This window comes from Cetorhinus maximus, chromosome 8, assembly GCF_964194155.1.
Source record: "Cetorhinus maximus chromosome 8, sCetMax3.hap1.1, whole genome shotgun sequence".
NCBI lineage: Eukaryota > Metazoa > Chordata > Chondrichthyes > Lamniformes > Cetorhinidae > Cetorhinus > Cetorhinus maximus.
The window spans coordinates 4,934,605-5,064,393 of NC_135886.1; the positions used below are offsets into that span (position 1 = coordinate 4,934,605).

The following is a 129,789-nucleotide window of genomic DNA, read 5'->3' on the forward strand; positions in this document are numbered from 1 at the left end:
ACCAATAACAACCACCTTTGCTATGTGGTATTCCGTCTGATATTTGACACGAGTAACCAATAAATCCTCCATTTCTCACAGGATCCACCTCATGTGGCACAGCCCAGTTTGATTCTATTCCTTTTTGTCCCAAGAAAACTAGCACAGCCTGTACAATGGTTTTGCTTTGCATTACTAAGACTATAGTCTTCTTTTCAGCTCCTACACCTTGACTCCATTCCTTTCCCCAGTTGCTTGCACAGGCTGAACCTAATGCTTTGTAACTGTAATATCTGGTTTAAGCTGGAACTTTTCATACTCCCCTTATTCTACTCGCCATGTACTACTTCTGCCCATATCAGCCCCACCTCATCCCCATGACTGCTGTCATCCTTACATTTGTATTCATCACCCCTGGATTCAATTACTGCTGACCTTTACGAGCTGTGCCCTTCACAAATGCAGCTTGTAAAAAAAACTCCACCATCCACATTCCTGCTCTCAAAGTTCCACCTCCATGTCAACCATGACCCGCATCTATCGTTTTGACACAATGATGTACAACTTCTTTCTCTAACACAAATTTTTCCATTGCCTGGACCTTCCATCTCTACTTCTGCAGCTTCTTTCAGCCCTAGGTTACAACAGCCTTCCCTCTTCTGATTCAGGCCTCCCCTAGCTGGGGTCCAACACCCTGGGCCACTTAACTCCTCCATCTGAACTGCTTCTTTTCCCCTCCCTAAGCAGTCTTCTCAATGTGTGCCTTTTTTCTTAGCCTCACCAGTCCTGGTCACTAGAAGAAGGCAATGTTGTGTCCTCATCTGTTGCAGTGCTTTGAAGAGGCTTCATTGACTATATATAAGCCCAAAATTGTCCTGCTCGGAGCACTCTTGACTCCAAAGTAAAAGGTCGTGAGTCCAAGTCCCACTCTAGGGCTTGAATCCAAAAATACTGCTTGACCCTCCAGTGCAGTACTGAGGGAGTGCTGCATTGACAGAGGTGCTGTCTTTCAGATGATACTTGAAACCGAGGCCCTGTCTTCTCTCTCAGGTGGATGTGTAAGGTCCTATGGCACTGTTTTGAAGTAGAATAAGGGAGTTACCACTGGTGTCCTGATCAACATTTGTACGTTGATCAACATCACAAATATAAAAAGCAGATTTTCTGGTCATCACATTGTGATTTGTGGGAGCTTGCTATGCACAAATTGGCTACTGCATTCCTCACAATATAACAATGACCACACAATGTATTTCATTGACTGTGAGATAGGTTGGGACATCCTGTGATGGTGAAAGGAGCTAAATAAATGCAGGATCCTCCACATCTGGCAGTAAGAAAGGCGGTTCAACAACAGTGTCCTCTTCCAAGCCAATTTGCCCAGCTTCAAGTTGCTAACCACTCAAGAACTGGTTCATTGGGCAGGACATGTTGTCTGTATGTCTGACAGCAGACTCCTGAAGCAACTGCTCTACTCGGAACTTGGTTGTAGCAGGAGACTCCCAGGAGAACAGTGGAAACACTTTAGGGAAGTACCCAAAGCGTCCCTAAGAGGTCAAACACCCTGCTAACGCCTAGGAGACCCCAGCTTATGACTGACCAAAACGGAGAAGGCTTATTTGGGAACGCACTGAACACATCGAGAGACTTTGTCGGGAACGTTGCAGTGGCAACGTCGGGGGAGCGCAATAACCTCCGAATAACACATCTACCCAACCCGAGAGGCACACCCTGCACGTGCCGGAGCCTGCAGGGCGCACGTTGGGCTGATCAGCCATCTCAGAACCCATCGAAGCGGAGTGGAAGCAAGACATCCCGGATCCTGAGGGACTGCCTAAGAAGAGATAAATTTCTCGTGGGTTTTCCTGCAATACAACAGTGGCCGCACTTGGAAAGTATTTTCTGTGACTGTAAAAGCAGTTTGTGGTGGCGATGGAAGGAGCTGTATAAATGCAGGTCCTACCTGGGCCAAAAAATTGCCCCAAAAGAAATGATCAACTTTTCCAAAGGGGGAGGAGAATGGGGGGGGGGCGGAGCTTACGCGTTGACGTCACGCGCAGAGTGCTGGCAAGGTGCTTGACGTCGGGTTAGGGCACGCACGCGCGCACGCACGGTGGAGGCCGTCCTCCCAACGTCAAGACTCCAGGCCCCCCCTCCGTCGCCGCTGCGCCATCCCGTACCCGAGTCAAACGGCGGCGGTCGATAGCGGAAGGTCGGCGGCTGAAGTGGGAGAGGGAGAGAGAGAGAGTTTGGTGGGGGAGGAGGAGAGGAGGGGGGGGAGAGGGTGACAGAGGAGAGACGATGGCCGAGCTGCTGAAGAAGGGAGGCCCCGAGCCGGTGGAAACCAAAGACGTGAGGGAGGCGCTGAAAGCCAAGGAGGTGAAGGAGAACGCCAACGCCGAGAGAGCGCAGAGCGGCGAGAAAACCAAGGCTGACATGGAGAAGTACTCGCTCAACAAGACGGCGGCGCCGAAAGAGCCCTCCCTGGTCGTCTTCAACAACGACGGCGGCGCTGTCGCCTCGCATAAGCCCGTGAAGAAGGTGAGGCGGCCGGGGCTGCTGGACAAGGGGGTTGGGGGGGGAATAGAACCATCGACTCCCCGGGACTGCACTGGACTGGACTTGGGGGGAGGGGGAGGGGCGGAGGCCGCTGCATTGTGGGAGTTGTAGTTTCTCGACCAGCCCGGCGGCTCGTGGGGACTCAGCGGAAGGACTGCAAGTCCTGGGATGCCCTGCAAGGCGGCGCATGCGCAGTACGTCTAACGGCGTCCTTTACTCATTTTATTCCCCCCCCCCCCCCCCCAAACGTTTATTGGAGGTAATAACCTTCCCACCCCCTCCCTCCCACCCACCCACTCTCCCAACCCCCTCCCTCTCATTCTCCCACCCCCCTCCCTCCCTCCCTCCCATCCACCCACTCTCCCACCCCCCTCCCTCCCATCCACCCACTCTCCCACCCCCCTCCCTCCCATCCATCCACTCTCCCACCCCCACCAAGAAAATCAATAATTGGTGAGTTAGCTGACATTGTGCAAGCCCCTCTCCATATACCCCCCCCCCCCCCCCCCCCCAAAGTTGGGATTTTGAATTTTTGATGGTTCCACACTCCATGGTAGATTTGATCAGCATTTTATCAATTGTTTTATTTCTTTCCAAGTTTCTCTCCTTTAGAAGGGACTGAATCTCACTAGTTAAAGCGCTACCAATAGCACTGGACTTTTTCACTGCAGTACCTTTGGCAAATTTTGCCACTTTTCACCTGTGAGCCTTTGCAGTCTGCATGCAGCACTGGCAAAATTGTTGCCAGCATTGATGCTGAAATAGGTGTTCATGTGTTAAAACTTTAAAGGGCAAGTTGTTATTGCCTATTTTGACACGGGACAAACTAGAAGTTCTCTTTTTAAAAAACCTATTACTTGGGAGGTGACGGAGCTATTAACATTACAACAAATAAAAGCAAAATACTGCAGATGCTGAAAACCTAAAAGCTATTAACATAGCTCTGAAGAAGAGTCATAACAACTCGAAACATTAACTCTGTTTTTCTCTCCACAGACGCTGTTAGATATGCTGAGTTTTTCCAGCGTTTTCTGTTTTTGTTTCAGATTTCCAGCATCCGCTGTGTTTCGCTTTTAGCTATTAACATTGATGTTTTTGATTTTAGACCAAAGTTCCAGTTGTTTCATTTCACATGGGTATCCAAGTACATAAACTATGTTAATCAAGGCATATTTGTCTAGAATATCTGCTAAGCATGCAAAGATCCATTTTTGTTTTATGTTTTATTATAAGCTATTGCACAGAAAGTCAGTGACCAGCAGAGTTGTTAAAATTATAAATGGGTTATCCAGTCTATTGATCCTAAAGAAAGAGCATATAGGTTTAAAATGTAGACGGGTAACATTTCTGGTATGAAATGAATTCTAGTAAGTGTAACCATGATCCGGATCCCAGATGTTTGTCACCCTGTTGCTTTGGGATATTGAAAATTGGCATTATATCTGTGGCAATTTTCTTTGATCTTTTGGACTTGGTTGAATCAAAACTATGCATCATTAACCATTGGTGTGTGTCAGTTGTTCATCCTTGCCCTGGCTTTACTAGTGACCAAAGTTTTCAGCACCATCAGCTACCTGTTAACTGATGAAATTACAGTTGCTCAGTCCTTTCTAAAGAAAGAGCTGAAGAATTTTGTTAGTTTCAACTGAAAATTGAGTTATTGAAACTTGCCAAGTTCTTCCGTTTTGTTTTATTATTGCCACTTCCTGTCACTAGTTCTTAATTTATATTGTATTCTATCCTGCTCATTTCAACTTTTGATGGTGCCCTGCATACTGTGCCTTGGTCTCTTATTTGACTCTCTTAATAAAACAAAAATAGTGAACATAACTGAGAGAGAAACATTGTTTTGGACCATTTTCTTTTGCCTGCTGAATTTGCACCAATTTCGCATAAATGTATCTGTTTTGCTTGATAAGTATTTCAGCTGATTTAGCCATCATTGTGCCTGGTGGAATTAAGTCATTTTAAGTTCAATTCTCGGTGGTCATGGAAAGAAAGAATTTGCACTTATCTAAAATCTTACACGGTGTTCAAAATTTATTGACCATGAAGCAGTTTGGCAGTGTAGACATTGTTTAATATTTTGGTTCCTTCTTGGGATGTGGGTGTCATTGGCTAGGCCAACAATTTTGCCCATTTCTCCCCTAATTATCCTTGAGAAGGTACTGGTGAGCTGCCACCTTGAACTGCTTGCAGTGCATGTGGTGAAGACCTCCCTGGGAACTATTTGGTGGAGATGCAGGATTTTGACAGTGATGACGAAGAAACATCAACGTATTTCCAAATCAAGATAGTGCGTGACTTGAGGAGACCATGCAGGTGATGTATTCCCATGTGACTGCTGTCCTTGGTTTTCTAGGCGGTAGAGGTCTTGGGTTTTGGATGTACAGTTGCTGCAGTGCATCTTGTAGATAGTACATGCTGCAGCCTTGGCTCAGCAGTGGTAGAGGGAATGAATGTTTAAGGTGGTGGATGGGATACCAATAAAACATGCTCCTGGATGGCGTTGAGCTTTTTGAGTGTTTTTGGAGCTGAACTCTACCAGGCATGAAGGAGAATATTCCATGTCACCTCTAACTTGTGCCTCGTAAATGAGAACTGGCTTTGGGGAGTCAGGTGAGTTACATGCTGCAGAATATCGATCCTCTGACCGGCCCTTGCAACCAATGTACTTATCTGGCTGGTCCAGTTAAGTACCTGGTCAATAATGATCCGCAGGATGTTGATGGTGGCGCTGTTGAATGTTAAAGGGGGATGGTTAAATTTTCTCTTGATGGAAATGTTCATTACCCAGTGCTTGCAAATGTTGCTTAACACTTACAAGCTCAAGCCTGAATGTTCTTCAGGTCTTGCTACTTGAGGGCATAGACTGCTGCAGTATCTGAGGAGTTATGAATGGAACTGAATGCGGTACAGTCATCAGCAAACAACCCCACTTCTGACCTTTATGATGGGGAGAAAGTCACTGATGAAGCAGCTAAAGATGGTTGAGCTTCTGACACTCTCCTGAGGAATTCCTAAAGCACTGATTGGCCTCCAACAACAACAGCCATCTTACTTTGTGCTGGGGATGATTCCAGCCTGTGGAGAGTTTCCCCCGAATTCCCAATGACTTCAGTTTTACAAGGGCTTCTTAATGTCGCACTCATTCAATTGCTTCCTTGATGTCACGGGCAGTCACTCTCATCTGACCCTACCACTGAAATGTGTGGACCAAGGCTGCAATGGAATCGGGAGCAATTATCCTGGCGAAACTCAAGCTCAACCTATGCGCAGGTTATTGATGAATAAGTATCGCTTGATAGCACTGCTGAAGACACCTTCCATTACTTTGCTGCTGCTTGAGAATAGACTAATGGGGTGGTAAATGGCCAGATTGGAATGTCCTGCTTTTTGTGGACAGGACATACCTGGGGAATTTTACACATTTTCGGGTAGATGGCAGTGTTGTAGCTGTACACAAACACCTTTACTGGGATGCGGCTAGTTCAGGAGCAGAAGTCTTCAGCACTACAGGTGGGATATTGTTGGGGGCCCATAGACTTTGCTGTATCGAGAATGCTTTTCAGTTTCTTGGTATCATGTGTGATGAATTGAATTGGCTTAAGACTGGCTTCTGTGATGATCGGAACCTCAGGAGGAGACAGTGATTAAACGTGCATTTTATATAGTATATTTCACAATCACCGGACAGCTCAAAGTGCTTTGCAATGAAGTACATTTGAAGGGTTGTCACTGTTGTAATATAGGAAAGACAGCAGCCAGTTTGCACACAGCAAGCTCCCACAAACAGCAATGTGATAACCAGGTAATCTGTTTTTGTTATGTTGATTCGGGGATAAATATTAGTCAGGACACCAGGGATATCTCTGATGCGCTTCTTTGAAATAGTGCCTCAGGATCTTTTACGTCCATCTGTGAGAGCAGACCAAGCCTATCTTAACATCTTATCTGAAAGACGGCACCTTGGACAGTGCAGCACTCCCTCATTATTGTAATGGAATGTCAGCCTTAATTTTTGTCCTCAGGCGCTGGAGTGACACTTGAACCCATAACCTTCTGACTCAGAGGCAAGAGTGTTGAATACTGAGCCACGGATGGTGCACCAATGGATCATCGACTTGGCACTTTTTTTGGCTAAAGCTGGTTGCAAAAGCTTTAGTCTCGCTTTTTGCATTCAGACATTGGGCTGTGCCACCATTGAGGATGGGGATGTTTGTGGAACTGCTTCCTGTTAATTGAATACCTCCATTCACAATTGGATATGACAGGACTTCAGAGTTTGATTTGATCTGTTGGTTGTAGGATTGCTTGGCTGTGCCATAGCATCCTGCTTCTGCTGTTTAGCATGCACATAGTTTTCTATGGTAGCTTCACCAGATTGGCATCTCATTTTTGCGTATGCTTGCTGTTGTTGCTCACATACTCTTCTACGCTCCCCATTGAACCAGGGATATTCCGTTGACTTCAGGGATATGTCAGGCCATGAGGTTACAGATTGTGGTGAAACATTATGATGTTGCTGGTGGTTAACAGTCTTACATTGTTGCTTAGTTGTGAGCTGCTGGATCTCTTCCTCACCTATCCCATTTAGAACGGTGATAGTGCCACACAACACAATGGAGAGTGCCCTCAGTGTGAAGACAGGACTTTGGAGTCAAAAGGATGGTGGTCGCGCCTACCAATACTGTCAGGTACAGATGCATCCATGACACAGATGGCGAGGACAAGCTCACCTGGATTTTTTTCTTTTCTTCGTTCTTTCGTTACCTGCTGCAGGCCTAGTCTGGCAGCTCTGTCTTTCAGGTTTCTGCCAGCAATGGTGCTACTGAGGTACTCCAGGCAAAGGATATTGAAGCACCTTACCCTGAGTCCCACCTTGCTGATGTTTGACCTAAGATTTCTAGGGTTGCGGGGTCAATTTTGAAGACTGCCAGGGCCAAACCCTCCTGACTATATAACACTTATGCCTCCACCTCTTGTGGGTCTGCCTTACCGGAGGGACAGACATACTTGGGGATGGTGATTGAGTAATCGGGGACGTTGGCTGAAAGGTATAGGTGATTGGTTCTTTTGCCAATGAGGAGATGAGGAAATATTTCGAACGTATAAAGAGGTTAGGATCTCAAATGCACTGCCTGTGTGGCAGAGGCTGATTCAATTGTTACTTTCAAAAGGTTGTTGGATAATTATCTGAAGAGGAAAAAGATTGCAGGGCTATGGGGGGAAAAGGCAGTAGAGTGGGACCGACTGAGTTTCTTTTGCAGAGAGCTGGAATGGAAATGATGGGCTGAATAACCTCCTTCCATGCTGTAACCATTCGATGATTCTATGAATGCTTCTATAAGATGAATCTTTGAGGCTTTCCTTTTCCAGTGTATACATTCCATCTGCAGCCTCTCCTTGTAATTTAGGTGCCCTGTCCCTGCTATCAGTTTAGTTGACCGTTGCCGTACTCTTTCTAATGCTTGGCTGGTTTTTCACTTTATTTTTTTCATAGTTTAAATCATTCAACAACATTGAGAGGGCGGGTGTGGGGATGAAAGGAGGAGAAACCTTTTTTTTTAAAAAAAACTTCTTTATTCCTCCGACTTTAAGTGGTGATGGAAACTGGTCACAGCTGGGTAGGTTTGCTAATGTTTCGTTCCCAGCAAGGAGCTATACTCAGGAAATAAAGATTGTAGATACAAAATTAAAGATTTGATTCTCTAACCTGCACTCTCTTTGAAAGTAACTCCTGAGATCAGTGAATTTAGCCTAACATTCCATGTGTGGCCCCCACCAGCATCTGTTGAAAATCTAAGTGAAGGATAATGCTGATAGCTGAAGAGCTGAGCGAGTCTTTTTTTTAAAAAGATTTTCTTTTCCAGTTTTAGCATATTGTACAATAATAACTGTTTGGAAGTACTTTTATTTTTCCCTGATTATCTGCAGAGAGAAATTTAGCTGTTGAAGCTGAGATTTGAATTGGGTCCTGCAGCTTGTGTTGCATTCAGATGTGTTCATACGTTTAGTCAGAAATGTGGTAAGCCAACTAACATCAGTGACATCCAGAATGATGGCTCGATTAGGTGTCATGTTAATAATCTGTTGGGACTGGGGTTTGAGGGGAATGGAGGAGGCTGTAACGTCTAGTGTCTCAGCTTGCCTACAACAAATAATCATTTTGACAAAAAATAAAATGCTATTTCCCTGTAGAATAAGTGTCATACCTGGAGTGGTGACATAATTGCCTGCGGTATCTTTTTGTGCACTGAAGGAAGTTCTTTTTTTAAATCTTCAAAGTGAAGGAGATTCATCACTTTTAAATCAACTTTGCACTTCTTGTAATTCTAGTTTATGATCATCATTGACCTGCTATAAAGCTCGAGATTTAGGATACTAAAGTATTGAGTGTCTGAAACCAGAAAGGAGAACAGACTTTTTAAGACTTGTGGTATGTGACTGATTGCTGGGACATCAGATTGAGGTTGGGAACGAAGCTTCACACCTGAGGTTTGAGTGGCAGTGCACATTAATTAAATGGAACATTAACATTTTTGTTGTGCTTCAACCAGGGCATAATACATATTTTCCCATGAGAAGACTGATGATGCAAAAGTTTCTAAAGTAGAGCTATTCAGCTATCTAGTGTCTGATCCCTGTGGATTTACTTTGTCTGGAAAGATTAAGAAACTTGTGTGAATAAATGAACCTTAAAGGTTAGATTGGTTCCTTTGCCTCATAGCTTGAATTTCTATCTACAGTGTCAAGTTGAGGTCGAGGTGTTTCTGACTGGTTAACATTTAATATGTAACTGTAAAGGGGCTATTTGGGCACTCACATTTAAATATAGGGTATGTATTTTTATTTGAAAATAGGAATAAAATTAATCTTCACTGAAGACTTTAAAGGCTAGCTGAGCAACTCCAGAAGTGACTTAGCATTTCCTTTTTTGTTATAATATTCACTGTGATCTGCTGTATTTTGTTCTGACAGCAATTTGCATTTATATAATGACTTTAATGTAGTAAAGCGTCCCAAGATGCTTCGAAGGAACATTATCAATTAAAGTTTGACACGAGCTACATAAGGAGATATTAGGGCAGATAACCAAAAGCTTAGTTCATTAGGTAGGTGTTAAGGTGCATCTTAGAGGCGAGCCAGAGGGGTGAAGAGGTTTATGGAGGGAATCCTAGAGCTTAGGACAGGGGTTTTCTAAACGGGGTTTAGGGTCCGATAGGGTCCGATAGACCCCGATAGGGTCACAGTGGTCACATTTGGGGTCAAGAGCTCTCCCTCCTCTGAGGCTTCTGTGGCGACTGGAGAGGAGACTGCCCAGTTTGGAAGCTCTGGCTGAACAGCCCTTGACCCACTGGATCAATGCCACCAAACAGCACGGGGCAGACGGTGAACCCAAAGTGACCTTTATCATCAGAAAACACTTTTTGTGAGAATTTGAGTGGGCCTGGGATGTTTGTATGCCAACTTGGCACAGACCGAAACAGGCAAGTGTGACAGAGCCACCTACTGAGTATGGGAAAAACCAGCAGGTTATGCAGGTGAGCAGGAGATGTATGTGTTTACAGGCTCCATACCTTAGGATAGTGACTCTACTTCATAGGCACTGGTAATTAGAGCAAGAGGTCAAGTGGGGGAAGAAGAGAGGTGTGTGTGTCTGTCTTGGGAAGAGCGGCTGGTGTTTGTGAGGTAGGGTTGGAAAGATGGAGTATGTGTGTGTGGGGTTCAGGTGGTGAGTTGGTTAGGAAGAGAGGTGTGTGTGTGATGGGAGGAGAAGGGCTGTTTGCAATGTGTGTTGAGGGTAGGGGGGGTAAAGAGGGGTTTCACTGAGTCTTCTGTCACCAGAGAATATGGAGAGCTTGACCAAAACCTATGGAGTACTTAAAATAATAGCATTTAAGCAAAGTACTTTAAAATACATCATATAAATATAAACATCTGTATGATATGTAATTCTATAATATGCAAACTTTACAGAATGCTACTATGCTGCTTTTGTTGGCACCTGGCGTCAAGTTAATTTTCAAGTTAAAATGGGGTTGCATTAGAAAATAGTTTGAGAAGGACTGCCCTAAGCTCTGGAATTCCTTTAGTCTTCCCTTTGTTCTTTTTAAGACACTTCTTAAAAAATCTAACTCTGTGTCTAAGGTTTTGGTCATTTGCCCTAACATTTTCTTAGGTGTCAAATTTTGTTTGCTAACATTCCTGTGAGGCACAGTGAAGTATTACATTACATTAAAGGCACTGTACAAGGGCAAGTTGTTTTTGGGCAGCTGAAAGCACAGTTGCCAATGGTGAAGCGATTAAAACTGGAGGATGTGCAAGAGGTCAAAATTTAGGAGCACAGAGATTTTGGGGAGGGGCTGGTTGTAGGGCTGTAGGAGCACAATGGTTTGATCTGCACCTCCTTCACATGGCTCAGTAAACTCCATAAATGAACCAGCATCAGCTGTTAACTTAGAGAATTATGCTGAAAAGTTAGTGTGATATGCATGGTAGTTAAGTTGTACTCTTCGGTGAAGTTTCAGAGATATTTTCTTGGTTAAGCTTTTAGTAGTCATGTCAAAAATATAAATCATCTTGAATGAATGTCATTGTGTCAGGGATAAATTGTATATTACCATTCAATGTGATAGAAAGAATGATTAAAAACAAGTGAGCTTTTCATGCCTAAAAGATAACTGTTGCATCAAGAATAGAGGAAGTAGCTAGAGATCTCTAATCTTATTTTTGTGTGCAAGTGACTCAATAAAGGGCTCAAAATTTGGTCTGTTCTGAATGTCTGTTACATTGCATCTTGCAATCACTCTTGGCTAACACATTTTCCTCTGTGATTTTGTACAGTGTTTTAAAACAGCTGTGTGCTGTATGGATCCTAATTGTAGTAGAGTTTTGAGCAATGTCTTTTCATCTCCTGGATTGGGGTGAAATATTGTCCACATTGGATGCAAATTATCTCTACCTGCTGGCTTTAAGGGCTCTATCACACAGAATCATAGAATTGTTATGGCACAGAAGGAGATCATTCAGCCCATCACATCTGCACTGGCTCTCTAAATGAGCATTATGACTTAGTGCCATTTTCCTGCCTTTTCCCTGTACCCTTGCACATTGTTTCTATTCAAATAATCATCTAATGCCCTCTTGATTGCCTCGATTGAACCTGCCTCCACCACACTTCCAGACAGTGCATTTCAGGTTCACCTCACTTGCTGTGTGAAAAAGTTATTTTTCTCACATCGCATTTTTTTTTTGCAATTCGCTTTCCTTCTGTACCCTCTCATTTTTGATCCTTTTACAAGCGGGAACAATTTCTACCCATCTCCCTGCCTCATGATTTTGAACACCTCTATAAAATCTTCTCTCAGCCTTATCCTCTCCAAGGAGAACATTCCCAACTTCGCCAATCTATCTTCATAACTGAAGTTTCTCATTCCTGGAGCTATTCTTGTAAACCTCTTAACTCTCTCCAATGCAGTCACATCCTTCCTATTATGTGTCGCTCAGAACTGTACACAATACTCCAGCTGAGGTCTAACTAGTGTCTTATGTAAATTCAGCATAACTTCCTTGCTCTTGTTATCTATGCCCCTATTAATAAAGCCCAGGATATTATATGCTTTATTAACTGCTCTCTCCACCTGCCCTGCCACCTTCAATGATCTATGCACATATGCACCCAGGTCCCTCTGCTCCTGCACCCCCTTAAGAATTATACTCTTTATATTTTATTGTCTCTCCATGTTCGTCCTACCAAGATGTATCACCTCACACTTCTTGAACTTCATCTGCCACCTATCTGCCCACTCCACCAACATGTCTATTTCCTTTTGTGGTTCTATACTGTCCCCCTTACAGTTTACAATGCTTCCAAGTTTCGCATCAACCGCAAACTTTGAAATTGTCCCCTGCACACCAAAATCTAGATCATTAATGTATATCAGGAAAAGCAAGGGTCCCAATACTAACCCCAAAGGATCTCTGCTAAAAATCTTCTTTCAGCCCGAAAAATATCCATTGACCATTACTCTCTCTTCCTTATTACTCAGCCAATTTTGTATCCATATTGGTACTGTCCTCTTTATCCCATGAGCTATAACTTTTCTCACAAGCCTGTTGTGTGGTACTGTATCGAATGCCTTCTGAAAGTCCATGTACATCACATCAACAACATTACCCTCATCAACCCTCTCTGTTACTTCTTCAAAAAACTCCAGCAAGTTAGTTAAACATTACTTCCCCTTTAGAAACCCATGCTGGCTCTTCCTTGTCAACTCACGTTTTTCCATGTGATTGCTAATTCTATCTCAAATAATTGTTTCTAGAAGCTTCCCCAGGACTGAAGTTAAACTGACTGGTCTGTAATTGCTAGGCTTATACTTACAACCTTTTTTGAACAAGGGCGTAATGTTTGCAATTCTCCAGTCCTCTGCCACCTCCCTTGAATCTAGGGAAGACTGAAAGATTATGGCCAGCGCCCTTTTAATTTCCACACTCACTTCTTTCAACATCCTTGGATGCATCTCATCTGCAGTGCCTTGTCAACTTTAAGTATTGACAGTTTATCCAACGCTTCCTCTTTAACAATTTTGAACCCTTCTAGTGACAGAGTTTCCCCCTCTGTCACTGTGACCTCAGTAGCATCTGCTTGCTCGGTAAAGGCAGATGCAAAGTACTCATTTAGCACCTCAGCCATGCCCCCTGCCTCTATGTGTAAATCCCCTTTTTGGTTCCTAATTGGCCCTACTCCTTTTACCAACCTTTTATTATTCACATGCCTATAGAAGACTTTGGGAGTCCCCTTTATATTTTCTGCCAGTCTTTTCTCATAACCCCTCTTTGCTTCTCTGATTTGCTTTTGTAACCCCCCGCCATGAACTTTTTGTATTCTGCTTGGCTCTCAATTGTGTTTTCTATCTGACACCTGTTATAAGCGCATTTTTTTTTCTTTATCTTAATTTCTATCTCCTTGTTCATCCAGGGAGCTCTGGATTTGTTTGCCCTACCTTTCCCTTTTGATGGAATGTACCTTGACTGCCCAATTTCTTCTTTGAAGGTAGCCCATTGTCCAGCTACAGTTTTTCCTGCCAACCTTTGGTCCCAGCCTATCCGGCCCAGCTCAATTCTTGCCCTGTTGAAATCCGCTCTCCCCCAGTTAATTATTCTTACCCTGGATTGCCTATTGTCTTTATCTCCCATCATCTTGAACCTTACTATACAATTATCATTGTCTCCTAAATGTTCCCCCACTGACGGTTGATCTACTTGACCCACCTCATTTCCAAGAACCAGGTCCAATAGTGCATCCTTTCTTGTTGGATTGGACACACACTGCTGTTGAAAATTCTCCTGAACACAATCTAGGAACTCTTGCCTCCCCCCCAGCCCCCCGCCTCTGCCCTTTACACTACCACTGTCTCAGTCTTCGTTCAGGTAATTAAAGTCTCCCACTGTAAACTACTCTATAATGTTTGCATCTCTTTGTAATTTCCCTGCAGATTTGTTTCTCTACATCCTTCCCACTAGTCTATGGCAGTCTATAGACTACATCGAGCAATGTAATTGCACCCCTTTGTTCCTTAGCTCGAGCCAAATGTGGGATGTAACTCTAACGTGAGATATATCTGTTGAATAGAAACGGAAGATGCTGGAAATACTCAGCTGGTCAGGCAGCATCCGTGGAGACAGAAACAGTTATTTGACCTTTCACCAGAACTAGAAAAATGTAAAAGCGTGCACAGGTTTTAAGCAAATAGGGAAAGCGGTGGGAAGGAGAGAGAAGCATAGAAGGAAAGATCTTTAATAGGGTGGACAGCAGGAATGATGAACCAAATCTGTGTTTGGTTCCCCAATTTGGTGGGCATCATATTGTGAATAGTGAATACGGTATACTAAAATGAAAGGTGTACAAGTAATTTGTTGCTTCATCTGGGAGGAGTCTTTGGGGCTCTCTGATTTCCAGCATGATACTGCCAGCGAACACACTTTCTTCTCCTGGACGGAGGTAAAAGGGCACTTGTTGCATCTCCTGCACTTACCCAGGAAGACAGCGTGGGATGGGGAGGGGCGACTGAAGATTGAACTAGGGTATCAAAGAGGGAATGGTCCTTCAGCATGACCCTGAACTTCAAGTCATCTGTCATTTTAATCTTCTGCCTCAATCCCTTTCTGACCTCACTATCCTTCGTCTCCTTTAGTGTTCTAAAGAGCATTTTTCTGGACAGCAGTTGTGGGTCATATTTTTGCATTTGTCATTTCCAACTGCCCCGGACCCATCTTTTGTTGACCCTATTATCTCTTTTTGCCTTGCACCAACATCCCTTTGGGCATTTAACCCCTTTTGCCTTTCAGCCTTCCCTTTTGTTCTTCCCTTCCCACTATCTTTACCTCCATATTTCCGAAGTTACATCTCACTCTTTTATCAGAATTAGCAAAAGTAATCATCTGAAACGTTAACTCTGTTTCTATCTCCACAGAGATTTTGCCATTGGGAGAGATGATGGCACAGTGGAACATCACTGGACTAGTAATCCAGAGGCCCAGGCTAATGCTGTAGCAACATGGGTTCAAACCCCACCACAACAGCTGGTGAAATTTGAATTAAATTAATAAAATCTGGAATATAAAACTAGCCTTGGTAATAGTGACCATGAAACTATCTTGGTTGTAAAAACCCATGTGGTTCACTCGTGCCCTTCAGGAAAGGAAGTCAGCCATCCTTACCTGGGCTGGCCTATATGTGACTCCAGACCCACAGCCGTGTGGTTGACTCTTAACTGATCTCTGAGATAGCCTAACAAGCCACTCAGTTCAAGGGCAATTAGGGATGGGCAGTAAATACTAGCCTAGCTAGAGATGCCCACATCCCGTGAAAGAATGATTTTAAAAATGAAAGAATAAATTCTATGCTGAGCATTTCCAGAATTTTCTGTTTTTATTTTGAATTTCCAGCGGCTGTGGTATTTTGCTTTTTTTGTAAATTTGGTTAGTACAATTTCCTTTGGGTATGAGGCCACAGCATTAACTTATCATTGGTTTAAAGAAGCCTTAAGGAACTCCTTCAGAAATGAAAATTCTACAGTGGTGAAGCAAAGGGTGCTTTTTATGTGGTTCAGATAATAAGTACTGTTTCACCTTGGTGACTATTTAGACTTTGATATAGGACCGCTGAATATATGCAAGTGGATCAAGGTCTGCTTCATAATGCACATATATCTCCTCCTTTTAAATGAGTTTAGAATTCGCTGTTGCAAATGAATAAGGCAGTTTAGAGATGTTGAATAATAAATCTCGCACCGTGGCCCATGTGAGTGGAATACAGTGATAAGGGATATGCTGACAGTTGGAATTATCAAGGAGAGGTGAAAAAAAAATCACAAGATAAAATCTGCTGAGGCTAATACAGCAGGAATCTCTGGCTCCCAAGGGTAATTAAGCAGAGCCTCAGGAGATTAATCCCAGCCTTTTATTACATTGTAAAAGTTAAACCGTTTATAGACTTAAGGTATGGTTGACTGGAGCTAGATCGTGGACTTTTTGAGTCCAGTGACCTGGTACATTCAACCTGATTTTAAAAAATATATTCATTCATAGGATCTGAATGTCGCTGGCAAGGCCAGCATTTATTGCCCATCTCTAATTGCCCTTGAGAAGTTGGTGGTGAGCTGCTTCTTGATCGGCTGCAGGCGCCACAGGGTAGCTAAATTGTTTAGTAGGGAGGGGCAAGTCGGAGGACCCCCCCCTCATGGGCTGGTTAAGGTGGCCATCCACAGACCTGGGATTGTCACTCAAGCTGCCTGTTTCTCTTTGCAGCTCTGTCTGCACCTCAGTGGCCCTGGAAATGAGCACACGGTGCCCACTGATGGCTTTGAGCCCTGCCACAACTGATAGACACCACAGGGACTGAAGTATGCAGTAGTCGCATATAAAAGCTATTTAATTTAAATTCTATTTTTCTGATATAGTTTTCCATTTAGTTGTCCCTCTTTAAGTGGGGCACTATTGTTTGTTTGATGACACATGGAACAGTTTGTTTCAATATGCAATTATTTATATATAAAATTTATAAGAAATTTATAATTGGTGAACAAAAAGTTGACTATGTAAATATAGCTAAAAGCGGGCAGCAACCTAACCCCATAATGTGTTGTAGAGGGATGGTGAATAGAGCAATAATATTAAAATTGTGAAAAAGAGGAGACCCTGTTAATTCTTAGGGAGCTTGACAGGGCAGATGTTGAGAGGTTGTTTCCCCTTGTGGGAGAGTCTAGGACCAGAGGGCATAATCTCAGAGTAAGGGGGCCCCCATTTAAAACAGATGAGGAGGAATTTCTTCCCTGAGGGTAGTCAATCTGTGGGATTCTTTACTGCAGAGGGCTGTAGAGCCTGGGTCGTTGAGTATATTCAAGGCTGAGATAGACGGATTTTTATTCAGTAAGGGAATTAAGGGTTATGGGGAAAAGGCAGGAGAGTGGAGTTAAGGATTATCAGATCAGTCATGATCTCACTGAATGGCGGAGCAGACTCGATGGGCCGAATGGCCTAATTCTGTTCCTACGTCTTATGGCCTGTGGTGCACCAGGTGACTGGTGGGACACAAAATGTTTTTTTTTCCTTCCTTGTACTTGACATCTGTTTAGTTTTCTGCCTTTTGTAGCATGGATAATTTCAACAACAAACCATATGCAAAATCATAGGCATACACCTATTCAAAATATAAATCTATTGGAGAATCTGTGCTGAATCAGACAGACCTTTCTTAGTTACCACAGTGCTTATCGACTGAATTAGAATCTTCATGTAATTAAATGTTAGGATGTGTGGCAATTGCAGCTGCAGGCGTCTCTTGTAATACAAAGTGATAATCTCCTTGTCTAAATTACAGATTGCAAATGTTTTAATTTGGATATAAAGATGTGATTGCTAATAAACTTGAACTGCAGCATATGAAAAGCTCAATTGTTAGGAGAATATACCTCCTTTAAAATGGTCTGATGCCCCTTGCTAACGTTTGATTTGAGCAACTGAGCAGCAGAGCATAGTAATGCATTTTATTAAACTGCTTCACATGATTGTAAACTGTGTAGTATATCTGGCCTAATAAACCATTTTGACTACGTTTGAAACAGACCCTAGTTTAAATGACATTGTAGAGGTAAAGTTTTTTTGCTGAGGGTATTTCTTGCAGTGTTTAAGTCATAAAAAGATCTTTATTCTTGAGTTATCATGCAGGAGACTGTCTTCCAACCTGTTCAATTTTGAAGCAAGTATAATGTTTTTTCTATTGTTTTGTTTCTGGATGGGGGCAATTTAGTTTTTACGTGTAATGAATGGATTTCTGAACATTGGCTCTCTGTTATTTCTGGTCCTATGCAATTATGGGCTTGATGTTCAAAACAATGTTAAAAAGCTGAGAATGTGAAATATTTTTGGAAAGGCGGTGTTTCTAGTTAGGTCACTTATTAGATTTGTGCTACTGCATCATGTCTATAAGATTAGTATTGATGCTAAGTCGATAGCACTGCACCAATGCTAAAGTTGTGTAAATGGGGTTGTAGGTTCAGATAAGTAGATTGAGTGAAGCAGTGCAAGTCTCCTCCAGAGAGTTCTACTTTGCTTTATTCTGGTGTCAGCTCAGGCTCTGGCTCTGGATTCAAGCAACATCTGTGCATATAACTGCACTGATACAAAGCCAAGCCACCACAGCTGTAGTGTAAATACAACTTTAGAGAGCCTACAACATAGAGTTGTACCCTGGTGCTGCGAGATAAATCATGCTCTGGAAACTACCAAGGTAGTTTGCTCTTATCCACAGCAGAGAAAATCCTGGCAGACATTCTCCTGAATCGTCTACTTCCTGTGACTGAGGAAATCCTCCCACAGAGACAGTGTGGCTTTAGACTTTCCAGAGGAACCTCTGACATGGTCTTTATTGCTGGACAAATTCAAGAAAAATGTCAAGAATAACATCAGGAATTCTTCACTGCGTTCATCGACCTGACAAAACATTTAACTTAGTAAATTGCGAGGCTCTGTGGCTTGTGCTCTAGAGGTTGGGTGTCCAAAAACTTTATCACGATGATATGTCTGCAACTGTGTTGAGTGGGAGATCTGAAACAGACGCCTTCAGAATCCGGACTGGTGTCCAGCAAAGCTCTGTGAAAGCCCTAATACCATTTGCCATCTATTTAACAATGGCTATTCACTCATCAAAGATCAACTGCCCTCTGGTGTGAGTATTAAATACCACTTTGATGGAAAAATCTTTAACCTCAGTCGCCTCTGTGCTAAAACTAAGTTGACCACCATAGACATACATGGTCTCCAGATTTGCAAGCCACTCTCGATCTTTTCAGTTCTGCCTGCAAGAGACTCTGCCTGTGCTTGATGTTAGCAAAACAAATTTTGTATATCAACCCTGACCTGGTCAATCAAATATTCCACCTTCCATATATGTAGAAGGAGAGACTCTGGAGTATGTTGAGCACTTTCCATGAGCACACAATATACTGGTATGGATTGAGAATTGGTTAACAGACAGGAAACAGAGTAGGAATTCTCAGGATGGCAGGTTGTTACTAGTGAGGTGACACAAGGATCAGTGCTTGGGCCACAGCTGTTCATAATCTATATAAATGATTTAGATGTGGGGACCAAATGTAATATATCCAAATTTTCTGATGACACAAAACTAAGTGGGAATATAAATTGTGAGGAGAATGCAAGGAGGATTCAAGGGGATGTGGACAGGCTAAGTGAGTGGACAAGAACATGGCAGATGGAATATGTGAATAAGTTTGATTATCCACTTTGGTAGAAAAAACAGAAAGGCAAAGTGTTTGTTAAATGGTGAAAGGTTGGGAAGTGTTGATGCCCAAAGGGAGGGGGCGTCCTCATTCATGAGTTACTAAAAGCTAGCATGCAGCTGCAGAAGCAATTGGGAAACAAATGGTATGTTAGCCTTCATCACAAGGGATTTGAGTACAGGAGTAAAGGTGTCTTGCTGCAATTGCGTAGACCCTTGGTGAGACCGCACCTGGAGTATTTTGTACAGTTTTGGCCTCACCTAAAGAAGGATATACTTGTCATAAAGGCAGTGCAATGAAGATTCATCAGACTAATCCCTGGGATGGCAGGATTGTTTTATCAGGAGAGATTGAAGAAACTGGGCTTGTATTCTTTAGAGTTTCAAAGAATGAGAGGTGATCTCATTGAAACTTACAAAGTTCTTACAGGTTGGATGTTTCCCCTGGCTGGTGAGTCCAGAACCAGGGGACACCGTCTCAGAATAAAGGGAAGGCCATTTAAGACTGAGATGAGGAGGAATTTCTTCACTCAGAGGGTGGTGAATCTTTGGAATTCTCTACCCAGAGGGCTGTGGATGCTCAATTTCTGTTCAAGGCAGAAATCAATAGATATCTGGGTCCTAATAACATCAAAGGTTATGTCAGTGGGGAAAAATGATATAAAGGTAGATGATCAGCCATGATCTGTTTGAATGGCATAGCAGGTTCAACGGGCTGAATGGCCTACTCCTACTCATCCCATCCTCCTATGTTCCAGACCTTGGCAACCACTTCTCTAAAAAGGCCTCTGTTGAAAAAGAGATCCAATAGTGGATCAGCTGCTCCAGCTCAGCCTTCTACAAACTATGCCAATGAGTGTTTGACAACAAAGACCTCCACGAGTCAACAAAAGCCCATGCTGCTGTTTTGTAGTGAGACTTGGAATTGTGTTTCAGTGACATGAGCAGTAGTTCCACCAGCAGTGCCTTGGCTGCATCGTCTGGATTCAATGGATTCAAACGAATGCTAGTTTCCTTCTTGAAGCCAGCTCTGCAAGCATTCAGGCAAAACTCCTGCAAAATCAATTGCAATAGACTGGACGCTGTGTCCGGTTGGCCGAAAAAGTGTCTCCCTCGCAAGGCCCTATTTTCTCAAATGGCCAGTGTTCCAGGGGAGGACAAAGAAAATGCTTCAAGGACACTCTGAAGCTCTCTTTGAAGTATAGTAGCAATTGGTAACGACTGGGAGGAGCTTGCTACCAATCATTCAAAATGGCAGCAACTTGTCCATCAATCTGCATCATGCTTCCAGCCCAAACGCCTTAATGAAGAGGCAGAGCACCGACAGAGAAGGACAGGAAAGGAAGCAAACCCTGCATTCCAGATCCCACGACCTCGTGGCACACCTTGTCCCATGTGCCCAAAAATCTGTGGGTTGAGAATCGGCCTGTTCAGTCACATCAAGACCCATGGCAGAAATTGATGACCCTGAGTAGACATCATCCTCGAATCAAGGGACAGCTGACAATGACTCTGGTGTATCAGTTTGGTTTTATTTTTTGGTACCCTTTTGGATCATTTTATTTGGGTGCCAATGTCCTGTTCCACCCGGTGTAGTGTTAATTCCACTGCTGCCTGACATGAATGAAAATGGAAGAAAATAAGCACTTAATGAGAAAGACTTGATAACGTACGGTCCAGCTTTTTAAATTGGGGATTGGAAGATTATTTCAATCATTTGTTCAGAAGCTCTGGAATCAAAAGGGTTGCTAAGTACAAGTAGAGAGAGAAAGATAGCCAAGTACAGACATTGGAAGTGAAGACCCGACAGCCTTGTCCTGGCAACAAGTGAAGGAGAAAGTGAGGGTAAAAACAGAAAAGGAAGAAGAAAAACATGGATGGGCGAATAATACTGAGACGTGGGCTGAGGGATGCTTGAAGAAAGCCGGAGTAGAAGCAAGACAATGCCATTTAGGCTACGGCGAAAACGAATGAATGTCAGCCACGTTGTACCACATTCATTATATCAGTATATAAAGCAGTGTATTCACATAGAATGCTGCAGTGCAGACATCATCGTTATAATTAGACCAGCATAAACCATCTTTTCATATTCAACTCGCTGCAATGACATGACTGCATCATTGATATGTAGGTGCGGAGGGGGAAAATTGCTTTGGTTGCTATGTGTAGGAACACTAAGTACAACAATGCAAATTATCTCTGGTCTATATTTCGTAAGCACATTAAAGAAAAAAATAAATTTATGATTTTGAAGAGGAACACTGCACTGAAGCATTTGATATCACTGCACGTAGTGGCAAGATTAATTCTTCCCCTGTGGTTAGTTTTGAAAGAGATGTGCGTTTTTATGCAGTGAAGTGCTTGATGGTCACAGTGACCTAGTCATAGCGGAAATATTCACTGAAGCTTGCATATTATTAAATTTGGCACAACATCCTGAACAATTGCAGTGAAAGCTACATGAAGTGCTCATGGGGCCAGTGGTGCAGACTGCGCAATTACTGTTGACTCCACAGTCACCTTTATGTTTGTAGTACACTGAGATCTGCCGTTTGATCAGTTACTGAATTTATGCACCAACACTTTGAGTGCAGTATAATATACCCAGTGAAAGCAACGATGTTTATCCCATGAATTGACGAAGCAGATTCTTGAATGTTACACTGTTTCCTACAAGCTCACTCCAAATTATTTTAGTGAATGTTGTGATCAGCAAGGTGAGTAATGTACTGGGGAATGTGACATTTCTCATGTTGGGAACCTGGTAACCGCATCAAGCACTCTTTTATACAAGGTAAAGACCTGCATCTTCTGTCCAACCATCTTTGAGCCCTGGGCTTTAAAGAACATTCCCTACCAAATCGTTGTGATGTTTCCTAATTCTGGCATCGGTTATCCTGTGATGACTTCAAGTGAAGTGCCAAATTAGGGGACAGATTTATTCTGCAGGCCTACTAGGAACTGGATTTGAGATCGCCAGACTTATCTCCTGCACCATATATCTTTTTAAAAGCAATCTAGGATTACTGAGACCAGTATCACACTCGGTTATTGAGTTGGATCAAATGTTTTAGCTATCTGTCTGCATGTCCGTGGACACAAAGCTCAGTTTGCTTCTTCCATGTTGAGCAACCTCTTCCAAGTAGCCATTTCCCTTTCAATGCCCATACTTTAAGAACTTGCATTTGGATTCATTTAAACCTTATAGTTCAACACAGATGTTAAGAAAATGAATTTGTCGACCGGAAAAACCAAGAGATGTTTAAATGTGAGCGTTTTTCACTGTCTGATATTGAGACCTTTTTATAAATAGACAATATTTTTGTTCAATAAATGCTTGCATTTTATTTCATGCTTCTTTCATTTCTGAATGTAATATATATGCAAGAAAATTCTATATAAATTTGGCAGATAAGTTTCCTAGACTTCTCCAGAAGCCTGCTACTGATTTATATTGTGTCACATGTGCATTTTGTAGTGGATGAATTTTTCAAATACTGAAGAGCAATCAGTCAACAGCAGAGTCAGTGAAAGTCTAGTCTGTGAGCAAGATCCAAGGTTAAACTGGATTTTGATGTTTGAGCAGGCTCATGGAAGGTCTCAACCAGGATGTGCCCTGCTACACTGACCAATTTTGCATTAGAACTCTTCTAATGGAATACTTATGAGCTGCAGGTTTATGTGGAAAAATTCCCTTCTGCTCCCCCTCCTTTCTTAATGAGCATGTTTCTAGAATGTGTGCTGCCCATTTTAAATCACACTCAATTGGACACTTTTCACGTGGAAACTTAGACATTGGGTGTCATTGGGTTGTATGACTGTCATGGCATCACAGCCAAACTCAGTGATGTTATCCGCATGCTCGCCTTCAATGGGACCTACTGGACACCGATCAGAGAGTGAATCGGTGACTTTTTTATTTCCCTTCCTAACCTGAGGTGTTAGGCCAATTACAGAGTTCCCAATGCTTTCCCAGTAGATGTCAAGTAACTTGAGTGGAGGATAAGCACCAGCACAAACTGGATGGGCCAAATGGCCTGTTTCCATGTAGTAATTTCTGTGTAATTATATGTTAAATATATTTATGAACAGGTTTTATGGGAGCAGTAATAGAATTTGAATAAAAAGCCACTTCAGTTTGACCTCTGAGTTCCTGAAAGCTACTGCCTGAATGCATATTATTCTCTAATGTAATGATTATAAATATTAGGATTCATAATTTGTTAGACTGTGTTTTGTCCTTTTCAACATCAGTACCGTAAAACTTCTGACTTTTTCTGTTCAAAACTTTGACAAGACTCAAATCAATTCCAAGTCTTACTGTGAATAGCAGTATGAACAGGTGATTTGTTTCCAAACGCTGTGGGTGCTGCAGGTGACTGGCGAATCAGAGAAAATGTTTCTTTTTCCTTCCTTGTGCTTGACATCTGTTCGTTTTCTGCCCTTTTGTAGCATGGATAATTTCAGCAACAAACCATAAGTAAAATCATAGGGGCACGCCTATTCAAATTATAAATCTTCAGGAGAATCTGTGCTGAATCGGACAGAGCCTTCTTAGTTGCAACAGTGCTTATCGACTGAATTAGAATTACCATGTAATTAAATGTTAGGACGTGTGGAAGTTGCAGCTGCAGGCATCACTTGTACTACAAGGTGATAATCTCCTTGCCTAAATTACAGATTGCAAACTTTCAGATTTGACCAGAAAAATATAATTGCTAATAAACTTGGACTGCAGCATATGAAAAGCTAAATTGGTAGGAGAATATACCTCCATAAAATGGCCTGATGCCCCTTGCTAATGTTTGATTTGAGTAACTTAGCAGCAGAGCAATGCATTGCGTTTTATTGAACTGCTTCACATGATTGTAAAATGTGTAGTACAACTGGCCTAATAAACCATTTTGATTTGTCTAGGCTTTTCTCTTGTTTCCTCTTTTAGCATTTCACATTATTTGCTTCTTGTTGGGTTTGCTGCTAGATGTTTTTTCTTTCTTTCAGTTAAAGGACCCTTCGACTGGTTCACAGGAACAGCTCTTAATTATCCTGTTAATAGTGTTGCTGCAGTAGAACAAATCAGCTACCAAGGTCGGAGAAGGTCTTGAAATAATTGACACGTATTGTTTATGTGGGTAATGTTATCAGCATCAGGCTACACCCCTTTGTTAAGCAATTTCCAAATGGTGTTTCGTCCAAGGTTAGAAAAATATACAAGAACATTGTGATGCGACATTCCAATCTAAACCTGTTAATCTCTGGTTTGTTTGTACTTATTGGAATGACTGTGGATAAAATCCAAGGTAAATGTTTGGTAACTTTGTTTCTACATTTTTCCTTCCTCCTTCCCCATCTGTTGTGTTTAGGTGATTTATTTTCTGATTATAGTGAGGAATGGAATGATTTTCTGTTCTTTGCACCTAATGCAGAGCACAAGATGGTGTGTAATACAAGTTAGGTTCAGGGTTAAAAGTCTCTTCTGTTATCCCAACAGTGTCATCAACCTCAACCCTCAGTGTCTCGAGTTGTCCCAGCTGCACAAATGTGTGGTTTTTTTTCCTTCCACTTAGCCTATCTTTTCTGGTATATCTGCGTGAAACAGTTAAACTATATGAGAATCCTTACAGCAACAGCAACTTATATTTATGTAATGCCTTTAACACCTTAAAAAAAAAAAAGTCCTATGGACTATTTAGGAGCGTTAGAAAGCAAATTTTATCACAGAGCCACATAAGACATTGGAGCAGATGACCCAAAGCTTGGTCAAAGAGGTAGATTTTTAAGGAGCCTCGTAAAGGAGGAGAGAGAGGCAGAGAGGCGTGGGGAGGTAGTTCCAGAGCTTGGGTTTGTTCGCTGAAGGTACAGCCGTCAGTTGTGGTGTGATTAAAATGGGGATGCTTAAGAGGGCAGAATTAGAGAATGTACCCTTTAATTGCCTTTTGGAGTGCGCGGGCAATTTGTTTACTTGCCCGGCCCCTTGGAATTTTTTTGCACAGTCGCATATGTAATTTGAACAGACCAACTTGTGCGTGGCCTGAACAGGGTTGCTGTTCGGCCATTCAGGTTAGAGGGAACATTGTTTGTGGGGCTGGAGGAGATTGTAGAGATAGGGAGAGACGAGGCCATGGAAGGTTTTGCAAGCACAGATGAGAGCTTTAATATCAAATTAAAAATTAGAAACATGTGAATACATAGTACATCTGGCTGAAATTTTTGCCACGTTGGTGTTTGTAGTTTAAATACTGTGCACAAATCCCAGAGCCAGCAAATAAAAAGTCAACTTTGCTGAGGCTCATTTACATTGGTGCGAAGGTAGGAAAATAATTTCCACTCCAGTCAGTCAACATAATCCAAAATAAATCCTAATGCATATTACAGCCAGTCTGTATTTTCATCTGTTAGTGTAAATTTGAGTTATTTAGATGACAGTAAGAATTTATATTGTTTGTGCAACCAGTTTTTACTGGAAATAAACAATTCGACATTTCACTTCCTCTGTGACTGTTGGAGCATATGTGATATGTCATGTATTACATGTGTGCCTGCACTTGTGACCTGAGATTGAGGAAGCTGCAACACTAAATAATGTACTGGAATGGCTGTGGTACCATTATTTATTGTATACTATTGACCAATAGTTCAGTTCAATAAGAGCATGGCTATTTCTGAATTCTCTGCACTTGCATAGATTCAGTCCTACCGTATACTGGATAGATTTGTATCTCAGGGAATAGTATCCTGCAGGTAGAAGGGTGATATGTGAACAAACTGCGCCACCTAGTTCTACCACTTTCTCTTTCAGCACAGCATCGTGCTGTTTGGGCGGGAGATGCAGAATTCTGACCAAGCGACATTGAAGGGACAATGATGCATTTCAAAACCAGGATGGTGTGTGACTTGGAGGGGAACTTGCAGGTGGTGGTGTTCCTATGTGGCTGCTGCCCTTGTTCCTCTAGGTGCTTGAGGCTGTGGATTTGGAAAGAGCCTTGGACAGTTGCTGCAGTGCATCTTGTAGATGGTATACACTGCCGCCATTGTGCATCAGTGGTGGAGGGAGTGAATCTTTAAGGTGATGGATGGGTACCAATCAAACGGGCTGCTTTGCCCTGGATGGTGTTCAGTTTTTGAGTGTTGTTGGAGCTGCACTCATCCAGGCAAGTGGGGAATCTTCATCACACTCCTGACTTGTGCCTTGTGGAAAGGCTTTAGGGAGTCGGGAGATGAGTTACTTGCTACCGAATTTCCAGCCTCTGACCTTCTCTTACAGCCACAGTATTTAAATAAAAACAGAAAATGCTGGAAAAAAATCAGCAGGCCTGGCAGCATCCATGTAGAGAGAAACAAAGTTAAAGTTTCGAGTCCAATATTGCTATATTGGGCTTGAAAGGTTTACTATTTTTCTTCACAGATGCTGCCAGACCTGCTAAGTTTTTCCAGCACATTCTGTTTTTATTTCAGAATTCCAGCATCTGCAGTATTTTGTGTTTATTATAGTATTTAAATGGTGGATAGGCTTTGGGGAGCCAGGAGGTGGGCTACTTGCTGCAGAATTTCCAGCCTCTGACCTGCTCTTGGACCAGCCATTTAAATCCTGTGGCTACAGTTCAGTTTCTGTTCAGTGGTAACCCATAGTAATTCTGTACCAAAAATTCCAGTGGAATTCACATCTTGTGTGTTTGTTAACCCTCCAGACTTTTCTGACAAGTCTCTGTCAATCATCTGACTGTCATGTTTCAGTCAGATGCTGCTTCCCCTTTGCTCTGGTCTCGCTTTGCTGCCTTAAAACTGTGCTGAATTCCTCTTCTGCCCCTGTCCATCTGTCTCCTCCAAAACTGAATCCTCTGGTCTCTACTTGCATTGTTCAAGGCACAGGACTTGACTGGAATGTTGGGACGTTCCAAAGCGACTTTGAAGATTGAACTGTTGCCTGAAAATAGAGCTGTGCCTTGTACTCACAGAATGTTACAGCACAGAAGGAGGCCATTCGGCCCGTCATGTCTGCACCGGCTTTCCAAATGAGCATTATGACTTAGTGCCAATCTCCTGCCTTTTCTACATACCTGTGCACATTGTTTCTATTCAGATAATCATCTAATGCCCTCTTGAATGCCTCAATTAAACCTGCCTCCACTACACTTACTTCCAGGCAGTGCATTCTAGACTTGAACCACTCGCTGTGTTAAAGAGTTTTTTCCCTTCTCGCATCGCATTTGCTTCTTTTGCAAATCATTTTAATCCTGTGTCCCCTCGTTCTCGATCCTTCTACGAGCGGGAACAGTTTCTCCCTATCTACTCTATCCAGCCCCCTCATGATTTTGAACACCTCTATCAAATATTCTCTTAGCCTTCTCCTCTCCAAGTAGAACAGTCCCAACCTCTGCAATCTATCTTCATAAATGATCCCTGGAACCATTCTTGTAAACCCCTTCTGTGCTCTCCAATGCGTTCACATCTTTCCCACAGTGTGGCGCCCAGAACTGTATACAATACGCTAGCTGAGGTTTAACTAGAGTCTTAAATAGCTTCCGCATAACCTCCTTGCTCTTGTACTCTATGCCTTTATTAATATAACCCAGGATACTGTATGCTTGATTAACTGCTTTCCCCATCTGTCCTGCCAAGTTCAATGGTCTACGCATATCTACACCCAGGTCCCTCTGCCCCTACGCCCCCTTAAGAATTGTACCCCTTATTTTATACCGTGTCTCCATGTTATTCCTACCAAGATGTATTGCTTCACACTTCTCTTCATTGAACTTCGTCTGCCACCTATCTGCCCACTCCACCACCTTGTCTAAGTCCTTTTGAAGTTCTATACTGCCCTCCTCACAGTTACAATGCTTCCATGTTTCGTATCATCTGCAAACTTTGAAATTGTCCCCTGCACACCACGATCTGGATCATTAATATATATCAGGAAAAGCAAGGGTCCTAATACCGACTCCTGGGGAACTCCACTGCAAACCTTCCTGAACCTGAAAAATATCCAGTGACCATTCCGCTCTACTTCCCATTACTCAGCCAATTTTGTATCCATGTTGCTACTGTCCCTTTTATTCCATGAGCTATAACTTTTCTCACAAGTCTGTTGTGTGGTACTGTATCGAATGCCTTTTGAAAGTCCATGTACGTGTCCATCAACAGCATTACACTCTTCAACCCTCTCTGTTACCTGTTCAAAAAAACCCCAGCAAGTTAGTTAAACATGATTTCCCCTGTAGAATTCCATGCTGGCTCTTCCTAATCAGCCCACATTTTTCCATGTGACTATTAATTCTATCCCAAATAATTGTTTCTAGAAGCTTCCCCACCACTGAAGTTAAACTGACTTGTTTGCAATTGCTGGGCTTATCCTTACAACCTTTTTTGAACGCTGGCACATTGTTTGCAATTCTCCAGTCCTCTGGCACCTTCCCTGAATCTAGGGAAGACTGAAAGATTATGGCCAGTACCCCTGCAATTTCCACTTTCACTTCCTTCATTAGCTTGGATGCATCTCATCTGGTCCTGGTGCCTTGTCAACTTTAAGTACCAATAGTTTATCCAACACTTCCTCCTCGTCAATTTTGAACCCTTCTAGTGACTGAATTTCTTCCTCTCTCACCATGGCCTCGATAGCATCTGCTTTCTTGGTAAAGACATATGCAAAGTATTCATTTCACACCTCAGCCATGCCCCTTGTTGCCATGTGTAAATCCCCTTTTTGATCCTTAATCAGCCCTACTCCTCCTTTTACCATCCTTTCATTATTCATGTGCCTATAGAAGACTTTGGGTGTCCCCTTTTTATTTGCTGCCAGTCTTTTCTCATAACCCCACTTTGCTTTTTTTATTTGCTTTTTCACCTCTCCTCAGAATCTCCAATATTCCTCTTGGTTCTCAACTGTATTTTCTACCTGACACCTGCCATAAGCACACTTTTTCTTCTTTATCTTAATTTCTATCTCCTTGTTCATTCAGGGAGCTCTGGAATTGTTTGCCTTACCTTTCCCTTGAGAGAATATTGTTCAGCTACAGTTTTTCCTGCCAACCTTTGGTTCCAGTCTATCTGACCCAGCTCCATTCTTGCCCCATTGAAATCCGCTCTCCCCCAGTTAATTATTCTTACTCTGGATTGCCTATTGTCCTTTTCTACCATCATCCTAAACCTTACTATACAATTATCACTGTCTCCTAAGTGTTCCTGCACTGATAATTGATCTACTTGACCCACCTCATTTCCAAGAACCAGGTCCAGCAGTGCATCCTTTCTTGTTGGACTGGGCACATAGTGTTGTAGAAAATTCTCCTGAACACAATCTAGGAACCCTTGCCCCTCTCTGCCCTTTACACATCACTGTCCCAGTCTACGTTCAGGTAATTAAAGTCCCCCGTTATAACTACTATATAATGTCTGCATCTCTCTGTAATTTCCCTGCAGATTTGTTCCTCTACATCCTTCCCACTTTTTGGCGGTCTAGCCAAACTGATTCTGTCCTTGAACCCTCTGGGACATCCTCTTTCTCCAGCACTGCAATGCTTTCCTTAACCAACACTGCCACACCTCTTCCTTTTCTTCCTCTTTTCTGAACACCTTGTACCCAGGAATATTTAACACCCAGTCCTACCCATCCTTGAGCCAGGTCTCTGTTATCGCCACAACATCCACATGGTAATCTGCACTTGTAACTCCCTAGTCTTTTTATTATGCTCTGTGCATTCACATATATGCACATTAACCCTGATTTAGACTTCATGATTTCTCTCTTACTCCAACTCCACCTAACTATTCTCTATACTAGGGCTATCTGTCTCTCCCAGTATTTTGTACACCCTGGTATTTCGCTCTAATATTCTCTCCTGGTTCCCATGCCCCTGCTGAGTTAGTTTAAAGCTCTCTCAACAGCACTAGCAAAACGCCATGCAAGGGTCCCAGCTTTGTTCAGGTGCAACCTGTCCGGTTTGTACAGGTGTCATCTTCCGCACAGCCAGTCTTAGTGTCCCAGGTTAAGGAGCTGGAGCCTGAGCTGCAGACATTGTGCCAAATCAGGGAGGGGGAAATCGCCTGGATACTTTGCTCCAGGCGGCGGTCACACCCCTCAGGTTAGATAATTCGAATCTGGTCTGTGATCAGGGACAGGGGGGTGGTGTGACTGCACGTGAGGCAGGTATGGGGACCCAGGGGGTAGCGTTCAAGGAGCCTCAGCCCCTGAAATTGTCCCAACAGTTACAAGGTTCTTGCGAGCTTTGTGGACAAGAGCAGGGACTGCAGGGAGGATGAGCGAATTGACCACGGTACAGGGAGCCATTCAAGTGGGGGGAGAAAATAGGAATATAGCAGTGGTAGGGGACAGTATAATTAGGGGAATAGATACTGTTCTTTGCAGCTGTGAGTGAGGATTACTACCTGAACCACGGGCAAACTGGCAGAGGGTAGTTCTTATCAATGAATGAACTTGGGGTTTTCTTGTGATGTCACTATTTGTTTTTTCTCGCTCTCCTTTCGAACTCAGCATGGGCCAGTTCCGAACAGCTGACTGGTCCCTCCACCTCTCTGACTCCCAGGTAAGTGTGTAGGCATTGAGCCTCGGTCCCAATTTATACTCTCCCACTCTGGGTTGCTTCCTCGCAGGTCCGCTGCCTCTCTGACTCCCAGGTGGCGATGAGAGGATTTTTGCAGCAAGCAGGCGGTCAGAGTTTGGAATCTGCTTCGAGGTCTCCATGACATTTCAAAGACAAGCTAAAAAAGAAACACTGTAAGAGGGTACAGAGACAGCAAGACTTTGGCAGGAGATAGCGGGCAGGACAAACTCGCTGAGAGATGGAGAAAATTTGGGAAAAACTGAAAGTGAGCCATTTAATACACTGAAGGCAGAAAGAGTTGGAGTAGAAAATGTTCAAAGTCCACAGTTAGAGAAGCAAATATTATTTTTAATTTCTTCGTGACTAATGTAACAGAAACGAACTAGTCCGTGGCAATAAAACAGGTGAAGAATTGCTTGCGTGCTGCATTCTGAAAGAACACATTTCTGATGTTACATGTGGTAAGCAGAGGAATTCTTATGCGCTCTGGTACCTCAACTTGAGGTTATTCTTATGTGGCTGTTGGCTGCTGGTCAGTGCTAAGCAAACATGGTGGGCTGTGCGGTGTGGTGAATTTGACTATATGTCTGAAGGGCAAATACTGAACTAGGGTTGAGTGATTTTGCTCCTTAGAGTTATAATGCAGAAGTCACAAGTGCTTGCACTAGTGAGGATTATTGGCAATCGTTCATTTTACCAGATTCACTGTGCCCTAAACAGAATCTTAGGACCAAGTTAATGAGATTTGTGTTGTTGCATTTATATTATGGAATAGCTTGAACCTTAAGTTTTTTAGGATAGACTTGAGTGTCCTGAAACAGTGGATAAATTGTGTAAGTACAGTTTGAAACTCTTGCTGGAACACTGCTGCATTCCAGGGGTGTCTCTGTATGCAGTTCAGTGCCTCTGAAGCTATGTTACACCAGTTTCCTTTCAGCATTGCCAGAGCAGCAGGAAATGCAGCAAAAATCTCTTTGCATGGTACCTTCTGAGGTGATGTCTTCAGTGGGTGAATCAGTGCTCATAATTAACCTTGTTGTGAACATTTCCAAGTAGCTGATGAGTTATACTGTCTGACCTAGTAAATTTGCATATTTATTCCAATTAATTACCTTAACTTCTGTGAACCCTAGCTTTCAACTAGTTGCCACATAACAAAGTTGCACCAACATGTGATGTGCTTCACTAACACTTGGCTTTGCTGGAGGTGAATTAAAGATTAGATAAATGACCAGTTAACATGCCGGTGGCTCACTTCTCCACAATTCTTTGATAGCCATCATCAATTTGCTCAATTACTTTTTCATCACCAACTTTCATTTCTTTTGTCTTCAAAATGTTCTGTCTCCTATTCTAGTTATTCCCTGTGTGTGCAGCAACTTGCATTTGTATAGCACCTTTAAGTAATAAAACCTCCCAAAATACTTCACCAGAATATTATCAAATAAAATTTAACATCTACCACATGAGCTTTTAGGACAGATGACCAAAAGCTTGTTGAAACAGTTAGGTTTTAAAGAATGCCTTAAAGGAGGAGAGGTTTAAGGAGGGAATTCCAGCATCTAGGGCCTAGACACCTGAAAACACGCTGCTGATGGTGGACCATTTCAAAATAGAGGATTCACAAAAAGCCAGAACCTGAGGAACACAGGAGCCAGTGTATGTCAGTGAGCACCAAGATGGTGGTGAATGGAGTTCAATGCAAGTTAGAATACCCCCCATATTGACTACCTCACATCAGAGCTGCACGGACTTCAAGGATATCTAGTATACAACAAGATTAGTCACCCCTCACCGATCTAGCTGCATCACATGAAACTCCACAAGACACCATTCTCCGCTGCCAAACTGCTTCAATGCATTTTCTCCTCCACTCATTTTTGCCTACCTTTAGCAGTCTAAGCCCAAACTTTGTAATTCCACCCTTAAACCCCTCTGCCTCCCTCTCTCTTTCTTTAAAGCGTTCTTTAAAACCTAACTCTTTCCCTCCTTTCCATACACTTCTTTGACCAAGGTTTTTTCTCTCCTAATATCACCACCTGGAGATCAATCACATTTTTAAAATTATGCCCCTTTGAAGGATTTTGAGATGTTTTCTAAGTTGTTAATCTATTTTAGTGTTATGGTTAAGGGATGAACACCAGAGAACTACCTGGTGCTTTTCGGGAAGAGCTGCGAGATCTTGTACTCACCTGGACAGGCAGGTGAAGCTTCAGTTTAACATTTTGTCCGTGGCAACTCCAACAATACAGTACTCCCTCAGTACTGCACTGAAGCGTCAACAAAACTTATGTACTCGAGTTCTGGAATGAGACTTGAACCATAACCTACTGTTTCACAATTGAACAAAGAATTTTCCCTTGCTTTTCATCATAGCACAATGACCACTCTTTGTGCACAAGAAATTATGATAAGATTCTTAGGGGGCTTTACGGGTAGTTGCTGGGCTCAGCCGAGTTGTGACCCTGGAGCCGCAAGGCACTCAGTCCAAGCAGCCAGGGCTCACCCCCTTGGCCAGGTGCTGCCCCATTGACATTTGCCACTCACACTCTTAACACCTCTGAGGTCCATGGGGGGATGGGAAGCTCTTAACTTTTCTGCAAAGTGACCCATGCCAACACGGTGCTCATCCTCCCCGATCGCAGGAGATTGTTGAAGCGCATCCAGCATTGGACCCATGTGTGCCTCACCACGTCGTGGCTGCTGACCCTGGAAGCCACCACCTCCCAGGCCTTTTTGGAAAGGTTGGGGGGGGCCTCCTCCTCCCATCTCTGGGGACAAAGATTTCTCCCCGTGCTGCTACCTCCTCCAGGAGAGCAGCGAGGTACTCATCTGCCGACCTGTCCTCCTGCCTGCCATGTCGGTTTCCATTGACCATCAGCATTCTTCCGTGGCAGCCTTCCAGGGGCTACCGAGGCCGCTTTTGAATTGGCCGTCGACATCATGCGGACATCATGCCCATGCCCACCCCTTCTTGCTCATTCACAAGCAGGTATCATTCAATGCCTCTGCACTTAGCCAGGATTAACGTATGAAAACACATTTTGTTTCATAGAAAATGCCACTGCATTGCATATTAATTGAATGTCATCTGCCATGACATAATGTGCATTTGCTGTGTCTTGCAGAGAACAGCTCACAACATAGTGTGATTAATCCTGTGTATAATGTTTCTAGTGATTGATTTGAATCTTATTACCTAACACAGCCAGGGAAAACATGCCGCCTTGGCAAACAGGCATAAGCTCAAACGTAGAAAAGGGAGGGTTGAAAAGGAGCTTAAAAATATAGATTCAAAGCCAGGCCCTGGGGACAAACTTGGTACCAGGTGGCACCCTAATTTGGAGAAGCTATGAAGTGCGGAGTGTGGGAAATGGTGATCCTTTCAGACAATGCAGAAGTTTATTCTTTGGCTAACTGTGTGCAGTACTAGACTGGGGATGCCTGTTGTTGATTCTGGGTGCCTCAAATGGGTAAGTCTTTAATTTTGTGGCATTAACAGCATTCACCCGAGCATCATTTTTTTTAAAGCAGTGAAGTGAGGTGATTGGCGTCAAGACTTAATTACATGTGGAAACCTTATTATTTCCTTTACATTTGGAATTCAGAACAGATAAGTGATTCACATTTGCTCACTTACCCTGTGATGAAGTGCTGACTCAGTCTTATTCAGGTCTTGCCCTTGTTATCGTACAAAATGTTCAGCCATTGTATGAGTAAGAGTGATTGGCAGAAAGTTGTTCCCATATGTGAGAAAAGGTAAGTCCAAGCACCTTGAGTGTGAATGGATTGCACCTTTGATCTTCCTGTATTATAAACCTGGTGTTGATCTCTTGCAACAAATGCTATTTACACTAAAAATGTGACAGTGTAAGTTCATTAAAACTGATTTTAATCATTTACAGGTATTAATAGGCATGAGGAGCCTTTTAATTTGTCTTTTTGTTGAGATTTCATTTCTAACAAGGAAATTGTTGGGCCATCTTGGCCAACAAGTCCTTTGAGTAATTTTAAAGTTTTGGGCAAGTATTGAAGTTGGAACAATAATGTGTTAAGAGACTGAATATTCATTTTATTTTTAGCAGTACAACCATTCATAAAGTGCTTGAGATACTGTTTCAGTTCCTTTCCTGACTTGTACGTTTGAGTTACTGATGCATGGTCATAAAGCTGCAATCTTAAAAAACATGTTTGTGTTTTTATGTCATCGACAATTAGTCACCAATCAATAATCTATAATTAGCTCCATATTTTTTATTCATGGGGTGTGGGCATCAATGGCTAGGTCAGTATTTATTGCCCATCCTATTTGCCATTGTTCAGAGTCAACCACATTGCTGTGGGCCTGGTGTCACTTGTAGGCCAGACCAGACCAGGTAAGGACAGCAGATTTCCTTCCCTAAAGGACATTAGTGAACCAGATGGGTTTTTACAACAATCAGCAATGGTTTCGTGGTCATCATCAGACTTTTAATTCCAGATTTTTACTGAATTCAAATTCCACCATCTGCCATGGCGGGATTCAAATTACCCTGGGTCTCTGGAGTACTAGTCCAGCGACAATACCACGCTATCGCCTCCCCAGATCGCCTCCCCTGAGATTGATCTATGGCTCAACAGAGTACAGTACTTCAAACCAGAGTCAGCAATGCAAATGGGGTGGGTGGGAGAGGGGGGCATCATTGAATAACAAATAAAAACAGAACAGAGCGGCCCTGAAGAAGAGTCACATGGACTCTAGACGTTTACTCTGTTTCTCTCTCCACAGACTTGCTGAGTTTTTCCAGCATTTTTTTGTTTTTATTTCAGATTTCCAGCATCCGCAGTATTTTGCTTTTATCATTGAATACCTGCTGACTTCTCCCCTTGTTTATAGGTGCTTATGATATTGAATTATTTACATTTAAATAGTAATTTTGTGCCTATAAGTGGACCCAGATCGCAGTCTTCTCACACAGGCTTATATCATCTTGCTTTAAAGCTGAGATGAATTTAGATGGGAGGAGGCTCATGTGGAACGTGGCTGAGTGCAGGGGCATTGAATGGTACCTGCTTCATAACATCTTCAACGACAGCATGGAAGAACCAATTCATTGCAGTTATCACAGAAAGATCAAATGGAAGGTAAAAATCCTCGTCGGTGTCAAAGATTGGCTACCTGTTTGATATAAGAGAATGTAACCTTTTGTAAATAGTTTTTGACCTAATGTAATTATAGGAAATCTACTGCTTTTTGTTTCAGTATTTAAAGAGAGATGTGGATTATATTTTTGGGAAGCCCGTTTGATTCTGTCAATTTGTAACTTCCCAGTCATCAGAATTTATGTGAGTCCAGCGGGGGATGCTAGATCAATCTAATGTTGCAGCTTGTTTCAGAGCAGGAGAAGTGAGCTTGTGTTTAGAAATCGATATTTAAAGAGTGAATGAGTTATGATATTGAAATGTTTACTGAGAAGTCATTTTTCATGCCTTTTGAAACCTAAGTAGATGGATTGTAGTCTTCTCATCTTGATCACATAGGTTTGTATCATCTTACTTTAAAACTGGGATGAATTTAGATGGGAGAATTTCTCATGAGGAGCCTGGCATAAACTATTTGGCCAAATAGTATATTTCCATTTTACAAAATTTTATGTAAGTGTAGGTTTCACCACTCCTTGTCCTACATGTGATCCCCACCCATCTCCTAGGATTGTGACTCATGTACTTTTTGAAGCTTCTTGCCTTAATTTTGAATCAACAGCAGAGTAATCAAATGTGTGTGTATTCGTCCAATATAAAAGGACCTGGATAAAATGGGAAAATGGACTGATAACTGGCAGATGTAATTTAATGTGAAAGAATAATAAGCAGCAGCATTATAAACAGGACAGGATTGGGATTGGTTCAGCAATCTATCAGCAAGTGTCCAACACCAGTAAATGAAAACAAATAGGGCCATGAGCTTGTACAGCAAGAAAAGTGCATAAATCTCAGCACATGTTGGAGTTTGTGCAGAATGCGAATATGGGGACATTTAAAGGGCCATGTGCAATTTTTGATCAGCTCAGTGTGGACAAAAACATCCATTTATTGGAGAGAGTGCATTGACGACAACTAAACAGATAGCTCGGATTAGGCACCTCAGTAATGAGAGAGGATGTAGAAGTTGGTAATGTTTGCACTGGAGAATAGTAGACTGAAGGTGACTTTATTAAAACCTTCAGGATCCTAAATGTTATGGACAAGATAAATATCACTATGCTTAATTTCGTCAAATGCTACCACAGCAGGGTTGTCACATTTTTGGGATTTTTATACGAAATGTTTTCTCGGCAGCCGCTCCTATAAGAAAACCTAGTGTCTCCTGCAATCCAGATTGTAACTTTTTCTGCCCAGTGTCTGTGTAGGGTATGGTGAAAGACCCAGGGATCTTGCGACACTTATTCTTTGCAGCAGCTACTGGACTGTACCCCATGCTCTCTTCAAATGAGTTTAATTTAAATGAAATAGGTAATTGAAAAATGTTCAATATGAAAAATGAATCAGACACCTCATTATTCTTCTCGACTATACAAAATAATAATTATACCACCCACTCACTCTTTAAATATAGATTTTTAAACGCAAGCTCACTTGTGCTCTGAAACAGGCTGCAGTATCAGATTGATCTAGCAGCCCTGCTGGACCCGAATAAATTCTGATGACTGTGAGGTTATAAATTGACTGAGAATCAAATGGGCTTCCCATCTCTCTTTAAATAATTCTGAAACAAAAAGCAGTAGATTTCCTATAATTACATAGGGCAGAATTTTTAGCTTGGCGTGCAGGCGCACGCCTGACCCGCTCGAGCGTTAAATCGCGTTGATGTCGGCCGAGCGTGCCAGGCGGGCGCATGATAGAGGCGGAGTGCGCCCGCCATTAATTAAGTGGCCAGTTAAGGCCCTTGAGATACCAATTGTCTCCGACTTTACGTAGCCTGTGCGGTTTTTAGGCCATCACACGGGCAAGGTGGGCAGGCCACAATTAGCAAAACCTCATCCACGGGTGGGATAAGAGGGGTCATTGACCTTGTCAATGCGATTAGTGAGGAGTTTAGGATTTCACTTGCTATTGGTTGCTTCTGTGAACAGGATGGCTCCATCTCGCTTCAGAGCTGCATTCAGAAAATTGCGAGGCTTCAGTTCAGGACTCACTGTTTTCCAGGCCCCCGGAGGATTCACACCACGTGGGCCCTTCCAGGTATCAGACTGCCTTTCCTTACCCTGGTAATGGGGATTGTGGCCTCCACTGGAGGTGGCACCTCTGAGGAGGAAGAGAGGGCCAGAAGGGGGAGAAGGTCAGGTGTCGCAGTGCAGCTTCCAGGCAAGGGACCTGTGGGAGGAGCGGCGCAGGCACAAGGGGCATAGGGCCAACAGGAAGTCCAAGGCGGAAAGGGCTGCAGACGTTCTATCCTGCTGCCAGGGTTCACAGGCGGCAAAGCGGCTACATCAATTGGCAGCAGTTCCCCTCCTGTCGGGAAGGTTGTGCGGGAGCGTGCGGGTTCCTGATCGGCGCCCCTGGTTAGGGGGTGCGCCGCCATTTTATGTAGGCGGGCCAATTAAGGCTGTGTGCTTCCTGTGCAGTCAGGGGGGATTCCTTGAGCAGGTCTGTGTGCTCTTTTGTGCATGCGCGTGGTAGAGTGCACAGATCTCCCTGAGGCAAAGTGCTGTCTCAGGGAGATCAGTTGAAGGTTTAAAAATTTATTAAAGGTAAGAAAAATTTTTCCTGACATGTCCCCTCATGTGACACTGTAACATGAGCTGGGACATGCCCATTACTTTTATTTAAAAATTTTCCTAACCTTTTAAATCCCTCATGAAACCTCATCCCGCCCGTGGATGAGGTTTCATGCTTTTTCGGAAGGCTGCCTGGGCTCTTCGCCTGCCTGGCAACCTTAAGGTTGGACGGGCAGGCCCATTAATCACTTCAATTACTTTTTTAATGGCCTTAATAGGCCGTTGACAGGCCTGTGAGCCCACCAAACTGAAAATCTAAATGATGTGGGGTGACGACGGGACTCACGCACGGTGTCACCCTGCGTCATTTTACGAGTTGACGAGTGGGTCCCGCCCCCGCTCGCCGACTGGAAAATGCTGCCCAATATGTCTGAGGTGCAATGCTGAAGAAGACCCCGTCTCTCAAGGGAAACAGTGACCTCCATCTGTCAGATGATTGGCCCTGAGATCAGCTCCGACTGTGTGGGTGGACACTCCATGCCAGTGGCGCTGAAGGTCATGGTGGCCCTCAATGTCTGTGCCTCCGGCTCTTTCCAGGAGACAGTGGGAGATCTTTGTGGAGTCTCCCAATCAGCTGTCCACAGTTGCATCAAACTGGTGACAGAAGCTCTGTTCAGATGTGCACTGACTTTCATTCATTACTGTATGGACGAGGCCAGCCAGGTAGAGCGAGCCAGAGGCTTCGCAGTGCTTGCTGGGTTCACCCGCGTCCAGGGTGCAGTCAACTGCACATGTATCCATCAAGGCGCCAGCGGGTGAGCCGGGTGTCTTCGTCAACTGGAAGGGATTCCACCCCATGACTGTGCAGATAGCGTGTGACCATAGGATGCAGATTCTGCAACTGTGTGCCAGGTAGCCTGGAAGCTCCCATGATGCTTACATCCTGATGCACTCCTAGGTGCCAAGACTCTTCAGTCCTCCAGTCCAACTGGATGGATGGCTGCTGAGTGACAAGGGCTATACCCTCAAAAGGTGGCTCATGACTCCTCTCCGTCATCCAAGAATAGAGGCTGAGGAGCCATGTCCCTACAAGGGCAGTGGTAGATAGAATCATAGGTCTTCTCAAGATGTGCTTCCGATGCCTGGACAGTTCAGGGGGCGCACTCCAATACCCCCCAGATCGTGTGTCACCGATAGTACAGACAACAGATGATTTCAGTAGTGAGTCCGAGGACGAGAACAGTGAGGAGCACGCTGAGGGGATAGATGCTGACCTGGGTAACCTCCAGGGAGGCAGGGATGCCCGGGATGCTTTGATTCAACGCTCCATCAGCTAGCCTACCAAATAAGAACCACCACCACATGCTAGGACTGCAGGCTCCATACTCGTTCCCTGTCAGGACTAGTTCCTTGGTCAACAACATACACTCTGTGCCTTTGCAATAAAGTTTTAGGAGACATAAGTCCATCATAACATCATGGCCCACCCTGCACTTGTAGAACAAATGAAGCATACAGAGGCCAATTGCACAAAATAACGTCTCATTTATTTGTGAATGTGAAACATTGCTGAAATTAACATTAACCGGTGTTTTCAATTATACCATTAAAAAATGTAATGAAAAGTGAGGGAACAAAATATCACCTGTGATAAGGCCATGTTGTGCTTAAGGTGCTTTTAAGTTTTCATTTGCAGGTGCTACATCTAGGTGCTCCCCCCTGGTTGGCACCGGCATTGGAGACAGCCTGCTCACTGTGCTGTCTCGTTGGCCTTGATGATCTTGGCGGGTGTCCTCTGGCCTGTGGAGCCTGTGCTGGCCCCGCCTGGGAGGGAGCGGCCAGTGGCATGGCTGGCATCTCCCCAGTCACCACAGCCTCATCAGATGCCATGGTCCCTGCCAGAGGGGCAGAGGAGCTACTGCCGTCACCCAGAGTGCCCTGAGAGGAGCCCACAGAGACGACAGGCAGTTTGTGCACCAAGGTGAGGGCTCATTAGACCTCCCTGCTCACCATTAATGGAAGGGCACGTAGCTGGGATATCGGGTGCCCCAACCCATCTCCCACATTGACACTGACCAGCTGAGGTCATTGCCGGTGTGAGGGCTTGCAGGTCTGAGTGCATCCCCAGGAACCGCTGATTGAGTCCCTGGAGGAGACTCCCCATGAGAGTTGCCATTCTCTCCATGGAAGAGGCATTGTGTTCGGCCATGAGGGTCAGTGCAGTGCTTATGCTCCGCAGGGACTCCTCCACAATGGAAACCATGGCACGCATTCCCTCATGTATCTCCGCTAGATCCTCCTGCACACCCTGCTGGACATCCAGCATCTGCTGTGTCAGGGACGACTCCAGAAGCCCATCATCAACCATCGACTGAGCGTGGCCCTGGTTTCCAGCAGTCCTCACACTGCTGGCGCCCTGGGCACACACTGCCACCACCTGCACCTCGGGTGTGTGTGAACTGCCCTCACCAATGTGCACCGATAGACTATATGGCGATGTTATGCCCATCGAGGAGCTGGTATCTGCTTGACAGAGAAGGTGTGATGCAGTTGTGTGATGAGCATGGGGTCCTCAGGGGTCAGGGGTGGGCCTTCAGGCTCCTCATGACGACCGCCCGCTGGTGAGCCTGAAAGGGAGAAGGACATGTCAATAGTTTAAGTCATGACACTATCACTCCACATGCCTGGCACGCTGATGAAACAGAGATATGCATCATGGTGCCCTTGTCTTTCGATTATCAATGTGGATTCCAGGTTTGAAGCTCACATCAAAATAGAGACTACACTGGAATGGTAGCAATAACTGACATTCTCACCTCAGTGCACTACACTCTCACCTTCCTCTGGCACTCCAACCTCATCGCGGCCGCTTGACCGAGATGCATGGCACCTCTCCAGCTCCAGGGCCTCCTGCTCGTAGCATGTGAGGATGAGGAGGTGTGGGGGTCCCCCGCCAGTCCGCAACCTCTCAACATTGTTAAGGGATGTTTTTTCCTGAAAGGGCAGAGGAGCATTGATTAGTCCACCCTATACCTGCAGCGCCATTGCAACCTGGCCAACCCCACCTGAGGAATAAGTCTTGAACCATAACCTACTGTTTCACAATTGAACAAAGAATTCTCCCTTTCTTGCTTTTCATCCTAGCACAATGACCATTCTTTGTGCGCAAGAAATTATAAGACCTTATTGAAACATATAAGATTCTCAGGGGGCTTGACAAGGTAGATGTTGAGAGGCTGTTTCCCCTTGCAGGCAAGTCTAGGACCAGAAGGCATAACCTCCAGAGTGAGGGGTTGCCCATTTAAGACAGAGATGAGGAGGAATTTCTTCTCTGAGGGTTGTTAATCTGTGGAATTCTTTACCACAGAGGGCTATAAGTACATTCAAGGCTGAGATAGACAGATTTTTAATCAGTCAGGGAGTTAAGGGTTATAGGGAAAAGGCGAGAAAGTGGAGTTGAGGATTATCAAATAACCACAAACGCATTGAATGGCGGAGCAGACTCGGTGGTCTGAATGGACTACTTCTGCTTTTATGTCGTTTGGTCTTAACTGACAGCAGCTTATTCAAACAGAATGGGAAACAGCAGAGTTACACTTGATTCTGTGCTTATCTTGATGTTCGTGGACTCCTACTTTCCCATAGAGGTCAATAAGTTGTAATCGAAAGTGGGAGTGCGCTGGTGGTGCCCTCATTTTGGAGTTACGATGTCGTGCACCACTAGACCAGAACTAAATAAATTCTTGCATTGTTTTGAGAATCCAGATTGGTTACATGAAGGTCGGTTATTAATGCAGTCCCAGCCACTGTCGACTGTAAATCCTGTGATGAACTGAGAGATGTTTGAATTAGTCACTTGCAAGCAGCAAGTATTCCATTTCTGTGGTGGTTCTAAACTGTAGGTTTGTACCTTTTAGTTCCCAGTACTGTGCCTATCTTTTCTGAACTTGAGACTCTTCAAAGGAAAGAACTGCAATGAAAATCTCTGATTTCTGTTCAGTGTCCCTTTTTGTGTTTCCACACAAAAGTTGGTGCTTCACACGTATTGAGTGTGGGAGGAAGTCATAAAAGCAGTTTCATGTTCCATTCTATAAATAGTGTTTCACTACTGCATATTCTACCAATCCTGCTTATAAATTTCTTGGCAACAGGAGCAGCAATTCACCTTTATAGGTCACAGTATTTGTAAATTGTAGCATAATGCTAAATTTCATATCTAGTACAAAGGCAAAGGAAGCACGTCTGTTCATACAAAGTCTTGATGTGCTTTGTGGTACACAATTCATTTTAATCTTGCTTAATAACCTTGTTCTTTCTTGAGTGTGCTTGCTGTGTTTAGCAATGAGAACCAGTGGGGACACAGTATTTACTAGCATGGTTTTAATACAGTTTTGTAACCTACCTTTTCATATGCCTCTTTTATAAGAACAGCCCACATTCAATTGGACATGCAGCTTATATTTTCTTGTGAAATGGATTTTTTTTTCTATTTATTTTTCACTTTTTACTTTAAAATCAGTGTTACTCTCATTTATGCAATTCTTGTAATACATCATGGACTGCTTATTGTGAATTATTAATTAAAAGCTTGTAAGGACATACATATATCTACAAATTACTACTATAATAACTTCTAAAAATCACCTAATTAATCTGACTCCTAGTTACATCTCTGTTAAGGCAACAGTAAAAAGCACATATTTAAACAGACCCCAGGCAAAACACACTCTGGACAATCAAATTCAGAATGAGTTTCTTTCAGCTCTAGGCCCTTGCAGACAGCGGCTGAAGGCTTTAGATCTTAGAATCGCTTCTCCTTTACCAACAGTCTCGCAGGGCTTAGCTGAGTCATGACCCTGGAGCCACAGGGCACTCAGTCCAAGCAGCCAGGACTCACCCCCTTAGCCAGATGCTGCCTCATTGACATTTGCCACTCACACTCTAACACCTCTGAGGTCCACGGGAGGTGAGCAGCTCTTAACTGTTCTGGAAAGTGACCCATGCCAACACGGTACTCACCCTTCCCGATCGCAGGAGATCATTGAAGCTCATCCGGCACTGTACCCATGTGCACCTCGCCACGACATGGTTGCTGACCCTGGATGCCACTTCCTCCCAGGCCTTTTTGGTGAGGTTGCCTCCTCCTCCCGTCTCTGGGGACAAGGATTTCTCTCTCTGCTGCCACCTCCTCCAGGAAGGCGGCGAGGCACTCATCCGCCGACCTGCCCTCCCGCCTGCCGTGTCTACCCACAACGGTTTCCATTGACCAGACTTCAGCATCCTTCCAGGGTGGCAGCCCTCCAGGGGCTGCTGAGGCCGCGTTTAAATTGGCTGCTGGGTCGCCATTGGACCCAGCTGACATCATGCTCATGCCCCTGCCCCTGCCAGCCCCTTCTCACTCATTCACAAGCTGGTATGAAGCAGGTATCATTCAATGCCTCTGCACTCAGCTAGGATTAACGTATGAAAACACATTTTGTTCCACAGAAGACGCCGCTGCATTGCATATTAATTGAATGTCATCTGCCATGACATAATGTGCATTTGCTATGTCTGCAGAGAACAGCTCACAACTTAGTGTGATTAATCCTTTGTATAATGTTTCTAGTGACTGATTTGAGTCTTATCTAACGCAGACAAGGAAAACATGCCGCCTTGTCAAACAGGCATAAGCTCAAACGTAGAAAAGGGAGGGTTGAAAAGGAGCTTAAAAATATAGATTCAAAGCCAGAATCCAGGGGACAAACTTGGCACCAGGTGGCAGTCTGATTTGGAGAAGCTATGGAGTGCGGAGTGTGGGAAATGGTGACCCTTTCAGACAATGCAGAAGCTTATTCTTTGGCTAACTGTGCTGTACTAAACTGGAGATGCCTGTTGTTGATTCTGGGTGCCTCAAATGGGCAAGTCTTTAGTTTTGTGGCATTAACAGCCTCACCCAAACATATATTTTTTTAAAGCAGTGGAGTGAGGTGATTGGCGTCAAGACTTAATTACATGTGGAAACCTTATTATTTCCTTTACATTTGGAATTCAGAACAGATAAGTGATTCACATTTGCTCACTTTCCCTGTGATGAAGTGCTGACTCAGTCTTATTCAGGTCTTGCCTTTGTTGGCTTGACATTTTGTATGATAACATTGCTGGGCGGAGGAAATGTTTCTCAATATGAGGTGAGGCCTCATAATGACACGGTTGTATCCTAAATTGCTACTACAGATTCTGGTAAACTAAAGGACCTAATTATTTTTCTGCAGTGTTAGCCCCTATTGTTCAACTATTACTTTGTCCTTTTTCTCTACTTCGCCCTTCTCCGGACTCTTAAGTTTAATTTGCAAAGATAATTGACCAGATCTCCACAGTTTCGCAAAGATTGGTCTTCAGGCTCTTACTATATTTTCCCCCTCTCTGAAGCAAATGGAACTCAAGTGAGGAGAGCGCGCACACCCATGTATCGCCTACAATATGTAGTTTGCAAACTGATGTAATTTGTCTTTTGCCTTATCTGAAGGGAAGGTGTTCTAAAGTGGATTTTCTTTTTACCTCTATTGTTTGTGCGGTGCACATTTTTTGCAGTTTAAAAAAAAATGTACCTTTTTGAGGAGACTGATTCAGGGTCAGCATCTCCTGTTTTGCCAGTATTTGAAGGAATAGATGTCCTCTCACTACCACCCCCATTTTGCCTCTGCTGTATACGTAGATTTCCTCCTTTTTGTACCATTGCCCGTGGCTTCCAGGAAGACTGATTGCAGAAGCCAAGTAAATCTTAGCTTGAAAAATGAATGGAGTAACATTTGAGTAGTATCTTAAATGCAGTGTGGTGTATAAATCCAAATCATACAAGATAAGTTACTTTATATGGTAGTATGAGTGGGATGTGGTTGTATTGATGACAAGAGCAGTGACAATGTGTGAATGTTGCTGGTAATCCTAATTCTGTGCCATCTTATATTGGCCTCTTGCTTGTACCCCTGCTATCTGTCTCTTTAGTGTGATGCTTTCCTGTCTTTACTGCTTCTGAACTGACATTACAATGTGATGGCACCTAGCACCTGATGCCTTTATGCCATCATAAGGTTGATATTCGCCATTGGGAATCTTGGCTTATTTTGTATGTGTTTGTTTCGCATGGTGGAAGGATCAATTAGTTTGAGTTTATTCTTGAATAAACTGTGTTTGTCCTTTAAACTTAGTTTTACTTTTTTCCTTCCTTACTCCTTTGCTCTCACTCAAATGGCCTTGTGTTCCAGTTCATGCTTTGTCACTTAATCTAACCTAACCCGTGGGTGAGTCCAGAACTAGGGGGCACTATTTTAAAATTAGGGGTCACCCTTTGAGGGCGGAGATGAGGAGAAATTTTTTCTCTGAGGGTTATGCGACTTTGGAATTCTCTGCCTCAGAAGGTGGTGGGGGCGGGGTCATTGAATATTCTTAAGGCAGAGGTAGATAAATTCTTGTTAGGCGAGGCAATCAAAGATTATCGGGGTTAGATGGGAATGTGGAAATCGAAACGCAAGACGATCAACCACGATCTTATTGAATGGCGGGGCAGGCTTGAGGAGCTGAATGGTCTACTCCTGTTGTGTATTTCTTAGGCTCTTAACCAGCAAAGTTACCCCAGTTTTTTTAAAAATTGGTAAGTGCCAGGGAATTCAACCTTTTACGGAGTTATCCTGGGTGTGTCTACTCTGCAATAATTGTATTTTAACTTTTTAGCGTCTTTAGTAAATGAGAGAGTGAATGCCAATCTTTCAATCTAACAGCCCTGGAAAATTTGAAGGTTTACTGGCTTTCATGCTTTTCTGCTTTAGACATAGACCTTTGGTTAGGATACGTGGGATACCATGGTATTTCAACATTTCTGAAGGACTGTCTTTAGAGTATGAGGATCTTCTGAAGAAATGTTTCCAAAATCTCTAGCAATACATTCTTAGTGATTGGTTGCAAATTGACTGCCATGTGCATGTTTGGATTCTGTAAACTTTGTGTTAGACTCCATTCAATACAGGTTTTTAATTCTGCGCTTGGATGTGCAGCTCACTCACAGAGATCTTTGCATTTTGCATGTCGGAAATTTTCGGTACAATTTGCATTTTTTAGGAGCCATATGCCCGTGTTGGTGTGGTGGGGGCGTGATGGGGTAATGATGGTAACTCTGTGTATAAAAAGATCACCTTTGTTCTTTGATAAAGCTAAAAGTTAATACACTTCCTGGGAACTACAAGTCTATTTTAAAAATTGCTTAAAGTGGGTATGTGGTTAGACCACAAGTTAACTGTTTCTGATGGTCACTGAGCCTGCAGGGATCAGCCATTCTGGTACATAGTAGAGGTATTACCAATCAAAGACACTTTTGGTGAAATGTTCAACTTTTTTGCATTTCTTGTGAGTGTATTCCTGGAGGAATGGGAGGGTGGGAACTATCCCATCATGATTTTCTGGAATAGGTTCGTGGGGAGCCTTACTGGCTGTAAGGATTCAGCCCATTGTCTCATTTTAGTGGAATTTGGTATGGCATTGTGGTCGATTCATGGTTTACAAATAATTCACTTTTCCAAACAGTAATTATTTCAGTGATGGTCTTTGAGGCTGATTTAAGAATTCTCTCGAGGTGTCGAATAAAATTTGTTTTCTGAAAACAGCAACTTGTCCCCTAAAGGGTCTTCTCTGAGGGACTGAATCAGCTGCCTGCCTTAGCAGCTCACTGCTGCTGTTACAGCAGTACAGAATAAAAGTATCAAATTGAAAAGGATCACCGTGCATGACCGTAAACGCAAACCGTGCAATAGCTGGCAGAAAGAAATACTTTTAAAGTCAGCTGGAAGATTTAATTATTAATCGTTTTGCATCTACTTGAATCCAAGCTGCTGCTCACTTTAAACATACTGCTCCTGAGGGGTGGATTGAAGTCTGAGCTTGATAGATTTCTTTGTAAATAATGGTGACCTTCAAAGTTTTTGGTTGGCTCCGATACATACAAATCTTTTAATAGGCTCCATTTGACCTTTTCCTGTTTGCTCTGAAGACTCATGAGTGCCTTGGAATACCCTACTTTGCTGCTAAGGGCAGATTTCTACTGTCAGATTTAGCACTGCATTGTGGTTTTAAGGAGGAAGGTCACTGTCAAGATAGGGGAAAGAACAGAGCAGAGCATTCATGCACACCATTTTGTAAACCTTTTGGTGATGGTGCTATGTTTTGACACAAATGATGTACTTGTGTTGCATGTGTGTTACTAAATAATAGAAGGTGTTTGTACCAGGTTTTTAGGGCATTGATGCCCTTTGATAGATACAAGAGTGTGATGCTGGTGCTGATGTTGTGTGGATATTTTTGCCTATAACTAATATTTAAGGCAGACCATCATCACCCTCTTAAATGCCCTTGTCCTCTTATGTATTTTTGGTTTGGAAGCTTGGGTGAACCCTAATAAAAGTGGTTGATAATTGTTTAATTGATACATTAAGAAGAGAACCTTTGCTTTATAATGGGCCATAAATGGACATTGAGTGCTTAAGAATTTTGAATGTCAGAAGCTTTCAAGAAATTTCACAGTCATTTAATTTGAAGGGTGCTTTGTGAATGCCTCTGGAAGGTTATGGGAAATTAGATCAGATGACTAAATCTTTAACAGTGAAGTTTACTCAAAGCTGTCGGTGGGGGTTAGACCAATTCAATCCTTAGGAAATGAGTTGGCTGTGAAACACAAAGTTGTTAAAAAAAAAGCTCACAGATTTATTCTCCAGGATACCAAAGGAAGAAGAATGTCCCAGAAGAACATTAAGGTACAGATTCAATTTTCTTTCAGATTTTTACTTAGCAGTAAATGTTTTAAGACACCAGAGAGGATCTTGAGTGGTATCTTATCACTTAATTTACAAGCTGACTGCATTCTCTTGACTTGAAAATCCAGCAGAGAGGTTCACTTTACATCTGTGCAGTTAAAAGCATGTACAACTGCTGAGATCCAGAATGGAAAAGTCCCAGTGCATTTTGAAGAGAAGCATATGTTACATCTTATTTAAATGTTTTTAGATTGACATATCCTCATTCTTCAGAATCATCACGCATGTTTTTAGATAAAAAGTTTAATCTGATTAGATGGTGAAATCACTTCCCAGTGTGGCACTGAGCTATCCAGATTGGAAAGGTCCCACCTTCAGATCCCAGTCTTTGGTGGGTGAGCTGATCTTGGCTTGGCTTGCCTTGGCTGGCAGTAGTGGTGCTATTCGGCTACAGTGTTTGAGGAGGACAAAATCAGCCAAGCTTCCACCTTCCAGCAACAGCTCTTCCTGATAAATGCTAGGTGAAGACAAGACAGTTCAGTTGTAATTACCCCTGTCTGTTAATGCTCATTGCCTCAGCATGAAGTCTTGGATGAGGTACTATGAGAGGGCAGTACCTGGGGCTCTATTGTCCAGGGATGAGGAGAGAAAATATAGAACAGAAAAAAATATTTTTGTTTTGTCCTTTAATTCAGCTGCACTCTGCAGACCATCTAAACTAATTGATTAAGTGTAAAGTACTCTATGTTGTATGGGTTCTTTGGCTGGAGAAAATTACAAAAATAGGGACTGGCAAGGCTATGGAGAGATTGGAAAACAAGGGTGAGAGTTTGAAAATAGATGTGGTGCTTTATTGTGATCCAATGAATGTTAGCAAGCACAGGTCTGATGGATGACTGGTGTGAGCTGGGGTACGAGCAGCAGAGTTTTGGTTGAGCTTAGGTTTATGCAGGATGGAAGGTGGGAGGCTCAGCCAGGGGATCATTGGAATAGTAAAGTCTAGAGGTAACAAAGCCGTGGATGAGTGTTTCAGCAGCAGATGAGCTGAGACAGTGGCAAAGCCTGGTAATTATGAAGGTGGATGTAGGCAGCCTTAATGATGAAGTGGATGTGTGGCTGGAAGCTCATCTTTGGTCAGCTATGATGCCAAGGTTGCAAACAGTCTAGTTCAGCCTCAGTCTATTGCCAGGGAGGGGGATGGAGTTGGTCGCTAGGGACCGCAGATTCAGTATCACCAAATCTCCGATCACAAACGCTTCTAAGGTGTGAGCAGTAGGAGTGTTCCAGCCATGAGAACCCATGTTAATCTTTCATTCCTAAAATCAAATAAGTGAAACTGTCACTAATTTATACAGTACAATGTCAGAACCAAATGGTAACTTCTCCATTCAGTCGGAAATTCAACATGGGCAGATAGTCTGGTTTCCTGATGGGGGACAATGACAGGACCTGAAGAAGAAGGGCGAAGTGTGATCTGTAATCTTTAGAGCTGTGAGGAAATACAGTTGTACTAAAAGTGTAAAGTAGTGACAAGTATGAAAGTAACTTTTCCAGCCTGCTGTTTAGCACCGCTAAACCTGGTACGTGTATGCAGTTTCCTGCGCAGGAACACAGGATGGGTGGACTCAGAATAGCCATGAGTCATGCTTTTGGGATTATAGCATAGGTTGCTTACATAATTTCAGTTTTCACGCACTTTTTAAAAAAAAACTTTGTGAGAAAATATGCACTGAGAAGTTTCTGGATCCTTTTCCTGGGAAGGAAATACAAAAATAAGAAATGATATCTGGGTTGGGCCATAATCTTGGCCACCAGATTTAACTTTAAAGGTGGACAATATTTTTTGAAATTGCAACTTAGGGTCCAGTAGAGCACAACACTGATTTTATCTTGTGTGCTACTTTGAAAACACTTTCTCCAAGCAGAGCTATGGGGCAGTAAAAACCATGTTTGCACAACTTTTATGACTGACTTTGTGAGATAGGCAATCCTAGTTGGTTGCATAGGTACCTCGTATCAGTATTTCAAAACGGTTGCTGAAAGCCCTGGGTATTTTGGTAGGGGGAATTGTAGTAGCAGCTTTGGGGAGTATCCAGACAGGGTATGAGGAAATGTATTGCAAGTTTGTTGTGCTTGTAGAGTCATCTTGTTTGGCCCAGCTCCAGTGTGATGTCTGAGGAGACGTTCTACTCGAAATGGCCACTTAGAAATCAAAATAGCACAGCACAGAAGGAGGCAAGGCAGCCCTTTGAGTGTGAGTTGGCTCTTAGGAAGAGTAATCCAGCTGGTCCCATTTCCCCCTCTTTTCCCCAATTCCTGCAATTTTTTTTTCAGTTGCCCTAAGCTCAGTGAGGTAAAAGTGCTAGTGTCATTATTTAATCTGGTGTGTATGTGTGCACACTTGATATATTGAGATTGTATGTGTGTGGCTTTTGAAAGTTCTGCAGGTTTTTTTTTATTTGTTCTTGAGATATGAGCGTCGCTGGTAAGACCAGTATTTATTGCTCGCCCCTAATTGCTCTCGAAGGTAGTGGTGAGCCAGCTTCTTAAGTCGCTGCAGTCTATGTGGTGTAGGGGTTATTCCCACAGTGCTGTTAGGAAAGGAGTTCCAGATTATTGACCCAGTGACGGTGAAGGAACGTCGATATAGTGCAAGGCAGGATGGTGAGTGACTTGGAGGGGGAACTTGCGTGCATTTGCTACCCTTGTTCTTCTCGGTGGTAGAGGTTGTGGGTTTGGAAGGTGTTGTCAAAAGAGCCTTGGTGAGTTGCTGCAGTGCATCTTGTAGATGTTACACAGAAGAGCATGTTCTTTGTGACTAGCAGCTGCCCCATATGAAGCCTGCCGAATCCAAACTATGTTAAGTCATACTGAGAGTTCATCAAGATTAATGGCATTTCAACATTATCCACAATAAAACTAATAAGTTGAAGGGTGAATGCTGTTTGGAACCTTTTAAATAATAAAGGATTGAGTATTGCTGTCTTAGGACAGGGCTGGGAAAAGCATGTTCCATTTTGATCAAGCATTGTGGCCAGTTATAGTTGTGTGGATTCTGTGATATTAGTTTGACCAAATCAGTATGATGCTGCTGCTGCTGCTGCTGCTTGTAGCTACTCCTACCAGATCATCTGTCATGATATGTAACATAGAAACTAGGAGCAGGAGTAGGCCATTTGGCCCTTTGATCCTGCTCCACCATTCAATATGATCATGGCTGATCCTCTATTTCAATGTCATATTCCCGCTTTCTCTCCATACCCCTTGATGCCACTAATATCCAAAAAATTATCAATTTCTTTCTTGAATATGCTCAGTGACCCAGCCTCCACAGCCTTCTGTGGTAGTGAATTCCACGGGTTGACCACCCTCTGAGTGAAGAAATCTTTCCTCATCTCAGTCCTAAATGGCCTGCCCCGTATCCTGAGACTGTGGCCCCTGGTTCTAGACTCCCCAACCAGGGCAAACACCCTCCCTGCATCTAGTCTGTCTATCCCTGTTAGAATTTTATACGTTTCAATCAGATCCCCCCTCAATCGTCTAAACCCTAGTGAATACAGGCCCAGTTGAACCAATCTCTCCTCATACAACAGTCCTGCCATCCCCGGCATCAGCCTAGTGAACCTTCGCTGCGCTCCCTCTATGGCAAGTATATCCTTTCTTAGGTAGGGAGACCAAAACTGCATGCACTACTCCAGGTGTTGTCTCACCAAGGCTTTGTATAACTGCAGTAAGACATCCCTACTTCTGAACTCAAATCCTCTTTCCATGAAGGCCACACACCATTTGCCTTCCTAATTGTTTGCTGCACCTGCCTGTTTACTTTAATTTACTGGTGTACAAGGACACCCAGATCTCTTTGTACATCCACATTTCCCAATACATCACTGTTTAAATAACACTCCGACTGCCTGCTTTCACACAGAAGCATATAACTTCACATTTATCCATGTTATACTACATCTGCCATGTGTTTGCCCACACACACAACTTGTCTAATTGCCATGAAGCTTCCTTGCATCCTCCTCACAACTCACAACCCCGCCCAGTTTTGTGTCGTCAGCAGACTTGGAAATACATGTCCGTCTTGCGCCATGCCCACACATTCACTGTAGTTGGTCTGCAATTACACCCTCTTTCTGCTGCCCTCCACTTTGTCCTCTAGAAGAGATCGCTGAAGCCTTCCAACTCTGATCAAATGGCTGAAATACTGACATTGTCTTTTCTGGATGTCAATTTGTAGTGTTCTTTTTGTTCTTGCAATTTCACACACCTCTTCATTGGCCTTATGGTCTGCATATGGAATTTTTAGCATATGTTTTAGAATCATTATGGTGCAACTTTTTAAATTTTCCAAATCCAGTTTTGAAATACAGTTATTCGTTTGGATCATTTCCACAAAAACTCCTGTAGCATTGTGTAATGTAGCATGAAAAATAGAGTAACTCCTAGATTTGTGTGAGAGTGGTATTCTTGTTTAGCGGTGTTTTTTTGTTTAAGGAATCTACTCAGCTCTAACTCAGAAGGTAGCTGGAAAGGATGGGTAAATGCAGTGATCTATTCTCCTCTAAAATATTTTTAAGATATGTGTTGCTAACTTCAGCTGGATGTTTCCACTTTTGGTGCAACTGCGATCAGGAACTATAAGTGACAATCTGAGTTCTAACAGTCCACAATGCAGTGAGTTGATGCATCGCAGTTGTGTGCCACTATCTGGCCGAGTCCTGAAGGACATAGCTGCTAGGCTGGGTCAGCAGCAGGTGTTGAGGGAACTAACAACAGGGAAAAACCTCATCCTCACCAACCTGCCTGCCACAGATGCATCTGTCCATGACGGCATCGGTAGGAGTGACCACCGCACACTCTTTGTCTTCACATTGTCTTCATTTTGACGATATCCTCCATCGTGTTGGGTGGCACTACCACTGTGCTAAATGGGATGGGTTTCAAACAGATCTAGCAACTCAAGACTGGGCAACCATGAAGCGCAGTGGGTCATCAGCAGCAGCAGAATCGCACTCAACCACAATCTGTAACCTCATGGCCTAGCATATTCCCCACTCTACCACTAAGCCAGGGATCAACCGTGGTTCAATGAGGACTGCAGGAGGGCATGCCAGGAACAGCATCAGGCATACCTAAAAACGAGGTGTCAACCTGGTGAAGCTGCAACACAGGGCTACTTGTGTGCCAAACAGCATGAGCAGCAAGTGATAGACAGAGCTAGGTGATCCCACAACCAACACATCAGATCTAGGCTCTGCAGTCCTGCCACATCCAGTTGTGAATGGTGGTGGGCAATTAAACAACTCACTGGAGGCGGAGGCTCCACAAATATCCCCATCCTCAATGATGGAGCGGGGGAGGCCCAGCACATCAGTACACAAAAAAGGCTAAAGCATTCGCAACAATCTTCATCCAGAAGTGCCGAGTGGATGATCCATTTTGGCCTCCTCCGGAGGTCCCCAGCACAACAGATGCCAGTCTTCAGCCAATTTGATTCACTTTGTGATATCAAGAAACAGCTGAAGGCACTGGATACTGCAAAGGCTATGGGCCCTGACAATATTCTGGCAATAGCACTGAAGCCTTGTGCTCCAGACCTTGCTGCGCCCCTTAGCTAAGCTGTTCCAGTACAGCTACAACACTGGCATCTACCCGACAATGTGGAAAATTGCCCAAGTATGTCCTGTACTCAAAAAGCAGGACAAATTCAATCCGGCCAATTACAGCCCCATCAGTCTACTCTCCATTATCAGTAAAGTGATGGAAGGGGTCAACAACAGTGCTATCAAGCGGCGCTTGCTTCACAATAACCTGCTCACTGACGCTCAGTTTAGGTTCCACCAGGGTCCGCCAGCTGCTGACTTCATTAGAGCCTTGGTTCAAACATGGACAAAAGAACTAAGCCCCAGAGGTGAGGTGAGAGTGACTGCCCTTGACACCAAGGCAGCATTTGACTGAGTTTGTAATCAAAGAGCCCTCACAAAACTGGAGTCAATGGGAATTAGGGGGGAAACTCTGCTGGCTGGAGTCATACCTAGCACAAAGGAAGATGTTTGTGGTTGTTGGTTAATCACCTCAATTCCAGGATATCACTGCAGGAGTTCCTCAGGGTAGTGTCCGAGGCCCAACCATCTTCAGCTGCTTCATCATTGACCTTTCTTCCATCACAAGTTCAGAAGTGGAGATGTTTGCTGATGTTCAGCACCATTCACGACAACTCAGATACTGAAGCACTCCATATCCAAATGCAGCAAGACCTGGACATATCCATGGTTGGGTTGACAAATGGCAAGTAACATTCATGCCACACAAGTGCCAAGCAATGACCATGTCCAACAAGAGAGATTCTAGTCATCACCCATTGACATTCAATGGCATTACCATCGCTGAATCCCCCAGTATCAACATCCTGGGGGTTACCATTGACCAGAAACTGAACTGGACTAGCCATATAAATACTGTGGCTACAAGAGCAGGTCAGAGGCTTACCTCCTGACTCCCCAAAGCCTGTCCACCATCTGCAAGGCATAAGTCAGGAGTGTGATGGAATACTCTCCACTTGCCTGGATGAGTGCAGCTCCCACAACACTCGAGAAGCTTGATACCATCCAGGGCAAAGCAGGCTGCTTGATTGGCACCCCTTCCACCAATGAGCAGTGGCAGCAGTGTGCACTATCTACAAGATGCACTGCAGAAATTCACTAAGGCTCCTTAGACAGCACATCCCAAACCCACGACCGCAACCATCTAGAAGGACAAGGGCAGCAGATACATGGGAACGTCACCACCTGGAAGTTCTCCTTCAAGCCACTCACCATCCTGACTTGGAAATATAACGCTGTTCCTTCACTGTTGCTGGGTCAAAATCCTGGAACTCCCTCCCTAACAGCACTGTGGGTGTACCTACACCACATTGACTGCAGTGATTCAAGAAAGCAGCTCACCACCACCACCTCGAGCATTTAGGGATGGGTAATAAATGCTGGCCCAGTCAGTGACGCCTACATCCCATAAATGAATTTTAAAAAATGTATGTTGCAGGACGCATACTTAGTGGGTACAGGTGTTAGATAATGATTTAACTAGAAAGACCATTGCGCTCTGAAAAAAACTTTCATTTTTTTCAAACGTATTGAACACAATTTCTAATTTAAAACATTGAAATCCTTTTTTGGAGTTTCTGTCATCAAAATAATAAAAAATATCACCAATTCAAAACTATAATTCGCTAGAATGTTAAAAATACCTTGATTTCTTTTTGTACTTCCATTTGCTTTATGGAAGGAAATAGACAATATGTAAATTACTGAACTAAACATGTTTAGACACCTGAATTTAAGCTAATGGGGCAACGATGCAAAGAACAAGTACATGGACCTTTTGCTTTATTCATTCATGGGATATTGGCGTCACTGGCTAGGCCAGCATTTATTGCCCATTCCTAATTGCCCTTGTTTAGAGGGCATTTAAAGCCAACCACATTGTTGTGGGGCTGGAGTCACATGTAGGCCAGTCCAGGTAAGGATGGCAGATTTCTTTCCCTGAAGGACATTAGTGAACCAATTTTTTTTATGACAATTGGCAATTGCTTCATGGTTATCATCAGACTTTTAATTCTAGATTTTTGATTGAATTCATGAGAACCTGTGACAATACCGCTGTGCCATCACCTCCCCCTATCAGTAAACCAAACCCGGAAAGTGAAATAAATTTCCACATGATTATCCCCATTAGCCTAAAATTTTGCAGTGGGGCTGGCTTCTAAAAATGATTATCGAATGACTAGTTACACTGTAAATTTTGTGTTGGTTCAACATGGATTTCACATCCTGTTGCTTTTGATTAACACAAGGGCATTATAATTGCAAAGCTTAATTTTTAATTTAAAACAAACACAGGTGGTCTGCCAGATTGTTTAAAGCGGTTTAAAGAGTAAAACACAGCTGTTTAACTTTTTAAGTTTCTTCTAACATTTGGAAATTATGAGACACTGTTAAGTAGTGCTGTACACATACTGAGCTCCACTCTCCCTGAGAATAGTGTGTTTTGAGCAGAGAATTATAACTTGATGTCAGCTGACACAATTCTGATAGTAGGTGCCCTTGTCAAACCAGTACTTGCAGTAAAACATTACCTTTCATTGTTACAGCTTGTGCCACTTCACATTTGCTCATGATAGCAATTGTGAAGTATACAGATACACATGAGCATTTTTTTTTTGAGTAGCCGCCCATATCTGTGTATGTGGGACAGTATAGTTTTAACAGAAAGCAAATGCTCTTAGCAAATTGGTCGTAAAACTTAAGGCTGTGAAAAGGTAGTTGGAGCTGTTCACACTAATTCTCAGTTTCCCTGACTAATTCAGGGCATTGCTTATACAGTTCAATATTGTGTTGACAGTTGATCAGCAGGGTACATGAACAAACGTTACTTTCCGAAATGTTTTGGCAACATGATCTTGTCACTATAACCCAGTCAATCTAGCCCTTCCCTTTTGTGTTTTTCCCTTTGCATATATTGTTATGGGTACCACCTAGGCTGTTCCAGTTGTGATTGGCTGAATGCCCCAGGGAGCTTTAAATGAAACCTGTTGTCTGAGGAAGATTCAAAGATATGTGTCAAGAGAATTCTCTCTCATTCTTGCAGCATTATGTAGCAACAAGAACCATGTTCCTTGCCAAAATAGCAATAAGGGGAATTTTGGGAAACATTAAAATGGTGGGAAAAGACCATTAAGGATTAACGAACGAGGCTGGAGGTTAGAATTTGATCTGAAGTCTTGCTAAAATTCAGCCTCTAACTGAGTACGTAATCTCACTAAATTGTACATGTCAATTCCGCTCTGGCTTCAAGGCACTTTGTGGCATGTGCTGACAAGTGTAATTGCTATGAAGGTTTACGGTTGGATGTGGCCAGACCATTGCCTGTAATGTCAGGGAGGAGAAGGTTTGTGAACACAAGTAGCATTTAAGAAGTAAGCTTACAGCATGACTGTACTCTCCTAAAAGCCAGCAGTATAATCTTGAGATGTTTCATTACATAAAAAGTGCTATACAAATGGAAGTTGTTATTTAAGTATGATGAGGCTACTCAGCGTGCATTTAGTGTGGATGAGCGAGTTTCATGCAGGGTTAACACATTGACCCTGCCACCAGCAGGGCTCAATGTCAATAAGGCAGCACCACTTGATGAACATAACTAGATTCAAGTTTAAACAAATCATCGTGCATGACTGAATTCACACAGTGAGCTGAAACCGTGATGAATCAGCGACGCTCATTTACTCTTGGCTATACATTATAGCTACAAGTACATGTCATCTTCGGGGAAGGCATAAATAAAAAAACAAAAACAGAATTACCTGGAAAAACTCAGCAGGTCTGGCAGCATCGGCAGAGAAGAAAAGAGTTGACGTTTTGAGTCCTCATGACCCTTCAGCAGAACTTCTGCTGAAGGATCATGAGGATTCGAAACGTCAACTCTTTTCTTCTCCGCCGATGCTGCCAGACCTGCTGAGTTTTTCCAGGTAATCCTGTTTTTGTTCTGGATTTCCAGCATCCGCAGTAGTTTTTTGTTTTTATTAAGGCATAAATAAACTTTGTTTAAAAATTGTGGAAAATTACTACAACACCCGTTCTTTTTAAAGTATAAATGAAACACCATTTCCCTATTGTTGTAGAAAAACAGTAATTTCCTGATTTGTGTAACCTATAGGGTCCATGTTTAAGGCAAGTTGTCCAATGTCTGCAGCTGGCAATTAGGCTAGTTTGTTTTTGCGCTAAACTGATGGAGAAAGACTTTCTCATTCAAAACATCATAATTTGTGGAGTGAGAACTGGCAGAGAATGAGCATGCTGGGAGCCACATCTCCTGGAAACACATACACTATAATATACCATGCATGCACCCTAAAAATATTGACCAGGCTGAGCATCTTCAGTGAACAGATTGAGACACGCTGTCTTTATTTATTTGTACTCCTGTATTTATCACTTAAGCCTACACTTACTGCAACTAAAAGTGACTTGATATTGATTTTGTAGCTAAATTCTTCTGATTATCCTCTCTACAACAGCCAGAATTTACTGAAGCAGTGACCTTCTCAAGGGCAAGTAGGGATGGGCAATAAATGCTGGTCCACCCAGCGAAGCCCACATCCCATGAATGAATTAAAAAAACATTTTGCAGTCTAAAGTGAACTGTTCCACTGTCTTGTTCCACTGATCACTGATGTATTGCATTGGCAAGCACTCAAGTAATTAATTGTAAAACAATGAATCAGCTTTGAAGTTGATTAACCTCCTCATCTCTCCTTGTGCATCATTGATATTGCTGTTACAAGTTTCTCAGGTTGCTGCCTGTTTTGTTGTCAATTTTCTTAGGATCCTGGAATGTTAGGTCCTCGCATTCCCATTAAATTGGATCTGAAAGTAAACAGTTCCATTCTTTTCCCTGCCTGTTACCCAGCTGTGATACAGTACATGAAGTGAGTTTTTAAAAAAAAAAAGACACTCTTGTTTTCATCTCATTTGAGAAGTGCCCCTGCAGTAAAATGAAATTAATGGGTGCACAGAATAGAAGTGCTGAACTGATCATAATTTATTTCAATTTAAAATCTATTTTTCAGCTGCTGCAACAGACTTGCGTAAACTGGTGGCTGTTAAGCTTCTTGAGATGTTTGGTAATATTTTTAGCAGCCGTTCAGTCACTAGGATTTTACTAAGCTCCAGTGTTAGCCCAGACCAGCTAATGGGCAGATTGACCACTTTAATCCAGTGTTTGTGCATCTAATAGCTGATTTCCACAGTGGGAATGATCCATTCCTGACCTCAAACATTGTATATAATTCTCGTTCCATCTACCTTTTTATAGCAAGAAACGACGTAGGGTCAGATGATGTAGAATCTGTGTGGGTCGAGTTGAGGAACTGCAAAGGTAAAAAAACCATAATGGGAGTTATGTACAGGCCTCCGAACAGTAGTCAGGATGTGGGGCACAAGATACACCAGGAGATAGAAAAGGCGTGTAAGAAAGGCAAGGTTACAGTGATCATGGGGGATTTCAATATGCAGGTAGACTGGGAAAATCAGGTTAAAAAGTGGATCCCAAGAAAAGGAATTTGTGGAATGTCTATGAGATGGCTTTTTGGAGCAGCTTGTGGTGGAGCCCACTAGGGAACAGGCAATTCTAGATTTAGTGATGTGTAATGAGGCAGATTTGATAAGGGAGCTTAAGGTGAAGAAACCCTTAGGAGGAAGTGACCATAATATGATAGAATTTACCCTGCAATTTGAGAGGAAAAAGCTGGAATCAGATGTAATGGTATTACAGTTGAATAAAGGCAACTACAGAGGCATGAGGGAGGAGCTGGCCAGAATTGACTGGGAGGTGAGCCTAGCAGGAAAGACAGTGGAACAGCAATGGCAGGAGTTTCTGGGAGTAATTTGGGAGACACAGCAAAAATTCATCCCTCGGAAGAAGAAGCATACTAAAGGGAGGATGAGGCAACCATGGCTGACAAGGGAAGTCAGGGACAGCATAAAAGCTAAAGAGAAAGCATACAATGCGGCGAAGAGCAGGGGATTGGGAAGCCTACAAAAACCAACAGAGGACAACTAAAAAAGAAATAAGGAGGGAGAAGATTAAATATAATAGGTATTTTGCGTCAGTCTTCACGGTGGAAGACACGAGTAACATCCCCAAAGTTCAAGAGAGTCGGGGGGCAGAGGTGAGTATGGTGGCCATTATCAAGGAGAAGGTGCTAGGAAAACTGAAAGATCTGAAGGTGGATAAATCACCTGGACCAGATGGATTACACCCCAGAGTTCTGAAGGAGATAGCTGAAGAGATAGTGGAGGTGTTAGTGGTGATCTTTCAGGAATCACTGGAGTCAGGGAGGGTCCCAGAGGACTGGAAAATCGCTAATGTAACCCCTCTGTTTAAGAAGGGAGTGAGGCAAAAGATGGGAAATTACAGGCCGATTAGCCTGACGTCGGTCGTTGGTAAGATTTTAGAGTCCATTATTAAGGATGAGATTTCAGAATACTTGGAAGTGCATGGTAAAATAGGGCAAAGTCAGCATGGTTTCATCAAGGGGATGTCATGCCTGACAAATCTGTTAGAATTCTTTGAGGAGGTAACGAGCAGGTTAGACAAAGGAGAGCCAATGGATATATCTACTTGGACTTCCAGAAGGCCTTTGACAAGGTGCCGCACAGGAGGCTGCTCAGTAAGATAAGAGCCCATGGTGTTAGGGGCAAGGTACTAGCATGGATAGAAGATTGGCTGTTTGGCAGGAGGCAGAGAGTGGGGACAAGGGGGTCCTTCTCAGGATGCTGGCCGATGACTAGTGGAGTTCCGCAGGGGTTTAGTGTTGGGACCACAACTTTTCACTTTGTACATTAATGATCTAGATGAAGGAACTGAGGGCATCCTGGCTAAGTTTGCAGATGATACAAAGATAGGTGGAGGGACAGGTAGTATTGAGGAGGCGGGGAGGCTGCAGAAGGATTTGGACAGGTTAGGAGAATGGGCAAAGAAGTGGCAGATGGTATACAACGTGGGGAAGTGTGAGGTCATGCACTTTGGTAGGAAGAATAGAGGCATAGACTATTTTCTAAATGGGGAGAGAATTCAGAAATCTGGAGTGCAAAGGGACTTGGGAGTCCTAGTCCAGGATTCTCTTAAGGTTAATTTGCAGGTTGAGTTGGTAGTTAGGAAGGCAAATGCAATGTTGGCATTTATTTCGGGAGGAATAGAATATAAAAGCAGGGATGTGCTGCTGAGGCTTTATAAGGCTCTGGTCAGACCACATTTAGAATATTGTGAGCAATTTTAGGCCCCGTATCTCAGGAAGGATGTGCTGGCCCTGGAGAGGGTCCAGAGGAGATTCACGAGAACGATCCCAGGAATGAAAGGCTTAACATATGAGGAACGTTTGAGGACTCTGGGTTTATACTCGATGGAGTTTAGAAGGATGAAGGGGGATCTGATTGAAACTTACAGTAAACTGAAAGGCCTGGATAGAGTGGACGTGGGGAAGATGTTTCCATTAGTAGGAGAGACTAGAACCTGAGGGCACAGCCTCAGAGTAAAGGGAAGACCTTTTAGAACAGAGGTGAGGAGAAACTTCTTTAGCCAGAGAGTGGTGAATCTATGGAATTCATTGCCACAGAAGGCTGTGGAGGCCAGGTCATTGAGTGTATTTAAGACGGAGATAGATAGGTTCTTGATTGGTAAGGGGATCAACGGTTACGGGGAGAAGGCGGGAGAATGGGGTTGAGAAACTTACCAGCCATGATTGAATGGCGGAGCAGACTCGATGGGCCGAATGGCCTAACTTCTGCTTCGATGTCTTATGGTCTATGGTCTTATTGCTGCTCAGTGATATACCTTAATTGCATCTTGTTATTTCACAGTATTGGGCTTTTGCACAATGTACCTGCAATGTTTTTGGATGTGCAATTGATGATGTAAAATAAATAGTTCTTAATTTTACAGGAAGGTAGGTAGAATGGACTTTCCATTTCCTGAAATAAGAGATTGCTTGTCTTGGTGTGTAAGGACATTTATGCTACTAACTCCAATGCACCACGCAGATCCATGAGTCTACTGCCATGATATGGAAGCTGGATTTTTGAGTACGTTTGGGAGGTCATGAATGCCAGTCTTCCAGAATCCAAAGTAAAATCTTGCCAAAGGAAGACTATTTTTCAGTTTACAAGAATGCAAGTACAGTGGAGCTTCCACTTTTTGCTATAAGGAAGGGACCACACATCGTCCTATTGATGATGGAAAATGTTAATCAAAGATCGCCAATTTGTTTTTGTACACATGTAGCGGTCGTGTTCTGGTCTTGGGAACATATGTACATAATAAAATCAATGTTTTGTAGATGACTGCATCAGAAAAAGGAGAAAATGCAAATATCAAAAGGAAATGTGCAATGAATTAATGTCTCACCAAAGGCTTGTGCAAAATTAGTGGTGCTTAATTGGGATGGCAGAAAATAATGTGGTGCTGGAGATTCCATTGTGGTGATATTTTGAATTTTCTTTGTTTTTGTCTGTCTTCATGATATGAATCTGGATCTAATCGGCGAAGCTCCGTACACTTAGCAAAATATTGGTAACCAAGGCAATATGACTCATTTGATGGGTGTGTAATTGATTCCAGGCCCATTGTATGCACCCCCACATTTAGCGCACCTCTTGCGCAGTAGTGTGCTTGTGTAACTATCTTTTTAAAGTTTTGCATTTTTGACAACGTGTTTCTTCTATCAGCGCTTGGCATCCTGTAGTGGAGCCGTTTGCAGACTTGGGCAGCACAGATCTAGAATCAGAAGCTGCCTTGAATGATGCAGGATAAGATTGTGCTGGGAGAAAAAGCATTAATGACAGTAAGGCACAAATGTTTAAATTATTGTATTTTTTTTTTAAACTTACTTGAGAGTGGCAAGGAGCTCAATGCATTAGAACCCAAGGTTCCTGCACAGCACCATGATGGAGTACGGTTAATGTCCAAATGGTGAGTTTCTGACCTCAACCTGTGCGTTTTGGGAAGGTGCCTAATTAAAGTCAGGTGCCCTCCCGTACTGAGGAGGAGAAAATCAGGGAGGTGGTTTTCTTAGTAGTGCTCTTGCATCTAGCAGCAACTACTGGTGGTATTGGGAATGGATGAGTTGGATGGAGACGTGAGCTGGGAACAGGTCTTGAATTGAAGTTTTCAAGACTCAGATAATAGACTTTTGTTATGTGAGGGCGTCAAGAGATAAGGAGCAAAGGTAGGTAAATAGCCTTCAGATACACATCAGCAATGATCTGATTGAAAGCTGGATGAGGCTCGAGGTGCTGAATGGCATATTCATGTTCCTATGTTTCCACCTTGCTGCCCATCAAAGTGCCCAAAGAGGCAACATTAAAGAAAATAATGTAGCTTGGAGAAACAGTGAATAGTTTTAGCACCATTTAAAAGAAGGAAAATACAAAATGTTGTCCTGCTTTTAAGTGTCCATCATTGGGAAAAGTAATCACGGGTGCTTTTACTGGTAAAACCAAGCTAGTGATGTTTCCATCAGGATCGAAATCCAATCTTTAGATGACTCGGCAATGCTTTAGAGAGCTTCTGATTTGGTTGTATCCACCTCAAGGACTTTGTTAACATGTAAGGAGATTTGTGTTATAAATGGGCTATGGTTGTTGAGCATTTGTCCTATGGCTCAATATCCAGTGCAAACAGGCAGGAAAGATATTGAAAGGTAAACAGAATGCACCAGTCAGTGCCTCAGAGATGAGTGTAATTTAAATACATCACGAATAATCCCACGATACAGCATGCAGCACAAGAACTGAAAGGGCAAATTGCCACTGTTTTGTATTTGTTATTAGTTTTACATCAGAGTTGATTTGAACATACGCTAGTAACCTGCTGCTTGAACCTTGTATTTCTTTAAGATGTATGACTAAATATGCATCACAAACCATATACTGAATAGATTCAGTATACTGTTTCTCGGTTACGGTTATGTTGTGTTATTGATTGGGGGCATATTGTGTTATTGATGCACTATTAACTTGTACATTTTGACTGGTGAGCAAATTGGGGTAAATTATTCAAGTTATCCTATGAAGTGTTGACTGATGTAAGCCTCACATTTTTGGTGTTGCCCTATGTTAAAGAAGTTTTTTCTTTTATCGATAGCTGTTAGGATTTTAAGCACACTGGAACCCACTCAATTGCGATTGCTCGGGACATCCTAGCAAATTGTGATTAAGCTGGGAATTTCTATAAACGGCGAGTAACAAAATCAAGACTGGTCTGGGGCATAACAACCTTAACTTAAATTTTGTACAGTTTGCAGTAAGGGCGAACACAGAGTAACACCTTTTTTAAAGATAAAAGGAGAAATATTCATATCTCTTTGGTAGTGCAGCAAGTAATTACCATATAATGACCACTGAACCCAATTAGATTGACAGATGGAAACTTCTGGTTCAAAAGGTGACAGATCTCAGTAGAGTGAGAATTTTGCACATTGCACTTGCATACAGTGGGAATTACAATAAATGGAATTACAATAAAATGAACTTTTTGGGAAAACATTGGAAGTATGTAGGGGTAAACGAAGAATTAAGAAATGGCTGCATTAAAACAGGAATGACAAGTGAGTTGTCAGTGAGTGGATACGACTGCTGTGCAATTGTTTGGCACCTTTTTAGTCATGCAGCAGGAGCTCTACGTTCACAGTTGTAAGCTTGTTAGAAATTGTCAAAATTTGCATAATCATGAGACAAGTGGAAAAAAACTGGAGTTTGCTCCAGACCAACTCAACAGGAAAGAATGGTAGGTGTACAAGGTTGGTTTGAAAATGTTATACACAGATCAAAGTCAATCAATATTAGGATTGATACAATGTGTAATTTAAAAAAAAATGTATGATTTAGTTTGTTGGGATGTCTGTGGTAATGTGTTTTCCCATCTTTTTATTATGGCCTCCATGTGCATCACCTCTATGTACTTGGGTGCTATGATACATCTAGAGGCAAAAGGGGGGGTTCCAGAGAGGATCTCTTTCTGCTTGGTATACCATTTCCCAGGTGCATGGCAATTGTGTCCCTTTTGTTTTCTCTGCCTTTTTTATTTGGGAGCGTGGAAAACTGACATTCAGTATTCCCATGCAGTTTCACCAAGATTGCAAGCTGAGAAAGGGTAGGTGAGTTTTCTCCTTATCCATTCACAATACTGCACTCACCAACTTCGGTATATGTCTGTGAATTAAGTTCTTTTCTGTTTATATGGATGCTCTCTGTTTGCAGCAAATCCAGTTTGCAGATGAGAAGCAGGAGTTTAGCAGATTCCCCACCAAGACTGGTCGAAGGTCTCTGTCACGTTCAATTTCTCAGTCTTCCACAGACAGCTACAGCTCAGGTAGTAACTCAAACGGTGCTTTTATTTACCTTTCTTGAATTACTTCTTGATTTATTATTTTCTTCCCCACGTCCCTCTTTTTGTCCCCTAATTTGTGTACTCTGGTCTTTCTGTTTATAATTACATAATGAATGATGTTCTAGGTAATACTTTTGAGGACACAGTTTATGTGCAAAGTTGTGTGTGTGTGGATACTTACATTATTTCAAAAGACCTCTTCATGTTCACTTGCTTGAGCTTTTCTAGGATTAAAAACCTACCTTGTGACTTGCCAATTTTTTCTCAATGTTCAGTTTTAGTGGAAATAATGCTTGTGTATGTTATTTTGGAAATCTCTATAACCGAAAATAAAGGAAAAGACCTTAAGGTTTGGGACTTTAAACTATGGTCAGAAAAACCTTATTGGTTTTCATTACTCTGAATACTTGAGTACTGGACCTGGGGCTGAATTGGAGAAGTTAGACGATCCTGAGACAATATTATGTCCTACCATCAGGTGTTGCACTGGACATGTTGGATTGCATATGAAATTTCAATTTTGGCTCACATCATGCCATCTAGCTCAAGGCTGTAAATTACTGTACCCAATATAGCACGGTTCATACTCAGCTGAATTTAATTTAAAGCAACTGCGCTTGTGTCACTTCACAGTTTGGCAGTTTGCTTTTCCGTGAAACTGTATTCTGTCGTGGTGGTCCTCCACTATGGAGGCATTCTGCTGACTGCAAACAGTTTCTATTTATTGAGCAGGGTAACAACAATCACTACACTACAAAAAAATAGTGAATTACTTGTCTGTTCTGAATCATTTTATTGTGAAAGGCAATAAATGTATGTTATTGATGTATGACATTCCATATATATTAAAGTACCCAATATTGAAATAGTAATCTTTTTTCTCTCTTTTGCTCCCCGCTCACCTGCTAAACCAGGTGAAATAAGTATTCTGATCTGGTTTCATTTTGTTGTTGGTTCTTCCTTTGATTCCTTTTCACTTTTTTTTCTCTCTGTTATTCTCTTTTCTCTCTCTCCTCTCTTCCTCGCTCTTGCTTTCTCTCCACTTGAGGTGGATAATCCAACTATATTTACTTTTTCCTTTATAAATTGTCGTGTCATTGTCATATTGCACTGTGCAGATGCTGCATATCTTCTGTGTCTGTCTATGGCTTTGAGTAAGATATTTTTCTCTAATTTAGGAAACATTTCAATAAAAGCCAAGTTTCCACCTCCCTCGGTATCATGTAATATTCTCTGGCCAGGTTTCCTGCCTTCTGGTTTCTCCATATGCTGTCCCAATCATTCAGGGAACATGCCCCCCCCCCCCCTCCCCCCACACCACCACCACCAATCCCTGCTTTCTATTTTCCTTGTTAAGGTATCTTGTGTTTGTGCTTAGCGGCTCCCTGATGGCATGGTCAAAATTGACAACCCCCTTGGAAAATACTAGTTCTGTACTTTCCTGCTGTTGTCCAACTCAGTTAATTATGGAGTGAGCTGCTTGCCAGCAGGTATTTATTTTCAAGCAATTTTCTCATGAGAAAAATTGAGAGATCTGTATGAAAACACGTTGATTTCACATACCCTCCTCGTTTGTGTCCCTGTGTCTGTTGCATTCCTCCAACAGGGAGGATAGGATGCCACAGTGTTTAATGAATAGGTGTAATGATTTATTTTGGGAAGCGACTATAAATATCTCCTTTCTGCATCCTTTCCCACCCCCACAAAAATGGCAGGGGGTTTAACCTAACTGAATTCTTTGCACAGTTTGGGCTAGTCAGAATATTAGGAAAGGTTCTGTTTGGAGCACAGTTTTCCTTAACATGAGTAAATTCTCTAACATACAATATTTGTCTGAGGTGTTGCACTGTAATATTATGGTAAGTATGTTAATCAATAATGGCCTCATATCCTATTTATACTGCTTTTTGTATTCACATGCTGTTGAACCATTTACATTTTGTTTGTTGCATGTGTCCCACTGACATTATCATTTGTGCATTGCCTTTCTCTCTTTAGCTGCATCCTATACAGACAGTTCTGATGATGAGACCTCTCCAAGAGACAAACAGCAAACCAACTCGAAGAACAGCAGTGACTTCTGTGTAAAGAACATCAAGCAGGCAGAATTTGGTCGCAGGGAGATTGAAATTGCTGAGCAAGGTACACTAGGGCAGAGATTATACTGGGTGCAGCAGTAGATTTATCTTTTTAGAAATCTTATCTTGGAATGTAAAATGTAAACTGATTATGGAGGTTTCTTGAAGTCCTTTGATAATAAGTCATTGGATACGTTTCATTGAAATTTGAAGGTGTCATTTAAGATCAGAAGACTTGTATTATTTTTTCTCGCACACTCTGTCCCTTCTTGCTCTTTCAAAAACCCTGCCACCTTTGTGAGATGCCAAGCACTAATGCTGTTAAGTGATAATAGCCAGTGGGCTGAACCCGACTCGTAATTCCCCTCTGATCTTGCACTTTGCCTGATGTCCTTAATGCCTTGTTGCAGTAAAAGCCGAATCAATATCCCGATTGGACCACAGCTTCTGTCTTGTTACTGATTCATATAAATTTGCATGGTTGTTGCTCAGGGCTCAAATTAAATCAGGTGATGTGCTGAAAAAGCTGACTGGCTGATACCCTATAACATGCCCATCTCGTGACAGCATCTTTAATTGGCTTGTTTGGGCTGGTATTGCCATTGTTCACAACACTAATTGTAATGACACAACTGTTGCTATTGACTCTCCTGGAGTGCCATACATTGCAACACTTCCATTGAAGTCAGGGGTGCTGTCAGTGGTGAGAAATAATACAAAGATATTAGTTTGCAAATATCTCACTGAAAATTTGAGTGCTAGCAGTTTACCGATGTTCTCTAGTGACACAGTCTCCACAGTTGTGCAGAGTACCACCATTAGTGCTAATTAATTTAAGGTTGTTGGGAAAATATGCTAAATGTACTTCTCTATTTTTAGCCTGTTTCTCTGCTAGAATTAATTGATGTTTATGAAGAATTATGTGAAATTGGTAAAGGTATTAATGCTTAAAAAGACATTTAATCTTGGACGTAATTTTATTTTTACTATATTCCAAAGTTGTTTCAGGCGTGTTGGCCTCGGTTAGAAAAGCCCAGGCCATGAAAATCTCCCACAAATAGGTCTTTGAAATTAGACCTGAGAAAAGGACAACAGTGTGTTTCCATCAAAGTGGATGTCAATCTTTGCTTAATATCATGGTTCATTTACTAATTTAGGAAGATGAAATAAATTGAAAATTAACTTCACATTTGGACACGTATGGATGCTCTCATAAATGCTAGCCCTAAGAAAACTTAGTACGGTGCTGAAACTGCAGAATCTGGGACTGTTTGTACAATGACACTGTGGCCTTTTGTATCCAAGCAGTATTTCATATCAAAGACATCAACACATTTGCTGGTCTCTGCGTGACTTCAAAGGGCTTAATCATTTCAGGTTTCAAAATGTTGTTCGTTTCCCACAGGATCTCACGAGTGCAATGAGTTTTGGTGTTAGAATTCATTCAACTTTTCATTGCTTCGTTTAACTGAGCAGGTTATCTATGGGAATGAATTACTGCAAGTTGCTCACAGTGGTCTTGCCTTTGAGTTAAAGGTCATGGGGTCAACCCACACGGTAAAACTCGCAGATAATCTAGGCTGATACTTCAATACAATACTGAGCGAGTGCTGCATTTTCAGAGGTGCTGAGGTTATTTTAGTGAATAAGACATGCCTGTTTGAAAGTCTAGTTTTAGCGTGCAGTTTTGATCTTTATTGCTGATTAGCATAATTGAACTACCCAGACATGCTAATATAGACAACCTTAAGTTGTATACTCAAGTGCTGATAAGATACAATTTTTGTGCTGTGCTATATGTCACTCACTTCCAATGAAGATGTGAATGGAGTGTGCTGGCTGACACTGTGACATGTTTCTGGATGGGCCTGGGACCAAGTGAGAGCATGCACAGGTTCCTGGATGCAGCACTGGAGGACCTGGTAAAGGAGCAGAGGATGTCCTGAACCCAGAGAGGGCGGCGGGGAGGAATCCACCTTATTTTCCTTTCTCTTCTCCTGTAGCAGCTGCCTTATTTCATGTCCTTCTCCCATTCCTCCTGCAGGCTAAGGAGGACCCCTAAAAAGATGCTAATGATCAAGCGCTCCCTTTCTCCTGGTAACTCATGTGAGGTGCCCAGTAAGGCCAAGTAGCTCAGCGCTCAAACTTTTTAGGTGAAGTCTTCAGAGAATTTCTGGAATAAATGTTGATAGAGTGTTGGTGAAGTCTTGATAAAGTGCCCAGAAAGCCTCTCAAGTCCTTTTCAAATATCCTGCTGCAAGTAAACAGTGAAAGGTGATCTACCTTTTAAGTAGCACTCAAAATCCTCTGCAATCACTAATTTACTCACAATCGGCTGGTCTTTGCTTGGAGTGGCCGTAAGTTCAGGTGCTAACCACTAAAAGGCCATGCAGACCCCTGAATGAACACTAGTGGTCAGTTAAAGTGACAGTCAGCCCCTTAATGATCCCCTGGGTGCCGAGATGATATGATGTGCCAAATGAGGACTAAACCAGTGTTTCAGGTGAAGACTGGCCATCTTGGCCATCTAAGAGGTTCCTCAGTGCTAAAGTATCTGGGAGGAATTACCTCGCTGTCTTTTGAATAAGAGTTTAAAATAAGGCTCTTTCTGGTTGTTCAGTTGGACATAAAATATTCTATGGGCAGGATTTTCGGGTTGTCGGGCGGGCGGGCCTGGGAGTGGCTGGGAAATGGTCCGCCGCCTGCAATAGGCCCCCAACTGCAATTTCACACTGGCTAGCCTACTAATGGAGCCTGCACTGAAAGCTCCCTGAAAGCAGGGAGCTGAACAATTTTAAATTCAAAAAATAATTATTTTTAAAACCTGAAAAAAATGCCCTGACGTAGGACTCACTCACAATTAGATGAACAGAATAAAAATTTTGGCTAAAATTTTATACTTATTTTTTTATTTAACTGTGGAAACCTCATCCCGCCCGTGGATGAGGTTTGCTAAAAAAACCAAAAGGCCGCCTGGTTGATTCGCCCTCTTGCCAACTGTAAGGTTGGACTGGCAGTGAAAAATATGTTTAAATTAATTCATTAAGAGCCCCAATAGGCTTCCTAATTGTTGGTGGACGCGCTGCCGATTCTTGCGCGCGTGGCTGCCAACCGAAATATCGCGTGAGTGCGCGATGACGCCATCGCAGAGTATTTTACACCTGATTGGGTCAGGCACGCACCTGCTGCGGGACGTACAGTCCTGCCCTATAGCGCCGTTTGAAGAAAATAAGGTGGTTCTCGTGTCTTGGCTAGATGCAACAACACTACCAAGGTAGATTAACTGGTCATTTATCTCACTAGCTAACTGTTAGAACTAGCTGAACAATTTGGCTGCTGTGTTTTTCTCTGTATCTACAGAGGCTACCCTTCAAAAGTCATTAATTGGGTGTGAAGACTTTGGGACATTCTGATGATATAAAAGACACTATGTAAATGAAAGACTCTTTTGATTTCTTCGAAGTCCAAAATAATTTGAGCAAAATAGAGACAGGGCAGGGTTAAGAACAGCCAGATTCGCATGTTTTCTCTACTGTCCTGAGAAATGAATTGTAAACATTAATAACTATAAGGCACAAAAGTAAGGCAAGGGAAGCAGAGTTTGCTTTTTAAACATTAGATTTCTGGTCTGCAATTTACACTTTTGCGACATGCAGACAATCCACTTAAAAGCTGGACTGTCCTATCTTAAATCAGAGAAGTGGGAACCCTCAACTTAACATTAAATAACAATAGTTGATAGTTGAATTAAAATGCAGTGAACATTAAAAGTAATGAGACATTGTGGGACTTATTGGTTGAGGTTCCTTTTCCTTTTTCTACCTCCTCACTTCTGGGAGGGGGGGAAAATACTTTCTCCCATTGTTGGTTGTTCTGCAGGTCAGCTTGCTTACTTCAGTTTTTGTTGCTCTCCTGGGTTCTTGACTGAAAATGATTCTGGATCTCACATTTTAACAGTGCTGTAGTCCACCAATGCATTGGGCCGTGGCGATTATATCTAATTAAATAAACTGTGTGCTTAGCAAATTATCTTCTTTGAACTGAAAGTGGTTGCATTGATTCATAATCTGTTGTTTCACCTTGTTAATTATTCCTTCTAGAAATGTCAGCTCTTGTTGCTCTTCGAAAACGAGCACAGGGTGAAAAACCACTAGCTGGAGCCAAAATCGTGGGCTGTACCCACATCACAGCCCAAACTGCGGTAAGCAACTGGTACAGTAAGTTTGGGTAGCTGTCAGTGAATTGAAATGGTCAGATTGCAAACAGACATCTTAAACTTGTTTCTAGGCTTCTCAGGTTGCCTGGTACAGAAAGTCATTGCTTAGTGGTGAGGTGAGAGCGATTGCCCTTGACAGCAAGGCAGCATTTAACTGAGTGTGGCAAGGAGCCCTAGCAAAACTAGCCCTAGTCAATGGGAATCGGGAGGGAAAACTCTCCGCTGGTTGGAGTCAGACCTAGCACAAAGGAAGATGATTGTGGTTGTTGGAGGTCAATCATCTCAGTTTCAGGGCATCACTGACCTCGGCCCAACCATCTTCAGCTGCTTCATCAATGACCTTCCATCATAAGGTCAGAAGTGTGCAATCATCAGCGAACACCCTCAATGTTCAGCACCATTTGTCACGACTCGGATACTGAAGCAGTCCATGCCCAAATGCAGCAAGACCTGGACAATATCCATGGTTGGGCTGACAAGTGGCAAGTAACATTCGCACCACACAAGTGCCAGGCAATGACTATCTCCAACAAGAGAGAATCTAAACATCACCCCTTGACATTCAATGGCATTACCATCGCTCAATCCCCCAGTATCAACACCCTGGGGGGGTTACCATTGACCAGAAACTGAACTAGACTAGCCATATAAATATTGTGGCAACGACAGCAGGTCAGAGACTAGGAATCGTGCGACGAGTAACTCACCACCTGACTCCCCAAACCCTGTCTGTCATCTGCAAGGCACAAGTCAGGTGTGTGATGGAATACTCTCCAGTTGCCTGGATGAATGCAGCTCCCATAACACTCGAGAAGCTTGACACCATCCAGGACAAAGCAGCCCGTTTGATTGGCACCTCTTCCACAAACATTCACTCGCTTCACCATCGACGCACAGTGGCAGCAGTGTGTACCATCTACAAGGTGCACTGCAGAAACTCACCAAGGCTCCTTCGACAGCACTTTCCAAGCCCACGACTACTACCATCTAGACAGACAAGGGCAGCAGATATGTGGGAATGCCACCATCTGGACGTTTCCCTCCAAGATACTCACCACCCTGACTTGGAAGTGTATCGGCATTCCTTCACTGTCGCAGGGTCAAAATCCTGGAACTCCCTAACAGCACTTTGGGTGTATCTACGCCACATGGACTGCAATGGTTCAAGAAAGCAGCGCACCACTACCTTCTCAAGGCAATTAGGGATGGGCAATAAATTCTGGCCTAGCCAGCGACGCCCACATCCCATAAATGAATATATAAAACAAAATAAATTTAATTCATAAAATTTGGGGATCATCATTGACAGAAAATGAAATGGGCTAGCTGCATACATGCTATGGCTAATAGAACAGATGGAAGGCTGTGTATTCTATGGTGATTGAATCAGTACTTGGCTCTCCAAAGCCCCTCTACTACCTCCTTGGCACAACTCATGGGGCTGAATTTTCTCCCCATCGGGCGGGGATGGGGAAATTGAATGGCGGGCGTGCACAGGTGCGCTTCCGATCAGCACCCCCAATCAGCGGCGCGGCGCCATTTTACGTAGGCAGGCCAATGAAGGCCCGCCCAGCATGACGTCCACACAGAAGCGCTATGCGCTGTCTGTGCAGGCGGGGGGTGGAATCCCAAAATCGAGAGCGCGCTCTTTTGTGCATGCGCACAAAAGAGCGCATTCACCTCCCTGAGGCTAAGTGCTGCCTCAGGGAGATCAGTTGTAAATGTCAAAAACCTAAAAATAGAAAAATAAAATTTCCCTAACACATCTCCTCACGTGACAATGTCACATGAGTTGGGACATGTGCATAATTTTCACAAAAACTTTATTAAAATTTTTAAAACCCTACATGAAGCCTCATCCTGCCGGTGGATGAGGTTTCATGTTTTTTCTAATTCCCACTGGGGCTCCTGGCCTGCCTGCCAACCTTAAGGTTGGATGGGCAGGTCCTTTAATTACATAATTGACTCTTGTCAGTGGCCTCAATTGGCCATTGACAGGTCGGCAGGTGTGCAGCTGATTTCGCTGCGCCCCTGCCTTCCTGAAAATTTAAATGGGGCACGGTGATGTCGGGAGTTTCCCCCCATCGGCGAGCTGGCCCCGCCCCTGCTCCCCGACGTTTAAAACCCTGCCCATGAGTTACCTGGATGGGTGCAGCTTGGACAACACTCAAGAAGCTCAACACTATCAAGGACAAAGCTTTCTCAGCATTTCAACCACTGGCTTAAACATCCACTCTGTTCATTAACTGCACCCCATGACTGGAGTGTGTACTAGCTACAGGCCCTAAAAGGCATTGTGGAAGCACCTTCACCACATGGACTGTGTTGGTTAAAGAGGTCATTTAGAGAGCACCTGGGGTAGGCAATAAATACTGACTTTGCCATTGACATGCACATACCAATATTGAATTTTTAAAAAACCAGGAGAATTTAGTGGCCAGAATTCTATTCCTGACCAGTAGCCAGTTAACCTGTGCTGAAGAATGCATGGTTGGACACTGGCTGAAGACATGATCAGACAGTCAAATAGACTGCCAACAGTCAGCGTCTGGGTTCACATGTATGAATAGCACTTGAGCAAAGCACCAGTAGAGTTGTACCACGGGAGGGCTTGATGTCTTTAATTTGCATGGTAGAGTAAATTGAAAAATAAAAAAACTTATTCCAGGATTTTTATCTCTATATCATTGTATCTTCAAGATCTGTTGCTGTTGTGTGAGTCTAGTAGAGGACATTTGGTGGTGGTGCCTTCTAGCTTGCTGTTTGTAAAAAAAAAAATAATAATTCATGAGACTCTCTTGCCTGAAGTACATTTCTGGCTGATGTCAGCAAATGATGAACTGCAGTGGGAAGCCTTGTTGTCCTTTTCCTCTTTCTCAACTTAGAAGCCTCAAAGCCACTGCAATGCCTTCACCACTTCCCTGACTGAAATCATTAACTGACCAGTAGATAGAATTGACCTGGAACTTTTCTCGCTTAGGGATACAGACAGTGAGCAGGATATTTAATTTCAACTATGATCACAGTGTGAGAGCACATGAGGCTTTAATAAATTATCTTCAAAACAAGATGAGAACAGTTGAGTAGAACTCTACTCAAAAGCAACTAATGCAATGTTGATTAATTTTTCGTTCGAAGGAGACCAATTGCCAAGTTAAGACTCTATTTGCAGGTTATAAGACAAAGTAGAAAAGTGGGTGATCAGAATATAAGTCCCTTTGCTATCGAGACTGTAGAAATGGGGTGCGTTGAAGATATTTCCTGAAGCATGAACCATATAGGTTGTGATATTATTTGGTATTGCAAAGTTTTGACGGGTTATTTTCAGTCAGGAAGAAATTTCACAGTTTAGCGGTTATTCATTTCCATCAGGAGATGAATTCTTGGTAAGATATCTACGTACAAGATGTGAAAGGAACAGGTACAATAGGCTGAGTGGACATAAATACCATAAAAGGGGCTCAAAATGTCTCATTCAGTTGTGTTAGTGCGTCTTAAAACATAATTGACTGGATCCTATAGCTGTATGGAAAAGTTAATATCTTTGGTTGTGAGGCACCATGTGGCACCTGTGTGAGAGTTGCAGTTTTTTAAGGGCTGCCTAATAAATATCTTTACTCCAGTACATTGCCCAGAACGGCTCAGCCTAACTCCCCATTTATTTTGAAACGTAACGAGTGATGTCGATGCGTTTATGCTGAGTTTAGTGGGGTACCCTGGCTCTGAGTGTGAGCTCCTGTCTGGCCAACATTAATTTGTAATTAAACTGACTGGATTCTGCAAGTCACCCTATTATAAAACCAGAATAAAAACAGTTTGTGTGGCATTATAAATGTGTTAAATTCTTCCTCCTTGTGTGCTTGCTGCAGGTCCTCATAGAGACTCTGGGTGCTCTTGGAGCGCAGTGTCGCTGGGCAGCCTGTAATATTTACTCCACACAGAATGAAGTTGCAGCTGCTCTCGCTGAGGCTGGTATGTTCATATTTTATTTACATAGTAAGTTTACACATCCATGTTTCTGTTCCTTTGATGTCAGCCTTCCATTTATCTCATTAGACTGCAGGCGAAAGGCAACTTGTCAGTTTTCTGCTCTCCCTTTTCTCTGAAGGCATTACTGAGATGGGTGGGTGCTGATTGCCCATTATTCATGTGACTCTTCATAATGTATTGTGCTGGACTATTCAGGGGGAAGTTCTCACCACATCTGAATCCTGTCTTCCAACAGTATTCACGCATACACGTACAAAAGGGATTATTAGATTGGGATAATTTTCTACCTAATCAGGAGGTCTAAGGCTAATTCCAACACCTGGACTGTCCTGACTCACATCAGTGAACATGGAACACACTGGGGTTTGAAACTGCTATCTTGGTTTGTGTGGTTTAGCTACTAAAAGGATAATCCTGCTGAACCACCAATGGAGTGATTCTTTTTTTTAAATGTATCCAACACATCTGTAAACTCAGTATCAGTAACTTTCAAGTTTTGAGAGTAAGCAATCTTAAGAGTTTCTGCTTGCCCAATATGAAGGGCATGTTAATTGTGTTTTGATTAAGTGTTTAATTATATTCAGGTGGTGGGCAATAACTGGGATTCACTTGTGCTCCTATATATAGGAGCAGACCGAAACAGTGGTTGTTGGTTGAGGAGGTGTATGTTTGTAATGTGTGTCTCTATAAATATAAACTTATAAGTGCGTAAAAGATTAGGTTCCGGTTCTATCCTTCGCAACCTATCTGAAATAGAAAAAGGCATGGTCCACTTTCTCTAAATCTAGGGAGTTTAACTGAAAGGTGGCAAGATATCAAAAGATAGGCACCCCCAAGTACACCCAAATATCCTGGAGCTCTATTCCATGAGTGCTCTGTATGAAGGTAGGTCCTTGATTCATTGTCCGCTGATGCTTCATCCTTAGCGCTGTTTTCCTCAGTGTTGGTTTGCTATTGCCTTCCACTCTCATGGGCAGTGTAAGGAGGCAGATCCAAGTCTACTTCAGCCGGGACTGGAATCAATCCCACACTGTTGGCGTTATTCTGAACCACAAGCTAGCCATCTAACCAACTGAACTAACCAACCCTACACTGCTGGAATTATCACGTCTAAGATCATGCAGATTTGTCAATTAAGCAGCAAGTAGTTATTAGACTTTAAAGCAGAGCATTCACAATGGACTGTAGAAATGAAGATGTTGGTAGGCAGTTAAGTATGTAAAGCTTTTATCATTGTGGATTTGGTGATAACTGACTGCTCACTGGGCTCCTCTTGCTTAGCAAATTGAGCAGTAAAAGTGAAAGGTGAGGTTTAGGATTGTAGTATTTCAAGTTGCTGTGCTTCAAAATGAGAGAGTTTGCAGTTGCACAAAACATATATTTAAAGTTGCTGCAATATTTGCTTTTCCATGCTTTTTAATTTAATTTTTGCTCCAGGGCACTTGTGCAAAGGTTGTAGAAAGCCTGTGTATTGTCCTGCTCTGTCTGTCCCACTGATGTTCTTGAACTAGGTAACGACCTATTGCTCATAAATAAAAGATTTAAATGCTTGTGTGTATATATGAAAAAAATCTTTATTTGCGTTTGTGTAGAATAGAATACCTCCAACCCCCTAGTCATTGTTTTAATAGTAATAGATATTGACCCAAGTAACTAAAGGGACTGCATGAACCAGCTTTGAGTAATGTAGAAAGTAACAACATCTTAATTTAATCCCTGAAGTATCTTTTCTCCTCCTCATCCTCCCTCCATCCTCCCACTCCCATCAATATCCACTTCAAAGTACGTCACTATGAGCCTACGTTTTAGGACAGTGAAACAATCTGCTGCCTGTGCTAATTTTACCAATACCCTATCAAAATAAAACCTTTTATTCTTCTGTAAACTTGAGGTTATCCAAAATTCTGCTGCAAGTGTCCCAATTTGCACCAAGTCCCTTCACCTATCACCCATATGCTCGCTGACTTCAACTGACACCTGCTCCTGCAACGCCTCGATTTTAAAATTTCCATTCTTGTTTTAAATTCCTCCATGGCCTCAACCCTCCCTATCTCTAATCTCCCCTAGCTATACAACCCCCTGAGATGTCAGCACTCCTCCTAATCTGGCCTCTTGACCATCCGCGATTTTAATTACTTCGCTGTTGGTGGTGGGGCCTTGAGCTATCTGGCCCTAAACTTTGGAATTATCTCCCTAAACCTCTGCACCTCTTTTTCCTCCTCTAAGACTATCCTTAAAGCATACCTCTTTGACAAAGTCATCTGCCCTTTTGCCTCCTTGTGTGGCTTGGTGACAAATTTTGTTTGATAACACCTCTACGAAATGTCAAGGGGCATTTTACTATATTAAAAGTGCTTTGTAAATCTGTATTGTTACTGCTGCATAGGAACTGAATTAACATGTAGAATTGAACTGAAAAATAGGCACTGAGCTAATAACTGTGCCTGCTCATTTTAGCTCCCCACTGCTTTCAGATTCTTTAACTTTTCCATGTCCATTCTCTTTGCTTTCTCCTTCTTCTACCCTACCAACACTCTACCCCCAATCCCCACCATAGTGGGGATGCAGGGAAATGCTTCAGAGTATGGGTGAGGAGAAGAAAAAATAAATTGGTCATTTGGTAGTACAGAACTTGAGTATTGCTGAAAAAAAGACACATTTTTTGTCAAAGCTTTTGTCTTGCACTCATAAGGACAATTTGTAAGAAAATACCAATGTCAGGGGAAACAACAAATTTTATACTGTATGAGGAGAGAGTGCTGATTGGTTGGCAAGTAGACCCTGGTAGAGGTGTTGCCATGGATAATGCACCAGTTGATGGTGACTGACAGTTAACTGCTAAGCATTGTTTGAAATTCAAGCCAGACAGCTTGACTCTGGTCAAGACATTGCCCTGGGGAATGAAGCAGTGAATGGCCGTCACTTATTTTGTTTAGCTGAAATAGGTGTAACGTGTGTACATGTTCTTTCTGTTTGCAAAGAATGGCCCTGTATATTAATATATGTAGCTTCGCCACACTGCGAGCCCAACTGACTATCTTAAACTGATTGTCAGTGTAATTTTTAGCACACTGAAGACTATTTAGCAGATGTTGTTCAACCACTGAATCACATCTAATATTGGACACTATGTTTTGAGTTTTGCAAGCACGGGCTGGTTGGGTACAGTCTGCACCTTGCCCATTGCTAACAGCGGAAGGGACATGCTATTTGATACGATCTGCCAGTCTTTGGGACGTACAGCCTACAAACCTGGCATCACACTGGCACTGAAATTCATACACCACATTACTCATCTGTGTGATAAACAGAACGTCTTTTTGGCTTGACAGCAGCACCCTGTTAGTGGGGAGTACAACTTGTGTTACTACTGCATAGGAACAGCGTGAAACAGTTAGCTTCACCTATTCCTCAAACCTTTGAGATACCTTGCTGTTCCAGGATAATCTTAGGTAGAGTGAACACTTTTCAGGGCCGAAAGTGACAGCCTTGGGCCCGTTCGTGAGTGTGCATGAGATACAGCGCAAAATGATCTGACCAGGGTAGCCATTATCCCACAGGATATCTTTGATGCACCCTATTTCAGCTTGCATGGTGAGCAAATGGCTTGGGCCCTATTTATGAGGTTGCCGAAAAGGCCAATCTTATAGCGTGTAGAACTAAGAATCCCAACGGCGTGTATCGACCAGTGAAGGTAGGCTTGCGGCAGACCGTGGGAGAGAACCCCCTGGCAGATTTCTCAACTAGTACATCAAGGAAAGGGAGTTCATTTGACTGCTCCACTTCAAAGGTGAATTTGAGCTCAGGATGGAGCCCAATAAGACATGCAAGTATGCGCGTTGGGATTCTTACAGTTTCACATGCTATAAGATTGGCCTTATCACCATGCGAGCTTGATGTTGAAATAGGTTGAAAACCAGGTAAGGACTGCAGATTTCCTTCCCTAAAGATGGGTTTTTACAACAATCGATAATGGTTTCATGGTCATCATTAGACTTTTAATTCCAGATTTTTATTGAACTCAAATTCCACCATCTGCCGTGGTGGGATTTGAACCTGGGTCTCCAGAGCATTACCCTGGGTCTTTGGATTACTCGCCTCCCCCTGTAATCTGCTGTCCTTACCTGGCTTGGCCTACATGTGACTCCAGGCCACTGTAATGTGGTTGACTCTTAAAATGCCCTCACAGCAAGGGCCATTAGGGATGGGCAATAAATGCCCACATCCCATGAACGAATAAAAAAAGGAAATTCGCTGGTTCATTCCCATGTCTTGACTAATTAGAGTCCTGGTTTAAATTTCAAACAATGCTTGGCAGTTAACTGTCTGCCACCATCAATGGAGTAATTCTCCATGGCAATGCCTCTAACAATCAGAGTCCGCATGCCAACCAATCAGCACCCTCTTCACATACAGATACAGTATGAATTTGTTGTTTCCCCTGACATTTGCATTTTCTTGCGAATTGCCCTGATGAGTGCTTCAACAAAAAATATCTCTTTTTTTAGCCATATTCAAAAAATAAGTTAATGTGACTTGAGGTTATAGAATCTTGTAGTAACACCCCCATGATCTGTATGAACCTTGGCCCACAATTGCTATCAATTGCAATGAAAATATATTCTCTAACTACAGTTAGTATGTGGCTTACACTAACATGCTTCAGCAAGGGTGCCCAAACACCTGAGGTAAAAGCCAATTGATATCTCCAGCGCTGATATACAAATGTCAGAAACACAGTTGCAACCCAAGGCTTGGATTCAGCAATGGGATTCCAGCCACACTAATGGTGGATTTATGTGTACACTTTAGCTGCCATGCTTAAGGTGCTGTGCAAACACCATGTCAGATCACTGAGCTGTTGCAGTCGGACCATGAAAATGAAATCCGCAGGAACCGGGGCTCCTTGATGCAAACTGCAGGTCCCTTAATGCAATGCAAATAGTTCTCATGTCTGTAGTGAGCTCAGAGCATTTGGTTCAGTTTGCTGCTTCTAGCGTAAAAGCATCTTAAAATATTGAGACAACCCAGTTCACCCTTACCAGACCCCCGCCAAAAAATAGTTGAATATTCTTCATAAGGCCAACTAGAAAGTAGTCAAGAAATGGCATGCAAGAATAGTAGGAAAATATCTTTTTTTTAAAAAAAAAAGATGAACCTTTGAGAAAGTGTTGTAATCTGAGTTTTTTAGGAAAACTGATAGTGATTTGCTAGTCAGCTGTGGTTGCTGAAAAACAAAGCTGCTTTTGCGTTTTCCATTTGGGATTTTTGCTCCGTTTGCTAAGACTGTTGAGTGGGAGGACTTCCTTAAAAAAAAGAGAGCCTGATCTTTCCAGTAGCCAGCCTTGGTGAGACAGGCAAATTTACCTTGGGGTTATCACAATACGTACAGATATCAGAGGTTGCCGCACCCTCTAAGGTCAATGTAAAAGTAGCTTTGTGCAATCTGAATTCGCACAGTCCTCCTTCACACCTGCTTTAATGACCTGACCACATATCATTCTTGTCAAATTCCTTCAGGGATAAAGCGTAACAGGGATAAAGCGTAACTTACTTCAATGCATCTACCAGCCTCAGTCAGAAACTTGTACTGTTTCAAGTATTCAGTCAAATCACTGACAAATAGTTTGAATTCAACAATCATATGCTTTTGGTGAGAGCTGGCAGCTAATTCATGTTTAAGACTATGTATGAATACGTACATAACCTTTATACTTTCGTGTCATGTGTAATAGTAGTTAACAAGTATTTTTATATACAGTACAGTAAGTCCTCACTTAAAGTTGTGGTTGCGTTCCTGAAAATCACGACTTGAAGTGAAATAAATTTATGTGAATCCTGGACTTCCATAGGGATCAATGTTAAAACCAGAGTTGGGTTATTTGGTTTTTCCGGGCAAGAAATGTCCGATGTACAAGTTGAAATACTATACAGTACAGGTACAGCACTGTGCACTCCTAGCTGGAATAACTTGCAAAATAAAATTATCACTGAATATGACAGAAATACCGTACACATTGAAATTAGATAACACTAAATCACCCAAACAAGCCCTGAGTAACATAGTTCCTGTGTCTCACCCACAGCATTCCTGAAACTCAGCTCGACTTTTTGATTGCTTTCCTTTTCATCTCTCTCTCTCTCTCTCTCTCTCTCTCTCTCTCTCTCTCCCCCGCCCCTTTCCCACTCTGTTTCTGTGTCTCTCTGTCCTTTCCCACTATCTCCCTTGTCTCCTTTCACAGTGTGTGTGTCTCTCTCTCTTTCTCTCTTCTTTCCCACTCTGCCCATCTGCCTGTCTCTCTCCTTTCCCACTTCTGTCTGTCTGTCGGTCTCTCTCTCTCCTTTTCCACTCTGCCCTCTGTCAGTCTCTTTCTCTCTGTCTCTCTTGTCTAAACCCCCCACCCACCCCGAATTACTCACAGTTCATCACCTGACCTGCGGCCAGCAGCTTCCCGTCCCGTCCCTGCCCTGATCTTGGACCTCGATCTCTCCTCGCAGCCTGGGCCTCTGGTGGCTGTGGCGGCAGCTCTGGCATCAGAACGTGGTGGCGGCTGGCCTTGGGTTCCCAGCGCAGGGTGGGCGGGGCCAGAGTTCAGACGACGTATAATCAAAAATGGTGAGATAAATCAAAAAAGTGGTCCTGAAGAGCTAACAGCGTAAAAGCAAAATGACTTAAGGCAACTTCTAGTGAGGATTTGCTGAATCAATGTATTCAGACTAATAACTTTAGTGACCGACTATTTCATAATGGTTATTCCGTGAACTCAGATTCTAATGGAGCTCAGCGCAGGACAACTTAGACAGATGACTCTTGTGCCCACCCTGAGTACGTTTACTGGACCTTGTTTGCGGTGTTCATTTAGAAGTTGCATTCTTTCAGCTGCGAGGGATGCATCCTGTATTGGGGAGGAAAAAGTCACTGTCTTATCCCAGCAACAAAGTGCAGCTTTAGGCAGCGGTGCTGATCAAGTTCCTGAAGGAGCCTGACACCCAGAGGGTACTGCTGTTCTTACCGAGAGAGAAAAAAATAGTGGAGAATAAAAAGTTGCTCGATTTCAGTTCAGTACTGGAGTAGGGAAAGGTGAAATTCTGAGGATGATCTTGAGAGAAAAAGCTACATGTAAAAAAAAAAAATTATAGGTTTAACCAAAAAAAAAGAGATGGGCAGGATTTTATGTATGCAGGTAAATCAAGGTTATGATCAAGCCTTTTGATCAACTGCATAGCTTGTATTGGCATACTTGCTTTAATGTTGAATTAATGCCACCATTTTAAATGGACACTCGCTTTCAGTAGGTGATATATTGCAAATGAACCAGCTAGTTCTATTGGGCTGTAATTCCTTTAACAAAACATCACAGATTCCAGAGGGTTTAGCTCCAGATTGTTTCTCTTTTCAGTTAACAGCACTTGAAACTACTGGAATATATGGCTTTCAAACATGCTGTCTGAGAATGTGCTTTTACTAATGGGTCTTTAATTAAGGAGATATAAACAGCAATTTTCTGTTTTTCATTACAAGATAATCTCCCCCCATCAGGGACTTTTCACACTGCTGGGCATTTGTTATTAGGGATGAACTATTCCTTCAATCGCATGTTCTTTTAAATTAAACTTTTTAAAAGAGCGTGTGATTTATTTTTTTTTGTTACTAGTTTTAAGATTATCGCAAGCAAGTCTTCATTTACTTTACTACATATGCAGATGCAGTATTTGTGTAGCTTTGTTTAAGTCTGATGTCTATAATACACTAAATGAGCCAAGCTAACACATGTCTGTGGGTTTGAACTAGAGTGAGTACCTAATTTGGGTTGATGGTCCAGTGCAATACTGTGGCAGTGCTGTGTTGTTGGTGATGCTGTTCTTCAGAGGAGATATTAGTGCAAGGTCCTGTCTGTTCAAGGTGAATGTTGAAGGTCTAAGAGGAAGGCAAGAAGGTTTAGCGTTCTGGAAGGTCAAGATCCAATGAACTGGGGACGCTGATCCTGTTTATAGATTAATCTAAACAATTCCTAAAGTACAAAAGATTTCTAATTAGAAAATATTGCCATCAGCAAAATATTTGTGTTCTAAAAAAAATGAACAATTGTACAATTTATTTTGTCAGTTTGGTAAAAATTCTCTTGCTAAGACCATATAAATATAGTTAATGTGCGTGCTTTGTGTTTCTAAAATGTCATCTAGCTAATGTTGAGTAGAAACAATGAGCTTAATTATGTTGGTTTTTATAAGCTTAGTGAAATGCTCTGACCCATGAAATGTCATCAGCTGATCCCTTCGGATTCTCACACTGAATATTGGAGAGCTTAGTTCATTGATTTATCCTTCCTGCTGTGAAGTTTTATTTCAGTTTATGTTTTGCAGATGATAATCTGATAATTATGGAAAATCTGCTTGAAGTCATTGGTGCTCATTTAGTTGAACTCTCTGTCCACTTTTGAATCCTTTTAAGCTTGTTATAGCTCGGTTTCAAACATTTGAGCATTTCCCTATAATTATTGTTTTTTTTCACCTGCACACCCCTTAGGATTTGCGGTGTTTGCTTGGAAAGGGGAGTCTGAAGATGATTTCTGGTGGTGCATTGATTGTTGTGTGAACATGAACGGATGGCAAGCAAATATGGTAAATGAACTACTTTTCTAGCCACATTGAGGACTGAAAGTTCTGTTTATTAGGTATTCTTCCTCCAAAGCATTCCATGCTCTGACAATTTCTCCTAGCCTCTCTTCTCCACATCTCTCATTAACAAGTCTAAGTTGACATTTGTTTATATTAACTCCCCAGTCAGAGGAAATAGTCTTTCCCTATTCACTCTGTCACACTTTATAATTTTAAGTACCTCAATTAAATCTCCTTTTACTCTTCTTTGCTTCAGTGGAAATAGACCCAGTAGTTCAAATCACTTTCTGCAACTATAATTTCTGATCCGTGATATGATGGCTTTAAAAACTTTTTATCTAATGAGCTACCCAAAACAACATACACTATTCTCAACTGTGGCCTAGGCAATGTTTTGTACAAACTTATCATTTCTTTGTTGGTTTGTGCCCCCATTTATGAAACTGAAAAGACTGTTTTTAATGGCTCTCTCCCTACATGCCTTTCTTTAAGAAAAAAAATGAAGGGTGTCAGTGCTGGGAAATGAAGTGTTTTTCAACTGTTGTCAGCATTTTCATTTACTCCAGTCTTTGGAAGGGATTGTGGCAATATGAAGTTTTCTGTTTTTCACTCCAACTACTCTAGTGGGGCCTCAGACCAAGATTGCCAATTTGTACCAAATGGTGTTTGTGCGTCATGCATGTATCTGCAAGGAAATGGGTGCAAATGGTTCTTGTGTGTGTGAATTAGGATCTTCACACCACAAGTTAGGGCTGGTTTAAGATTCCGGTCCCGGAGCTTAAAGGACAGCGTACTTACACCCCTACCATAGTTTTGGTTTAAAGCTTTCCAAATCCAACTGGGGTTTCATGTACTCTCTTGCTAATTGTAAGACTGCAGTAATAAAATGACTTTCAGCTTTTTTAATGAGCACCAAATCGTTTTCTTATCTCCATAATATCCTTTGTTCTCTTCCTGTCCTCTGATTGCACTTTGTCACTCTCTAGCTGCCAGGAGATGTGCAGATAGCCAGTTACAACTCTTCAAACCTTTTTCATTCCTTTTCTGACACAATAACATGACTGAGTTGGAATGGTGAGGGTAAAACCAACGTCCAGATTCTTTAGAATCTCAGCGTATTGTGCTTCTGACATGACTAAGCTTTTCTTAGTTGGTTAAAGGAGATTAGATAGCTTGAAAAAATATAACTGAGAGCTTTAGAAAAGATTTCAATATAGTAGTTCTTGATTTAGGGAAATTAAATTGTGTTGTGAAAAGATATGTAATGACGTTTCGAAACCTGCGATATCCATTTCGTTTAATTGCAAGTTTCTATTCTTTAGTGAACTGTAATTATTGAAATTGATATGTTTTACATTAGTTTTCATTAAAGAAAACACAACCTCATTAAAAAATGGCCACTCCAATGCAAAATGCAGAATTTTAAATGGCTGTTAGTTAATAGTGCCCCCAGGAGGAGGTAATCTGCCAATACATTGCATTCACTGCGTAAGAAAATGTTCACAGTGTTGCATAGTAATTTATTACAGGTTTTATAGCTATCAAGGCTTTTAAAGCCTAGAGTGGGGAGTATGATTAAAGGGGAGGCCTATAGAAAAGAGTGACCTTGCAGCAGTTAAGGTGTCCTACAAGAACACAATTTAATCTTATCATAGGATTATTTTATAGGCTCCCGGACCCTGTTAATATTCACCGTGGAAATGTAAGAGGCATGGAAAATTTATCTTTCCTTTTCAGTTCTGATATCCGACCTTGACTGAGATAATTGTTCCCACTGCACTATCTCCAGCAGCATTTGAGCAAAGTCTAGCAATGTCAAACACGTTCAGTAAACTTTTTTTAATTATGAGCTTCTGTTGACTAATAATTCTCGGTCACAAAATAAATAATGAAAATTTTCCAAACTCCTGTCCAGCTGATGTAGGACGTATACCCGCAATGCAAACAGAAACTGGATCCAACTGAAAACTTAACACAGCTCACCTCACAGTCTCCTTCCCTTCAACTAATCTATACCTAATTTCCTTAGCCTTTCCTCTTAGCCTAAAAACTTGGTGGTGGATTTATCGACTTTTGCTGAATATGCAAAAGTTAGTGGCGATCTTTATCTGTGTTTTGTTTTCTCCCTCATAGATACTGGATGATGGTGGAGATTTGACACACTGGGTCTATAAGAAATATCCCAATGTTTTTAAGAAAATCCGAGGCATTGTAGAGGAAAGTGTGACTGGTGTTCACAGGTGGGAACATTAAAAGTTTTCAGTTAAAAGAACAATCTTGACAACTAGTAATCGGAGATCTACAGTAAAAAGGAAAGTGGAGGACATATAGTGGGAGAAAACAGTGGTTCCATCCATAGTTGATGGAAGGATGAAATAGCTAAGATCACTACTGCTCCACAACTCTTTAGTGAATATTTTCTAGAGAATACCAAAAACTGATGAATAGATGACTTAGTAGCTTAGTGCATTAGGATGTGAGCTGATGCTACAGTTTTCCACATGTGATCTCGGCTTTGCTGCAATATGAAAATGTCGTGGGAAGCTCAGGCGCGATTCCTTAGGGACTGTATTCTTGTGTAGAAATTGTCTACACTCGTTTTTGAGCTGTGTCATGCCAAAGGCAACATTTACGATGGCACGTTTGTACTACATTCTTAGATGAGCTATATATATTTCTCACTTATTTATTGGGCTTATGAGTACTATTAGTGTCCTTCCTGTATCAAATATTGCATTTTCAGTTGAAGCAAAAAGCAGTTTGAGTTTCACATCAAGGCAAGCGTTCAGATCAGCGCGAGTAGATAGCCTTACTGATTGACTTGCCATTGGTGGCTTCATAATGAAAACTATTGAAGTAAATCATTTAAAATCATTCCCAAATGCTCAAACTGAGCGTCTTGATAGTTTTATTTCTCATTCCTTAGTGCCATTATCTTTCAGTTTTCCGCCAAGTACCCTTTAGGCTACAGTTTCACCAGTTGCTCCCAGAAGTGAACCTTGTACCCTCTACCATCCATAGTGTACCCAGGATCTTGTTAAAGGATAACATAACTTGTAAATTGTAATGGAGAACTCTTGCTCTTTAAACCAACTTCTGAAATTTGATGCTTGCCACCGTGTGAAGCCTTGCATCCAGGCAGAAGGTGGTCTGAAAATTTAACCAAGAGGCAGCACACTTTCAACCAACAGCTTCTTTAATTACATGAATGAGCAATATGCAGTTTTCATAGAGCAATCAATTTTCCTTTACTCCTTAATTATGGAAAGCAAGGAAAATGCTTATTTACTTACTCTCTAAAAATAGGCTGGCCTTCAGTAGCCAAATTTTTGAAGTGAAGCTAGTTCATATTTTTAAAACTCAAGACAGATTATTGGTGCTGCGAAAACTGAACAACTCTTTCTTTGTCCACGAGAAACAGAGCAAGCAAGCAAAATAACTCCCTCCCCTTAATTCTGTAAGATAAACGGCTTGTCCAAACAAGCAGTCATTTGGGCCACTACCCTGAGGTGGGAGCATACTTTGGAGGCTCTCATGCAACTACCTTAATAGCCAAGTACATGCACCTGCCTCACTCATGAAATGATACCTGGACTTTTAGGTGTTAGAGGAACCATCTTGCCATAGTAGAATATGTTTGAGATTATGCATTACAATCCTCTTTTTGAATAACTAATGCTTCACATCAGTATTCTACACATCCTGGTTTTAAAATGCTAGCTTATTGTTTTTTAAAACATTAATCTAGCACCACCGAAATATATTTTGGAAAAAAAATCAACTTGAGAAGGCCAGGCAAAATCCAATTTTCCACAGTTAGCAAAGAGACAAATTCCATCAACACTTGAACACTATAACATAATCAGTGTTTCGGTATGTGAATGCTACTCTGGGAATGCACTCTTGTGTGTATACACAGGGCCAGAAAGCAACATTAAAACAGTCAGGATAACTCTGGTATATCAGCCGCACATCAACTAGATCCTTAACATATATCAAAGGTTAGAAAAAATGGCTACGCATTAAGGTTTTGTCTTTATTTTTATTTTTTTTAAATATTTCAGACTGTATCAGTTGTCAAAAGCAGGCAAGCTCTGCGTCCCAGCCATGAATGTGAATGATTCTGTTACCAAACAAAAATTCGATAACCTCTACTGCTGCAGGGAATCGATCTTGGATGGGTGAGAAATACAGTATTTTGGGGTTTTTTTGGGTTTGGAAAGATTTTGTATGTAATTAACATGTATAACTTGTGTATGCTATCCTCTTAATTTCAGCAGAAAAACAATAAGTGTTTTTAACTGAAACAGAATTTCTTACCTGCTAGAAAAGCCTTGTTGAATGGATGAGACTGGTTTTGCTCTGTTAATATTTGCAATTCAGGATGTGCACCTGTGTGCACAGCAGCACAATCATTGCTCATTTTGGGGATTCTGTGTTTGTTTAATCAGTGTCCGTTGCACCTAAAAAAAAGTATTTTGCCCTTACTCCTGAATAATTCTCAATCATCGGATCGCTGCACATGTTCCTTTAAATATGCTTTGTTTACCTACTGAAGGGAGGGTTTATAATCTATAGGGTAGTTGCAATCCCATCAGATTGGAAAATAGCAAATGTAACTACTCTTCAAGAAAGCAGGAATGTAGAAAGCAGGAAACTACAGGCCAGTTAATTAACATCTGTCAAACAATCATGCAGAATCAGCATGGTTTTGTGAAAGGGAAATAGTGTTTGACGATGTTTATTAGAGCTCTTTTGAGGAAGTGACAAGCAATGTGGATAAAGGGGACTGTGTGGATGTGGTGTACTTAGATTTCCAGAACGTGCCACATTAAAGATTACTACACAAAAGAAGAGCTCATGGTGTAGGGGATGATGTATTAGCATTGGCGCTAGCTAACCAGAAACGAGAGTAGGCATAAATAGGTCATTTTCAGGTTGGCAAGATTAAATGAGTGGAATGTCACAGAAATCAATGCTGGGCCTCAACTATTTACAATCTACATCAGTGACTTGAATTAATGCTAAATTTTCTGATGACACAAGGACATGTAGGAGAGTAAGTTGTGAAGAGGTCATAAGAGTCTGCAAAGGGATACAGACAGGTTAAGTGAGTGGCCAAAAATTTGACAGATGGAGTGTAATGTGGGCTAATGTGAACTTGCCCACTTTGGCAAGAAGAATAGAAAAGCAGCGTATTATTTAAATGGAGAGCGATTGAGATACAAAGGGATCTGAATGTCCTGGTACAGGAATCACAAAAAGTTAGTATGCAGGTACACCAAGTGATTAGGAAGGCAAATGGGATGTTCTTGTTTATTGCAAGGGGAATGGAATATAAAAGTAGGGAAGTATTACTGTAGTTGTACAGTTGTGGTGTTGGTGAGACCACATCTGGAGTACTGTGTACAGTTTTGGTCTCCATATTTGAGAAAGTATATAAATGCATTAGAAGCAGTTCAGAGAATGTTCACTGGACTGATTCCTTGGATGAAGGGGTTATCTTATGAGGAAAGGCTAGGCCTATATCCATTGGAGTTTAGAAGAATGAGAGGTGATCTTATTGAAACATATAAGATCCTGAGGGGACTTGACAGAGTGGATGCTGAAAGGATATTTCCCATTATGGGAGAGATGAGAACTAGGGGACACGGTTTAAACATAAGGGGTAAAATAAAAACAGAAAATGTTGGAAAAACTCAGCAGAGCTGAAGAAGAGTCAGACGGCCTTGAAACGTTTACTCTGTTTCTGTCTCCACAGATGCTGCCAGACCTTTTGAGTTTTTCCAGCATTTTCAGTTTTTATTTCAGATTTCCAGCATCTGCAGTATTTTGCTTTTATTTTTTATAATAAAAATAAGAGGTCTCCCATTTAAGACGGAGATGAGAATTTTTTTCTGAGGTTATTAGTCTTTGGAATTCTTTTTCCAGACAGCAGTGGAGGCAGGGTCATTGAATATTTTTAAGGCTGAGTTAGGTAGATTCTTGACTGACAAGGGAGTCAAAGGGTAGAAGGGATTGACAGGAAAGTAGATCTGCCTCAAGTGGATCAGCCATGATCTTATTGAATGGTGGAGCAGGCTTGAGGGGCCGAATGGCCTATGTCTGTATGTAACCTTTGAGCATGTGGAATTATTTCAATAAATGCCGAATGCAGAACATAGTAATATTCGATTTGATTAGAAGTCCTTGGATGAGGGAGCTCAGTTTTGATTTTTGGATATACTTAGCTGCTTGTATGTAGGTTATTGTGCGCCTCCACACCCCACTTCCCTCCCCATCATCCGATCTCCTGATGTGAGACCCCCGCACTGAGTGGAAGCAGTAAAGGAAACTTTATTTGCTAAAACTGGTAGCCAGGATGATCAGGCATCAAAAAAGGAACAGAATTGTCATTCAGCACTAACCTGAATAAATCCAGCAAGTTTACTTTAATGTTGCCCTTGGTTGCATGAGATTCACGTGCCTGGAGCTGGGGACATTAATACCACAATAAAGCAGCCGTTAAAACTAACAAAATATTGAAAAATCATCTTGAAGCCCCAAACTCTTGTTAATTCAGGGTATGAATTGAAAGTGTGCTGCGACATTGTTTACTGTTCTCCCCTTGCCCAATTATTTGCTTCTCTTTTCACCTGAAGATTCTCTGATGGTGGACATGTCTTTGCTGGTTTCAGCTGACCTCCCAAGCTGTTATTTTTTGTGTGAACTTAGGTTATGTGGCAGACAGGGTGTTGGCATTGTGCTCGATCCCAAATGCAAGTGCCTTATTTCCAGCAGGAATCACTGGATAGGGATCTGGAGCAGGGGCTGCTGCTTTGCTAGTTTTATTGTTCTTTCCTAGCTCAGGGACATGGACCATTTCTGCCTCTGTTCTGCTGCACCAGCTAACATCAACCAATCCTGCTGTCAGGGGAGTGAGTTCCCTTGTAGAATCCTAGCTGACGTAAGAGCTCCCAATGTGCCCAGAAGAACATGTATAAATCAAATTGGATCGCAAATCATTATTTTGGTTGAAGTTACAAACCTGCTATTCTCACACAGTTCATAAACTATGAATCTCATCATCTGCTTCTCTCCTGTTGCCAGCTTAAAGAGAACAACAGATGTGATGTTCGGTGGAAAGCAAGTGGTGGTGTGTGGATATGGAGAGGTAATGTCCAACCTACCGCCTATTATTTCTGTAAATAAATGGACACTTTAATTTACCTGATGGTTTTTAATATTTAGTTTTATAACCCTGTTTGCAATCCAATTTTTGTATTAAATATTATCAATCAGCACTCATTCCAGTTAACTGCAGATTGCTGGTCTTGATTTTTGTAATTTTTGCATGGTCATTATGCAAATATTGGATCATTGGATATCTGATTTGTAAGCTGTTCTGAGAGCGCATTCCTGTTGATTTGGATTCTGTTGCTGGTGCTGTGGCAGCTATTGTACATAAATGAAAAAGTGTTGCAACTTCTGAACAAGCTATTATTGCACAAAAGTATTGAGAGTCAGTGCCCCTCGCAGAAAGACAGCAGAATGATTCATGTATTACATGGTCCTTCATTCCCATACTTTCTTTGCAAATGCAAAAGTGAAATAACCAAAGTTACGTTTTTGGTGTTAGGAATGCACTGCTAAGCACTCCCTCAGCCCCTCCCCCTTTCTTTGTCAACTTGCATGTGTGGAAGCTGTCGCTAATGCATCTCTTGTAGGGAAGTTGGTTGTTGCATTAACATACTGTAATTAACCTAGAGAATGTGTTTGTAAAAATAATACCAAAACAAATGAAATGCAGCTTGCCCCATGCTTATTTTCTGTATCAGGTAGAATGATGAATGCAGTAATGAGAATGTTGTATCAGTCACTCCTACCTAGGAACCCAGGCAAAGCTGCAGGTGTGGAAGATGGCTAACACAGAGAACTGTCAGAATAGCAAGAGTCTTACTTTACTGGCTCTGAATTTAGAGAAAAGAAAGCAGCATTAGTAACTGCTGTTAAGAATGCCGGTTCAAGAGAAATGGCTGTTCGAAAATTAAGAACAAATGCTGTCTGTCAGTCAATTGTTACAGAAGATGTGGTGCAAAGCTTTGTCACAAATTCTGAAATGTTAGCCTGCCTTTCTCATTTCGATGTGTTCAAGGGGAAGGTGGTAAACAAATGAGAGTGAAAGGAGAAGAAGGGTTAGATGAAGAGAGGGTGGCATGGACCAGTTGCATTGAATGGCCTGTTTCTCTGCTCTTTGTTCTCTTCAATGCTATGTAGATAATGGCTGAAATTTGCTTATTTCCTATATTTTCAATTTTCATTTCAGATTTCTATCCTTTGTTTTTTTAAAATATTCTCTTGCAGCCACTTAAAATTTCGTTTGAACTTGCTTTTGAAATAGTTTGCAGTAAACCGTGTATCAGTAAAAGAGTTCCATAGATCATATTTGCTGTTCCTCAAGCTGAAAAACTGTAAAGAAAAAAAGAATAATAATGCAATTTTTAAAATATGTTTTTATAGGTTGGGAAAGGCTGCTGCGCTGCTCTGAAGGCACTGGGTGCTATTGTGTATGTGACAGAGATCGATCCAATTTGTGCTTTACAGGCTTGGTAAGATGGCTGTTTTCACTGGTTTTTGTAGCTCCATGCTCAAACTTCACCTATTTTTGGCTAAGGGAACCGGGGACTAGCAGACCCCTTCGGGTGAAACTGAGCTATGTTGAGTACTTAGTTATGGATTAAATTTCTGCCTTGTTTAGCCTTTTTGCGATGCTTTCCTCTGAGAAAAACTATATCCAATTGATGTTCCTCAGTTTGGTTCATAATTGAATGATACAGGAAAACTTCAACATTGAAAGTGCGATTTCTTCTTTTAACTCCACGAATACTTTAGGCTGAGAATGATCCTGTGTTTAGGCACATTTATCTTCATCTGCATTTGCTATTAAACCACAACTACAAGTACTTTTGCAGGTATCACACAAAAGAAAAGGAGGATTATTCCAAAAGCTAAATTAACTTTTTTTGGTCATGAAAGAGTTTATACTGGGGAAAAAATGCATTTATTTTACTCTTTAGCAATTTTAGGCTTGTTTTTTGGTGCTAATGCTCACTCTTGAGCCCTGAAGATATGAGGGTCAACATATAGTTTTATTAGCCAGGACGTCAAAAATGAAGCTGGTCTTTTCCTCGCCTAAAATCAACATCCTCCCATTTCTAGTAGGTGTCACCCCGGATATCAATCTTGCTGATCTTTTTCTTTCCTAGGCCAGCTTGTGTAGGCCAATTTTAGTGTTCCAGCGGGGAGACACCAGCTAATTTCACATAAACCAGTGATCAAATCTGGAATCTTCTGGTCTGCATCATGTTGGATTGATGCAGCTGCACAGTTAGCCCACAGCAACGTTAAGTAAGCCTTCTATAAATTACGCGGCCACCAATCTGACATAGAGAAGACCTTCTAAGCAAATAAGGTGGATCTAAGATATGCTTCTAACTATGACTTCCCAGCCAGAAGCTAGAGCAATCCACTGCTGCTGTAGTAAGCTTCTGGGTGGGGTATAAGAGGCGGTAGGGAAGAGCAGGTGTACACTTGCATGTGTAGAGGAAAGAAAGCTGAACACAATTTTCCCCCCACTCTACACTCAAAAGGGACAAATTACGCTTTCCTCATGATTCAGTGAATTCTGGCTAGCCATTTTCCTAGGTTCAATTCCCTGTCCATGTTGTTGGCTGATCTTTAGTCACTGTGGTTCACCTAGGCCAGGGAAGGAAAAAAATCATCACAGGCTCTTGTTCTAACCAGTGACTACTGCTGTGAACGCGATGGTGTCCAGCAGTGATTTCTCATACAGATGATTTCATGAATATAATGAGGAATGGTCATTTGGGATATGCGCTAGAGGCAACTGACACCAGTGGAATTGTATCCCTCTAGGAATTAGTGGCTTCAGGTGGAAAGGAGAGAAACCTGGCAGGGAGAAGATAAGTTTTAAAAGTAACAAAATGACTAATTTGCAAATATTTTTAGTGATCTCTGAATCATGTAACAAAATGGCTGAATCCTATGGCGATATTGAACCAATCATTCAATAGATGACAAATTTATCATGAAAATCTTACATTTTTGTGCATTTAACTGATAAATAATCCCTTGGACCATTAGCAGTGTTTAATCAATCAACTTAATTTGGTTGAAGAGCATTTAACTCCTGATAATGCATGCAAATCACAGAAAATTAACCTCCAAGTGCAGCAAGCAAATTAGGAAGGCAAATGGCATGTTAGCCTTTGTTGCAAGGGGTTTGGAATGTAAGAGTAAGGAAATCTTTTGGGCCATTATATAGACCTTTGGCAAGACCATACCTGCAGAACTGTGTACCTTTTTGTCTCCTTACAACTAAGGAATGACATACCTGCCTTAAAAAGTGTGCGACAAAGGTTCACTAGGTTGGTTCCTGGAATGAGAATGCTCTCCTGTGAGGAGAGATTGAGTAGAATTGTCCATTATTCTCTGGAGTTTGGAAGAATAAGAGATGACTTCATTGAAAGTATAAAATTCTTAGAGAGTTTGACAGGGTAGATGCTGAGAGGCGGGTTCCCCTGGCTGGAGAGGATCGGTCATAGTGTCAGGATTAGAGGATTGCCGTTTAGGACAGAGATGAGGAGAAATCTCTTCACTGAGGGGTTGTGAATCTTTAGGATTCTCTACCCAGCAGGGCTGTGGATGCTCAGGCAAAAAATATATTCAGGATTGAGATCAGTTGATTTATGGACACGAAAGAATCCAGGAATATGACAATTGGACGGGAAAGTGGAGCTGATTGTAGAAGGGCTACCATGATCCATGATCTTATTGACCAGCCCACTCCTGTTCCTATTTCTTAAGTTTGTATGCTATCCAGTAATATTCAGTCCACCTTGACAGAACTGACTAAAGAGGCACACTACCTGGATTTCAACCTAAATGGACCTTTAAAACCATTAGGCCATCGGTTATCATTAACATTAGAAGTACGGTTTATCACTTTGTGAGTGCCATCAGTCTTCACTGTGATTTGATAAAATTATAAGTAGCTGACCCTTGTGTCAAAAGCAAAAACAAAATTCAGACAAGGGCATTCACTGCTTTATTTTTATTGAGAATTTTTTTTCCCTGTAGTATGGACGGATTTCGTGTGATGAAACTGAATGAAGTCGTACGACAGGGGGATTTGATCATTACTTGCACAGGTACTGGAGAGATACAGATGTAGCTACAGCATGCACAATGTCTTAATTAGCAACCCATTCTACCTAGTGTGCTTGAAAATATTGCTTTGGAAGTGAGCTATGGGATGGGGGAAGGCAAAAACCTTGGCACTCTGAAAATGCCCTAAAAATATGATTTGAAAAAATGAAATAGTGACAGAGGTGAGTCAAATATTAGGTTAATTTACTGAATGTACTGTTTAGATATGAATTGGATGCACCCCTATATCCGACTCTAGTAGAATTGGGGTTTTGCCACTCGGTTTCTGTGAATATTTAATTTAGTTGAAAAGCACAACCACAAATTTATTGCATTATTTTTTGTTTTCTCTTTTAAATTAACTTTTCTTTTGCTTTGTTACCAGAAGCAAGTGTCCAGTGTACTCTGGAAGTTGATGCACAGTGACATGTCATGTTGTCAAATTGACTTTTCAATGATTGATCATAATGATCGTAGAGCTGCTGATCATATTCCTCAGTAATCAACTGTGAATGAACACGCTTGTATATTACTAGCAATGATGCATCTTGTAAATTGCTCTTTATTTTGTATTTCAGGTGTATATGGCCATGACTATACTTACATATTATGTACTTATTTTTAAATGAATACGTTCTATCTTTAGGTAACAAAAATGTTGTTACTAGGGAACAACTTGACCGAATGAAAAACGGCTGTATTGTCTGCAACATGGGGCATTCCAACACGGAAATTGATGTGGTAAGGCAAGGTTATCACAAACTTGCACTGTGACATTGAACTCTTGAGAAAGCTGTTACAGCTACAGGGAATTGGGATTAAAACAATTAGCTCACGTGTGGAGCTAGCATGCAGACAGCCACAATTGGCCAATGACCCCTTCTATTTTGAGATTATAAAAGAATCATAGAATTATAACAGCACAGAAAGAGGCCAGTCGGTCCATTAAGTCCATGTCAGCTCTCCGTAGTGCAGTCCAGTCCAGTCAGGCCCACTCACCCGCTCGATCCCCACTACCCTGCAAGTTTATTTCCCTCCCGTGCCCAAAAGGCATTCCCAAAGTGCTGCGAGTCAAGGAGCTACTGGACTCCAACTCAACAAGGATGAAGTAACATATTTCTGATATGGACGGTGTTCATACCTGGAGAGGATCCCAGAGACAACAGGGCTGCCCTGCTGCCTCTGCCCTTCTAGGTGGTGGATGTTGTGGACCTGGGAGGTGCTACTCAGAGCCTAATGGATGCTAGCTCTGCTCTTAATCTATACTCAGCACAGTAGCAATGCTACTTGACATTATGATCCTGTTTAGTAAAGTGTCTGATGATACTTTTTATTTACCAAAAAAATTTAGCTTCATGATTTGCTATGTTAAAAGCTTTTACTAAATTAAGAGCAGTTATTGATTAAAATATGAATTAATTTTGAATGCAAGTAATTAGATCAGTAAAATGGTATATAGTAAATTTTTTTGTTTGCTTGTTTGTCCAATGGTTTTATTGATCTATATTTTGTAATATTCAGATCTGCTTATCATTGCAAACTCTCTATTGCAGGCTAGCCTACGCACTCCAGAACTGACATGGGAGCGTGTACGGTCTCAAGTTGACCACGTGATTTGGCCAGATGGGAAGCGTGTTGTGCTTTTAGCTGAGGTTTGTACACTTCGTTCTGCTTCTAGAGTAATAATCTGTACAGGAATAATTTCAAGGTAGCTTACGCCAGTTTTATGGATGATAATATTGAGAGTACAAAGCTGCTGGGAATTACAAGGCAGACATATACTTTTCTCCATTGCTGAAGACAGAGTTTTACCTGGATGCAGTTCTATTGGTGCATGCAGCCCTCCGATAGCTTATTCAAACAGCCTTTCGGCTGTTTCAGCAAGCACTGAAGTCGGAATTTTATACTTTAGTTTTTAAATGCAGACTAGGACCATTTCCAACCCCGAAAGTTTCTGGGGTCCCCCCACCCCCGGAAACCACAGTGCAATTTTCCAGGTGGTGGCCAATTAACAGGTTGCCTCAGGAGCCCCATCCAATTAAGGATGGTGGGTGTGCTGTGCAGGCAGGAAGGTCAGTGAGAGTGTCCACGGCTCTGGGCAGCTGGTAGCACTACTGGAAGAGGTGGGTGCTGCCACTGTAGGTTAGAGACAGAGAGGGTGCCTCAAGATGGAGGCACTCTTTGAAAACTTTTGAATGTTTAAAAAGAAAGTGTGCTCACAGCTGACAGGCCTTCATTGTGGAGGGGCATCCATCTGTGGCAGGGTTCAGAAAATGTAAATCACGAGCTTAAAGCTCCAGTTTTGTAGGTTTGCCAAGCGAGCCTTGAGAGTGAGAGATGGAAAAATCAATAAGTGGATCAATTTGGGCCACAAGCTTGCTTCCTAGCAACGGATTATAGAATAGGAAAAGATGAAGTCTGAAAGCAGGGTGTTGGCAGTTCTTTTGGCCTGAATTGTGGTGCACAGATATTGGGCTGGGAAACAAGCAAAGGTTTGAGAAAAGAAAGCACTGTAATTAAACCGATGACACTGTGGGACTTGTATCGAATCATTTTTGGGGATTGTGTGGAACTTGCAGTAAATAATTGCTGGAGAGGAGGTGACTGGTTGCTGCCCACACAGAAGCTTTGTAACAGTAGCTCATACCTGGTGCATTTTTCTCTACAGAATGCTTGTGCTGCCTGCCATTTCACTTGTCTGCCATATCAGCTAAGGAATAGTGTTCGGTGAAAACCGGTGTACGGTTTTGTATAAAACTGTACAAAATGCCAGTTTAATAAATTCCCTCCTCTTTTTTGCTTTAGGGTCGCCTTCTAAACTTGAGCTGTTCAACTGTTCCCACTTTTGTTCTTTCAATCACAGCAACCACTCAGGTAAATGACTAGATGGGAACACCAATAAATACTTTAATTGCAGTGCAGCAGAGCCCTCTTGTAATCTGACTGTTGGTATTTTATTCCAAATAACCTTGTATCTCGTGTATTCTGTATATTACATTTTCGCCAAGTGACAGCTTCACTCACCTTTCGGGCAGCACTGCTCAGAAATGAAATACAAATGTCTTCTTTCTCTAAAACATTATATTTGACAAACGCTGACAGCTACCCAGTAATAACTGCCCTGTTAAGTGAGTTCAAAAGCAAGCATCAGTTGAAAAAGCAGATCCCTGGTCTCCTTGCCACTAGACCCAGTGCTCTCATGTTGCAACTACCAAGGCACTAAATTTGTTCAATGGACAATGACGAAATATAAGCAACAAAATTTAAATAATGTTTTACAAAAGTGAAATGCCCAGGATATATGGCCTTATACCAATCCTGTTTATCACATATAAGTTAATGACATGTACTGATTTCTGTGCAGGCACTGGCTCTGATAGAGCTCTACAATGCTCCTGAGGGGCGCTACAAACAAGATGTGTATCTCCTGCCTAAAAAGATGGGTAAGACCATAAGACATAGGAGCAGAAATTAGGCCATTCGGCCCATCGGGTCTGCTCCGCCATTCAATCATGGCTGATAAGTTTCTCAACCCCATTCTCCCGCCTTCTCTCCGTAACCTTTGATCCCCATACCAATCAAGAACCTATCTATCTCCGTCTTAAATACACTCAATGACCTGGCCTCCACAGCCTTCTGTGGCAATGAATTCCATAGATTCACCACTCTCTGACTAAAGAAGTTTCTCCTCACCTCTGTTCTAAAAGGTCTTCCCTTTACTCTGAGGCTGTGCCCTCGGGTCCTAGTCTCTCCTACTAATGGAAACATTTTCCCCACGTCCACTCTATCCAGGCCTTTCAGTTTACTGTAAGTTTCAATCAGATCCCCCCTCATCCTTCTAAACTCCATCGAGTATAGACCCAGAGTCCTCAAACGTTCCTTATATGTTAAGCCTTTCATTCCTAGGATCGTTCTTGTGAACCTCGTCTGGACCCTCTCCAGTGCCAGAACATCCTTCCTGAGATACGGGGCCTAAAATTGCTCACAATATTCTAAATGTGGTCTGACCAGAGCCTTATAAAGCCTCAGCAGCAAATCCCTGCTTTTATATTCTAGTCCTCTTGAAATAAATGCCAACATTGGATTTGCCTTCCTAACTACCGCGTCAACCTGCAAGTTAACCTTAAGAGAATCCTGGACTAGGACTCCCAAGTCCCTTTGCACTCCAGATTTCTGAATTCTCTCCCATTTAGAAAATAGTCTATGCCTCTATTCTTCCTATCAAAGTGCATGACCTCACATTTCCCCACGTTGTATTCCATCTGCCACTTCTTTGCCCATTCTCCTAACCTGTCCAAATCCTTCTGTAGCCTCCCCGCCTCCTCAATACTACCTTTCCCTCCACCTATCTTTGTATCATCTGCAAACTTAGCCAGGATGCCCTCAGTTCCTTCATCTAGATCATTAATGTATAAAGTGAAAAGTTGTGGTCCCAACACTAAACCCCTGCGGAACTCCACTAGTCATCGGCCAGCATCCTGAGAAGGACCCCCTTATCCCCACTCTCTGCCTCCTGCCAGACAGCCAATCTTCTATCAATGCTAGTACCTTGCCCCTAACACCATGGGCTCTTATCTTACTGAGCAGCCTCCTGTGCGGCACCTTGTCAAAGGCCTTCTGGAAGTCCAAGTACATAGTATTGTGCTTTCCATTGTAGAGCTGCATCTTGGATAAAAAGAATTGGGAGGACTGAAATTATGCAGTGTATAGTGTTACTGTGGCACTAATAACTTAAAATTCTGGAGAAAGTTTCACAAATTTAGTTGTCCTAATAAGTATTTCAGTCAACAGTTGGGGAACACAATTGTCTGAGTTCCCAATGTTACTTGAATCAGTTATTCAACACTTCTTTCCAGCATTTGTTTTTCAATAAATCTTGTCCCCTTACAGATGAGTACGTTGCCAGTTTGCATCTGCCAACCTTTGATGCACACTTGACAGAATTGACAGATGATCAGGCGAAATATCTTGGCCTGAACAAAAATGGACCCTTCAAACCTAATTACTACAGGTAAACTCCCGTATAATAAACCCTGATATCAATGCACATATTTAGTGGAATTGTTTAAGATTTGCCATGTAAAGTTATTCGTAGGGCAGGATATTTAGGTCAGCGAGTGGGGGCGGGGCGAAACTCCCGACCTCACCCTGTGTCATTTCAATTTTCAGGTCAGCGGGGGCGCAGCCAAATCAGCTGTGCACCCGCTGACCTGCCAATGGCCTATTGAGGCCCTTAACTAAGTCATTAACCACATTAATGGACCTGCCTGCCCAACTTTAGGGTTGGTGGGCAGGCTGGGAGCCCTGGCGGGCTTCAGAAAAAGCACGAAACCTCATCCACTGGCAGGGATGAGGTTTCATGAGGGTTTTTAAAAATGTAATAAATGTTTGATTTAAAGTGATGGACATGTCGCAGCTCATCTGACAGTGTCACATGAGGGGACATGTCAGGGAAATTTTGGTTTTGTACCTTTACCACTTTTACTTCGGAGCCGATCTCCTTGAGGCTGCACTTGGCCTCAGGGAGATCAGTGCGTGAAAGAGCACACTCTCGATTGAGGGAATCCCCTCCTGCCTGCACAGAGAGCGCATAGCGCATCCTGGCAGACGTCATGCTGGGCGGATCTTAATTGGCCTGCCCGTGTAAAAATGGTGGCGCGCCCCCAATCGGGGGTGCCGATCGGAAGCGCGCCTGCCTGTGCCCGCTCCTGCACTCCCCCCCCCGCCCCCCCGATGGGGGGAGAATTCTTCCCATAGTATTTACTTGAAGAAACTAAATTGCCCCTGAGCACAGACTTTTGCATTGCAAAACATTGAACATCTTATATCTTTGTGTGTATGATTCTTTCATTACTGTTGTGACTCAAATTTCTGATGTGAAGCACTATATAATTGACAGAAACCCAGATATTCAGCTTTACCTTTGCTGCCTTTACCCAACTGAGCCACCAGAGGGAGCTCCTCGCACACGTAACATGATCCTTGCTTTCAAAAACTCAATGGACAGAATTTTCTGATTTTCTGCCTGTCGGGTGGGTGGGCCTGACCCAATCTCCGGCGGGCGGGGAGCTGATCCCCGCCGGAGAAGTGGGCCCTGCTGCCATTTTATGAGGGCGGGCCAATTAAGGCCCGCCCAACGTGACATCCGCCAGGAAGCGCTGTGGGGGGTGGGGGGATTCCCCAAAAGCGAGAGTGCGATCTTTCACGCATGTGCACGAAAAAGTGCACATCTCCCTGAGGCTAAGTGCTGCCTCAGGGAGATCGCTGACCGTTTGAAAAATAGAAAAAAAAAAATTCCCTAACATGTCCCCCTCATGTGACATGAGATGGGACATGTTCATAATTTACATAATAACTTTAATAAACTTTTTAAAACCCGACATGAAACCTGATCCCACCGCTGGATGAGGTTTCATGTTTTCTCGATTCCCGCCGGGGCTCCTGGCCGACTCACCAACCTTAAGGTTGGACGGGCAGGTCCTTTAATTACATAATTGATCCAGTCAATGGCCTCAATTGGCCATTGACAGGTCGGCGGGCCCGCAGCTGATTTTCTGTAGGATTTTCCCCTCGGCGATTTGGGGGCGGGGCCCGCTCGCCGAGGGGAAAATGATGCGGGATGATGTCGGGAGGAACCCCTGATGTCATCCTGGTCTATTTAAATCTTCAGGAAGGCGGGCGGACAGCGAAATCAGCTGGCTGCCCGCCAACCTGTCAGTGGCCAATTGAGGCCATTGACAGGCTAATTAACCTTGTTAAAGACCCTGCCCGTCCAACCTTAAGGCTGGCGGGCAGGCCAGGAGCCCCAGTGGGTTCCAGATTATTCATGAAACTTCATCCACTGGCGGGATGAAGTTTCATGTCCATTTTTAAAAAATTTAATAAACTTTATGTGTTTCTTATTAACATGTCCCACCTCGTGTGACATTGTCACATGAGGGGGACATGTTAATAATTTTAATGTTTCTCTATTTTTTGACTTTTCTTACCTGTCAGTAAAATCCCTGAGACAGCACTTTGCCTCAGAGCGCACTTTGACAGCTGGGGATTCCCTCCCCGCCCCCGCACAGGAAGCGCTTCCTGCCGGACAGGCCGCTGGGTGGGGCCTTAATTGGCCCGCCCACTCAACATGGCGGCGGGCACCGTTTCGGCAGCGGGGGTCAGCTGCCCGCCTGCCGCCAAGCCGGTGGGACCCGCACGCCCATCAAGGGCAAAATTCTGCCCTTTGCTGCGCCCCCGCCTTCCTGAAAATTTAAACGGGGTGGGATGACGTCGGGGGTTCCGCCCGACATCATCCCGCGTCATTTTACGTGTCGGCGAGTGGGCCCCGCCCCCTGCTTGCCGACGGCAAAAATTCTGCCCATAGTTTCATAAAATAATGGCTAGCTCCACATTTTGGGATCCAAAGCCGTTGGTTTTAACTCAAGAAATCCTAAAAGAAAGAACTGTAATCACCTCATTCAGTAACCAATATCAAGCCTACAATGAAACCTGATGCCTGGGTCCTCCTCATAAATGAGCACCTCACCATGTGGGAGTCCGGGTTGCAGAGGGGGGGGGTGGGGAAATGTTGACACAAATATTGAATAAATAAGCTGATGGAAACTTTGAAACATTGAGTTACAACATACCGCGAGCATTTCTGTGCAAGGACAAACACAAAATGCAGGACCATTTTTAAATTCTCGTGAAATTACCTGTTGGACGAGCATTATATTTGAACAGAAACAACTATTTTGGTGCTGATAATGATCTCACTGTGTTTTGTTTCAATTGCCCTACATTACTATATATATTATTTATCTACACACACATAGCCTGTGCTATCAGTTGCATTGTGTACTCTATAATCACTAACAGTTTGGTCAATATTCCATTGATTGTAGTGAGAAAAAAAAATTGCTTAGGCTAGTTTAGTGGAGCAACTTTTCGTGTAAAGAGTAGGATAGTACACACAATTATTTGTGCTTAAATGGAGGGGTAGGACTTATACACGCAGTGTTAACCATTAATGGAATTGTCAGGAGAGCTCCTCTTTTACACAGAATATTTTTTTTCCCCCCTGCAGGTATTAGATGGAGCAGAACCAAAATGATTGGAAGAAGGACCAAGTTGTCTGACACCTCAGTAGAAGAATGTATAGTAGGAGCCAGCCTAGCTGTTTAAATGCTCACTAAATGTATCTGAAGAGCATTTCTGCACTCCTAGGCATCTTATTCCTTTCACAGCCTGGTCTTTTGATTGCATATTCTTTTCTATACTCCTCCAATTATTAATGAGTGTTTTGATTTTCTAATTTACTGCCGGGAGATGTAACTGTCACATTATATTGTGTCAGTACAGTCTCCATGAAATCACTTGAGCCTGTATATGATTGATGTGCAAACAAGTAGTACTGTAATAATTTAAAAAAAAATTATCTTTATTTTTTTGCTTTGTCTTTCCTGTTTTGTTTTAGTCCAAGACCTGAGCTTTAAGCTCAGTTCAAAATGTTCCAAAGGATTTCCTTGTTTTAACTGTTTTTTTTTAAAACCCTTTGTTGGTGGCAATCAAAACCAATTTGGTAATTGTCAGTATAGTTGTATGATACTCATGTCTTTTCAGGAACCAGTGCTGACTGTAATAAATGATGAGTATCAACTTTTAAACCAACCCGATTCAGTACTAAAACAGTTGTAAATATCACTATGTAGCCAAAAAAATGTGAATGGTTTTGTTTATGCAGAATTTGAGTTCACCTCTCTTTCATGCAATGCTAGCCTTACTTATGCGCTTTAATATATTGACACCACTAGATGTTACACTTCAGGACACAAATCATTATCAATCAGGCAAGGAAAATTAGAAGCTTACATCTGCTGGTTTGACAGGGAAACTAATTTTAAGGTGTCAGCATTCTAATTCTAGACGGTTACATTTTGACAGAATCATATTAGAGCAAGTTTGTCATAAGATTGTGCCAAATGGAGTTTGTGGTGACAAGCACGAACCTCTGGTTGAGTCTTTTTGGCTTTATATTCCACAGACACTTGCTGTATACAAACAAAACATTTCAGCAATTATGTACTTTTTGTGATAGGGCTTTTTATTTTGCAAATGCTTTTTCTGGACCATGAACAAGCACTGGATTCTGCTGGTGACCTCTATTAATACTGTGGGTTTTATGCCAATGAGCCTCTAAGGTTGTATACCGAGCAGTGGGACCAGAAAATACTTTAACTCCAGTTACATGAAAAAGATATATTTTAAAAAAAATAAAGAATTTAAAAATCATTGTAGAAACAGGAAGGATTTTTCAATCAAAAATTGCTTCTGTGTTGTCTTATGGGAATGACTCTGATTTTGTTAATTTTGGATCTCCTGATATAGAAGCATAACATTAGAAGTCTGAATTGTAAAGCCTGTTTCCTAGCACCTTGTGTTCATTTGTTTAAAGCTAGATTATTAAATAGGAAGGGGAAGAATCTCCCTTGCAATATTTTCAGAACTGCTACTGTCTCAATTTGGAGCAATGTGTGCAAAACTAACTTGCTTTATTCGATTTGTGATGCAGATTTCATAGAATCATAGATCGTACTGCACAGAGAGATCATTCAGACCATCTTGCCTGTGCCAGCTATTGGAAAGTGCTATCCAATTGCTCTCACTGCTCCTCGCTCTTTCTCCAATGCTCTTCAAACGTTGCCTTTTTAAGTATTTATCAATTTGCCTTTGAAAGTTGCTATTAAATCTGCTCTCAAGTTAGGCAGCATGTTCTAGATCAAAAACAACTTGCTGCCTTTTTAAAAAAAAAACTTTCCATTTTTCTCCACCGGGCCAGTGTATTTATCCACTCCTCTTTTTGAATGCATTTGAATAAATTTACATGTCTTTTCTGATGGGCCTGACTCAATATTTCCTAAAAATGTTCTCACCATCCCGTTTGCTGTAATGAACCTGTATTTCATTTTCCTAGATTTCCCTTCATGTTGTGAACACACACAGTTTATGTAGACACCACCACAAAAATAGATGGGTTGTCAAAATGCTACTCTGAAATGGCAGCAAAGCAAATTGCTCAGTGAGAAATCTAGAGTTTGGAATCAATTCATCCCTTTTAACAGTAGGATATTGATCTCGCATCTGCCCTTATTGGGGAGGGGATTGTTGGACCTTGCTTGAGTTGCTAGGCAGCGCACCTTTTTCAGCACTCCATAATGAGGGTAGGGGAAAAACTAGGAGCAGTCTTACCAGCAATGCATCCTCTCACTGCCAGTGATGGGAGATCAATTGTTGAGAAATCTAATGCACGTTGCCCTGGGAACTAAAGTAGGAAATAAAAGCATGGTGGTGAACATTAGTGGAGCAGTCTTATTTTTAAATTAGGAGCTCTTGACCATAGTGTAATGTGAGCTGAGAGATGGCACTCTAGCTCCAACTTCCATTCATTTATCAGATGTAGCCATTTTTTTCCCCCTTCGTCATACATGCTATGTTTGCAGGGCTATATCATGAGCTCATTGCAGTGCCATACCCATGCCAGCTTCAGGTAAATGATTCCAAAAATGCCATCTGAATAACTGGTAACTAAACGTCTGCCCAATGAGGTTTAACATTTGATAAATGCTAATAGTGTAAAGCTATAGGCTGTGAAAACTTTGAGTGTGAATCTACCAATATTAATACATAAGAGGAGATAATAAATGGTCCTACTTTGACTATAATGTCTTTTTTTTTCTCAAAACTGTTATGATATCTCCTGGAATAAATAAGAGGAAGAGGAGAGAAAACTGATAAGTACAACAGTCCCTTTCAACTTGATGTTAAATGTTCCACCCCTCCCAATCTGGAAATGGAATTTCTAGTAGATCCTTTATAAATTGGAGCATCCCATCACGGTCCAAGTCAGTTTTTAAACAGGCACTGAGTATTACCATTAACAGGATTTAGCTGTATTTATATTTGCAGTATTGCTGGTGGAAATAAGCTGCTGCTTTTTATGTAGTACTGTAGAATTTGTGTATTATGTCTTAATAAATGTGAAAATTAATGTTTAATTTCACAAACTTAAGAGACCTCAAATTCTAGAACTTGTATTTGCTAAACAATGAATTGTCTTCCTGCCTGTTTTAAACATCTCAAACAGTAATCCATAATAAAAACAGAAAATAAAAACTGGAAACACTCTTCAGCATCTGCAGACACAGAGAGAGAGAGACAGAGTTAACTTCTTGAGGACTTATCAGAATGGGAAGGTGTTAAAAGATAGTTTTTAAGTGAGTGCAGAGCTGCAGAATAAGGAAAATAACACAAAGGTAGAGGGCAAGAGTGAATAAACGACAAAAGTGATGAATGGCAAGAGGTAAAGTTAGGTGAAAATCAGACAGAAGGGGATGTAAATGGCTTCAGTAGAGTAGCAGAGCAGGAGAGCAGCATGGGAGATCTGGCACTGAAAGGAAAGCTCCCATGGCCTAGGAGTGTGGCAGAGGAAAGACAGGGAAACCCCAGGGCTTCTGACCACCCCAACTCCTGGCTATGTACAGATGGTGTTCAGAGGTGGGCAATGTGGTGCTCTCATTGAATATTCACCCTGTATCCTAGCTTCGGTCAAACTTTGCCCAAAAGCCAATCACTGCTAATAAAAGGGTATGCATTGTGGCTACAGCATGAATCTGAATTGCACGATTCTAAGAAGACTGTAATGCCTCATTAATCTATACAGCTGAAAAAGAAACACAACAGACGTGCTAATTATATCCATCCATATATTTCAGCCAGTAAAGCTGGCTTCTACAGCGCTGTTAAAATCTTCTTTCAAGATAATTGGTACTTTTCTTCGTAAACCTGTGATGGCAGATTATTTTTATTAAAATTTCTTTACGCTTTAAGGAATAGGGTTTTGTTTTCTTGTATTGAAGTGATTTCTCCCTGCTTCAGCTTAATTATGGGGTGTACAGCTAAAGCATGAGCCAGGAAGATAAATATTTTGCTCTTTGGTTTCGCCTGTACTAAATTAAAGGAAAGGTAACTCCAAAGGTATTTGCAAGTGACCAATTTGGCCCTTTCCCATTGAGCACTGCGAAGATGCATCTTAGCAGTACCATGGGAGACAATGCATTGAAGAGACATGTGGCAGGAGGAATCCTGTACAGCAGATACAATTTGTAGCATGGGGATCCACATTGATGGTGTTTTAAGTGACGAAGGTTTTGTGTAGTTTTCATTTTGCAGCCTTTTCTGGCAATATCTGGTACACACTTGGAAAATCTTTTCTTCCATTCCCCCCCCCCACCCCTGTCACTCTCTGCTTGCCTCCCAACAACTAAACCCTGCCTCAGCAAATGTGATGATAACTGAGTGGACACTCTGAGGATATCCTTTCTTTATATGACTCCACTGGGTTTTCCCCACCCAGACAGAGTAAGAACCTAAGAAAGAAGAACAGGTGGAGACAAAACCACCTCTCGAGCAGCTCCTCTATCAACAAGATCATGGCTGAATTTCAATATCAACTCCACTTTCCCACCTTTTCCTGATATCCCTTGATTTCCTTAGAGTCCGAGAGTCTATTGACCTTGGTCTTGGATATAACTCGATGGCTGAACACCCACAGCCCTCTGGAGTAGAGAATTCCAAACAATGAATGTGTATGGAACTCAATGAATTAACTCTGTAGTTGAAGTTAAGGATTTTTAGAAATAATTATAGTCAAAATTAAGAGCAGGAAGGATTTCCACATGAGTATATATTTGCAGTGGATGTACTAGGCAATTGATTCTCTTGTAATTATGCTTTTGATGGGAAAATCATCAATACTGACCACAAACAGTTAAATAACACACTCCCTATCAGTTAGTGGTTCATTGAAAATCCAGGTTAGATACTCATTTAAGAATCAGGAGAAATAAGTTTTGAGAGTTTAATGGGCTTGCTGGAATTACCATTTCCTAATAAGCTTCATTAATGTGTTACATATGACAGATGTGGTCATAAGTCAGCGGAGATGGGGGATATGGCTGAGGGAGCTGAATGGTTTTGGTGTATCTGTACATGTCAAATACTGGTACATGTCAAATCTTGATGGAGACTTATTAAATATGTTAAGGAGATGTGAAAATGGGATAAAGAAATCCATTGTCTTATATATTCTACAGCATTTTGATAACATTAAAAAGGACTAATAATTGCTTTGTTATATATCGATTACAGCTACTTTTGGGGTCATCACCCTTGTATCACACAACATTGACAAAAAATAGCACTGGGTTTGTGAAAATATTGCTGCATACTCCTACCATGTGCTTTACTGCAGCTGTTTGTTAACTAAAACATTCACAATTTGTTCTTTTTGTGAATTTTCTTTCCATATGCACATGCTCAGTGTTTTGATTTTGTCCCCGGCTCTTAAGCAGCATCTTTAAGAAAGGAATAAATGGAAACAGATGAGGCAATTCCTAGAAATAAACCAAGTAACTTTCACAATACAAAATCTCTACTCTTCATTGAAGTATTATTGTACACTCTTCACAATGAAAACTTATCCTTTACGATTTAAACTGTAATGGATGTATAATAAATGGGCAACTAGCTTGCTAGGAGCAGTCCATTTACATGGGTGAATTTCATTTGTGATGAAAGACTTGTGATTCATTACCACATGTAAGGCGTATGAATTGCACACCTTTTTGTGGTTTGTGAAAGAAACCGATTAGTACCAGAACTAGTGCAATATCCTATTAACTTCTGTAAAAACCTGCAGAATTGTAACTGTGAACTTGGTGACTAAATCTTCACTGAAAGTTTGGACTATATATGTACTAGTGTATACTGTATTTTGGATGAATATAAAACACAGCCACTGAAAACAAAAGGTGTGGATGGAGGAAAGAACACTACCACGGCAGGATTTTACCATTTTGGTTTTCTGTAACTACAGTGATTTGAGACAGGAACATATTGTCACTGCAATATGATGTAACCTATGTCCTAATGCAAAGTCATTGTTGTCATCTGAACTGGATATTACATTTACAGAGAGTTTAAAATAGATAGTGCAGTTTCTTAACCGGTACTACTCATTGTTTTCAGCCTGATTTCTCAAAGGATAAGGCAATTGCTTGAAAAATCTAAGGGCCACTGGGTGAACCAGCAATGTAGATTCTTACTCAATTTCAGCTAATTAAAGAAATACTTGATATATTCAAAGTAGAGAATACATATTATTTGATAATTTTCTATTGCATACAACCTTTTTCATTGCTGTACTATGAAGAGTAGTAGATGAAAAATGTCATTAACCTTAATAAAGGTCTCCTAAACAATCACCATGTTTCATACGCACTTGTCTTTTCCATCCCATCCAAAAGTTTAATTGTGTTTTTTGTTTGTTGTATATTGTCTGTCTTGCTTCAGTGCTTTGAGACTGAAGGTAGTCCCATGATCAAATGCAAGTATCCTGTTAAACTTTTGATCATGGAGCTGTTTCAAGATAAGCTGTTTCGAGATAACCTGTAACCCAAATCTTTATTGGTGACTGCAGATTTTGGTAATGGCTCTATCAACCATGAAGGTCAGATGTGTTTTGAGTTCCAATGTAGTTTATGGCAGTACTAGATTTCCTGTTGCTCTGTGCACTGTCTCTTGTTTACTGATCACCTACTGCAGCAGAAATGTGCTGGTGCTTTTGCCTTTTGCTCAAGCAACAACTTTATGAAGGTAATACAACATATAATTGACATCAGGTTAAAAATTTATAAACTTTATTGATTCTGAAAGCTACAGGTTTAGCATATTCATAATACTATATTCCTACAGAAGCAATAATTCACTTCAGGTAACATACTGGTCATAATGTGCTTTGGGATATTTTGAGAGACATAAGGCACTTTATAGTTGCAAGTTTGTTGTTCTACCTTAATATTGCTAAATTTGTTTAAGAAGTAAGTAACCTTGTTAATTCCTCCCCACATTTTCTTTTCAGTTTGTTCACACAAAATATTTTTGCTGCTTTCCTCCCATGGGGAATTTGAAGTACTTATTCTCCCCTCCTTTATTTTTTTAAAATTCATTTGGTTAGGCCAGCATTTGTTGTCCATCCCTAGTTGCCCTTGAGAAGATGGTGGTGAGCTGTCGCCTTGAATCATTGCAGTCCCTGTGGTGTAGGTACACTCAGTGCTGTTAGGAAGGGAGCTCCAGGATTTTGACCCAGCGACAGTGAAGGAATGATGATATATTTCTAAGTCAGGACGGTGAGTGGCTTGGAGGAGAACTTTCAGGTGGTGATGTTTATATGGGTGTAAAAGATTTGTCTTTCCCTACACAGATTTGTAGTTAAGTATAACATTTATAAGCTTCTAACTAGCACAAACTTCAGTGACACAAAGCCTCATCCAAATAACACGAGTTCAGAATTTATTACTTGCCCTGTATGCAATGTTTTTTTAAATTATTGTTGCACCCCTCAATTATTATTAGTATAACTTGTTACTGGTGGGCATGTGATATAGGCCGTGGTGCATCTTGCTTAGTGAGATTCCGTGACAGCATACTTCCCCGTCCATCTATTCACCATAACCCTGAAAGCCTCTTCTCTCCCCAAAACCTTATCAGATGTGCTTCACCCTTGTGCTACAAAATACAAAGCAAACTTATTCTCGAGCCTTTTCCAATACCAACTAAGACACAGTCACTAGGACTCCTGGCAATGTTGGCTACTCCACCCCCTCCATTTTCTCCCTGTAAGAAAAGCTTGCTATCTTCTCCTGAAGCTATGATGATGTAGAAATCATAGGTTTGAAGTAATGTGCCATTCTGTGACACAATGAGTCATGCAATTCTGACCATTGAGTCATCATCCTGTATGTATCAAGGCTGTTGCACAAGCAGGAAGGAATGAGATGGCCATGAGAAGCCTGCCTTCATTTAATTTTTTTTCTCTTTGTAGTAAGATCATTTTAAACCAGGCATTAGTATGCTTATAGAACATCTTGCTTAGTGAGATTCCGTGACAGCATACTTCCCCATCCATCTATTCACCATAACCCTGAAAGTCGCTTCTCTCTCCAAAACCTTATCAGATGTGCTTCACCCTTGTGCCAACAAAACACAAAGTAAACTTATTCTCGAGCCTTTTCCAATACCAACTTAGAACATTGCGTGAAGAATGCTGCTCAGACTAAAACTACAAGGGCAAAAAGTGAACTAGAAACAACCACAATAAATAGATTCGGAGAGACTTGATATCATTTCATGGGCTGGAAGGGTAAATGATACCCCATCCATTCCTATTGTTCTCCTTACCAAGATCAGAAGACCCAACTTTCTTGACTTTCCAAATAGCCCCAAGAAAGGCAGCATCATTCAAATACCCTACTACAGCTGGATTTATTTAGTTGTCCAGGGTTTGTTCCTCTGAGCTATCACATTGAAAATAGTCAGGCAATAGTCTGCCTGCTTCTCTGTTACAGAAGGAAGGCTTAGCTGGAATTGGAAAGACTCCCAAAGCCTTTGACTGACTTGAGAAACCACTTTGACAACATTCCCAGCCAGACTAGTTCAGTGAAATCCTACCATGCATAAAGATAAGCGAGAATAAAATGGTGCAAAAAAGTTTATTCAGAAATATTTTCACAAGGTATAATCTATCAAAATAATACTGTTAGTCAAGATTATTTTCATGTGCAAAAGCTAATATTTTAAATGTGTTGTGTGGGGTTCTATCTGATTAATGAATGAAATTGGACATAACATTAAATAGATGTAAAAGCAAAATACTGCAGATGCTGAGAAAATGCTGAAAATACTCAGGTCAGTCTGCTCAACACAAAGCATCTGTCCATTCTTTTATCCATTAGACTCTAGCCAGTGTAAATTTTATATGCCATTCATGTTAAGCCATCTTGTTATTGTAAACACAGCATTTTTGTATTTTAATGTTGTTTTATGGCTGCATGCTTTGATTACACGTAGTCCCAAGGCATAGAATCACATGCTTCCAAAGAGCATGCCAGAAGTTGAAAGACCGATTGATTTGTAGTATTTGAGGTGGAATAACGGTTTGAGAGGTGGAACAGAAGAATCTTTCATTCTCGGCAGCAAAGTCACAGGTTTTAGGCTGAGATTCTCCACGCTCTGATCTCAGTTTATCAAGGGCACTGCTCTTGTGTATTTCCATATGCAATAACCCTGTCCCGTTGAGCATAGAGAATTCAAGTGAAAATTTCAAAGTGTATTCAGACCCAGCTGAAAACTGGGTTTTAATTGATCTCTGCCGTGCAGTGGTGGGAGGAGCCCCTTAGTTGGCTCAAGGGCAGGTGAACCACCTGACACCTGCACCCTGGTGGTAAAATACCAGTGGCGGCAGGCATGGCATTGCTGCCATGGTACCTGACTACACCAGCCGTCAGCTTCCTCCCGGGGTATGTAAAATTCCAGCTCTTGACTCTGGTTCTCACTCCGCTGCTGCTGCCAGGCCTCCTGAGTATTTCCAGTGTTTTGTTTTTATTTCAGATTTAAGGCATCTGCAGTGTTTTGCTTCAATATTTATAGAGTGCTGTTTTGGACTCGGGGTGTCATTTCACTAGGATCAGAAAGTCAGTGCGGAATATTCCACTGTTTCTGAAGAACTGATCTTGATGCTGCCCTGTTGCTCTTTCAAACCCTCCAGATTGGCGTAAGTTGTATAATTTCCCTCTGTTTGACCAGAAGGTTCAATGGTCACAGTGGAATAAACGGCCATGTCTTCAGCTTCCCTGTCAAACTAAAATAAATACATAATTTGTGCTTGTAGCTGTCTAAAAGTGAACAAGTATATAAATATATATATATTTTTTTGACATTCATATGACATTACTCCACTATCAACATCCTGTGTAGTACCATTGACCAGGAACTTAACTGGACCAGCCATATACATACTGTAGCTACACCAGCAAGTTAAAGTCTGGGAATTCTGCAGTGAGTAGCTCACCTCCTGACTCCCTAAAGATTGTCCATTACCTATGGGTATAAGTCAGGAGTGTGATGGAATACTCTCCACTTGCTTGGATGATTGCAGCTCCAGAAACACTTGAGGAAACTCAGCATCATCCAAAAGTAGCCTACTCAATTGGGACTCCATCCACCACGTTAAATATTCATTTGCTCCATTACTGATGCAGTGTGGCAGCAGTGTACACCGTCCACAGGACACACTTCCCAACTCACCGAGGCTCTTTCTTCAGCATCTTCCAAATCAGCCACCTACCAGCTAGAAGCACAAGAACAGCAAACGCATGGGAACACCACTACCTGCAAGTTCCCCTTCCAAGATTTGAAATGAATCATGATTTGAAATTATATCGTCATTCCTTCACTATCACTGTGTCAAAATCCTGGAACTCCCTCCCTAACAGCACCATGGGTGTACCAACACCACATGGACTGCAGCAGTTCAAGAGGCAGTTCACCACCACCTTCTCAAGGGTAATTAGGGATGGGAAATAAATGCAGTCCTTACCAGCTCATCCGAATGCCAAGAATTAAAGATAATTGACCCTTTTATTAAAACTTAATCATAAATGGATGCTTAGGTTTGGTTCATGCATATATTTGCTGACTCTGATATTTAGCATTTCCAACATAATTTAGGTTTACCTATCTTTTCACACAAGTGGATCGATATGGACCTATTCTCGAGTATTTTGACCACTTACTAATTTTAAATGATTGAAAATCATTAAAAGATTGGAGATTTCACAGTTAACTATGAAGAAGTCTGAGTTGGAAACTATACTGCTTTCTTTATTTTTGTAAACAAAATGCTGTTGCAATGATACATCTTGAAGTGCAGGAGCTGGGGTGTTGGGTTGGCTGAGTACTACAAGTGCCATTACCACGTTATGGTAGGTGAGTGTATATTTGCATCATTTACCTTTCATTAAACAGTACTGTGGCAAATCGTGTACACCCCTTTCTGGAGTGCCACATTCATCCTAACCTCTTGCTTCAATTCATGAATGTACAGTTAAAACTGGTGTCCAGCAAAGAAGCTGGCATGAAGCAGCAAGATCAGCTGTGCAAATATGTTTAGCTTGCAACTCCGATCATTGCTGCAACTAGGTCAGTAACGCTGTAGATCTGTATCTCTATCTCTAATATGATGCATGTATCAACATCAGTTTTTATTCAGTGTGTAGTGTATCAATAGAAGTCCTGGTTATTGCAAAACTAAATGCTAGATGTGGAATGGCATATCTCACTTACCCAAACCTTAAACTTGCTAAGCACAGGCTGATTACAGCAAAGTTGGAAACTTCCGTGACCTCAAGCTTAATCTATTAAAATTGTATTGGCAAGTGCATACTGTGGCTACTTTTTTGTAGTATATCGTTTTGAGTAGAAGGGAAGGAAGAAGCAACAATTGGCAGAGGCTGATGCAAAATTGGACAGAATGGTTTAGAGGAGGATGATGAACGCACATGTTGACAAGACAGAAGTATAGTTATACATATGCAAACATTCATAAATAACAATAGGCCCATTAAGCCTGTGCCAGACTGTCATGCAGTCTCCCCCTTGCTTCCTTTGCTTTTCATGGAAGAGCCTAAGGCCAATTTAAGAAAAAATGCCCTGGGAAATTCCTCTAATCCCCAAGACAACCTAACAAGATGCAGGAGATCACAGTGATTGGAATACAGTACTTTCCTTTTATCGATTATCATGTCAGCCTACAGTTAGGGAAATGGTTCAGTTCTCTTTTGCACATTTGCAGCCAATCCATCTCACTGAATGAGCCTACATCTTGTCCCATAGGGCAATGATTCTCAAATGCCTTCTGGCATCTAACCTTACGTAACTTTTACTCATATCGCTTGATCCTTCCTAACCTACACAACTCAAATGGCTGATCTACATTATTTTAAAAGACCACCATCTAATCTCCCCATTGAATTCATTTTCCTGAGTTAAAAAGTCCTAGCCTATTGTGGTATCTAAGGATCTTTATACCAGTATCAACCTTTTCTAGGGCAATGCCCTAACCCAATATGTGAGTGAACCAACATTGGACACAGTATTCTAGATGGGGTTTAGACAAGGATAATACTTTATTTTAAATTTTGTACCTGATCATTTTTTTTCTTTATTCTTTCCTGGGATGTGGGTGCCACTGGCAAGGCCAGCATTTGTTTTCCATCCCTAATTGCCGTTGAACTGAGTGGCTTGCTAGGGCATTTCAGAGGGCAGTTAAGAGTCAACCACATTGCTGTGGGTCTGGAGTCACATGTAGGCCAGACCAGATAAGGACGACCGATTTCCTTCTCTAAAGGACATTTAGTGAACCAGATGGGTTTTTAATGATAATCGCTGATAGTTTCATGGTCATTATTATTGATACTAGCTTTAAATTCCAGATTATTAAAATGAATTACTTGAACCCGTGTCCCCAGAGTATTTGCCTGGGCCTCTGGATTACTAGTTCAGTGACATTCCCATTACACCATCATCTCCCCTGGATCATCCTGGCAATACACCATAGTAATCTGCCTACTTTTGCTACAGCCTCATAGCACTTTTAATAAAATTTCAAAGAAATCTATGAAGCTAGCTCCTTCTCTCACTTGACAGACTTAAATTTCCAATTCCACATAATGTACCCATGCTTGATGTGAACCCTACCCATATTAAATCATTTATGCCTATTAAATTACATCTGTCATAGTGGGCCCATTTCTCTGTGACTTTTAGATTTACCTGTAATCTATTTCCCACCCAAATAACCTGCTGTATCTGCTTTGTATCATCTGTAAATTAATTTCCCTCAATACCTTCATCACTGATAAAGTGGTTTCTCTTTCCATCTCTATCACCAAACACAGCAGGATTCCATGAATAACTGGTCTCCATTGCCGGTAATAATAACCTTCTGTCCACGAGGATGCAATTAATTCTATACCTGACCCAAAATTTATCCACTGATACCATGGGTCTGTATTTTATTAAACTCACCAAGGCTCCTTAGACAGCATCTTCCAAACCCATGACCACTACCATCTAGAAGGACAAGGGCAGCAGATAGATGGGAACACCACCACCTGGAAGTTCCTCTCCAAGCCACTCACCATCCTGACTTGGAAATATATCGCCGTTCCTTCACTGTCGCTGGGTCAAAATCCTGGAACTCCCTAACAGCACCACATGGATGGCAGGTAGCTCACCACCGCCTTCTCAAGGGCAATTAGGGGTGGGCAATAAATGCTGGCCTAGCCGGTGACACCCACATCCCATGAATGAATTAAAAAATAATTAAGGAGTCCATCATGTAGCACCTTGTTAAAATCTTTTTTTTATTCTTTCAAGGAATGCGTGTGTCGCTGACTAGGCCAGTGTTTGTTACCCATACCTAATTGCCCTTGAGAAGGTGGTGGTGAGCTGCCTTCTTGAACTGCTGCAGCCCATGCGGTGTAGGTGCACCCACAGTGCTGTTAGGAGGGAGTTCCAGGATTCTGACCCAGCGACAATAAAAGAGCAGCGATACAGTTCCAAGTCAGGATGGTGAGTGGTTTAGAGTGGGAACTTGCAGCTGGTGGTGTTGAAAACCAATTTATATAATGTCAAGTGAGTACTTTAGGGAATTTGGAGCTTATTTAGGAAATAAAGTATTGTGTTAAATAATTGCAAAATAAGAGAAGTTGAACAATATCATTATCTTAAAATACCTTCCATTCTTACCTTACTGGTCAGGGTGGGGGATTGTGGATTTTCATTTTTACCTGTAAAACAAATAAAATGCGATTCACTTACAATAAGAATGCGCTCATTCATTTTGACCAGCTTTGTTCTAGTCTCATCTGAAATAGAAATCACTGCAAGAACCTCAACCCTGCTCTCAGTTTCACATTTTCTCACACCCGCCCACACCAAACCATCACGCTCTTTGAATCTACTATAGGAAGTTACTTCCTAACCACATGTCAGGTACTTGTTAACCGCATGACAGATAACAATTGAGTTGAGCAGAGTACACTGCAGTACCTCTTTGGCTTGTGCTGCCTTTCAACCTGACTAATGGATTACTACTTCTCCAAATAATTTCACCCCCAGATGGGTGACAAGTAATATTTCTGAAAACATTGTGGGATAGCGCACTGATTCAAAAGAGTTTTTCACTGCTTTCCAATGCAATTTTATATCTTGCAAACCAGAGGCTCCAACTAAGCCATAAGCTACAAAAAGGATTCAAAAATTTGATCAGAATCCACAAGATCAGATCACAGCCTTCAATGATAGACAGTGGGTGCTATTCAAAAATGCCGTGTGTGTACAATAATGAATTTACTTATAATATTTGAAGTTTAACAGTTTCAACCTTTGTTAAACTTTTTATAAAGTATCATGGAAGGTGGATGACAGAACAATTTTCAGCCAAAACATTCATATGATGATGATGTAATAGTATTTGAAACATTAAACATTCACTTTGTCCACCTCTTGGGCACAGTGCCAGTTGTGTGTATCATCTATAAGCTGCACTGCAGCAACCATCAAGGCCCCTTTCACAGTAGCTTTCAAACCTGCAACCTCTACCACCTAGAAGGGCTAGAACAGTGATGCATGGGAGCACAACCACCTACAGGTTCTCCCCAAGTAACACACCATCCTGACTTGGAAATATATCGCTGTTCCTTCACTGTGGCTGGGTCAAAATCCTGGAACTCCCTCCCCAACAGCACCGTGGATGTACCTACATCACATGGACTGCAAAGGTTCAAGAACGTGGTTCGCTACCACCTTCTCAAAGGCAATTAGGGATGGGTAGTAAATGTTGGCCTTGCCAGCGTCACCCACATCAAGAATAAATAAATAAAACCACAAGATTCAGCTGCTATTTCAATGGCTGAACAAGTTAAGATAGTGAGTTGCTGAGCTGTGTAAACTTGGCTTTATTCCTTGCACTTTTGTGCATTAGTTAATTTTAGAAGCATCTTTGTTGGGGCTTCACATATAACTTCAGCACCCCAGACATAGGGAGAGAAGAATCGGATAGAATTCCTGGCCCTGGAGGCCATCCAGGAATTTCTGCTGGAAATTCTGCTTGTGGACATTGGGTGAGAAGCTTCACTATGATACCTAGTGCAGTTGAATAGCCTCCCATAATCACTGCCTAGTCTAGGTGCTAAAGGACAACAGGCAGCTGTGCAATTGTCTTTTAACAAAGCATCAGTGTCTTCAGAATAGAAGGAAAGGGAGAGAGAAAGTGAAGGATTTGAGTGTCGGTAACGTAATCCACGCATTGGGTTTATTGCAAATTCTGCTACTGTGGTAAGAAATGACTCAGGATCTTGTGTAAAATTATATTCCACTGGATGACAAATTTCAGTGGAGTTCTCCTCCCGCCTAGGTTCCATCTATCAGAATGGAAAGCCTGCTTTATTTACTGTAGTTCTCATTATCTTTTATATTGATTATATCTCAAGTAAACAGTGACAAAATTGGTTTGGCTCGAGGGGATAGGTAGTCTACCCCCTAGTCCGAGGACTGTATTTTCCTGGTTGGGTCACGACCTTGATGTCAGCCCCAATTCCGGCTGGGAACCTGGGAGAGGCCTTGGTCACTTGTGATCTTCGGAGAGGCGGCGGAATTACGAAGCCATTTCTGGGGGAATCCTGGCTCAGTGAAGGACGGCAGGCAGGCTATGGAAGCGGGAGGCTCAATGGGATGCCCCTCAGCGGTTTCTGGATGGCAAATCCACCAGGAGATTTGGCACCACTGAGACAGGCAGGAGACCATGAGGGTGCCTCAAAATGGAGGTGCTGCCTGCAGTATTGGGAAAAATTAAAAATCGCACCTGGCCACAAGCTGTGTGGCCATCACTATGGCGAGGATACCGTCCACAGGGTGGCCTGTGACTGCAGCTGTGGCTAGTGAATTCTGGCAGGTCTGTGCTGGCTTGATCGAGTGGCGGCATTGATTACCTCCAGCCCTCCTGCCAGGAGGCCACTTGCAGTTGCTTGTCAGGCTTGGGCCTCAGTGGGGGTCCTGTCCGCAATCAAGAAGATGCCAACAACGCTATCACCCGCTCCCCAATTGTCCCATTAATGGGCCTAATTGGCTACCTGCTGCCACTGTGAGGGTAGCCTTTGCCACATTGACTTGGCTTGGGAAAGATCACCCGGAGGCGGGAACCATTCTGGGAACTGACCCAACGCATTATTTTGTACCTTTGCTCCCATTCCAGCCTCCTAACTCGCCTCATGGGAACTGACAAAATTTAGCCCTTTCTGCTTCCGATTGGAAAGCAGTTCTTCTCAATTTTACATCAACATTTTGTTATTGTACTATTCTACTAAGCAACTTGCATATTTATTGCAGAAAAATGTTTCCTTGGCTACTCACCCTCAGCTTTGGCTGTTTTCAGCCTTTTCTTTCTCAATATAAACAGAACCAGCAGCAATAAGATTAATAGTCCCGGTAAAACTGAGAGGATGATGTACCATGTTTGTGGGGTGATATCTCTAAAAGATTGAAGTGGAGTAGATGAAATTAAGACTGTGCACACAATAAAACAAGGGAAAATATCTCCACCAGGTAGCAGATTGTGAACTAAACTTAGGAATCGGTTTTTAATGTAATTATCCCTAAGATGTAAGGTGAGCTATGTTCTGGCGAGATCATCTCTCGCTGTTGAGGATGCACTGCAGCAACTTGCCAAGGATTCTTCAACAGCACCTTCCAAACCCGCGACTTCTACCACCTAGAAGGACAAAGGGAGCAGGCACATGGTAACACCACCACCTGTAGGTCCACTTCCAAGTCCCACACTTAACTGACTTGGAAACATATCAAGGTTCCTTCATCGTCGCTGGGTCAAAATCCTGGAACTCCCTTCCTAACAATACTAGTGGAATACCCTACACTACATGGACAGCTGTGGTGCAAGATGACAGCTCACCAGCCCCTTCGCAGGGGCAATTAGGGATGGGCAGTGAATGCTAGCCTAGCCAGCGATGCCTACATCCAGTGAATGAATAAAACACTGAAGTTGGGAAGGGAGATCAGAACAAAGTGGTAATGCATAGCTGACATATTATCGCCATCTGGATGATTGCTGGCAGGTCGTGTGACAATTTTGCTCCCTGGCTTTGATGTTGTTTGTATTGAATGGGAAGACAATTAATAGAAGAAGCATATGAGGAAAAGTATGGCACCAAAAAGGCAGCTGTGTGGCTTGTGGTAGTATTAAAGTTGGACCATTGCTCAGCATGTAATGTGAGGACAACAGTACTAGCTATTAACTATGACTTCAATCAGAATGACTAAAAGTTGTTATTTCAAGACAATTATTAAAATCTTACCTTGGGGCATCGCTGAATACTGTTGGATTTCCTATTTTTGCAAGTAAAGATGAATGAATAACTCAATGAGTAACTGATAATCATTCCCAAAACAACATAACTTTTGTCTCCATTACATAGCACTTAAGAAAGCAAACGCGGGGGGTTGTTTGGTGCGGGGGGTGGTGTGATGGGGGTGGTGTGATGGGGGTTCTGTGGTGGGGTGTGGTGTGGTGGGGGGGTGGGGGCAGCAGGCAGTTATGTGGCAGAGGGGACATGTTTTATTCATTCTGAACACTGGTTGTTTCAGTACCTGAGGCCAACCGGTCAAATTCTGAATGGGTGAACGGAGGTTGGTCGAATGGAGTTCTTTGTCTTTAATTGTCATGTCACCTTGTGAAAAGGAAGCTGAGCAAAAGGTGGATTCAGTTAGTGGTAGAAAAGGCAGGCAGGGAGTTTCAAAATGGAGGTGCTCTTGGAAGCCCCTATCAAATTAAAGAAAGCCCCCATCTGTTAGGGCTGTCACTGTGGAGGGGGATCTCCTCGACAGGAACGATTGTGACTGTGGCTGTGGCTCTTTCATCTCCACGAGCGGGGGATTGAGAGGAGGCTCTTTTGGCCTTCCACCTGCTGCCAGGAGATCGCGTTCAAGTAGCTGCTGGGCTCCGGCCTCAGCGCGAGGGGAGGGGGTGTGAGGGGATTGTGGCCCAACTCCAGGGAAATGCCAGTGGCGCGCAGAGGTGCCTCGGGGAGATTAGTTTTAAAGTTTAAACAGTCTAATAAAGTGCTGTAAAAAATTTTTATGACACGTCCCCTCGTGTGAAACTGTCACATGAGCTGGGACAGGTGCATTCATTTTAATAAACGTTTTTCTGAAAATTTTAAATCATTCATGAAACCTCAGCCCGCCCGTGGATGAGGTTCCAAGAAAAATGCGAAGGCCGCCTGGGCTCTTCGCCTGCCCGACAGCCTTAAGGTTGGACGGGCAGCTCAGCTGATTGCCGTAACCGCTTTTTAACAGGCCTTAGTAGGCCTTTGACAGTTCGGCGGGCGCGCAGCTGTGTCGGCTGTGCGCTCGCCGAACTGAAAACCTAAGTGACGCGCGGTGACGTTGGGACGCACGCCCGACATCACCCCCGCGTCATCTTACGCCTCGGTGAGCGGGCCCCGAGACAAAGGCTCTGCCCATAGAGATGTTTCCACTTATGACAGAAACTAAGGGTCTTAAATCTAAGACAATCATCAAAGTATCCAATATGGAACTCAGGAAGAAAATTCTTTACTCAGAGAATTATTAGAATGTAGAGCTTGTTAAAGGTGGAATTCACCACCACAAGGAGTAGTTGTGGCAAAAAAAATCATAGATGCTTTTAAGGGAAAGCTAGATGAACACATTGAGGCAGAAATGAACAGAAGGATACACTGAAAGGGAGAGATAAAGGGTGAGTAGGAGAGGCCTCAGGTGAAGCATTAACACCAGCCATTTGACCAATTATCTCTGCTCTGAGTTCTACGCAATGCCGACTGAATTATAATAATTTAAATTGGTTCTTACCTTCAGCAAATGTCAGGTTTTTTACCTGAACAATCTTTATGTCAGCTATTTTTACTGCTCCACACCAGTATTCCCCTTCATCTCTTCTACTAATGTTGCTCATGGTAACGGTAAAATTATGAGAATTATTAGTAATGATTGAAACACTCCCATTGTACAGATTTCCTATCATTCCATCAGAGTTGGCAATAATAGTGCATTTATTTACAGAGGTTACTTTACACAAGAATTTCTCATAACGTATCTCCTTGTCCGTGTACAGGCATGGTACAGTGGCGATATTTCCCCTTACACCACTGATCTCTGGTTGAGCTGGTTTCCATGAATCTGTTGGTAAACGGGGACAAAAAAGTCGTTAAAAGTTCAAAAAGAAAACATCTTTCATTGCACAAAATATAACAAACTAGCCAAACATTGAAAATGTCAAAAATATTTTCTGTTCTTTAAAGTATGAACAGATTATAGTCATAAAGCCCAATGTAATCATTGAAGGCTCCTGTGTTCAACTCCTGCTCATCCGAAACTTTTAATTTAATATTTCAGGGGTGTGTGGGTCTAAATCTGGTAAATTCTTTCTGTTCACTGTGACTGCGGTGAAAATGCTCAACATGGAAGGGTGAATTTCTGAAGCCGGATGCAATTGGACCTAACTCCAGGCCTGTTATACAGGAAAGAGACCTGAGTATACCTTTCGTTGCACGCTAAGCAATTTGAGTCTTAGTTGGCATTGCTAGAGCCACTGGGCCTGATTTTAACCCCGTGCAAGTGGATGGATTTGAATGAGTTAAAATCTCGCCCAGTGAGTTCAAATTGTCCACCGGGAAATTTCAACATTATTTTTGTGCTCAGCGATCATTCAACATCAAATGTTCTCATTTGGAACGAGTTTTTCATGCATGCAGCAGTGTTTTGCCATCTTTTGACAGCGAAGGTGATCAAAGGTGCTTGAAGGCACCGAAAACAAATGCTCAAAGGCACCAAATGCGCTCAGCAACCTGCATCGAAAAACAAGGAAATTAATTGCTTAAATAATAACCGAATTTATTATTTTTTTTCCATTTAGCCTGAAAAATCTTACAGCTATGCATGCTTGAGAGCACCAGATCCCCATCAGTTCTAAATTCATTTTGTTAATCTATTCATTGCCAACCTGGAAAGAAAACAATGCAGGACACAGGACGATAGGTGCGAATCTTGGCGTCCCTGGTGCTACCCTTGCACCCCACCCCCCCTCCTCCATTCCCGGCCTACGCTGCGCCACACCACCACCACCACCACTGCCACACTCAGCCTCAGACTTACACCCCGCCCCCACCCCAGTCTCGGGGCGAGTCTTGGGGCCTCCTCCACCTGCCACCAAATCTTGGGCCCAGGTCCCCGCTGATGAGTCTCTCCACCCTGACTTCCCCAACCCGAATACACACCCTTTCCTGCCGCCATCGCTGGTCCACGCTGGCTGAAAAGCTGGTAGCGGAGCAGGCCTTCATCGTCGCTTCCATTTCCTGCCTACCCCGTGGCATGAGCACTCCCGGGGAGTGGGGTGGGAGGAGAGGGAAGATAGAGGGGGCGGGGGAGGGGGGGGGGGGGTGGGGTGGGGTAAGAGGGGAAGCAACAAGGAGCGGAGTGGGTGGGGGGGGTGGTGAAAATGATGGGCAGAGAGGGTGGAGAGAGGAGAGGTGAAGAGGAGGGTGGAGGATGGAGAGGTGGGGAGGAGAGGGGAAAGTGAAGGAGAGGTGGAGGAGAGGGAGAGGAAGGGAAAAGAGGGAGGAAATCTGCTGCAATCCAGGGGTGCGACTGGAAGCGAGGAGGGAGATGTTGGGAAGGTGGGGTGGGGAGAAAATTACTCGGGGGAAGATGGGGAAGAAAACTGCTGCAATCTGGGGTAGCGGAGGGGCAGGGGTGTACTGTACTAGTTATAGGTTATGTATAAAAACATGAAACTAGCTTATAAAAACTTATGTTAAAACAGAGTCTTCATTTTCTAACGTTAGCTCAGTTTTAGGATGTTTGAAGCTATAGAAATTTAGAAATATGGAGAACAAACTCTATGATCATTTTTGGTGTCAGGATGCTTAAGGTAAGTAATTCTGATAATCACAAGTGTTTGAGCATTGCAGTTTAACAGCAATTGATGACAGTGTCAGTTGATTGTTACTTGTGATGCCAAATGAAAGCTAAATAATTGGTTTTGCAGTGCAATTGATGTCAAATGATTGCAAATAAATGCTGTTGAACACAAACCATGTCAATATTTCCTGGTAGGGTATGTAGGGCTCCAGTATATTCCTTCTTGGAGTATTAAGTCAATGGGAAAGAAAATTAGGAGCTTGGGAAATGGGCTGCCAATTCCTGATCACCATCTTCTGCTATTGCTGGAGACCAGTTACGCCTTAATTTGGGCCTAAGTTCATCACTGCCTGAAGCTAGATGCAATCTATGTGGCACACAGAATGGAGAGGCCCCAAGGACCTTCTTAAATTAGGGGAGGGTGGAAGGAGTTGATTGAGGGAGGGTTGGGGTGAGTACAAGCTGACAGTGGCTGCAGTCCTAATGTGCCAGCAGGAGGGGCACTCCTGCAGGTTTATTCCAAGGCCTTCACAGACCCTGCTAATGAATCCTAATGTGGAGCCTGAAAGATTAGTTGGAACTAGCGGTAAAACAACCTCCAATGTGTTTTAACCAATTAATGTCAATGTATTGCAGAAGGCTCATTTATATATTGATTTGACAATGCTGCTCATTTCATGCAATCACCATTGCCGGTCTTATAAATGGTTTGCTGAATTGTTCAGTGTCCTGGACACCAACAGAAATTAGGGATATTTTACTATGGAGACACACAGCAACTCACCAAGGCTCATTCGACAGCACCTTCCAAACCTGCGACCCTTACCACCTAGAAGGGCAAGGGCAGCAGCTCCATGGAAGCACCGCCATCTGCAAGCTCCCCTCCAAGTCACTCTCAATCCTGACTTAGAAATATATATCGCCGTTCGTTCACTGTCGCTGGGTCAAAATCTTGGAACTCCCTCCCTAACAGCACAGTGGGTATTACCTACACCACATGGACGGCAGCAGTTCAAGAAGGCAGCTCACCACCACCTTCTCAAGGGCAATTAGGGATGGGCAATAAATGCTGGCCCAGCCAGCGAAGCCCACATCCCGTGAAAGAATGAAAGAAACTAGGCTTGAGAGGAATATGATTTTAGGTTTATAGAAGTATAAGGGGAAAGGCTGTTTAGATCGGTTCATGGAAATAGATAGAAATGGTAGCATCGGAGGTCATTACTTGTGCACTGGGAGCTATGATAATACCTTAGTCAACTGAGCTCATATTATGCCCACACAGCCCCTAAAGAGCAGCCGCCCTGGTGTTACTCCACCCAGACCATATTATCAGCCCTATAAACAATCTTTTGCAAAATTCTTACCGGAGGAAATCTTCAGTAATATAACATCCAAAACATGGAAAGAGCCATGAAAAACACCCACACACAAGTATGTTCCTGTATCTTTCTCCCGAAGTTGTTGAATGGTTACAGAACTTAACCCATTGGTAGTAGCTATCGATGTCTTTCCATTAGAATTCTTGAACTGATGATTCCGGGTGCTCACTACAGGATTGCAGTTAGTTTTGGAAGTTGCCTTACACCATATGATGTTAGGGTATCCTAACTTTGCTGCCTGCGAACATTCCACAGTGATGTTTTCCCCCGCTGCAGCTTTCATCACTATCAATGCAGTTTGTGTCAGCAAAGCTGTTGGGTGAAATGTAACATCTTAACAAAGCTCGAAATTCAATCAATTTCAGGCAATCCTTTTGGCACAATACAAGCAAGTGCTTCACAAGGGGACAAACACAAGTCCTGGAAGGGACTGGAATCAAGAGTCTTAAAGCAGAGAAGGAGCCCATTCGGCCTATTGTGTCTGTGCCAGCTCTTTGAAAATTTATTGTCTGATTTAATCCCACACCCCAGCATCCCCCTTTCGTCCTCTTCAAACACATGTCCAACTGCCTTTTGAAAGTTCCTATGGAATCTGATTCCACTACCGTTTCTGGTGGTGTATTCCAGATCATAACAACGTTCTTTGTGAAATAATTTCCCCTCAATTATTCACTAGTTTATATTCCAACTATTTTATGTCTATTACCGATCCACTTGCCGGAGGAAATAGTTTCTATCTACTTGCTGTATGAAAATACTTCCTTGTTTTCAATACCTCGATCAGATTTTCCTTTAATCTTCTCTGCCCTAAGGACAATAATCCCAGTTTCTCCAATCTGTCGACATAACCTTCATCCCTGGGTATCATCCTGGTAAATCTACTCTGTACCCTTGCTAGGACCTTGGTATCCTTCCTAAAGGGCGGTGCCCAGAATTGAACTCAGTACTCCAGCTGAGACCTAACTAATATTAGTGAAACTTTAATATAACTCCTCATTTTTGTATTTAATACTCCTATTTACAAATCCAAGAATCCCATAAGTGCCTTATCATCTTGCCCTACCATCTTAAAGGATCCATGAATACACACCCCCAGGTCCCTCTGCTCTTGTACTCCCCTCAATACAGTACCATTTTCCTCAGGCGAGGAAGGTGAAAGCAAAGACAGTGGACTGCAACTTGGAGAGATTTCTTACAGAAAGTAATATTTTTGAGCACAGTATATGAGTGATAAGAGTAACATCTTTGGGTACAACAGATGCCTTTGGACCTATTAGCAACTTGATTATTATTGTCAACGTTTCAAGTCCGTATGACTCTTCAACAGAACTCTTCTGTTGAAGAGTCATATGGACTCGAAACGTTAACTGTGTTCCTCTCCGCAGATGCTGTCAGACCTGCTGAGTTTTTCCAGGTATTTTTGTTTTTGTTTTGGATTTCCAGCATCCGCAGTTTTTTGCTTTTATCTTTGATTATTATTGTATCCTGTTACTTCCAGAATAGTCAATAGTGAGCTAGATGGACCTTGGTCTATTTCTCTTTAGCAATTCCTGTGTTCTTATCAATCTTCTACTTGTGCTGCTTAATATTTTCTGGAATTAAGTCCTCAGATTAACCCTTAAAGCACTACCCCACCCTCCGAAATGCCACATTGGTGATAATTTTCCAAGTGCACATTGACAGTGAGAAACTTGTAACATTGTTGGGAGGATATTGGTTACAGAACCATATGCCTTAAAAAAGGCCTTATTAATCTTCTGTAGGTTAATTCACTCACTCACTCATTTTTCCCAAACTGCTTTATTCAATTTAGGGTCTCGGGGAGCCGGAGCCTAACCTGACGGGCAATGGGTGCGGTACACGCCAGTCCATCACTGGGCACACACTCATGTACACCAAGGGGCAATTTAACCGTAGTATTTTAACCCGATGGAAAATGGGAGCACGTGCAAGCTCCACATAGCCAGACACCTAAGGCCAGAATTGAACCTGGGTCCCTGGAGTTGTGAGGCAGCAGTGCTAACCACTGTGACACCCTTGTAGGTTAACTGTAAGTTTTTATTAACTACTAGCACTATTTACACCTGTACAGGCTAGTCTCCATGTTTAGGTCTATACACGTCTCTGCTCAATACCAAACTGACCCTGGGTCTGGGTCATGTGCCTCCTTACATCACTGTGTGGGTAGTACTGTACTCATTCCCATATTAACCCTATATGTGCCAGACCCTTATACTACAAGCATCACACTGAAAAGTGTGAGCTGAGCATGCAGGGGCCGAAACCCATTAAAAGAAACAGGGCAGAAACTCAGTAGGCCAGCTGGGAAGCTCAACAATCAAATGATCTTTGCAGGTTAAAATCTAATGGCATGACACCCACATTCACTTTGCATTCCGCATGAACTGTAAGTTTATCTTCATTATTTTGCTATTGGTCTCTGAATAAAATTCAATTTTGTCAAAGGGCTTAAAACTGAAATGTTAACCTGAGGCTGGTTTTCACCTGGCCAAATTGGCAGATTTACAGCCTGGTTAACACTGACGCTATGGCTGCTGCCTTTATTTAAAGGGCCTTCCCCCAGATGGGAGGAGCGAGTGCCTGGATCACGCAAGGGGCCTCTAGTTTATGCAAATCGTACTCATCTGTTCGTATCCCTCTAATGTCCTCCAATATTCCACCATGCCCCATCCCTGAGGGAACTCTCCATTCCTCTGAATCAAGCTTCTTGTGCATTATTTCCTCTCTTTGCCCCAGAATTAGTGGCCGTGTTTTTAATTAGACCCAACTTTTCGAAGCTGCATCGCTAAACCCCTGCCCCCTCCTCACCAACTCTCTCTCCGCCTTTAAGACCCTCTTTAAAACCCAACTCTTTTATGAAGCTTTTGGTCAACCCCTCCAATCTCTCCTCCTTTGGCTCAGAGCCTGTGTTTCTTCAGTCCTCCGTTAAGAACTCTAAGCCATCTTTGTAAGATAAAGACGCTTCATAGGTGCGAGCTGTTATTCCAGATATAGAATTGGATAAACTTACTTGGTATCAAAGTGAGAAACAGCAGTGCAGTGAACTTCATGGTCCCAGTAAGCAACCCAAGTTTTCAGTACAAGTATCTCTGCATCGGTACTGAATCATTTACTTCCTCATGGAATTAGAAATACCTTTCCTGTACGCACACGATAAAAGAAGTTGACAAATCAAACTGTTTCACAGCTTGGTTTGTGTAGAAATCAATGGTTGAGGAAATAGTCTTTTCCTCGGCTGACACATAAAACTATTACGTTAATTCAAGATGTTACCTAAGGAAAGGGATGTTCTCTTTGCAATAAATTTGAAAATGTTCAATTCAAACTTCTGGTTGCTTTTCTTTTTGATGTTTGGTGTATTAAAGCAATAAATAACCCTCCTTGGTGCTTAATGTAGGAAATTAATTCAACTGCATTCTTTTTGGGTCATGGACAACAATTCAAATTGAGTGTGAATTGGTTTTCAGGGAGTGTAGAGGAACTGGACTGAGAGTGCTCTAACTTTACTGTATACATAGCATTTCAAACTGGGGTCTTTGAACCTTAGTGTTTATGGGGTCCAAAGCATGCCTGAGTTTACCAGATTTCTATCCTTTTCTTATTAGAGCTCGGTGGTCTTTTAATGTTTAATTGACCAAAAGAGATACTCAGTTGCAGAGGTGCCATGTTCATGGCTATGAAATTTAAAGTTTAATTACCGACTCTGCTATGATCAAAGTCTGTGTCCCTTCCCTGCCCCTTCCACACCTATGGACCAGCTGAAAATGCGAATGAATTTCAAGCTGGAGAATTGGATGGGGTGAATTGTCCATCCCAGACTAATGGGAGTGTCACCGGGCAGATGTTATGTCTTCTGGCTCCCATATTTCGAAATAATCACACTTTAGGCTTAAAGTGCTGGATTCTATTTCTTTCTGCTCCTCATGTGGTTAGTGGACTGATAGACTGACCCGTTGTTACTCAGCACATGACTGTAGTGCGCTAGTGATTGTGGGGCACCAGGGTGTATGTTTGCATAACAATTAGTTCCTT

The 129,789-nt window shown here is 42.3% G+C and overlaps 2 protein-coding genes across 5 annotated transcripts; one reads left to right on the forward strand and one right to left on the reverse strand.

The window, feature by feature from the left end:
- The first annotated feature begins 2,166 nt into the window (after positions 1–2,166).
- On the forward strand, positions 2,167–109,749 carry LOC144683393 (S-adenosylhomocysteine hydrolase-like protein 1). 4 transcript variants are annotated; one of them, XM_078546358.1, is made up of 17 exons: positions 2,167–2,520; positions 65,206–65,317; positions 67,334–67,477; positions 71,514–71,614; positions 75,499–75,601; positions 84,147–84,241; positions 86,372–86,478; positions 88,303–88,419; positions 91,328–91,391; positions 92,738–92,826; positions 95,378–95,448; positions 96,093–96,187; positions 97,000–97,098; positions 98,252–98,320; positions 98,811–98,889; positions 100,337–100,457; positions 103,515–109,749. In XM_078546358.1, exons 1-17 carry the CDS (start codon positions 2,281–2,283, stop codon positions 103,519–103,521), a joined length of 1,713 nt encoding a protein of 570 aa, XP_078402484.1. In that variant the 5' UTR covers positions 2,167–2,280; the 3' UTR covers positions 103,522–109,749. The 4 variants fall into 4 exon arrangements, with proteins under 4 accessions (XP_078402484.1, XP_078402485.1, XP_078402487.1 ...); XM_078546361.1 differs by lacking the exon at positions 2,167–2,520 and adding an exon at positions 47,899–48,385; XM_078546362.1 differs by lacking the exon at positions 2,167–2,520 and adding an exon at positions 50,937–51,049.
- A 2,273-nt stretch (positions 109,750–112,022) lies between these two features.
- Positions 112,023–126,019, reverse strand: LOC144684056 (polymeric immunoglobulin receptor-like). Its single transcript, XM_078547771.1, has 6 exons — positions 125,722–126,019; positions 122,291–122,617; positions 120,757–120,787; positions 119,798–119,916; positions 117,134–117,174; positions 112,023–113,183 (listed from the first exon to the last, which is right to left on the reverse strand). Exons 1-6 carry the CDS (start codon positions 126,017–126,019, stop codon positions 113,010–113,012), a joined length of 990 nt encoding a protein of 329 aa, XP_078403897.1. The 3' UTR covers positions 112,023–113,009.
- Positions 126,020–129,789: the final 3,770 nt, after the last annotated feature.

Bases quoted from the DNA above. Each gene is read 5' to 3' on its own strand.
- LOC144684056 (XM_078547771.1), bottom strand. From the start codon at position 126,019: ATGAAAGCTGCAGCGGGGGAAAACATCACTGTGGAATGTTCGCAGGCA. The intron at 119,917-120,756 runs GTAAGATTTTAA...TCAATCTTTTAG, and splicing joins GTATTCAGCGATGCCCCAAG to AGATATCACCCCACAAACAT. The intron at 117,175-119,797 runs GTGAGTAGCCAA...TTTGTTTTACAG, and splicing joins GAAAACAGCCAAAGCTGAGG to GTAAAAATGAAAATCCACAA.
- LOC144683393 (XM_078546358.1), top strand. From the start codon at position 2,281: ATGGCCGAGCTGCTGAAGAAGGGAGGCCCCGAGCCGGTGGAAACCAAA. The intron at 2,521-65,205 runs GTGAGGCGGCCG...CTCTGTTTGCAG, and splicing joins CGCATAAGCCCGTGAAGAAG to CAAATCCAGTTTGCAGATGA. The intron at 75,602-84,146 runs GTATGTTCATAT...CACACCCCTTAG, and splicing joins AGCTGCTCTCGCTGAGGCTG to GATTTGCGGTGTTTGCTTGG.